The following is a 140,079-nucleotide window of genomic DNA, read 5'->3' as shown; positions in this document are numbered from 1 at the left end:
TCATACAACCAAAAAAAAAAAATCTGTTCTAGATAAAAACTGTGGGCCTTTGTACAAGATCTTTTTTTTCTTTACTTGGAGATGAAAATCTTTGCTGCAACAACACATTTTGGGAGAGTTTGCTGCAAAACCTGCATCCCACCTGGAGCTGCAGCCCATATTCCCAAGGGAGGAGCCTTTTTGTCCATCCTGGATGCTGAGCTGGGATATCCCAACCCCTGAGCTCCCTCCCTTCAGAGCACAAGGTGTGACCCGAGCTGGGATGGATTTGTTCTGCACAAGGGAGCTGAAAATGGACAGCAAGGGAAGAGCCTGGGGCTGGCAGCAGGTGAGGCTTGGAGTTCACATCCCTGCCTCCATATCCTGGTGGAAAAGCAGCCCTGGGAGAGAGACAGAGGCTGGGACAGTGTGTGACACCTCTGCCTCTTTATTCCCTGGTCTGTAATGAAGCCATTCATTAGGATACAATAATTAGCTGCTTCTGGTGGTGTTTCCCATGCTGTTCCAAGGCAGGGCTGGGAGCTGCCAGGCTCTGCCTCCTCCCTCTGTATCAAACATCCCTCCCTCCCTTTTTCTCAGGCAAAAGCAAAGACTATCCTATTTTCCCTGCCTTTCCCTTCAGCCACCCTGCCCTTGCCAGGCTATCAGGGCAACTGAGGCTCCTTAAATCAGCTCCTTAGAAAGGCCTGGCTCAGCAGGGCACAGTGACAGCACAGTCCCAGTGCTGGGAGCAGGCAGAGCAGCAGAAATGCCTGAGCAGGACGGCAGGCTCAGTGCTGCTGGAAAATTTACAGCCTCAGGCTCGGGCTCTGGGCCCCCTTTTTATTACATTTGACACCAGGCAAACGAGATTGATTTAGCCCTGCATTTGCAGCTGCTCCAGCAGGGCTTTCTCAGCTCCAAAGAGCACGGGATTGGGAAGAGGAGCCACGGAGATGCCGGCTCTGGCCCTCAGCAAATCCAGCAGATCCAGGCAGACAGAGCAGGCGATATTTCATCAGCTTAGGGTGGGATTTAGCTGTCCTGCAGAGCCCAGGGAAAGGAGCACAGCCAGCATTTCCCCAGCACTGGGGGAGTTAGCTGCATCTCCACTCTTCTCTGGTCCCCAGGTAACAGAGGCATTTTTAAGTTGTGTTTGCTTACTTCTCCATCATCCTGCTTTTACCAGCTTTGCCAGCATGGAATTATGAAATGTCCTAAATGGGGAGGGATCCACGAGGATCTCTGAAATCCATCTCCTGGCTCTGCACAGGACAACCCCACAATCCCAGCATGTCCCTGAGAGTGTTGTCCCAACATTTCCAGACATGGGGCTGGGACCACTCCCTGGGCAGCTGCAATAGCTGGGTCCCAGAATCACTCTGGAGTTTGGCAAGAGGATCAGTCTTGCTGTGGTGATGCAGAAATGGCAAGAGAACCAATCTGGGCTCAGGACTTGCTGTGGTGATGTAGACATGAAGATGCAGAAGAGAGGAGATCTCCCTTCAAGCTCCCTGCAGGTGGATTTCTGTTACAGACATCTTTTATGAAAAATCCTTTCCTTAGGATTTTTTCCTCCTGAGAAGCTGAGAGGCCTCAGGAACAAAATGTAAGCAATGGTTATCTGCTGCTGTGGAATGCAACAGGTGCATCTGGGATTGGTCTCATGTGGTTGTTTCTAATTAATGGCCAATCACAGCCCAGTTGGCTCAGACTGTCTCGGTCAGTCACAAGGTTTTGTTATCATTCCATTCTTTCTCCTTTGCTTGCTGGCCTTCTGATGAAATCCCTTCTTCAATTATCTTAGTATAGTTTTAATATAATATATATATCATGAAATAATAAATCAGCCTTCTGAAACATGGAGTCAGATCCTCGTCTCTTCCCTCTTCCTGGGACTCCTGTGAACACAACCTCAGATTTCTCCTCCTGAGGCTTTCTGGGAGGATGAAATGGGGATATTGGAAGCTGGACAAGCTGCCAGGTGTTGGACTGGAGATCTCCAGAGGTCCCTCCCAGCTATGTGCTTCTCCAAATGCTGGAATTAAATGTCCTGAGAGATGCAGCTGCCTGCAGTCACCAAGACTGGTGTTGGGATGTTTCCTTTTGCTTGAATGGTTTCACACCTGGCACTTCACCCCTGCCCTCTCTCCTGCTCTGCCCCCAACTTGTCCAATCTTCTTCCAAAGCAGAACTCTGTGAAGTTTTGTTGCTCCCACCCCTTATCCTCTCTCCTAGGAAAAGCTTCCTCTTGTGTCTCACCTCTTCTCTCCTCCCCATGCTTGGCTGTCATTCCTTGTCCTATTTCAGTTCCACTGTTCCCTTCCTGAGCACACCCAGGTTGGATATTAGGAAATATTTCTTCCCTGAAAGGGTGGTCAGGCACTGGCCAGGCTGCCCAGGGCAGTGGTGGGGTCCCCAGGGATTTAAAAGCTGTGTGGATGTGGCACTTGGGGACAAGGATTATGGTGGCCTTAGTGCTTGGGGATGGTTGGATGTGATGATCCCTGAGGGCTTTAGGATCACAAAAATCCCATGAATCTGTGGGCATGTGGAATATTCCTGAGACCCTTTAAAAGCAGGATGGAGTTTACAATCCTCAGCTGGGCCTTGTGGTGTCCCCAGGCCCACCCTGGCAGTGCTGACAGTGAGGACTGCCTGGAGCATCCCTTCCCAACCTTTCCAAAGCTGGGAGCTCCACAGCCCCGTTGTGATGCCCCCCCTGCCCAACCAGGGAGCTTCTCCTGGGCCTGCTGATGAAATCCTGTGATCTCAGTGTGGTTCTATTCCAGATGCAGGAACCAGGACACCTCCTCACCCATCTGCTCCCCCCCAAGTCCTGTATTTAATCTCCAGCTCTCAGCTTTGAGTGGCAATATTTGCTTGGGCTCTGAGCCATCTCTGCCCTCTCCACATGGAGGTGGCAGCTGGTTTAGCAGAGCTGCTGGGGCCCTTCCCTGCCCTGCATCCCGTAATTGGTCAAGTTTAACGTGGCTCCTGCACTTGCAATTTGTCAGGCCTTTATCTGAACATCTGCATCCCGGCCTCTTATTAAGCCCTTAGAAAAATAGAAGTGTCTGATGCCTGAATAGCTTTAAATTTGGAAGCAGAGTGGGAGTAGATGGGAGAAAATGCATTGCCCTTGATGTAATCATCAGAGGAGGACAGTTCTGAACAATGACCAGATCGTCCTCGCCCCGACGATGACAGCAATTTCTGACTTATCACCCCCCAGCACTATATTAAGGCACTGAGATTACAGTGTTATTCATTAGCACCACATCTGCTGGAAATCAGCGTGGGGAAGGCTGCTGAGGGTGCTAAAAAGCTTCAGGATGGCACAGAGAGAATACTCCCCCAAAAGGGAGAATAATGGCCCTCAGTGCTGATGAGCCATAAACGCGTGGGGCAGCCTTGGACTGAGCTGCTGGGGACATGGGACACTGAGAGCAGCAGGTCCCAGCCTGCCCACCCATGGGGCTCTTCCTTTCTCCCTGCCTGTTCCAAGTGGTCTCTTCTATCCTGGCACAGCTCTTTGCATGGCACATCAGGTTTAACCCACGTCACCCTTCACTGTCACACCATGGGATGAAGATCCCGTGTCCTGCATCTTGAGGTTCTCAAAGATTCTTGGTCTCAATGCAGTCGTACAAGAAAACTTTGGTTCATGACAAATCCACAGTGATAAAGGAACTTTCTGCCATTTGTCCTGCCTTGCACAGAGACCTGTCCCGAGTGCCACCCCAAAAAGCCTTCAGCTTTCTCATATTCCTCTGACAGGTGAACTAAACTCGTGGATAACTTCAGGAAGGACTTCCTGATTTTGTTTCCTGCCTGGCCTGCTGAGCAGCCAAACTCCATGGCCCTCCTGGTTTATGGGCTGGAGGAAAACCCCTTGCAGCAGAATTTGCTGATTCTGAGGTTCAGCACTTGCAGCACGATTTAAACCATTCTTTAGGACCACTCCTTGGCTTTTCCAAGCAATTTTAGCTACCCAGAGAACAAGGGATCAGGAACATTAAGGCTCCAAGGTATTTCATGGCCTTGTGGCTAAAAATGCAGAACAGGCTCTGAACTGCGAGGATCTCCTGGACCTGCCATGGTGGATTTTCTTCTCTTCGAAGTCTGAAGGTGATTTCTGAGCCATGGTGGATTTTCTTCTCTCCAAAGTCTGAAGGTGATTTCTGAGCCTCCCCAGGCACCACAATCCATAGCAGCCACGCTTTGATTTCCCAGGGATGATGAGGAGGATGAGGAGCACTGCTGGCAGGCATTGTGCTGATGTGTGGCTCTGCACGAGGGCTCAGAAATCCCATCCAGCCTTCCCTCAGGAGCCAGGGCCGCTGATCTGCAGAACCTCAGCTTGAGGAGCTTTCAAAGGACCATTTCAGCAGCTGGTGTGAACCATCCATCAGTGCTCCTGTCTTCGCTCTAACCCGCTCCATTCTGGGCTGCCTTAATTCAGTTATGATGAAATTTCGAGCAACTGCTCCTGACAAATGAGACTTCCTCTAGTGGGTTGCTTCTTTAAACTGTTAACACATGCTTAAATATTGTCAGAGCTCAGAAGGAGAACATTTAAGTTCCCAAAGTTCCTTCATTATCAAAGACAGCTGCTGGCGTGCAGGGGATCCCTGCTGCCCAACTGTGCATCCATGGGAGAGTGTCCTGGCAGGGATCCTACAGTTATAGGAATGAAGGCTGCTGTCCTGGAAAAGGAGCTGGAGGTTACAACAGCAGGGATGGGGAACTGTTCCCAGGCAGAAGAGGAAAGTGGTGGAAATGCAGAGTGGACAATGCTGACTTCCAGGATGTGAAGGGAATCTACAAAGAAAAGATGGGGAGGGAATTTTTACAAGAGCCTGAAGGGACAGGACACAGGGAATGGCTTCCCATTGCCAGAGGGCAGGGTTAGATGGGAGACTGGGAAGGAATCATTCCCTGGGAAGGTGGGCAGGTCCTGGCACAGAAGCTGTGGCTGCCCCTGGATCCCTGCAGTGCCCAAGGCCAGGCTGGACAGGGCTGGAGCAGCCTGGGATAGTGGAGGGTGTCCCTGCCCATGGCAGGGGTGGGATGAGATGAGATGAGATGAGATGAGATGAGATGAGATGAGATGAGATGAGATGAGATGAGATGAGATGGGCTTTAAGATGAGATGGGCTTTAAGATCCCTCCTATCCCAAACCACTCTGGGACTGTGTGGCTTAGGACTTCTCCTCATTCCACATGGACCTCAAGGAGCTTTAGTTTTCAAGGAAAGGTCTTGCAATGAGAACAAAGGTTTTGTGCAGCCCCTCTCCCAGCTCAGCTGCCACGGCTGCTCAGCCTGTCCTGCAGAGAAAGGAGCCCCAGGAGATTTCCCTTCTGCTCCTCCCAACCTCCCCCACCCCAGTTTCCACTGGTGCTGCTGTGACAAGCCTCTCTGGAGGGCACCAGGAGCTCTGGTGGCAAATCCTCATTAATTGATTCACCAGGAGCGAGGAAGAATCCAATCCAATTAGAGATAAATAATTGATGCCATCGAACGGCGAGATTGGGGCGTTATTGATCATGGGCTCGAGAGGGGCTGACAGCTGTTCCTGGTGTCAGAGCCACGGAGCCTGAACTGAGACAATGACCCCTGAGCAGCCCCTGCAGGGCCAGGGGACACCAGCCCCACATGAACCGTCTGAGGTCTGCACAGAGGAAACCACTTCAGTTCTTTAATCCTTGGCCTCTGACCACACCGAGGGCCCTGAAACCTGCAAAGCTTAAAGGATGCCTGAGGTATCAACAGGAGGCAACTTTTATCCCTGGGAGCTTAACTTTAGTCTTTAAATTGACATTGGCCATCCTACTAAAGCCATATCCTGGACAGGAATGAGATGTTCCCTCCAAAAGCACCAGGGAGGAGCTTGGTTGGACAAGCAGGACAGGATGAGAAGTGATTCTGCTGCAGCTTTGTGGTTTGGTGGCTCCAGACAACATGGAAGAGGGAAAATCCTAATAAGAACATGGCCTCAAAGGTACCCTACCATGGGAGGAAGAGGCTGGGGGTTGGGGGTGTGGGGTGAGGAGTCCTTTCCTGGGGATTGCTCCTCTGTGTCTTCCTAATGGAGGGAATTTCAGGAACTGGGGCTGGAATGTGGGCAAGGAGGATCAGAAAACTTTGGACTCTGCCCACCCCGTCCTTTTCAGCATTTTAATGGCTGAGGAATTGTTGAAAACATGTGAAACAGATGGAGATTTACCCCCAGCTTTGGTGGAATGTGGATTAGGCCCAATGGGAGTGGGTCCTTCCAGAGCTCAGGGAGAAGGGGGGAAGCTGCAAGTGGTCCAGAGAAGTGAGGATTGCTCACTGATATCCCCTTGGCATGAGCACATGGTGATTTCAGGCAAAGGCAATCTGTTATTTCCACTCCAGGACATTTATTTGGGTCAGGGTAGGGAAATTTGATTTATTTGCCAACGTCCCACCGGGCTGGTAAAATTATAACTCCCACACATTATTCTGTGTGTATCCTGACCAGTGCCTGGTGACTGTGTTTATTACACTTGGCCACTCAGGGAGTTCTCTCTCTGCCCCCTCTCCTAAATTCACTGCAGTGAGTTTGCCCTGAGGGCTGCCAGGACCTGTAAAACCACGGAGAGGGGCTGGATGGTCCCCAGCTCCTTGCAGAGCTTCCAGAGCACAGCCTGCAGAGGGGAAACACCTCAGGTCCTTCCTCTGCTCAGGGACTCATCCCATGCCTCACCTGCCACGGATGGGAGCTGTTCCCAGCACCCCAGAATGGGTTGGCAGGGACCCTAAAGTGCCACCCCTGCCATGGCAGGGACACCTCCCTCTGCCCCAGGCTGCTCCAGCCCCAATGTCCAGCCTGGCCTTGGGCACTGCCAGGGATGCAGGGGCAGCCACAGCTGCTCTGGGCACCTGTGCCAGGGCCTGCCCACCCTGCCAGGGAACAATTCCTGATTCCCAATCTCCCATCTAAACCCATTTTCTGTCACTTTGAAGCCATTTCCCCTTGTCCTGCCACTCCAGTTCCTGGTGAACAGTCCCTCTCTGGTTTCCTTGCAGCCCTTCAGATGCTGGAAGGCTGTTCTGAGGTGTCCACTCAGGCTGCTCCCCTCCAGCCCCAGCTGCCAGCCTGTCATCACCCTCAGAGCTGCATCTCCCACAGGAGCAGGACATGGATTTCCCCAGGCAGGGCTGATGATGATTTCCCCTGTGATGACCCAGAAAGGTGCAGGACAAAGAGGACCAGCATTGTGAGGATGCACTTCATTGATGGGAGGACAAATTCAGATTTCCAGTTTGGATTTCCTCTTCAGATTTCCAGGCTGGATGAAAACAGAGCCAGTGGATTGGAGCCTGTCAGCCAGGCCCTGATCTCTGCTCTCTGGGGACCAGTGACAGCACACAAAGGCAAGGCTGCAGCTGTGCCAGGCCAGTTTTGGGGTGGATATCAGGGAAAGGTTCTATCTGGCACAGCCCTGAGGCTGCCAGAGCTCCAGGGGAATTTGGACACCACTCCCAGGAACAGGGTGGGATTGCTGGGGTGTCTGTGCAGGAGACAGGCTCGGGATCAATGATCCCTGCGGGTCCCTTCCAACTCAGGATGTTCTATAACCCAAATGGTGCTTTCCAGCCCTACATTCCCAGCTCTGGGCCACAGCCCTTCACTGTTGGCTTCCCAAGCCCCAGAACTGCCTTGTGAGCTGCACTGGGCCTTATTAACTTGAACCTGTGCCACCCCCTGCTCTCAGTGGCCACTGACTGAGGGATTGCTCGTGGGTGTGTCAGCACCAGGGTGCTCAGAGCTCCAGGCTCCTGCCTTGGACTGCCTCAACTCTGCTGCCTCTGCACATTAGGATTGGCCTGGATTTTTTTTTTCTTTCCAGGCAGGAAAAAGGTTGTTCTGCTGCTCTGGCACCATCATTGCAACAACCCCCAGGAGTCACGAGCGACTCTGAACACTCAAGCTCCTGCTTTAATGAAGGAGAGAGTTTTCCTTTGTATTTATCCCCTGAAGCACCAGCCTGCTCCCTGTGCATTCTGCCAGCACAGCAGCTCCATCCCCAGCAATCCAAGGGGAAAGAGGTGCTGGGATCCAGATCCAAAGCCCTGCTCCAGCTCCATCCCTGGAGCTCCATCCCAGAACTGCGTGCGAGCTCTGGGGGCCAAGGGCAGCCCCTGCCCTGCCCCTGCTGGAGATGCTGCATGAACTCACGTTCAGGGAGGGATAAAAGCAGAGGGAAATCATCTCCCAGCCTGACGTGGGGCTCGCAGCACCCCGTGGACTTGCTGCCTGTTCTGCTCAGCACACGCTTCCAGGTAACAGCTTTGTCCATGAAAACGCAGCGGGTTCAGGAGGAGCAGGTGCTGTGCAAAGGCAGCAGCGGAGCCCACAAATGGAAAACTCCCTCACAGGCAGACGGGAAACGAGTCCTGCTCCTAGGGAAGAGACCTGGGGGAGGTTTGCTCCCACCGAGGAGGTGCTGGCTGCAGAGATTTGCATATTTAGTGACTTCATGCACATCCACTCACCCACTTCCTTCCCCAGCCTCGCGGGGATTGCTCGTTATTTGTTTTCACAGCTAATTAAAACCTCCCCGAGATCAGGGGATCAGGGAGAGGAGGCTGAGCCCACGAGCAGCCGGAGTGGAGGATGCCCCAGCCCACAGGCTGACCCCGGGCCACGCTGCAGACCCCACGCTGCAGTTGGGACATTATTTACCCCAATATTGCAGCGTTCTCCTAAAATATATTGAAGGAGAGATTGGGAAAATGAAGTGTATAAGATTTATCCTGCACTAGAGGATTTCAGCATCCAAGAAAGCCAGAGAGTCCAGTCCCTCAGACTTAATAGAAACCTCCTGCTTTATTAATGTTGCCTGATTTTTTTTTTTTTTTTTATTTTTTTTTCTCCTTGTCCACAGGTCCTGGGCAGAAAGTCAAAGCTGTATTTGAGGAGCTTTCCTGGAGGTTTTCATTAATAACAGGGCCAGGGAATCCACTGCAAATGTAAAAATAATAGATTTGAGAGCCCTAAAAGGATGGAGATTTACTCACTGTGGAAATATTAGGGAGAAAGTGGGAGTGGGAGGTTCCCAGGGCTCGGCGTTGCCTGGCTGTGAGCTCTGGAAGCTGCTGGCAGTGCGAGAGGAGGGAAGATTGCCTCCGAGTGGCTCTGCAAGGCAGCTGCGCCCGCTCTGCCGAGCACCGAGCTCCCGGAGCCCTGGAAATTCCCGAGAAACGGAGAAATTCCTTCTCCGTGTCACGGGAAAAGGAGGATGGGGAGCTTCCATCAGCCAGGGTGGAGCTGGAGGGGCAGGGTGGTGCTGATGCTGGGCAGGTCAGGAGGGTTGAGAGAGGGATTGAGAGAGGGACTGAGAGAGGGACTGAGAGAGGGACTGAGAGAGGGATTGAGAGAGGGATTGCTGCTTCCTGCCGTGCCCAGCTCTGCTGGGAATGCTGGAACCACGTCCCCCCCTCCCGAGGGGCTGCCCCTGCACCCCACGCTGACCACGGGCCACGCTGTCACCGCTGGTGGGGGCACTGGCGTCAGAGCCGATCCAGGGAGCCCTGACAGCATCTCCACACCTGAATCCTGACCCGTTTCAGTTCAGGGGTGGCAGGGTCCCAGCTCCAGCTGAGCCCGTGCACAGGAGCACCTGCAAGGACAGAGCCCCTTTCTGTGGGAGCTCAGTGCATCCCTCCGGGTGTCCAGAGCTGCTGAGGACCCCACCAGGGAGCTCAGAGACCCTGGCACACAGCCCAGAGCACCTGGGGATTTGATTGTGACCCTTGGAGCAAGTTACCAACTTTGTATGAGGACCTGAAAGTCACACAGGTTTGAATGGTGTAATAACAAAATGATCACAGGGTGAAAATGTAGATTTTAGGATTTTTGGTAGGGGGGTTATGGGGACAAGATGGAGGAACTTGGGTGTGTCCAGCCTTTCTTCTTCTTCTTCTTGTTCTCCATTTTCTGCAGTGATGTTGGCACTTTGGGATTGGTAGAAGAAGAAGTGCAGAGTAGAAGCTCACTGTCTAACATAGGTGATAAGAATTAAGTGTCAATATGTTCTATGTAGTTTGTAGTATAAAAGGACAGCACCGCCTCAGGAGCGGTCAGAGTGTCTGTGGCTGCCCTGCTGAGCAGATCTCAGCTGGGCAGAAAGAAAATTTTACAGATAAGAATTAATAAACAACCTCAAGACTGAAAAGTGAAGAGTCCAGACTCGTTCTTCAGCTGCGTGGGCCGAAGCAGAGACACCCTGCACATCTCAGGGCAGCAAATATCAACCAAAACCTGAGACTTGGCCTCGAGGACAAGTGGCTTGAGGGGTTTGCCCTCCTCAGCCCACTCCAAATTAGAGGAGGTAATCTTCTGGAGCTTCTCTAGGATGGGTTGGTTGTACTGTAGAAAATGGGTTTAGGTTACTCTGGAAGGAGGAGCACAGCCTTTAACTCTGTGCCATCCTCCAGGCAGATGTGAAAACCCCCAATGGGAGCTTCCAGCTGAGCCCTCTGGATACCAGAAGCCTGGCAGATGGAGGGAGGGATGGAGGCAGCAGTGAGTTCTCCTCCATCGGGACAAAAAAGGCAGCGACGCCCATGGATGCAGACGGAACTGACCGCAGGCTCGGATGCCAAATGAGCCCTCCCAGGAATCCTGGGGAGCCCCTGCTTCCCTGGGAGCAGCACCCAGCCTGCCCTGGAGCCCTTCAGCTCCTGCACGGCTCCTCCCTCGGTGTTGCGAGCAGCCCCAGCCCCAGCCGGCTGCGCTGGTGGCCCGGGGGCTGCAGGCATTTTCCCAGCGCTCTAATCTAACAGCACCAGTGGGAATGTTTACAGCACGCTGCCACTTGAGGGCTTATCAGCCTCGCTGCCTATCTCCCAGCGGGCCAGGCTGATAAAGGGAGGGGCTGCTGGCACCCGGGGGAAGCGCCCGGAGCAGGGGATGGAGCTGAGGACCGGCCAAGCAGAGCCAGCAGGGCTGGGGACTTGTGCAGGGAGCCCCTGTGTGTCACCGAGGATGTGCTGGAGAGAAGGAGCAGAGCCTTTCCCAAAGGATCCCTCAGAGCAATCTGGGAACACCTCATGGAGGGGTGAGGGGGTGTGGGGGCAAGGAAATGCATCCCTGGGAGAATTAGAGGCATGCCCTGGAATCACAGATCATTTATGTGGGATCATCAAGTGATCCCAGCACTGCCAAGGCCACCACGAAGCCGTGTCCCCAAGTGTCACATCCACAGGGCTTTTAAATCCCTCCAGGGATGGGGGCTCCGCCACCACTGCCTGGGCTTGACACCCCTCGGTGAAGAAAATTTCCCTTTTATCCAATCTAAACCTCCCCCGGTGAGACCTGAGGATGTTTCCTCTTGTCCCGTTACTTGGGGGAAGGGTCTGACCTCACCATAGTGGGCAGCTCCAAAATTTCTATCAAGGAAACCAACAGCTGCCACCTCCCTGCCTTAGGAACAGGTTTTCCCTAAATTAACTTAATGAGCTGGGCATAAAACGCAGCTCAGCTGGGCTGCACCCTCTGCTTTGTGCCGGGGCTGGGCTGCACCAACTTGTGAGTGTCTGCGTGAATCCTACAGGTACATCCATCCCCCTTATAACCTTATATCCATCCCCCTTATCCGCCTGCAGGGTTAGAGAACACTCAGGTATTTTTACCTGTAGGCTGGCCAGGTGTCCTGCCGTGTCCTTGCGGTCCCCGAGCAGCCCTGGCGCCGCTCCGGGCGTGGGACACTCCACGATTGCCCTCTAGTGGCCCCCGGCCCGGGGAAGGGGCGCTCCCGGCCCCGGGGGTCCCCCTGCCAGCCCCCCCTGTCCCCTGCCAGCCCGGACCTCGGCTGCCTCAGCGCAGCTCGCCCGGCGCGCCAGCACCCGCTCCCTGTCCCAGCGTGTCCCCTGGGCTGCGACAGTGACACACACACCTGGTCCCTGTTCCCTGGGCTGTGACAGTGACACACACACACCTGGTCCCTGTCCCCTGGGCTCTGACAGTGACACACACACACACCTGGTCCCTGTCCCCTGGCTCTGACAGTGACACACACACACCTGGTCCCTGTCCCCCGGGCTGCGACAGTGACACACACACACCTGGTCCCTGTCCCCTGGGCTGTGACAGGGGCACACACACACCTGGTCCCTGTCCCCTGGGCTGTGACAGTGACACACACACACTTCTCCCTGTCCCCTGGGCTGTGACAGTGACACACACACCTGGTCCCCGTCCCCTACGTGTCCCCCGGGATGTGACAGCCACACACACCTGGTCCCTGTCCCCTGGGCTGTGCCAGCAGCTCACACCCGATCCTTGTCCCCTGGGCTGTGACAGGAGCACACACCGGTCCCTGTCCCCTCGTGTCCCGTGGGCTGTGACAGGAGCAGAGCACCCGCTCCTTGTCCCCTGGGCTGTGGCAGCCATACACCACTGGTCCCTGTCCCCTCATGTCCCCCTGGACCCTGTCTCTGTCCCCTGGGTGTCCTCCGGGTTGTGACAGGATCAGAGCACCCAATCCCTGTCCCATGGGCTGTGCCAGCAGCAGAGCACCCGCTCCCTGTCCCCTGAGCTGTGACAGCCATGTACACTGCTCCCTGTCCCCCACTGCTGTCCCCTGGGCTGTGACAGCCACATACACACTGCTCCCTGTCCCCCATTGCTGTCCCCTGGGCTGTGACAGCCACATACACACTGCTCCCTGTCCCCCATTGCTGTCCCCTGGGCTGTGACAGCCACATACACACTGCTCCCTGTCCCCCACTGCTGTCCCCTGGGCTGTGACAGCCATACACACACTGCTCCCTGTCCCCCATTGCTGTCCCCTGGGCTGTGCCAGCCATACACACACTGCTCCCTGTCCCCCATTGCTGTCCCCTGGGCTGTGCCAGCCATACACACACTGCTCCCTGTCCCCCATTGCTGTCCCCTGGGCTGTGCCAGCCACACACACTGCTCCCTGTCCCCCATTGCTGTCCCCAGGCCGTGCCAGGCTCTGAGCGTGTCCCAGGGTCGGTGTCCCACACCTGGCTGCAGCCCCAGCACAGCTGTTGTGCCCCTACCCCGTCCTTTGGGGAGGTTCCCCCATGCAGGGAATCTCAGAGTTGAGGTTCTGGAGGGTGGTTGGAACAGGGAATTCAGTTTGGAGTCCTCCCCGGCTTTATTTGAAGTGTGTTTTTGTAGAATCATAGAATTATTAAGGCTGGAAAAACCCTTTAGGATTATTGAGCCCAACCATTCCCCCAGCACTGCCCAGGTCACCACAGCCCTCCAGGAATGGTGACCCCACAGCTTCCAGTGCTTGATAATCCCTCTGGTGAAGAAATTTTCCTTAACATCCAACCTGAACCTCCCCTGGCACAACTGGGGCTGTTTCCTCTCCTCCTGATGGTTGTTAGCTGGGAGAAAGTAATGACATTTTAATTTATTTGAGATAAAAAAGTGGCTGCTGCTGACAGTGTGGCCAAGAGGGATCCCCAGTTCCCACATGGGATCCAACAGAGACCCCAACACCAGAAAGAGAGGAAATGGAGAGGTAAACTCAGGGAAGGAGGGAAGTTTGCAGAGGAAATGGGCTTTGTGTAACTCCTGGGATCAAGGGAAAGATTGGTGAAAGATGTGGATGCAGGGAGGGAGAGGCTGGAGAATCACCACGGATTTTCAAGAGTGCTGGAAGAGCCATGCACGGCACATTTTGCCCATATTCACCCTCCCCCTTTATCTCAATACATAAGGACCTTTTGGAGAGCAAAAACATCCTGCTCTTGCCAGAGTTCTGTTCCCAAAGTGTTGTTCTGAACAAATCCCTCCTCTGCTGGGGCCGGATGTTGCTATTCTGGTCCCTGCAGTAACAGGAACCCTTTGTGTGACTTGTCAGGACCTGCTTCACCCCAGACATGAGATCACAGCCTCAGTTCTCATTTATAAATAAATAAATTTTCTCATTTATAAATAAATAAATGTGGTCCTGGCAGGGCTGGAGACATGGGGGAAGTCTAAAGGAACATTTCCTCCCTGGGGTGGTCCCAAAGGGCTGGGCAAGGGGAGAAGATGCTGCAGGAGAGGGTGAAATGTGGTGTCATCCCATCCTCTGCAGGTGTTCCTGGAGAGGTTTGAGATTTTGGGCTCTTCCTCCAGCCCTGGTTTATGGAGGACAGGGATGGGCAGCACTGGGATCATGGTCCTGGTGTGTCCCACTGCCTGGCATGGAAAAGGGAGAGGGCATCATGGGAGACTTTAAAGTGTGTGGAAGTTTTTCTATAAAGTTCCCACTAAAGAAAATCATAGATTTTTTTTATTTTTCTTTTTTTCAAGAAACAAGGGTAGAGAAGGTCTGGGAGCACATCACCAATGCATGCAAACCACAGCCCACACTGTGACACTGTACACAAACTGCACCACAGGTGCCAGCTGAGGGATAAATCAAACATGAGCTGTGGATTGCACAGAAAAACACAAGGGCAGGGGGAAAAAAAAACAAAAGGAGAGACTGAGAAAGTGATGTAGAAAGTCAGAAAACCATGTGGGGGAAAAAGCCAACCCCAGAGCAATAATGGGGGAGAGGAAATAGTTGGGAGCAAGCAAAAGGAAGTGAAGCCCTTGCAGAGGGTTTATTGTTCTCACCTGGAGGATTTTATGTCCTCCATTACCTGAATCTCTCCCTGGGTGACTGTAGGGTTTCATGAACTCACTGTGTGCCCCCTCAGGGGTTTTATGGCTCAGGACAGGCCCCAGAGGAGATCACCACTCAGAGCCAGTGCTCCAGCAGCCACAGCTGTCCCCCAGCCACACCAGCACAGGGCCCCTCGTGGCTCCCCAGGCTGCAGGGCCAGAGCTGGGGGTGCTCAGGTGGTGTTGCTGGGTCCTGGGTGGTGTTTCCATTCCTCCCCTGGGAGCTGCTGACCCTGCAGAGCAGGACAAAGAACACCCTGAAAGCTGATTTTGCCATGCAGGGATCTCTTGTGTCCCTTCCCACAGGCAGAGGGGAGGCAATGAGGAGGTACTGATGAGCTGAACCCTGTGCCTGTATTGGGATTTTTCTCTCCTAGGGAGACCAGGGGTGAGGAGGTCTCATTTCTGAGCCTGCAGGCTCTGAACTTTGTCCCTCAGTGACCCAGTGACGCTCAGTGCTGTATTTTGTGCCTTCCAAACTGAAATCTGGGTAACCCAGCTCTCCCTCTGAGGCTGATCTCTCCTCCCCTGACCAGCATCATCCTCCCTGCAGGCTTCCAGCCCCCAAACCCAGTTCCCCCGTGCTCTGCCCTGCAGATCCCTCCTCCTGTGCCCTCCTGAGCTGATGAGCTGCCCCTTTCCACAGCTGCTGCTCAAAGCCTGCTGTGATGCTGTGCCAGCCCTCTGAGCGTGGCTCAGGGCACCTCTCCTGCCCACCAGCCCAGGGGGGACCAGGAGCCAAGCCCTGGAGCACAAAAGGGGCTGTGTGGCTGCTGCTTGCCCTCCAAGAGCTGCAGGAAACTTGGCAGGGAGAAAAAAGCCTTTAAAAGCTCCTGGGATGGCCGGGATTTAGGTTAAGCTGCTCTCAGGAATAAAGGGAATCTTGAGTGGGAGCAGGTATGGCAGAAGGGATGTGGGCAAAGGGGATTTGTCTCCAGATAGCCAAGAGGAGCAATTCACTGTGCACAACTGCAGCTTTTGTCCTCCTAAATCACTTTTGTCACCTGTGGGAGGCTGATCCTGCTCAGCTTTTGGTTCCTGAGGGGGTCTGGAAAAAAACAGCTCAGCCACAAGTTTTTAACCTGAATGTCTTTAACTTTAGATCATGGAGAACAGCAAGGAGGATGAAAAAACCCAAAACTCTCAGGGAAAGGGGGCATGGTGCATGCATCTGAGCCAGAGAACAAAAAGGTGGCTGTTTGGAAAGAGGGGCAGAAGTAGGGTGAGCTTAAAGGCACAGAACATGGAAAAGCCTCTCCCTGGAGAAAGGAAGGCTCTATCCCTGTGGCATTGTCCCAGGACTCAGGTAAGATGAACTTCCCTGGGGATGAAAAGCCTTGCTGTGAATTTATTCCCTGCAAAGGCTGGGCCCTGGCTTCTTTCAGGCCTTGTGGTTAAGGGCAGGCTGTCCCCAGCCAAAGAACAGAATCAATCTCCACCCTGGCCTGGCTGAGCAGGGCCTGAGCCTGCTGTGGGGCTGGGACATGGCCAGGAGGGTGGTGTGTGTGCTGGCCAGGCTAGCACAGACCTGCCTTTGAGAGCCAGCAGCCTGCCAGGCAAGCCCTGGATCTCATCTGCCCTCTGGGAATCCTGTCCTGGTGGTCCAGCTCTCAGAGCCTCATTGTGAGCATTCCCAGGCCCAGGCAGGCCCAGGAGGCTTTCCTACAGCATCCTGTAACTCTGACACATCTGTGTGGGGGGATCCTCCTGCTTGCTTAGGCTTCATTCCTTTAAATTTGAACCTATATTGCCCTCATAGTGTTTTTCTCCCAGTCCTGATCTCCACTCATGACCCCTTCATTAATTTGTTCCCTCTCCTCTGCCCAACTTCAGCAGGAAAGGGTGAATGAAGGACCCCTGTGGGTGCCTTTGGCCAGAGTCACACCAAGAGAGTCTCCCACAGTGCAGATCCCTCTGTCCTGCTGGTTCTGCATTGTCTTCAGCTTCATCCTGCTGGTTCTTCATTGCCTTCAGCTTCATCCTGCTGGTTCTGCATTGTCTTCAGCTTCATCCTGCTGGTTCTGCATTGTCTTCAGCTTCATCCTGCTGGTTCTTCTTGTCTTCAGCTTCATCCTGCTGGTTCTCCACTGTCTTCAGCTTCATCCTGCTGGTTCTGCATTGTCTTCAGCTTCATCCTGCTGGTTCTTCTTGTCTTCAGCTTCATCCTGCTGGTTCTCCACTGTCTTCAGCTTCATCCTGCTGGTTCTCCATTGCCTTCAGCTTCATCCTGCTGGTTCTCCATTGCCTTCAGCTTCATCCTGCTGGTTCTCCACTGCCTTCAGCTTCATCCTGCTGGTTCTTCAAGGTGGTGGCTCAGGGCCCTCTGCTCTGAAGAGTGTTTGTGTGTTGGAGCTGTACAAAAGTGCTCTTCTTCTGCCTCATTGCCTGCCTGGCCCAGTGCTGACGTTCTCCAGCTGTAACCTCAGCCCTGGGCTCTGTGGAGGGAAGGAATCCCAGCCTGTCCATGCTCAGCCCTGTGAGTGACACAGCTCTGGGAGCCAGAGCCAGCCCAGCAGCTGGGAGTGATGGGATCCCCATGAAAGGCCTCCTGTCTGAATCCCTGGGGGCTCCAGGGAAAACCTTGGAAGCACCAGCTGTCCTGGCAGTGATGGAACAGCTCTGGTTAAACATCCTGGAGTGCTGGGGGACTCTGTGGGGCTGCTCTGTGTGACCGTGTTCACAGGGGTCCGAGGATGAGGGAAGAGATGAGGATCTGACTCCATATTTCAGAAGGCTTGGTTTATTAATTTATGATATATATTATATTAAAACTATACTAAAAGAATAGAAGAAAGGATTTCATCAGAAGGCTGGCTAAGAATAGAAAAAGAAGGAATGATAACAAAGGCTTGTGGCTCGGACAGAGAGTCCAAGCCAGCTGGGCTGTGATTGGCCATTAATTAGAAACAACCACATGAGACCAATCCCAGATGCACCTGTTGCATTCCACAGCAGCAGATAACCATTGGTTACATTTTGTTCCTGAGGCCTCTCAGCTTCTCAGGAGAAAAAATCCTAAGGAAAGGATTTTTCAGAAAATACCATGGCTACAGTTCTGCATGTGGGTCCTGCCCCTCTCCCCAGCCCTGCTGGCCAAGAACATTCCCTGGGGGTCACCAGCTCCCTGCTGCTCTCCTGGCCCCTGGCTGCTGCCCAAACTCCCTTTGCCCCCAAACCCCAGGGTATCCCCTTGCCCCTTGCTTTCAGACATTTGGCTTCCTGTACCAGTCTGCTGCCCAGACTGCCTGAAACTGTAAAACAAAGCCAGGCTGACACCATTCCCCAGAGGAAAGCAGCTCATGCCCCACGTTCCCTGCTCTCCCTTTTCCCTCCTCTGCCTCGCTGCTCTCCAGGAAATCTCGTGCTGGGGATTTATGGGCACTGAAAGGGAGAAGGAGCCTGACCTGGGACTGGCTTTTGCAAGGCCTCAGGGGAGTCCTGTGAGGCTCAGCTTGCCTGGAAGGTGTTTCTTGCTGGTGGCTGCAGGTGGGTGAGCCTTGCCAAGCTGAGAGGGGCAGCAGAGGAGTGAGAAGCCATGGAATTAGTTCAGGCACTTTCTGTGGGCAGAGTGAGGGCAAAACCAACTGGTGAGAGCTCTGAAGTTGGGGATGGCTCCAAGCACAGCTGGCCCAGCTGCAAGCCATTCTCAGCACAAAGTCACTTTTGCCACCAAATGTCCATATAATTTTATGGCTCTGGTCTATCCATCATGGCTAATACATGGCTGTGTAAGCCAGGCTTAAGTAATGAGCTGTGGCAGGCTGTACATTTCTTGGTGATTATGGCATGTGTCATAAAGCAAAGAGCTGGAGGCAATAATCCCCTGGAAACACATTGCCCAGGGGTGTCTTGTTACCATTCTGAAATGAAATTACAAATGAAAATATAATGAAAACAGTCAAGAACTCCAGCCATAGGTAGGGCAGGACTGTCAGGGAATCAATCCTCCAGCCCCAAACTGTGGGGATCATTTAGATCCAGTGTCAGTTCCACTCTGCCACCCCATCCCCAGGACCTGAATGCTGGTCTTTCTGCCTCCACTATCCTGGGAAAAGCAGCTTTTCCTTGGGGTGAGGGGTTCCCTGTACTCTGCTCACCCCCAGCTCACCTGGGGCATTTTCAAGGCCTGGAAACTATTGGAGAGGTCTGCACTCCAAACCCATTCAGTAAAAGCTTCCTAGTCAATGAGCTGGGTTTTGGTGGTCCCTTCCAGCTCAGGATATTCTCTGACTCCTCTTTATTCCCTGCATTTAAGGTGGAGCATCTTGTGAAAAGTTTGGGATGATAATCTCCCCTTTACTAACAGGGCTCCAGGAGCTGGAGCCTGAGAGATGTGGAATCCCAGAACGGAGAGGCTGAGAGCACTTGGCTTTTCCTTGCTTCTCCTTCTCCTGGCCTCCACACCTCCATCCACTCCTTTTCTGGGCAGCAAGGAGCTTTTCTTCCCAGAGGAACCTGGGAAGAACAGCTCAGGGAGCTGCCTGGGAGCACAGGGATGTGACTGTCCTGCTCTTTGGGCACAGCCAGGAGCGACCCAGTTTGAGCTCAGTGGGGACCTTGGGCACAGGCTGGACTTGAAACCTCCCAAGGATCCTCCTGAACTGTGCCTCCACAGGAATTTGGTGCCTTTTGGGGTGTTTAGGAGCACAAGTTGCCTCTCTTTTCCATGAACTCTCATCCACGAGGAAACCACTCCCACCAGTAGCAGGCACTGGTGGTTCCATTGGGTTTTCTCTTTTCTCAGCACTAAATAAGGGATTGATCCAGCACCATGATCCTGCAGACAGAGTTTTGTGGGAGGACTTTCACCACCACGTGAGTCATGTCAACAATAATTTCTGTGGCTGTGCAGAGAATTCCAACTCAAAATTGGAAGAAGAGCAGGAGAAATGCTCCTGTTTTCCCCACAGAAACAGAAGAAAATGCTGGGAAACGAGCACGAGTTTTTCTTTCTTTTCTTTCTTTTCTTTCTTTTCTTTCTTTTCTTTCTTTCCTTTCCTTCCTTTCCTTCCTTTCCTTCCTTTCCTTTCCTTCCTTTCCTTTCCTTCCTTTCCTTTCCTTCCTTTCCTTTCCTTCCTTTCCTTTCCTTCCTTTCCTTTCCTTTCCTTCCTTTCCTTCCTTTCCTTCCTTTCCTTCCTTTCCTTCCTTTCCTTCCTTTTTCTTTCTTTTCTCTTTTCCTCTTTTTCTTTCCCCCAAGCTTAAGAGAAACACCCAACAAAGAAAACTTCTCTTTTTTTTCCCCTTCCACATCAACAGGATTTGCCAAGTAATGAGGGAGGACCAAGATGTTTGAAATGCCATCCCAGAAAGGTAAAATGGCTTTGATATTCCACAGGATCCAGGTCTGTTTGCAAATTTGGGGCTTTTCAGGACAAAACCTTTGTCACTATTTCAACTGACAGGAGCAGAGTCTTTTCTATCAAGTCTTTGTTTAAGACAGAACTCAAAAATCTTGGTGGAAAAATCTTTTCCTTCTCTTTTCTTTCTGTGGGAAAAATACAAGCTGAGGAATGCCAGTGCCTTGAGAGCTGACTGAAAACTGCAGTCTTTTAGTTTGAAAACACAAAATGAAATTTTCCCCTTCTGCAAAGCAATTAGAAACCAGCATTTTTCATGCAGAAAAATGGGAGAAAAGCAGTTAAGTGTGGCGGAAGTTTAAAATGCTTCCTGACTTTTTAGATTTATTTTTTAAAATCATTTGTTTCAATAAAAATCTGCCATTTTACTAGGAGATAATGTTTTGTTTGGATTTTTGTATACATAGTTGACATTTACCAGCATCAGAATGCGTTATGACATTTAATATACAATAATATGTCATTATATATTTTAATATTCTTTAAACAAAATGGTCCAGGGAAATAATGCCCAGAGTGAAATGAAATATTCCAGCAGTGCCTCTGGAAAACTGAGGAAAAACTTTGTCCCTCTTCAAAAATTTCAGAGAAATGGAGAAGTTCTTGCAAAATATTCTGATTTTGATCCAAGTGTGGGTTTGGAAGGAGCAAGAACTTCACTTCCAGGAACTCTTTGATCAACTCCTTTGGATCCATGGCTCTCTAGTTGCACTTGGAACTCCAAAATGTGCTTTTTTTGTCATTTCCTTTAATCAAATTATCTCATCCCTCCAGAAGGAAAGGCAAAATTGGTCATTATCCTCATTTTACTGCCCAGGAAGCCAAGTTTTAGGGAGAGCTGGAGGGAAAGCCAACGTTTAGTGGCCAGCTCGGTGCCTCCCACAACGTGGATGCTCCTCCAGGCCCAGAGGAGGAGCATTAGGGGTTAGTTCTGCATTAGGGGCTGTGGGAAGGACTGTGGGAATCAACCTCCCTGCTAAATCCACTTCTGGGGGTTTTGCTGTGCTCTATCCCAAATAAACGGGGATTTTTACACACTGCAACTGTGTGTAAAACTGTGTGTAAAACTGTGTTATTGCCATTTCCCAGCTGGATTTTTCAATGTCACAATTTAATTTTGTCATTTCTCAGTTTGATTTTTGCCATTTCCCAGTTGAATCTTTGCCATTTACAGATTGAATTTTTGCCATTTCCCAGTTTGATTTTGCCATTTCCCAATTGAATTTTGCCATTTCCAGATTGAATTTTTGTCATTTCCCAGTTTGATTTTTGCCACTTCCCAGTTGGATTTTTGAATTTTCCCGATTGAATTTTTGCCATTTCCAGATTGAATTTTTGCCATTTCCCAGTTGAATTTTTGCCATTTCCAGATTGAATTTTGCCATTTTTAGATTGAATTTTTGCCATTTCCCAGTTGGATTTTGCCATTTCCCAGCCTAACCTCCTTGCCAAGGAGCTGCCCCCACCAAGAATTCCCTGAATATTCCCCAATTTTCTGTTTATTTGCTGCAAACTGGAACCGTGTCTGAGCTGCTCAGGGTTGAATGAAGGTTGTGTCCCGTTTCCTCAGGCTCTCCTTGATCCTGATTTTAGGAGAAGCTTCCTGAAAACAACATGACAAGTGTCGTTTGTCCCATCACAGTCAGGCTGTGTCCCATCAAGTCACCCTCAACAGATCTGCAACCAGATTTGAGAGTTAAAACCTGTTTCTTTTTTATTTTTAAAGTGCCTGGTTTCCCCTGGAGGAACCTCTGAAGTCCTTGAGAAGACTCAAGAGTGATTGAATAAACTGGGTTTTTTTTTAATATTAAAGTGTTAAAAACTGGTTCAGGCTGAAAGGGAACATTAGGAACATGATGAATTTTTTTTCCCCTGAATTCCTATTGAAAATAAATAGCCTTATGAATTGGCATCTATCAGGGGTTTTTAATGGTAACAAGTTTTAATAACCAAGATATTGATGTGTGAGTTCTTTGCATGCTAAAGAAAGGTCTCTAATCAGCCAGCTTTAGCTTGAAATTGATAATAAATATAATAAATATAATAAAATAAATACAATTTCCAAATTTCAGTTAATCACAGCAGCTTTACCCTTGCTGCATGAGGCCCTTTGACCCAAAACTCTGGTGGAGGTTTGAGATGAGCTGGAATTAAGGTCCTGGAGCAGGATAAGGTCCCACTTTCTGGATTCCAGGGTCTGTTCCTCTCCTTGGAGAAACCAACAGGAGGAAGTCTCCACAAGGTCGGGTAAATTCAAATATTTCTGCAATTTTTTGTCCTTTTCCAAGCCCCACTCCTGCTGCTGGATGTGCAGCTGGAGTCGTGTTCCCATTCCACCGATGAGTGGGAATTTGTCCCTTCCCAAACCTTCAGCATCCCAGCTGTCCTCAGGAGGATCTGATCCACAGCTCCCAGAAATGGCAACAACCAGGGCAGCCCTGAGGTTCCACCCAGCTGGAATTACAGCAAAACCCTGCAAAAGGGACCCTCCAAAGAGATCCCTGATGGCCTGTGACAGGGACAGCCCTCATTTCCAGCCTGTTTCCAGAGGCTCTGACAGTGGCTGAGCTGCAATGAGGGAAGCAATAAACGGGCTCCTCGGCCACAAATGAGGAATTAATTGAACACTTGTTTTTCATTTCCCCCCTCTTTGCCCAGGACTGAGCCAAACTCAGATGCCTTTGATAACGTGCTTCCCATTGCAGGAAAGGGCCATGGTGGCAATTTTTCCCTCTTGGTCGGGGTTTCCATCATTTTCTGCTTGATTTGGGTGGTTTTTTACCAGTTCTTTTTCCTCTTTTCCCACCAGATCTTCTCTTTTTCCAAGCACGGTGAGCTGGGAGGAAGATTTGGGACAATGTCTGTGGAAAAGATGTCAGTGGTACCAGGGAGTGGCCATATTTAGTCAATCCCAGAATTCCAGGATGGAGTTTGGGTGGGAAGGTATTGTATTTGCTGGGAATGTCCCAGTGAAGGCAGGAATGATGAATCTGACTCCATGTTCTCAGAAGGCTGATTTATTATTTATAATACTATATTATATTAAAGAATACTAAACTAAACCATACTAAAGAATACAGAAAGGATACTTATTGAATGCTAAAAAGATAATAATGAAAACTCCTGACTCTCTCCAGAGTCCTGACACAGCCTGGCCCTGATTGGCCAAAGAGCCAAGACAACTCACAGCAGAATGCAATGGAACAATCACCTGTGGGTGAACAATCTCCAAACACATTCCACATGTGAGCACAACACAGGAGAAGCAAATGAGGTAAGATTTGTTTTCCTTTTCTCTGAGGCTTCTCAGCTTCCCAGGAGAAATTTCCTGGGAGAAGGGATATTTCAGAAAATGTCAATGTGACAGGAAGGGACCTCAGAACTTGTTTTGTTCCAACCCCCTGCTGGTTTTCACTCCCCCAGGTTGCTCCAATCCTCATCCAAGCTGGCCTTGGGCACTTCCAGGGATGGAGCAGCCACAGCTTCTCTCAGTCAGTTCAGTTCCTTGGTGTCACATCCCGTGCAGCACCTGCAGACCATGGGCTGGATCATGGATTTAGGAGGGTTTCCCATCTCAAACCTTTGGATACTCCAGGTCTGGAGTGACTTCAGAGAGGTGCTGGAATCCCTGAGAGCAGGTAAACTGTGAGTGAACCTCCTTTTCCCAGGGGATGTGTCTCCAGCTACAGAAGAATATCTGCAGCTGTGGGAAAATGAGCTTTTCCCTCCCCTTTAGGTGTCCCTGGCACTGGGAATTCCCCAGTTCTGTTCCTCCCTGGTTTGCAGCATCTCTGTCCCTGCAAATATGGGAAACCTCCTGAAAATGATGGGAACAATGTTTCTGTGCCTGAGGAGAAGCAGGAACACTGTGCTCAGTTAGGGGCTGGTTTTCCCTCCCCATTTCTTGGTGGAAAGGGCCCCTCTGGGTCCCGGCCATGGATTTCCCCTTCCAGCTCTGATATTTTAAGCTGAATGAATCTCTTTGCCCTCAGGACTGGCCTTTCCTCAGCCCCTGTCCCAGAGCAGTGGGACCATCCTGCATGGGGCAGGGCCTGACTGCCCCCAGGCCATCCGTGGTCCCCACCTTGCTCCTCGTTTCAGGGACCCACTTCCAGGAGCACATTTTGCAGCAGAATATGGAATTGCAGAGGAGATCTGACACTTCCCTTGCCCTTTTTTGTCTCTGCCTCTCTTCCCCCAGCCTGGCCCAGCCCCAATTACAGCCTGGGGCGCTCCCAGAGGGGACATTCAGACCCAACAAAGCCCCGTCCCCCGCCCTACAAAGGCGACATCTCCTGGGCTTGTGCCCTAATGAGAACAAATTTTTTGTCCAAACATTTGAAGCGAGGAGGTGCCTTCTCCTGCCACCCCCTGCTGGGGTTAATATCATTATCCAGTTGGCTCTGGTTGGGAATTAAACCAGGGGCATTCCCTTCTTTTAATGAGAGCTGACAGTGGCTCCAGCACTTCAGAAGGGAATTAGGGAAGGAGGGATGGCTGGGGACTCTGTCTCCCTGGGCTCTTATCCACCAGCCCTGCTGCCCCTGGGATCAAAGGCCATTTACCTGCTGCTGAGCACAAATCCCTTGGGCTGGCACGCTGGAATGAGGCTTTACCCCTCTGGAAAGAGCCATTCCAGCAGGCAGAGCGACCCAAGGATCTGCTTCAACAGGGCAGGAAGGCACAGAGGAGCCCCTTGAGGTTTTGGGCATCATGGCCAGATCTAAAATTGGATTTTGGAGTGTTAAACCTGGCCAGGTTTTGGTTAGGATTTGGTGGGAACAGAAAATTGTTGGTGTAGCCAGCCTGGTGAAAATGTAGCAAGAGTAACATTGTGGAGAAAATGCTGCATATACATCTATTTTAAATTTGTTTTTAAATAAAAATCTTTAAGTTTTCAATGGCACCTTTTGGAGTTCAGGCAAGTGCTTCAGACAAGGGGTTTTATTTTTAGGAAAAAAATAAAAAGCTGATTAGAAATACCCACCAAAACCTCCCTGTGTCTTATCACAGAAAAACAGCAAGTTCAGCCTGTCCTCCTCTCTGTCTCAGGATAGGTTTGATTAGAAACATCAAAAAAATGCAGGACAAAAATGTGAATTTTTAATCCCATTTTAAATGACCTTTACCCATGCGTGAACTCTCCTTTTGAAGTGCTGCAGTGGCTCTTGCCCAGTCTGCTCCCAGGGAGAGGTGCCCAAACAAAGGGAACCATTTGCAAGGATGGCTACTTGTGGCAGGATTCCAGATTCCAGCCCTGGGACCTGACCAGGAACTCCATTTCCTGGGATGCCAAGGGAATTGCTGATGCTCTGGAGGTGGGGAGGGGACACTGAGCCACACAAAACAGCCCCCAGGGGGTGAGAATGGATTGAACAGGCTGATTGCAATGGTTGCAGGGAATTTTCTTGGAATTTTTTTGCGTGCTGGAGCAGTTTATAGCTGCCCTGGGAAGGGGATTGGGAGGAAAACCAATTCCTCCTTCATGGATCAGAGAATGCTCATTGCCCTGCTCTGCCATGGAGCCTCAGGTGTGGCTGGATGATTTCAGGAGCTGATACAGGATAACTTCAGCCCAAATCCCACCATTTCATGGCATGGTGTCCTCCTCAGGAGCATCCCAGCTTAAAAGTCATGCTCTAGCATAAATCTTTGTCCAGGAATTGCTAGCATGGATCTGGGGAGGCAGGATGCTGGCTGGAAGGAAATGGGGGAGTTCATGGCTCTGGGGATATTTCCTTGCTCAAAAGGCCAGGTCAGAGGTGCTGCTGCTGGGGACCTGGTGGCTCTTGCTGTCCCCTTGGTAGCACTGGGGACAAGGGACAGCAGGTAACAGCTTTGGGGCACTCACAACACTGGGAAAACCTGGATGGAATAACAGGTTTGGGACACTCACAACACTGGGAAAACCTGGACAAAATAACAGTTCTGGGGCACTCACAACACCAGGAAAACCTGGATGAAATAACAGCTTTGGGACACTCACAACACCAGGAAAACCTGAGCAAAATAACAGCTTTGGGGCATTACCAACACTGGGAAAACCTGGATAAATGTGTTGCAGTTACAGCTGTGGTAGGGGAAAAAAATCCCTTTCCCCGATGTCCATCACAGAGGAAAAAAAAAATCTGCTTTTTTTCCTTTAATTGGAAAGCTGAAAATTAATAATTAATTTGAAAAGGAAAGCACTTTTAGGCTTCTGGATGAGAGCTTTCACTTTCCAATGGCTGGGTGACAGAGCTTAGGGAAGGCCAACACTCTTAGGGGGAAAGCTGCCTGGTTTGGTGCAGGGCAGGGCCATGTGGGAGCTGCAAGGAAAAGCAGCATTAAGGACCTGAACCCACTCATCCATGCCCAGCATGGCTGGGGCTGCAGATGGAAGTGACTGGAGCCATCCATCCCCTTCCCTGCAGGCTGGGGGGGCACTGGCTTAATCAGGAAGGGCCAAACTACATCTTTGCAAAGATGGAGATGAGTTTAAGAGATCAAACACCACCAAGAAATTGGATTTCAACAAGCTTTCTGCTTTGAAAAGATCAGAATATCCAGTGATATTCTGAGTATTTATGGGCTGGGCTGTAATGTCATGTTTTCATAAAGCAAAAACTGCCTGAGCCAAAATATCAGGTCTTAAATGGCTACTTGGGTCAGCAAGCACAGTCATTGAGCCCAAATAATGGGGAGGGGAAATGCCACAGTGAGGGCAGGAAAGGGGACAGAGAAGGGGACTGATGGCCTTGAGGCCAGGTCCATTTCCCTGCATAGGTGCTGGCAGAGGGAGAGGCCCTGATACATCATCTGTCCCTTTGAACAAGCCCAGGTCAGCCAGGCAGCTTCATTCATCTTCAGGCAAGGAGAGGAGCAAATTCCCTGCCTGGTCTGGATTCCAGATGTGTGGCAGTACCTGGAATGCTGAGTCTCAGCAGAGCCCTTGGATCTGGAGAGCACCAAGTGCTCCCGATAACAGCAGCACATCCCTGGGCCCACCAGAGCTGCTCCACCCTCTGGAGCATCCTGCTGGAGGTACCACCCATCACTGATGGATGTAACCCATTGCAAACATGAAATGTTATTTAAATTCTTCTTCTGGCCAAAAGCTGAAGGAGAGAAACTTCACACCACGATCATTAAAACCCAGCTACCAAATCTCCCTCAGCTGCCTTTAATCATCTGGACATGCCCTGAGCTCCCAGATGCCAGGCTTGGGTTTATTCCCCTGCAGGAACTTGTTAGGCTGTCAGCCCTCAATGTTCCAATATCCCAGGTGAGGCACCTCCCATCTTCATTTAATTATCTATCTCCACTCCTACAGATATTTCCAGTCTCCCTGCTTGTAGGGGAAAATAGATGGCTTGGAAAGGAAAGGATTGAGGAGAGTTTGCTTTGCCTTTTGTTCTCCAGCCATCAGGTCTGGGCTGGAAACCACAAGCTGACAAAAAGGCTCAGTACGGGGGGCTGGTACATCTGCTGCTTGCATGTCTGATCTGCTCAGGGCTGTGTTGGGCCACTTAAACCTGTGGTTTTCTGTTAACAAGGCTGATGTTGGGAAAGGAAATGTCATCCTGGTTCATCATTTCAGGGAGGGGATAGAAGGGAATCAGGGCACAGAACATCACCTGGCTCGGGCAAAGGGGCGTTTTCCTCTCTCTTTTTCCGACTTCATTTGGATTCTGCAGAAGGAAACTGCAGTTTTGTTCAAGCCAAACCTAAATGGAAATATTATCTATAGAAGACTTCAGAATGCTGTGGATTGGGGTTTTTTGTCTGCCTGCACATGATGTCATCTTTTAACACTTGTCTGTGTCAGGCCCTTGGTGAGCCCGCTGTGGCCCCAGCGCTGTTCTGTAGCTCATGTTCAGCTCGTTGTGTCCCAGCTCAGTCCCTGGGAAGCAAAGATAAGGCCCTAAGTTATGTCTTTACCTCTTGGCTGTGTTTCCTGCTCCCCCCAAACCAGCTGGAAACAGGGAGGAGGAAGAACCTCCAGGGATTTTTCTCCAGTTGCCTGCGAGCAGAGACTCTGCCAGGCTGGAGCATCCTCGCTCCCTGCTGCAAAGCCCAGGAGGTGCCACTGGCTCTGACAGGGAGAAGGAGGCCTTGGAAAACACACACATTTCTTCCAAGACCTCTGCTGGGTCCTGTTCCAGCCCCCAGCCCACCGCTCTCATTTCAGCAATCAGCTGCAAGACAAACCAGCTGGCCCCTGCCGAGGTGTGGAAAGTCCACGGGGGGATTAAGCTGGTCTTACCATCAGTCCTCACTTGTGAAAATACAACCTACTAAGTTTTCCTAGATGATGCAGTTTTCAATTGCTTTTGTTTGCTTTTCAGGCAGGTCTTAAATCAGGCTGTCAGTCAGGCTCCCTTCCTCCCCCCGCCTCGCCTCCGAGGCGGCTTCCAGGCGCTGCTGCAGGACCTGCAATCTCTTTCCTATTGCCCTTTATTTATGGGGCTTTCCCTTCCTCCCGCTAGCAAGGGAGGGAGCCTGAGCTCTGCAGCTCGTTCTCTGGAGCCCCCAAACCGGGCTGTGGGGCAGTGACGCTGTCAGGGATGCAGGGGGACCGTGGGGACACTGTGGGGACACTTGTTGTCTCTGCATCTCCAACTTTCTCCTTCACCCTCTGCGATGCTGCAGACGCTGAAGGGAGGGTGTGGAGATCGTTATCAGTGTCCTACAAAGCTCTCAGCCTCTCTTCACACCTGCCAGGAGGATTTCCCGTGAAAAGCCGAGGGAGAGGCTTTGTCTGCCTTTCCTCCCTGCCCCGGGCTGTTACATCCCTCTCTTGGCTGCAAAGGGTTTGTGCGGTGTTGTGTCATAGTTGAGATGGAGACAATACAAAGCAACTCTCCATTTTCAGAAGGTTTCAAACCCTGTTTTATTACAGCATGCATGTTTTTTATACATTCTTACAAAACCCCTAAGTTTACACTTTACTCATTGGTCAGGACAGAAAAACAAAGTGTTTATTGGAATAGGCAGTTGCAGGTTTTTCTTATTTATCCTTTCTTTCTTGGTTTCTGCGTCAACGAACTTGGTAGAAAATTCTTTCAGGGTAAACATGGATCCTCTTCTCAAACTTCTCTCTGCTCACAGAAATTGCTGTAAAACCTCTTCCACAGTGTCCTGCATGCAGAGAAGAGCTGAAGTTTGTTAGAACTCGCTGGTAGAGTTCCAGAAAAGGGTGCCACAGTTTTTGGGAGGATGAGGAGAGGCTGAGAGGAGCAGGGAGCAGCTCTGGAAGGTGCAAGCTGTCAGTTCAGGAGGAGCTGGCTTGGCCTCATGCTCCAGCCCACCAGGCACATTTTTATGTCTTTAGGTGCTTGAGTACAGCCCTGTCAACACATGGGAAAGGAGGCGGTCCTGCCTGAGTGTGTGCAGCAAATCCAGCACATCCCAGGCAGAGATTGGCTCTGCCTGACGTCTGGAGCAGGTTGGTGCCTCTGGGATGCAGCAGAGCTGCTCTGGGAGTGTTCAGGGAGGATGGGCCAGGACTTCTGGGCATCCAGAGCAAGCCCTGACCCACATCTCTGGGCACTAAGGTACCTCTCTGAGCTGCTGCACAGTCCCTCTGGCAGAGCTTGCTGATCTCCAAGGACCTCTGTCACTGTAGGACATGAAACAACACAAGTGCACACACTGCTGCTCTCAAGGTGAAGAAAAAGGGGAAGTTTATTTTCTGACTCCAACATTTATGGATTTCCAAGAGCGACAGTGGATTGGAGGGTGGCAGTGCCACCCCTCCAATGACGCTGGACAAACCAACAGCCCATCAAATTTCTCCTCCTCCATAAAAGAATGCAAAACAATGAGTTATTTACAGAAAGTGTGTGAGAAAGTTTGCTACAAGAATGTAAATATCAGAAGGCTCAGAAAAACTTAAAAAATCAGGGTGACAGACCTCTACAAATCTGGCCCAAATCCTGCAAGCAGCCACATCTCCCACCCCCAGCCCGGCCTCAGTGCTCCAGGTGTTTTCTTCCACCTTTGTCTCATAACACAACTCACAAAGGACAGAGCTCTTCCAGATCTGGCAACCTGGGCGCCGAGCTTGCTCCCAGCAGCCCTCTAAATCCCAGCCCTGGGTGTGATTTGAATTGCAGGGGCTGTGCCGAGGGGGAGGATTCGGATGTCACCTGGTTAAGGAGCTCACCGGGCTCCCCTCCCCTGCAGGGCCAGCGGCAGGCAGGGATGGAGGGGCTTGGGTCAGCTCTGCTGCTGGAGGAGCTGCTTGCTCTGCTTGCTCTGCTGTGGCTGCTGTGACACAGAGCTGCTGGGGCTGGGGCATGGCTGCACTCAGGGCTTGCAGCCCTCCCCAGGCTCCTGGGCAGCACCGTGCTGAGCTGCTGGCAGCTCTCACCTCTGATAAGGGAGAAGGCAGAGAAAACCCAGGGCCTGGCTCATGCTGGAGGAGCTGGGATTTTGTGTGCAAGCAATGCAGAATGGTCCCTTCCTGGCAGAGAGGTGTGTCCTTGCCCTTTACCCACAGAAAAATGCAAATCCTGAAAATCCTGCGAATCCTCACCCCATTGTTGCCACAGACAGGCAAGAAATCATCCTCAATTATTTTTTATTTAGTGAGAAGTGTGGCTACCTGGGCAGATAAGCAAGGCCAGGTGCCCTAAAGCTGCTTGATGCCAGAGGAAGATGTGGGAGTGATGATATCCAGATGAATGGTGGTTTTCTGGCTGGCTGTAGGATGGGAGAAAGGGCTTCCCAGGCTTTTGTCCTGCTCTTGGCTGATGTGAAAATGGCTTGGTCAGCTGAAGAGTCACTATGCAGATGCATGGTCCCAGCCATAAGGCTGACAGTGTGGCTGCCCCTGACTTTAACAGCTAAATCCACAGGAGCTCCTCATTCCCAGCCTTGAGCTGGTTTTATATCTGATTTTAGCCAAGCCTGAACAACATTGGCACTGAGATAAAGCCTTGTTTTCCTTCTCTTCTTTGCATCTCCTCCCAAGCAGCCTGGAGATGATTGGAGAAAGCTGCACCTTCCAGCACTCCAGAGAGTCAAGAGGGACCCAAATTCCTGCTCTTAGTGTTAGACTGGTTTTGTTCCATGCAGCAGGAATAAGAAAAATCCTGACTGAAACATGAAGGTGGCTGTGCTGTTAAAGAGCCCAGCCCACAGAAGGAGGGGAAATACATTTTCCCCTGTGCCATAGGGAGCTGAAACACCAAAATTCCCTCGTCACACAGCCCTGATGTGAAAGCCAGGTTGCCTCCCCTGCACACATCTGCAGCTCCTGGTGCCTCCAGGGGAAAGCCAGGCAGGCACAAGCCCTGCCAGCTGTGTCCAGCACAGCCAGGGCCTGGGGGGCTGCAGGGAACCAGGCTGGGGTGCACAGTGTGGCTGGGGAGCCTTTGGGGGTGTGATGGTGTTCACAGGGGTCCCAGGATGAGGGAAGAGATGAGGATCTGACTCCATGTTTCAGAAGGCTGATTTATTATTTTATGATATATATTACATTAAAACTGTACTAAAAGAATAGAAGAAAAGATTTCACCAGAAGGCTGGCTAAGCTAAGAATAGAATAGGAAAGAATGATAACAAAGGTTTGTGGCTCAGCTCTCTGTCCGAGCCAGCTGGGCTGTGATTGGCCATTAATTAGAAACAACCACATGAGACCAATCCCAGATGCACCTGTTGCATTCCACAGCAGCAGATAACCATTGGTTACATTTTGTTCCTGAGGCCTCTCAGCTTCTCAGGAGGAAAAATCCTGAGGAAAGGATTTTTCATAAAAGATGTCTGTGACACTGCATCGCTGCCCTGTCAGCAGCATGGCTCGAGTGGCCTCATCCCCAGCAGCTTGAGCAGGGGTTTATCCAATTCCCAGAGTCCCCAGGGATGTGGCTCACTCAGCTGGCTCAGCTGGAGGAAGGAAAAGCATCTGGCTGGTATCAGAGCTCGTTGAGGCTGAGGGAGCAATGAGGCATCACTGCACTGTGCCTGGAACTGGGATCTGCTGGATCTGGGACCTCCTGTTTGCTCCCAAGAGATCTCCACACCCTTGGAATGCTGCTGGATTCATTGCTGGGAAAATGCTGCTCAGGAGTCGTTACCTGGGAGCTTGGCCATGATTAAAATTGCAACATCTCAAAGATAAAAAGGATTCCTGAAAGATCTCCAAAATACCTGCTGTGGGTATTTTAACCCAAATACAACAACCAAAGGGTTAATGCTTCACTGAGCTCCTCTTTCCTTGCACCAGCTTCCCTGGGAATCTGGTTTATAACCTGATACAGCAAAATGGGAAAATGGCAAAGGATTTATATTTTATTTGGATTAAGAAGCATCCAGAGGCAGCACCATTCCTCATGGGGCTCTGGTGGGGACAGCTGGAGGCAAACCAGGCTGTGCTGTGGCACTGCTGTCCCAGTCATTGGAACAGACCTTGCAAGGGGATTTTGGAGCCACTGGAAGCAGAGCTGGCTGGGAATCTTTTTGATAAAGCACACGTTGGAGTCACTTGGTCAGATGAAACTTCTCAGAGCAATGTGTGGCACCTGTCAAAGCTGAAGCTGGGAATGCTTCCTCCGTCAGAAGGGAGAAAAAAGGGGATCCAGGAGGAGCAGTGGATTTGTGGAAGTGCATCCAGGCTGAGTGTTGGCTCCAGCTCTCTGCAGTGGCCAGAAGCACAAGGAATGGCTGTCACTGACACCTCCCTGGCCACCCAAGACCCCTGATGTGGTGCTGGTGTGGTGTGGGTGTCCTCAGGGAGTGCCACCTGCCAGAGCCTCTTGTTCCGTGCATGGTGGCTTGGATAAAGGAATTCAGGTTGGAAGGGACTTTTAAAAGACTTTTAAATCCAATCCCCTGCCATGGGCAGGGCCATCTTCAGCCTCAGAGCCCCATCCAGCCTGGCTTGGATGTTGCTGGATGTTTCCAGGGATGGGATGAGCCACTCTCCTTAATCCCCACCTCAAAGCACTGTTGAGTCCAAGCCAATAACTCTTCCAAGCCCCATGTCCTCCTTTCCCTTTCTCTTTGAGAAAAATTTTGGAGGCAGCCACTTCTGTGTGGTGGGAAACAGGACCATTTTGGGAATTTTCCAGCAGGCCATCAGTGCTCCTGCTGCCCTGGGCATGGAGAGGTGCTCTGAGGGTGAGCTCCCTTCAGCTGCTCCTCGGTGTAAATCTGACCCACGAGCTCACCCAGTTCATAGACACTGCCTGTTGAAAAGGCAGTAAATCAGCTAAAACCCTCAGTCAGAGCTGGCTTGGGAATGTTTTATGGTGGAATTAGAATAATGAATGAGGAGCCTGCTGTTTGTGTTAGTTTTGGCTTGCGAGCTGCAGAAAAAGTCTGGTACTGAACTTGGTGATAAACTCTCCTCCATCTCAGGTTGGAAACAACTCTTTAAAGCCTCCAAGATGCAGGAGGGTGAGAGGTTGGCACAGCACGAGGTGAGTGAGCATTAGGGCTGAAATAAGAGGCCTGGGTGTGTTTTGGGGCGTGATGAGCCCTCATTGCTGGAGGATCCAAGCTCTCCAAAGCTTTGGACACTCTCTTCCTCGGGGCTGGCCCATGCTGGAGGAGCAAAGGGAGTTGGCCAAACCTGTAAGAATCCAGATATTTCCATGCTCTTGGCCTTTGCCAGCAGCCATTGCAAGGCCCAAGGACAGCAGAGCCCTGTCCCCACCTCTGTAGTGGTTATTTTCACCCCTGATGAAGGAGAGAAATGACAAAGAGGACTCTATTGATATTAGAAGGTGAGTTAATTACTTTGTTATACTCTTTTTTTCTATATTATATTGCACTATATTACATTACATCTCAACTGAATCTGCTAAGCACTCAACTGCCCTTCAGTGCACAGAATTTTGTGACTGCCACCAGTCCCAACACACACAGACCTGCATTCAATAGGTCAGTGAATCAAAACACCCACACCAGAATCCAAGTATCAATTCTTTTCAGGTAAACAACCTTCTATGATGGATTCTACTTGTGAACAACACAGGAGGAGTAAATGAGATAAGAATTGGCTTTTCTTTCTCTGAGGCTCAGAGAATATGAAACCCAGAAATATTCTTGGGAAGAATTGTGCCTTGCTTTTCTCTGTGAAGACGAATGTGGCAGCACAGCTGTAGCACAGGCATGGGCTTTGTTGAGCTCAGGAGCACAGGAGCAGCCCCAGCCGGGCCTGGTGTGCCCTCCCCAGCAGGGATTCCCTGAGGGCTGCACCAGGGCTGAGCTCTGCCCCGTGGGCCGCGCCTGGGCCTGGCCTCCCGGCATTTCTGTCGCGTTTCCAGCTGCTCTGCAAGGACCAGCAGGGCTTGGAGGGACAAGAACACCAGCAGGGATCCCTCTGTGTGCCCTGCTGCCACCACAAAGCACAGGCTGTCCCCACAGCAGCTCCCAGCCCTGGCCTCTCTGCGTCCTCCCCTGCCCCTTCTCCTCCTCCTCCATCATCCCTGGACCCCACGCTGGGTTCAAGTTGGTCCCAAGTTTATTTTGGAGCTGGATCAGCCTCCCCTGAGGCCAGGCCCGTGGCTGCCTCCTGGCAAAGTGGCTCTCTCAGGGGCAGCCTTTATCTCTTTGAAGATTAGGGGGCTTTAACATGTCTTTAAAGTGAATTTCATCCCCCCCCCCCACCAGTGCTCTGTTTTATTATGATAATTGATGACCAGCAAACTTTTCTTTTCCTTTATCTCTTAAATATGTTTCTTTACCCTTAAAAATGCAATATTTCTTTTAACTGGGAATATGGATGGGTCTGTGTGGAGCGGGGCTGCCTTGGAATCATCTGTCAATTTGATCGTGTAAAGCCTCTGTTTTCAGCTGGCATCCAGTGCAGATTTCAAAGCTGTGACTCACCCCTTCTCTGCAGTTAGGAGTGAAAAAAAAAAAAAAGTAAGAAAAAAAAATTAAAAATAAACGTTTTCCAAGTGGTCAATTACTGAGTTTTATTTTTGAGCCTCTGTGTCAGGGAGTTTTGGGTGTGTGAGCTCAGGAAGGATTAAAAGCACTAAAAGATTTCAGTAGTAAGGGCTACAAAATGAATGGCTGGCCTTGGAAAGAGGAGGTTGGAAGAAATAAAATTATGGTAAATGAAAGGCCAAAATTCAAAGGTTTTTAACAAAAGATAAGGCAGGAAAGGGGAAGTCATGGTAATGATTTAATATATAGTCAAAACATTTTATTTGAGTATAATGTAGATAAACTCATGTAGCAAATCCTTGGAACTGAAACTGCGTTTTCCCTCCCTGCAATAACTGTATAAATAACTAAATAAATCCATATCTAATGGATAAATATATAGCTATAAATCTAAATTACTAAAATAAACCCATTATGAGACACAAAGGACATATAAAACTGAAAGCCAGGTATTTCAGTGAATATTTTCATATTCACTGAAAATGTGAATATGCTTTTTTTTAAAGCCAATTTTCCCCCCAGTTTATATGATTTTACATAAAATGCCATTTTCATCAGTGTGATCACAGCTCCACTGGGAACCAGCCTGTGTTTGCTGGGCCTGATGCCCCAGCCCAGGGCTCTGAAGGCTCCCAGGAGGTGACAGTGGCTCTGTGCTCCTGCCACCAGCAAATTCTGTGCCAGAATCCCAGATTTCCCCAAGCCAAGTCTCCAAATGGTGTCAGGACAGAGGGTGAGCAGCAGCTCGGGGTTTCCTGGTTCCTCAGAGGTTTTTGTGACACCGCATCCTGGGCACCTTAAACCCACATATGGGGAAAGGAGGCACTAAAAACGAGCATTTGTAAAGCCTGAGGAGCACCAGTGGTGGCTCTGGGGCAGGAGGATTCCAGCAGCAGGGATGATTCCCAAGGGCTCAGGTGGCAGTGCCAGCTTCCAGAATATCCCACTCCAGGGTGGGTGAGCCCAGCTCCCTGCAGGCTTTTGGGGTGAATGCCATGGGTGTTTGTGTTTGGGAGCTCTCACTGGGATCACCATGCACTGGGAGCATTGGGACCCACCAAGGCAGGGTCACCTCATGGTTAAACCCTGGAACCACAGAATTGTTTGGATTTAAAGGGACTTTAAAACCCATCTCGTTCCACCCCTGCCATGGCAGGGACACCTTCTGCTGTCCCAGGCTGCTCCAAGCCCCATCCAGCCTGGCCTTGGACACTTCCAAGGGTGGGACAAACCAGCTGTGACATCTCCAAAGACCCCAGAGAGAGTGTGGGGCAGCAGAGCTGTGGGTCAGGATCTGGGTGGGATGCAGAAGCTCTCAGAGCACAAATCAGGACTTTTTAACCCCAAATTTGCAAGCAGCTGCTGATGGGAAGCCCTTCATGAAGCTGAGAAGAGCTGGGATTTGATGGTTGCTCAACCTCTGCAGTCAAGAGTGAGAGGGATGTGAAATGCAAAGATCCCACGTGCCCACTCTCATTTACTGAACTTACCATTCCTTGCACCAGGCAGTGTCTGGAATTACTCCTTTCCTCCAGCACTGATGTTTTCCCAAGTGTTTTGCAGGTTGGCACCTCCAGCCTCCCTCTCTGGACCTGGGAGTGCTCCTGCCCAGCTCTGCTGGCTCTTTGTGATCACCTGCAATGAGCCACATTCACCTTTCCTTTGCCATCTCAATGCCAAAGGCTGTTTGCTCAAGAATTCACAGCAAGCTCCACCTAGAAGTGCTTCCAATGTTTTCTGAGCCTCTGAAGACCAAGAGCTGCTCACCAGAAATGTGCCAGGGGTTCTTACACCCTCTGAATGTGGTGTTTTTCAAAATATGGCTGGCAAACCCCGAGTGAAGTAGAAGATGGGATGGGGAGTGAAGGTTGGAAGGAGACAGAGAGGAAGGAGAGCAGAACCACCAGGCTGAGCCCAGAGCAGCCCAGAGTTTGTGTCTGAGGGCAGGATCTTTGTGCTCCCTGACTGCTTTCAGAGCTGTTGGTACTGAGGTGGTCCTGCACACCCCCATCTCCTCCAGTCTCGGGTTTTGGTTGATCATTGCTGCCCTGAGATGTGCAGGGTGTCTCTGCTGAAGAACGAGTCTGGACTCCTCACTTTTCAGTCTTCTTATCTATAAAATTTTCTTTCTGCCCAGCAGAGATCTGCTCAGCAGGGCAGCCACAGGCACTCTGACCGCCCCTGAGGGGGTGTTGTCCTTTTATACTACAAACTACGTATAACATATTTACACTTAATTCCCAATACCTATCACCTATGTTAGACAGTGCACTTCTACTCTAAACCAAACCCAAAGTGCCAACATCACAGCAGAAGATGGAGAAGAAGAAGAAGAAGAAGAAGAAGAAGAAGAAGAAGAAGAAGAAGAAGAAGAAGAAGAAGAAGAAAGGCTGGACACACCCTGATTCCTCCATCTTGTCCTCATAACCTCCATACCAAAAATCCTAAAATCTACATTTTCACTCTGTGATCATTTTGTTATTACACCATTCAAACCTGTGTGAGTTTCAGGTCCTCATACAAAGCTGGCAACTTTCTCCAGGGGTCACAATCAAATCCCCAGGTGTTCTGGGCTGTGTGCCAGGGTCTCTGAGCCCCCCGGTGGGGTCCTCAGCAGCTCTGGACACCCAGAGGGATGCACTGAGCTCCCACACTCCTGGGAAAGGTGATGCACATGGATTGAGATGGTTTGAAAAGCAGAGCCTGAGTCAGGCAGAGCTGGGGAGAAGCTCTGCTGCAATCCCCCTTGACCAGTGAGGCTCCCCCTGCTATCGAGGGGCTTTTGGGGGCACCTCCAGCAGTAGCAACAGGCTCAGGCTGGATCCTGAGTGGAACCAGGGGTAAAAAGCTGCCTTACAGGTCCAGGGAGCCCACCCAGGGCCCTGCAGCCGGCCCAGTGCCAGGATGAGGATGGATCCAAGGGCCATTGAAAGCCCTCATCAAGCGTATATTTGGTTTGTCTTGTGTGACACAGAGAACCTGAGTTATTATTTGATCCTGCTCTGAGTAATAACCAGATAAATGGGCCTGAGGATTTCCAAATAAACATTTTAATAAATGAGGGGGGTATTAAAGGAGAGCTGCTCCCCCCCTCCTCTCCCCTGCTGCCAATATTAATGTTCAAATGAAGGCAGGCAGTGTCTAACAGAGCCCCGTGTACTGTAAATACATTTCTTGCACTGTCACATATAAACACAGCAGAGATGGAGATCAAAAGGTCTCTCTGTGCCGAGCAGAGCCGTGTGATGAAGTGAACATGTTGCTTTGTGCCTGGGCTGGGGTGATGGGACGCCTGAGAATAACAGACTGGCTGGAGACGGAGCAGCCCAGAAGGCCTGGGGGGCCTCAAAGGGGAAAAAAAAAAAGAAAAAAATCCCCACTAGCAGCAGGAAAAATAAATAATTCCGTTATCTCTGATGAATTTCTGCCTTTGATCTGGCTTTTCCTCTCCCTCGTGCTGCCTTTTCGTTCCCTCTTCTCCCCCCAGCTCCCCCTCGGACACTTTTTTTCCCCCCTTCCCCTCTGGGTTTGATTTATCCCACGGCCAGGGGAGCCTGATGGATGGGCAGAGCTCTCTGCCCAGCCCTGCCCCGGGACATCACGGCTTCCTTTCATTCCTGGAGAGCCCCACGGGCTCTGCTCTGCCTCCCTGGGATGTTCTTCCCCTTGAGGAAGATGATTTTTGTGCCTCTCCCAAAGCCCAGCCTTCCCCATGCCGGGGTTATTCAGCTTAACCTTGACAGCTGCTAAATAATTGGGTGTTTCTGCCATGGCCAGTGCCTCCTTTCTGAGCCACATGGGTGCCTCTGATATTTCCCTGCAGCAGAAGAGGAATAAAGGTGGGGTTTGGGAGGAGCAGAGAGAGGTTGGGATGGCGAGGGGATGGATGGGGAGCAGGGATGGGGTGTGGTGGGATTCATCCTCCTCAGGGCCACTGGGATGATGCTTGCAAGGAGAGGACACCAAAATATTGCCTGATGCACCTTAGGCTCAGCTCAGCTCTGAAATTCAGGTCTAGGAAGGCCCAAATTGCAGGAAAAGGCAGCAAAGCAGAATGACTCAGGGAGCTCTCAGTGCCCAGGTGAAGATGTCCTTTAAAAACCTGAATTTTTGTCTCTCTGTGCTTGATAATCCATCCAAACCACCCCATGGGCCTGCTGCAAACTCCCACCCTTCAAAATGGTGTGGCTCAGGCTGGAAGGAGCTCTCAGGAGATGTAACAACCCCCCTGGACACATCCCTGCTGCTCCATCCTCTGTCCCACCCCACAAACCCCTGGGTTGATGCATCCCCTGTTTCCTACAACTCAAAGCCAGAATTCACAGTGTCTTGGCCACTGGGTTGACAAAAGGTGAATTAAAAAAATCCTGACAACTCTGCTTTGACACCTCCTGTCTTCCAGCCCAGCTGGTTACAACTTCTGCTTCTACATCACACTTAATATTAACAATTTTCCTTAAAATCCCTGTGAAATAAAGGACATTTCTGATTCAAGCCCAGCTTGGTCAGATGTTCCCTCCCTTTTTACTTCTTCATGCCTGTGGTGCTGTTCTGGTCAATCATTCCTGATTTTCCATCCCCTGGAGAGGTCTCAGCAATGGCAAGTCTCCCCTTGGGCTCTTTGGCCCTAAATGAACTCATCCTTTTTCCAGAAGAGGATAACTTAAAAATCGATGCTCCACCTTTGGTGATTTGTATTTTAAGCTGTTTACATTGATAAAGAGTTCACTCATCCATTCCCTTTTGCAAAATCCTCTCATCCTTTCCTTTATTCAATTCCCTGTTTTTGCTAGCTATAAAAAGAAGTTTTTGCATGAAGAATTTTAAGGATTTTTGTACAGTCAGTGTGCTCATGGAACCTGCTGGCAGTGAAATCCCCCCAGACTTCTTATCCTCACCAAAAACTACCCAACCTGTGAAAATTCCTGCAAAACCAATGCCATAAAACCCTAAAATCAGCCTGACTGATGCTGCTGAGCACCATGCAGGGCACTCCTGCCCTTAACACTCCCAGCAAGGGGGAAGAACTGATAGCAAAACCCACAAGGAGAAGAAATAACTCCAATAAGAGCCCAGAGCAGGTTGGAAGCAAAGCTGGGAGGAGAAATTTGGTCTCTCCAAGCATTTTTTGTGGAGCTGCAAGGTGAACAGTAGCAATTCCAGTGCCAGGGAAGGTCACATCCAGCCCCTGGAATCATCCAGATGTGCTTTGAAGACATCCAGGGATGGCAAATCCATCACTTCCCATGGAGAGCTGTGCCAGAGTTAATCACCCTCACTTCAACATGTGTGCCTTGCCTTTGCTTGGAATTTGCAGGGCTTCAGCTTTGGATATTTTTTAATTTTTTTTTTTCCTTGCAGAATCACAGAACCTTCCTGGCCTGACACCCTGAGCAAGGGCTTGGAGAGATTTTCTGGGCTGCTTATCTTGGATGTTTGATTAATTCACTTTTTTTCTACAGCTCAATACAAAACCCTGTACTCCCATCAGAGAGTACAGAGTTATCCTTTTATTAGGATAATAATACAAATTATTGTTAATAACTACATTATTATTATATTATCATATTATTACTGAATTTCATATTATAAATAATTAAAAGTTATTAATAATTAGTAATAATTATTAATTATTATTATTAATTATAATTAATAATGAATAATTAATAATTAACAATACGTTGTTAGTAATAATTTATTAATAAGGAAGAAAGAATTGTCATTCTAATGAATGACAATTTCATTCCTCCTTTTATTAATAAGGAATAAAGAATTGTCATTCTAATTTAAATAAATAGATATATTTCCTTACCCATGAATAGGAATTTTGGCATTTAAAAAAAAAAAAGTTCTGATTTAAATAGATTTCTCCTGACACTGGATTTCCCTAAAATGATCATTTGCACAAACCACCCAAAAATCAAAATCAGGGAGGTGCCCGCTGTGTTTTCGTGGCACTATTTTGGTTCCTTGGGTTTCACTTGTCCAGGTTTCCACAGTAAATACAACATCATTTGGGGAAAATAGTTTTAAAATGTCATTTTATCTCCAGCCATGCACTACAGACCAACTGTACAACTCCACACACTGGAGAGGCACAAGGAAATTGATCTTCACTCGGATTTTAACAAAGAATGGGATGTCCTGGTGAGCCCAGCTGGTAAAACACCCAGGAGGGAAGGAGAGAGGATTAATTAGCTGCCAGTAATCAGAGAAAGGGCAGGACTTTCCCTCCCTGGGGTGGTAAATCCTTTATAAAGCCCTGGGACTGCAGGAGCTGTTGGGATGGTGCAGTGGGTGCTGCCAGGTAAGCATTCCCTGGGGGTAGGTGGAATTCTTTCCTACATGGGGAAGGTGTTGTTTGCTTGTTTGTGTTATTTTTGGGGGCAGAAATCTCCTGCCCTGGGTGCTGCTGGTGTTTGGGGAGCAGCATTTAGAGAGCTGGCTGCAGGAAATGCTCTGGGCTGGACCTAGGGACAGAGTTAAGTCACTCCTTGTCCTATTGAGTGATTCCATTGAGTCCCCTCCTCAGGCAGAGGCTGCTTTGTGCTTTTCCAAGGCTCCTGTTCCAGCTGGATAATCCCTAAAAATCCTGAGAGCCTCTGGCTTGGGGCTTGGCTGGCTCCAGAACTGCAAGCAGGAAGGCAAGGTGGATGTGCTGAGCTCTGGTTTTGGGATATTTGTTTCCTTGTTCTCCTGAATTCTGCCCCAGTGGCCTTCACTCAACAGAGGCTCAGCTGAGTCTGGTGTGTCCCTGAGCCCTGCTGGGGACACAGGGTGACAGACACCATGGTGAAGGTTTTACCTTCCCTCCCCACCTTCAGAGACCCCTTGGTTTTGGGAAAAGCCCCAAACTCTTTGCATGAAGCAGGGCACTCAGGGGCAGCAGCAGAAGCCACTGCCTGCTCTATCAAATAAATCCTCCAGCACAGATTTCTTGGGAAGTGACTTAAATCCTGGCAGGTTTTAACTCTGGAAGGATTTTTCTGTGCTTTAACCCCCCGGATCTCACTGAACCTTTGCTGCTCCTGATTTTCAGCCTGCAGCACGCAGATGGAGGTGAAGCTCTGGAGATGCTGGGGACCAGCTGAACAGGCTGGAGCTCCCTCTGGTTGGGAAGGATGAAAGCTTGACAAGAAAGTCTCACAGATATGTGAGCTTAGCAGAAAGATTTTTAAATGTTGAGTCTGATGAAGGAATAGAGATGGAAGCAAGTTTTGATATGGAAGAAAAGAATTGCTGGGCCAGTCTTACTGGATAACCAAGGAGGCAAAGGGTGTGTTAGTTAGAAGGGGTTTTTATGGCTTAGAGCAAAGGATAAACCCACCCCAAACAAGAAGATGTTTTTACCAAGCAGAAAGATAGCACAGGCAAACAAGGCAGCAAAGCTGCAAGTAGAAAAAAGGTCTCAGAATTTTCCACTGCAAGAAAACTGAAAAACCATTTCAAGCTTAAACTGTAATGTACTGACTTTTAGTGACTGGAGAACAGTAATATGAATATGGTAATTATAGTAGTTATGATAGGCTAGAGATAATAGTTAAGGTATGGATTGGTTCTGCTGTATTAAGATGCTCAGCAAAGTAAATAATGCATTGTAACCAAAAGAAAAGTAAATAATGCATTGTAACCAAAAGAAAAGTAAATAATGCATTGTGACCAAAACCAAAGGGTCTCCAGGCCTGCCTGCAGCTGGAGCTGACAGCTGTGGGCACAGCTCTGTCACCCATGACCCTGGACTGCTGTAACCTCTAGGATGGAATAAACTGCATTTTGGAGAGCTGCTGGAGTCCCACATCCCTCATTTAGGCTCTTGGAGCAGCAGCCTGAGGAGGAGGAGGGGGCTGCTGATCCAACATCTGGGAAGGAGCAGCTCGCTGAGCACTCTGCTGAGTGACTCTCAGAAAGAGCCCAGGCCTGGGTGGGGAGGGGTGCCTTATCTCTCCCCCAAACATCTGATCTTGCTCCTGAGGCCAGGACCTGACAGCCTTGTACATTAGCACTTTTTTAAAGTGATGTCCACTTTTGAAATAGTACCTGTCCCAAGAGTGGTCACTTCATTTGACAAATGCCAGCGATGACAGCTGGAGGTTACAAACTCCAGCCCAGCTCACCCAGAGCTCAGGGGGAGAGCTGTGCTCCCCTTGGTGAGTGGGGTTATCTGGATGTGGTGCCCACCCTGAGCCATGGCCCAAGGCCCTTTTGGACCTTGGATAGGGGCTGTCCCCATGGGATGGGTGCCTGGATCCCACCAGCAGCACAGTGGGACAAATGGGGCAGCTGAAGGCAGGAAGGGAAGGTAAATGGGGATTTTCCTAAAAGAACAATGGGGTTTTACCACCCTCTGTCTGCCCAGAGCATGGAGTGAAGCCAAGCAGAAAACCCACTTATCTCCTCCTTACAGAGGAAGGTTTGAGCTGGAAGTTTCTGGAAAACCCACTCATCTCCTCTGTTACAGACATCTTTTATGAAAAATCCTTTCCTTAGGACTTTTTCCCCTGAGAAGCTGAGAGGCCTCAGGAACAAAATGTAACCAATGGTTATCTGCTGCTGTGGAATGCAACAGGTGCATCTGGGATTGGGCTCATGTGGTTGTTTCTAATTAATGGCCAATCACAGCCCAGCTGGCTCAGACTCTCTGTCTGACACACAACCCTTTTGTTATCATTCTTTTTTTTTCTATTTGTAGCTAGCCTTCTGATGAAATCCTTTCCTCCATTCTTTTAGTACAGTTCTAATGTAATATATATCATAAAATAATGAATCAAGCCTTCTGAAACATGGAGTCAGATCCTCATCTCTTCCCTCATCCTGAGATCCCTGTGAACACGGTCACACTCCACCTTACACAGGAAGGTATGAGCTGGAAGTTTCTGGAAAATCCACTCATCTCCTCCTTACACAGGAAGGTTTGAGCTGGAAGTTTCTGGATGAGGCTCCAGCTCCAAAGCTGCCCCTGGATGTGTTTTGCCCTGGGCAGACCTGGCTCTGGGGGCCCAAGGGGATTTGCCTGGCTCCATGGGGTTGCTGTGGGCACTGTGCTGAGAAGCTGGGGCAGCCTGGGTGAGAGGAACAGGGCTGAGAGACCCCAGAGCTGGGAATTCCCTCTCTGCTCTGCTGGGCCTGCCAAGAGCCCTGGTGCTGCTGCTGGCCTGTCCAAGCCACCACTAAAAGCTGCACTGAAAGAGCACAGCTGAAGTGACAAATGAAGAAAGCTGGGAAACACCACAATTTGGGTTGCTTGATGAATTTTCTGCCTTTTACTTAAATAGGAGGTTAAATACTCCCACTCCTTTGGATGGTGGTGGCCTGCAGAGGGTTTCTCTGACAGATGCCTGGGGGTGCTGCAGTGATGTTTGTGTTGTGTTTGGTGTGAAAGGGCTGCTCACAGCCCCTGGCTGAGGGGTGCTGGGAGCAGCTGGGATTTTCTGGCCGCTTGCCTGCACTGTGGGATGCCCACCCACTGCTGGAAAAGTGAACTCTCAGCCCTGGAATTCAGAGGGAACAGGCTGTGGATAGGAGCAGAGGGAGCACCTGGATGTCACAGTGCTCATGGGGGTCTCTTCACTCTTTTCTGTGGCTACTGAGCCTCTCCCCAAAGTTTCCCATATTATTCCCATTTTCCCAGCAGGATTTCCTAGAGAACAAGATGTGGCTGAGTGTGTGACTGCTGTGCCCTGGGGAACACCAGCTCTGCCCAAAGTCCAACGTGTCTGGCACTCCAAAGTGTCTGGCTCCTCACTGCCAGCAATGCTGCAGCACCCAGCTGGGCACTGGGCACCTCAAGGCAGCCAGGGACTCCTCCAAAAACCCCTGAGCATGGAAACATCTTCAGATAGAAGCAGAAGAAAATGGTTTTTGAGAAACTCGGGCATAGCTGAACTCTTCTCTTGCTGATGGACAGAGGGAAAGGATTTCAGTGCTCTTCAGGCATCTCCTGTCTCTGCTCTGTGGGTTGATGTTCCTCTCTTCTCTGGTTCTCTGGCTCTCCACAGTTTGGTCCCACGCCCTTTCTCCTCTGCCTGCCCTCTCTTCCCTTAAAAAAATGCTCATAAAGAATTTTAGGTGCTAATGGGATGCACAAGGATCTTTAAGTCCAGCTCCTGGCCCTACACAGGATGGCCCCAACAATGCCCCCCCTGTGCCCCTGGCTATTGGGGACTCTCAGTTGCCCAACTCATCAGCTTTTGGGCATTTGTGGGTGGAAGTGGGAACTGGATGAATTTTTTCTCCCTTCACAGGCTCTTAGAGGTTTTCCCCAAGCACCACCTCGATGTCTTGTAGCCATCCCTGCATCTCTTGGTGCCCACCTTCCCCTGCAGCTGCCACATCTCCCTCCACCCCTCCTCACCTCCACTGAGACCCGAGTTATGATGTGAAACTTGAACACTTCTGGACAACTGGCACAGCCCAAGCTGAGCCTGCAATTTCCTGGCTCATAAAAACATGAGCTTCCTTCAGGCCCAGGTCTCTGCCAGGTCACACTGATCCAAGTCCCACACCACCTCCCCAAGGCCTCCCCACCCCCAAAATATTTCGTGACACCAGCTATGAGCTTGATTTTTCTTTTTTTTCTTTTTTTTTTTTTTTTATTGTTCCATATGTTGGAGACACATGGAAAAATGCATAGGAGAAATCCCCTCAGCCAGGGAGTGAAAAGCCCCTGAGTTTACAGGGTGTTGCAAATAATCTGAGGCAAAACAAATGTTTAAGGCTGCCTCAACTGCCAATTTGGAGTGCATTGTTTTAAATCTGGGAAAACAGGCCAAGGGGCAGTTGTTAATGGGCCAGTAATTTTCTTCCTTTCTAGGCACCCCAGAGCAACAAATATCAAATATTCCTTGGGAAAGGAATCAAGTGTGGGGGCCTTTTTATTGAACATCTCCAAAGCCTTCATTGCCTGGCCCTTGGAGCGCTGCTGCTTCCAGGGAGAGCTTTTACAAGCAATAACCTGCTTGGGAAGCAGAGCAGGGAAGCCACACAGCCCAGTTTGCAGCTCATTGTTGGGGCTGCCTTTTACAAGCCACACTGGGGGCTCCCAACAGCTGAGCTTTTTGTAGCCCAGTCCATTAAACACAGCAGGCAGAGCTAAAGAGCAGCAGGGGATGGAGCCCCGGGGATGCTGCTGAGCCAAGGCCTCTGCTCCTGTAATCAACTCAGCTGCATCCCTCTCAGGATCCCAGCAGCAAACAGCCTGGGCACTGAGGCTAATGTGCTGCTGAAGGGAAGGTCAAGTGTGGAAAGGGCCAGGTTGGGAGTTTTCCTCAGGGTTTGGTTGTTGCTACAGGAGCAGTTGGCCAAAACGCTGCTGGTTCTGTTCCTGAGCCAAGCCTGGTGTGTGTGTGTGGGACTTTGGGATCCTTGCTGAGGCTTCTCTTCCTGAGTCTTGGTGTGCAGTCCAGGAGATGTGGCAGGACCCAGGGAAAGGCTGGGGCTGTGTCAGGGGAGGTTTAAATGGATTTCAGGAGAAGGTTCTTCCCCCAGAGGGTGCAGGAATGGGCACAGCCCCAGGCTGCCAGAGCTCCAGGAGTGTTTGTACAGTGCTCCCAGGGACAGTGTGGGATTGCTGGGGGGTCTGTGTAGGGCCAGGGGTTGGATTTGATGACTTTTGAGATTCCCTTTGCATTCAGGATGTTCTGTGTGTGCTGGGCAATGTCCCCAGCTCCCACCTTTCCCTGGGCACGGTGTGGCTGTGCTGGCTCTGGGCAGCCAAGAACACCAACACTTCTGGAAGGTGCCTCAAGCAAAGCCAACCTTAATTTTGGGGATCTATTCTTTCTCTTTTGAGCTGCAGGAGAAGGAAGGGCTGTGGCCTCCCAACATCAAGTGAGGGACTCTGACTCCATGGTGCTGTTGGTGCTGTGAGGGGTGGGGACAGGGAAAAGGGGATTAAGCACTTGGTTTTTACAATCCCCAGCTGCCCTCCCTGTGTGCCAAGGGCACAGGCACGCCCTGCCTTGTTCACTTGCTGGTGTTTTCCCAAGAAACAGCCACCCAGAGCACTGAAATTCCTCCCTCAGCTCCAGCCCTTCCCATCCGAGGCAGCAGCGTGGAAACCCTGCAGTGCTGAGCCTGCTGGCCCTGGACATCACCTGCCTGGGACAAAACCGACATGGACTTAGTGGGGGGCAGCAAAAACAAACAAACAAACCACCCCTTTTCACACGAAATTATTAAATTTGGCCTGGCTGAACCCTCTGCTGTCCTTCCTCTGCAGGGGCTGCCCTTGGTTCTCAGCTGCTGTCACTTGAGCTGAACATCTTCATGTCATCTGAGAGGACCTGTGTCTTCTTGTCCTTCCCCAGTGCTTTCAGTGTTTCACTTGGAGGCTTTTACCTGTTGGCAGCTCCTTTTCTGCCTGCCAAGGCTGGGGGAGGGAAAGGAGTTGTTAGACAATGCCCAAGGACTGTGGGCTAACACCAAGGCTGGGTTGCAGTTTTCATCAGTGTTTTTAGTAGGAAAAAATAGAGATCTGACAACCTGAGCATGCTGTGGGAGCTCCAGGCTGTAGCATATTGCTGGAGAAAAGTAAATTTCTGCTTGAATTCCAACTGTTCACCTCTAGTGTTTGCAGAAGTGTCCTGTCATTTGTCTGCTTTGGAGCAACCTTGTCATTTGATTTTGAGGGGTTTTGTTTAAACTAATTTAATTACTTCAGAGCAAAACAGCTTGAGTCTGTACTTTAAATTAATTTCTGATTTATTTACTTGCAAGGCCAGTGTGTTCTGGTGTAAATTGTGATAATTCAGCTGCATATTTTCCTGTACAGGTACCTGCTATTGTCCCATCCCTGGCAGTGTCCAAAGGCAGGTTGGACAGGGCTTGGAGCACGCTGGGATAGTGGAAGGTCCCTGTCCATGGCAGGAATTGGAATGAGATATTTAAGGCCCCTTCCAACCTAAACCATTCCATGACTCTATTGCATTCCTGAGGTAGAAAGCTTAAAATTATGGCTCTGAAAACAACTTAATTTTTATCTAAAGATTCTGGGTCGCAGTTCTCTGTGTTTAGGGAGGAATAATTCCCGTTCGTTATGGGGTTCAGGGCTGGGCTGTGCCGAGCATCCCGCGGTCCAGCGCTGGTCACTGAGGGATGCTGCAGCCGGGGGTCGCCATGGAAACGGGACAACAGCGAGCCCGGGATGCGATTTGGGGGACACCGATGTTTGCGGGGAGGAGGGGACGTGGCCGGGGACCCCCAGAGCGGCCGGGGACCCCTCGGGGCGCTGCCCCAGCCCCTCCGCAGCGGCGGCCCCGGGGCGAAGGGGGCGGGTGACACCTTGTGGTGGCGGTCCTGGCCGGGGCTGTGCCACCAGAGCAGAGCCTGCCGGGCCGTTCCGCTCCAATCCCGGCGGCAGCCATGGGGAGACGATTCCTGGGAGCTTCCCTGCCTCAAGAGCCCGCACAGCTCGGGATGGAGCTAAGGCAGGAAGCCCCGGGGTCCTGCAGGAGGCTAAAAGCCATTTTTTCCCCTTTGTGCCAATTGGGATGTGTGCCAGCGAGTGAAAATGTCAGCCCCCCTAAACAGCAGGGCTGTGGATGGGTTTTCCTGGGGTCCTGCCTGGCTGGGAACACGGGGTGCTCAGTTTGGCCCGTCCTGTTCCTACACACTGGGTACAAAGCTGGGGTGGCTCTGGGACCCAGTGGGAATCACTGCTGTGGGATGCCGGGGAAGGCAGCAGTATCAGGCTCCGGAAACCCTCAGGAGGCAGAGGGCAGTGTGCCAGGGGATGTTAAACACCGGGGCTTGGAGGTAATGGGGATGAGGTGTCCCTGGGTCAGCAGCAGCAATAACTCTGGAATAACTCTGGGTGTGTGTTGTTTCCTGATGCTGGCTGGTGTGAGGAGGGTGCTCAGCTCTCTGGGTGCTCACCTCTTCCTGCTGGTTTTTATGGGCTTTGTGTCTTTTGGGAATCTGTTTCACTCCCAGATGCTGAGATAAACCATTAGAGCTCTGAAAATTCTTCAAACTGCAGGCAGTTCCTTCCCTGTGCTCCATCATGGAGAGGAGGGACAGGTGTGGTGGTGTTCACAGGGGTCTTAGGATGAGGGAAGAGATGAGGATCTGACTCCATGTTTCAGAAGGCTGATTTATTATTTTATGATATATATTATATTAAAACTATGCTAAAAGAATAGAGGAAAGGATTTCATCAGAAGGCTGGCTAAGAATAGAAAAAGAAGGAAAGATAACAAAGGCTTGTGTGTCTGACAGAGAGTCCGAGCCAGCTGACTGTGATTGGCCATTAATTAGAAACAACCACATGAGACCAATCCCAGATGCACCTGTTGCATTCCACAGCAGCAGATAACCATTGTCTACATTTTGTTCCTGAGGCCTCTCAGCTTCTCAGGAGGAAAAAATCCTGAGGAAAGGATTTTTCATAAAAGAAGTCTGTGACAGACAGGCACCCTGCTTTCCTGGGAAATGGGGAGGTTTGGAAGTGGATGGCCTGTCCTGTGCAGGAAAAGGCTCATCCCTGCTTGGGACTGGAATTTTCTTATTCCCCTTGAGTGTGGTTTGGCTCCTGGCTCCCAGCACCCTCCTGCCACTGTCCTGGTCCCTTGAGTGACAGGGACCTGCCTCCTCTGGGATGCTGAGGGAGCAGCCAGCAATTCCTGCTGTCCATCCCTCCAGCTACAGAGAATTCCAGCAGCAATCAAGGAATAAAGAGGCCTGGGGGGTTTGGTGCCTGGAGGTCACTGGGCTCCTGCTCTTTGACTCCCTGGCTACCAGCAGGTCCCTCTCCTGCTCTGTGTGTGTGAGTTTGGTGGCACAAAGTCCCTGGTTTGAGTCACTTTTTGTGGTGGTACTTTCTTGGTTCACCCAGCTCTGGGTGGGAGCAGGACTTGGAGTGCAGCTGGGATTTTATATTTGATGGGGGATTACAGCTGTAGGTACTTCAGTGCTGAATCAGTCAAGTGGATTTTGTAGTGCTGGAGGGAAGGAGATGTGGAGTGAGACCCCACTTTGGGGGTTGTGGTTCTCCTTGGCCTCATGAACCCCTGGTGGGGGGCAGGTTGTCCCCACAGAGGCTTTTGAGAGCTCCTCTCTGGGCAGCTGAGTTGATGGGCAGTTAATGATTCGAGAAGGATGGAAAGGTTTAACTCTACCCTGCCTCAGCCACCATTTTTCTGCTCGGGTGGGCAGGAGGCTTAAAATGCCACTTTGGCTGGCAGAGAGATGGGGGCCAGAGGAAGGGCAAGGAAAAAAGCTTTTACATCCAAAAATAACTCTGGAACAAAATGAAGAGGGCAGAGGGCAAGCAGGGAAAGGGAGAAGTGCCTTCTCCAGGGAGCAGCCCTGGAGTTCTCACCCTCCTAGCAGGAAAGCTTGGCTGTATTAAAGCCAGTCCCCAGCTGCAGAGCTAAAACAGGCATGTGTGAGAGCAGCAGGGGATGGTGGCACAGGGCACAGCGCTGCCCTTCCTCCACTGCATGTTCCAAGCTCAGCATCCTCCCAACAAACTCTTCTTTTCCAGCTGCTCAGGGCTGGGACACGCTGGGAGGTGGCCATGGTGTGGTGGGGTGCACAGGGGAATCAGGATGAGGGAAGAGATGAGGATCTGACTCCATGTTCCAGAGGGCTGATTTATTATTTTATGATATATATTGTATTAAAAGTAAATGATATATTAAAACTATACTAAAAGAATAGAGAGAGGATTCATCAGAAGGCTAGCAAGGAAAGGAAAGAATGGAATGATAACAAAAGCTCTGACTTTCAGAGAGTCTGAGCCAGCTGACTGTGATTGGCCATTAATTAGAAACAACCAACATGGACCAATCCCAGATGCACCTGTTGCATTCCACAGCAGCAGATAATGATTGGTTTTCTTTTCCCCTGAGGCTTCTCAGCTTCTCAGGAGAAAAAATCCTAGCAAAAGGATTTTTCATAAAATGTGTCTGTGACAGCCATGGCCCCTGTCCTTGCCTTGTCTCTGGTGATGCTGCAGCTGCTTCCCACCCCCAGCACTGCTGTGACCCTGGCACAGGGCAGGAGAGGGCACTGAGGGGTTTTTGTGTCCCTTATCCATGGATGTGGTCACATCTTGTGGCCCTTTATCCACGGATGTGCTGCTCCATGCCCATGGGTGTGTCCTGGGGATGAAGGGTGGCATTCCCCAAGGCTGGGAAGGGCTGTGGTGTTCACCAGGCTCAGATCTGAGCAGAGCTGAGCACACCCAAGGGCTGGGGACACATCTCCAGCCCCTCACAGATCAGATTTTGTTTGGACAGAAGGAGATGCCTGTGGTGGCCATGGGGAGCTCTGGCTGGAAGTGCTGCAGGTGGGACAGGAGGAACCTGCTGCTTTGTTGGCTTTTTTGGTGTTTTTTGTCTCACCCCACTTGATCTGAACACCTCAGGAACCCAGGGCTCCCTGAGGAACCTGTTCCCTCCAGCTTGGCACTGCTCCTGCCAGATCCCTCCTGTCACAGGGAGCAATCCCATGGGACCCAGGAGGTGGCAGCTTTTGAGCACCAGGAGACCGGGAAAAATGGAAAAAATTCCTGTGCCAAAATGGCAAAAAATCAGAATAACACCCTGAATAGGATCTCCTGGCCAAGAGCAGCATACCTGCAGGGCACAGGGGCTGTCCCTGCTCCATGAGTGTCCTTGCCTGTGTGTCCCAGTGCCTGATGCTGCCAAAGCCTCATCCCTGTGGCAGAACCCTCCCACCAACCCTGGGATTTTCAAAGGAAGATGCAGGGGGTATTTCAGAGCAAGTGTTGGTTGGGTATTGAATTGTCAGTGGTGGCCAGGAAACGCTGCTATTCCTTCCCTTCCCAGAGCTGGGAGATGATAAACACCGGGGGCTGCCTCCATTCAGCTGTGATCCATCAAGGAGGGGGGGCCTGGCCCCAGGGAGGGGGTGAGGAGAGGTCAGTGATTGTGTAAACAGGCACTTCAGAGTTCACCCCGAGCTGGTATTACTGTAATTCATTAGAGGTGTCAGCCTGCTTTGTAGTTCCTTGCTTGGAGAGCCCCTTTGCCTGGCAGCTTCCAGCACCCAGCCTTGCCAGCAGAAAAATAAACTTTGCAGGAGGCAAAGCTGCAGTTGCAGCACCACCCTTAAGTAAAATAAAATAGAAAAGAACTTTAAAAGTGAGGTTTGGTGGCTCTGCTCGTTTCCTGGCCAGGCTTTGCTGCAGGCTCAGAGGCTCCTCCTGCAGTGGGGAATCTGGGCTTGGGGAAGGCTCTGCTCCTGCCAGACACATGGAAGTGAGGAGCAACTGAGCACCACTGCTGGAACCAAGGGATTTGTTTAGAGAGAACAGCCTGAGGGCACAGAACACACAGTGCTCTCCCAAATCCAGCACTTGCTTCCAGGAATTCCAAACCCTTTCTAGGCAGGAGCTCAGGGACCACAGGAGCTTCTCCCTATGGGCTGATCCACCCGTGTGGAGCATCCTTGGAGCAAACCTCACCAAATCAACGCCTTTGTTCTGCCCAGGGCAGGGTGGGGAGCCTCCTCTGCAGCCCCCAGAGGGATGCTGGGCTTGGCAGGGAGCTTGGTGCCACCTGTCAGCATCTGGGGATGGAGCAGGAGCCTGCCAAGCCCAGGAGGAGGAGGAGGAGGAGGGCTGGAGCTCTCCCCCCTGCTGGAACAGCTTGTTCTGCTGCAATGCTTCACCCAACACAAAAGGACACTCAAATCCCCCCTGCCAGCGGTGAGGAATTCCAGCAGGGATATAAAGGGCCAGAGGTGTCCAGGGAGAGGCTCATGGGGAGGATGGAGCACTGTGGGGGCAGCCCTGCCAGCTCAGGTGGGTGCTCTGGTGTGGGGGCATGAAGGTAAAGGGAAAGAGAGGGAGAACAGTGCTGTTCCACTCTGCCCAGAGGTGACAACAGCTCCTCTTCCACCACAATGTCCCTGCAGGTGTGTGTGGCACAGCAGAGGGGGTGATGGCTGCTGCTCCCCTGGACCCTGCCCCGTGCCCAGGGGGCAGCACCCTCCCCAGGAGGGACTAGGGGCTCACATGGGTGCTGACAGGGATGAGCTGGAGACTGGCAGTCCCCTATGGGTCCTGCTGGGCTCTCCAGCTTGGAGGGTGTCCCTGTGTGGGTCCTGTCAAGTCCAAGGTCACCTCCCAGTGCTGGTGCAGAGATCTGAGAGGAACAGGCACAAAAATGCAGAGAATTCAGCTCTGTTTGCAAATGTGGGGGCCTGGCAAATCCCTCTGCAGAGCTGGACTTCATCATCATCATCTTCCAGGTGACATGGCAGCCCTAGGTTTGCATGTTTTAAGGCACCAATGAAGGTTTGTCCTCCCCTGGGGTACTTGCTGCTAAGTCCTCTTTGCTCTCACCAAACCCATGCTAAGGGAGATGCAATGTGGTACCTGACCATGCTGGTCTGGACAGAGAGAACAGAGCCCCCAAAACTGCTGAAATTCCAGGGCTGGCTTGCTTGAAGGCTGGATTTGATGATCTTGGAGGCCTTTCCCCACCTTAATGATTCCATAATTCCAAACAAATGACTGTTAAGCCAGGTGACAATTTCTATTTCTCCCTTATCTGCCTCCTAAATGCCACAATCTGCTCCAGTCCCATCTCTCCACCCCCCAAACTCACTGCTGTGGTATCAGAGTGCTGCATTCCCAAATAAATCCAACCTCTCCCACCCCAGTGCCAGGGACTGTGTGTGAAACACTCTGAGATGAGCCCATTCCTGATCCCTTGGGGCTGGAACCAGAGAAGTGGCAGCTCCCAGCTCTGTAATTGCTAACAAACCATCTGGCCTTGCTTGTTTTAATTGTGTGCTGCTCCCAGGGAGGGTCACTGAGGAGAGAGAGTGCCCTGCATTCCCTCACGTGGCATTTCCCAGGATCACTGCTCTGTGCAGGGATCCCAGCACAGGCTCTGATTCCCAGCCAAGGCAGGCAGGTGCTGCCAATATTCCCCTGCTCAGCCTCTCTGAGAGGGAAAAGCATTTGTGAGATTCATCTGGAGGAGGGGGGAGCTCAGCTGGGGTGGGTGACAAGTCCTTGGTGGGGGCTGCCCCGTGGCCTCGTGTCACAGCTGTCCCTGTCACATCGGGCCCTCCCCGTGCTGCTGTCACTGAGGGTGGCCCTCCTGAGGTGTCAGTGGTGGCCTGTCACCCTGTGCTGCCTCAGAGCAGTGCCCTGTGCTGTCCCCTCCCCTGCCACAGCTGTCTGTCCCTCACTGCTGCCTCTCCAAACCTCCCCTCCATCGATGGGATGGGGATGGGGATGGGGATTGGGATGGGGATGGAGCAGCTGCATCCCTGTGCTAAGGGTTGATTTCACAGCTTGGGAAGCCTCTGGCCACTTCCAGAAGCCCCACAAAAGTGAGGGTCCTTGGGTTGTCCCTAGTGCTGGAGCACAAATAGTGCAGGTGTGGCAAGGGGAGGCTGTGGTGGCACCCTGGCTGTGTCACCTGGCAGTGTCACCAGGCTTTTCTCTGTGCCTCAGTTTCCTTCCCTGCTCTTTGGTGCAGGATGTGGCCGTAGTGGGGGCTGTGGATCTTGGTTTGTGGGGGATATTTTGGCAGGTGAACCCTTTGAGCTGGGACTTGACTGTGGGGACATGGCAGTGCTGATCACACCATCCCTCCTGCCTTATTGAACCTCATTTTTTTTCTGGCAAATCTTTCCAAGGAGCCATCAGGTTCACTTGAGAAGACCCAGCTCCTCCTCAGCCCCATATTCAGTGGGTCTGGCACAGGGGCACCCTATTCATTCCCTGCCTGCTGCTTATCCTGGTCTGGAATGGGCCACCTGCAGCTGGGGGGACTCAGCCTGGGGAAAAGGAGCCTCAGGAGGAGCTTCCTGCTCTCCACAGCTCCCTGAGCAGAGCCTGGAGCCAGGTGGAGGTTGGTCTTTTCTCCCAGGTAATGACTGACAGAGGGGAAACAGCCTGAAGTTGCACTGGAGGAGATTTAGTTTGGATATTAAGGAAAATTTCTTCCTGGGAAGAGTTGCCAAGCACTGGCTCAGGGCAGTGGTGGAGTCCCAAAGCTGGAGGAATTTAAAAGATGGGTGAATGTGGCACTGAAGGATGTGGTTGGGCCTGATAATCTTGCAGGGTTTTTCCAATCTGAACGACCCCATGAGCTCAGGCACCCCCTCTCACCCTGGCAGCCTCTCAGGAGCCCTCAGGTCATGGGGGATCCCAACCCTTCACTGCTCCCTGCTCCCCAATTCCTCTGAGCCACCTCCATCAACTCTCAAACCCCAAACGCTGCATCCATCCAAAAAAAGCCTCATCCCTGCCAGATTCCCAGCCTGGTGCAGGAGCATTTTCATGTCTTTATTTTCCCAGGCTTTGCTGATAAATGCTGTCTCCGTGGCCCCGGCTGTGATGGACTCATTATCAGGCACTGCCCGGCGAGGAAGCGACCTGTGACCCCGCCCGGGGACACGGGGTGAGCCCGAGGGAGCCGCCCTTATCGGCCCTGGGGAAAAGCTTCCCTTTCTTCCCTTTTTAACACGACACAGGAGCCTCGGTGGAGCCCCAATAGCCACGGGGAGGGAGGAGGAAGGTGTGAGCAGGCAGGATGAGGGATGCAGGAAGCATCAGGCACGGGGTGGGATTATTCCTGCTGGGGATGGAGGGTGTTCCTGGGCTTGGGAAGAGCTGAGTGCTGCAGTGGACAAGGGCTGGGTTTGACAAACGCCTTGCCTGAGTCCACCTGCTCCTCCAGACAGGGATCCCACCGGTGTTATCAGAGGGAGATAAGAGCGGCCAGGGGGAAGGTGACACAGGACATCCTTGGCACCAGGGCACAGCCCACGCATCGGGGCTGTCCTGCGCTGCCACCCACCCACCTGGCACGGAGCAGGGCTGGGAGCTGTGTCCCCACTGTCCTGTGTGTCCTGCACTGCCACCACCCACCTGGCACGGAGCAGGGCTGGGAGCTGTGTCCCCACTGTCCTGTGTGTGTGTCCTGCACTGCCACCCACCCACCTGGCACGGAGCAGGGCTGGGAGTTGTCCCCCTGCTGTCCCCGCAGCCTGCCTGTCTGGCAGGAGGGGCCGATTTGTCGTCTCTTTTCCTCCCAGCTGTTTTTAGAGCAAATGACCCTTCCATCCATCTTTTTGGAGTTGATAAAAGTCTCAGTCACTGAGACTGCCCCTCTTTTCCTTCAGCTGCCTCTCCAGGGAGGAGCTGCAGGGTTTGTGGGAGCAGGGATGATGGAGTGTTGCAGTTGAGATGGAGACAATACAAAGCAACTCTCCATTTTCAGAAGGCTTCAGACCTGTTTTTGTTATAGCATGCGTCCAAACCCTTTCTAGGCAGGAGCTCAGGGACCACAGGAGCTTCTCCCTGTGGGCTGATCCACCTGTGTGGAGCATCCTTGGAGAAAACCACCTGCAGCTTTTTATACATTCTTACAAAACTCCTAAGTTTACACTTGACTCATTGGTCACAAAAGACAAAGTGCTGATTGGAATAGACAGTTGCAGGTTTCTCTTATTTATCCTTTTTTTCTTGGTTTCTATGTCAACAGCCTTGCTGGAAAATTCCTTCAGAGGTAAACATGGATCCTCCTCTCAAACTTCTCTCTGGCTCACAGAACTTGCTGTAAAACCCCTTCCACAATTGGGAACCAAGGAAGAGAAGGGAATCCCATTTCTTGTTGCAGAGGGGATAATGCCCTGCTGAGGACAGAGCCCTGGGGCTGAGGGAGCAGCCCTGCTCCCCTCTCCATCCCTCTGCTGGGCTGGGGGCTCTGCCTGTGTGGGTCCCTGGGCCACCCCCAGCTCCCCAGCAGGGATTAGCTGGGATGGGTTTTTGCCAAGTCCCGGCTGTCACCGCGTTCCCACCTTTGATCAGGAGTCGGCATTCCTGGAGTGCTCCATCTCCCACATGTTGTGCTGATCAAAGGCAGCTGTTGCCTGGACCCTCCCCTGAGCCCATTTGCACACACACACACCCGAAAATACAGAAATAAAGGAGACTCAGGGCGGTGGAAGGGGTGATGGATGAAGGAGAAAGCAGGCAAGGGCAGCAGCAGGAAGATCCCTCTCCCTGGGCTCCTGATGGAGGGTCCCATCCACACCCCTCAGTAAGGCTGCTGGGGAGTCTGTCAAGGTCTGAAGGGAACTCCTGCTTGGGGCAGCTTGGAAAATGAGCTGGACCTTATCTGTCAGCTGGAGAAAACTGTGCTGTGTGGGTGACAGCAGCAGCCTGGGCCAGCTGCAGCTGTGGCAGAGCACAGCCAACATCTCCCCAGCTTTAGGGGTCAGGAGAGAGCCTGGATCGAGCTCTGCTGTAATCCCACCCCAATCTTGGCAGTTTGTGTGTGCTCAGTGCCAAATCCAGCCCATCCCCTCTGGAGAACCATGGAGGCTTTGCTGGGAGACGTGATGGGGAGAGTGATGCCAGGAGGGATTTGACCTCGTGGATCACCTCCTTCAGCTCTGCCAGCCACCACCATCCACTGCTCCAGAGGGAGAGGAGGAAGGTCCAAGACCTGCTCTGCTGGTGGCTCCTCTCCCAGGCAGGTGTGGTCCCATTAGCTGTTCTGGCAGATGAATTAATTATTGCTCATGGACAGGGTTTAACCTCTGCTCCCCAGCTGCTGTAATGCAAAGCACTTGGATTATCTGGATTTCCAAGTCCTTTGTGAATCCTCCTCCATGGAGGTGGCATCAGCAGCTTGTTTGTGCCTGATGTGAGGGGGAAGATCCCTCCTGCCCTTCCTCATCCTCTCCCCCATCTGCTGATCTCAGCATTGCAGTTTGGCTGGAAGGCTTTGAAAAGAGAGATTGGCACAATCTCCACCAAAAACCTGCAGGTAAAAGGAGGGCAGAGAGCAGGAGCATGGACACACTCCCAGCCTGTCCCCTTAGCTGCAGGTTCAGGTGAGGGCAGGTGCACTTGGAAGCCAAACTGTGCTGCCCACAGTGACACTGCAGCAGTCACACCCCCAGGCAAGGACAGCATCCTTGCAGCATCCTGTCCCTCTAGCAGAGGGTCTGGCAGGCCAGGCTGGGCAGACTCCCAGGGATGAAGCCCTTCAGAAGGGCAATTTCTCCTCCTCCTCCCTTGGCTCCATCCCATTGTGCAGCACACAGCAGGGACAAATGTCCCAGGCACTGCCTTTCCAAGCACCAGCTCCATCTTTAAAAGCAGCTTTTTATCTCCTTCAGGACTGTCAGGACAATTTGCTCAAAGAAGGAGGCTCTGGCCATCTCCCTTCTCAAAATTTAATGTCTCCAGCAGCAAAACTGAGGAGGTTCAGGCAGCATTTCCTAGGGTGCTGTTATTAAAATAATGTTACCCACCGAAGCAGGGCCAGCACACCAAAAGCAGGCTGTGAGTGTTGCTGATCCCATTCATCCCTGTCCTTCCTGCTGTCTGTGGGTGAATTTAGTCAGTAGGAGGCCCTCAGCCAGGTGACAGCCCTCTGCAGTAACCCCCAAGGCAGAATTTCACTCATTTCCCCCATCTCAAAGAAAAGAGGACTCAAGGTCCGTGTGCCAAGGAAACCAAGCACCTCCCGTGCTTTCTGCCACGGAGGGGTGTGGGTACACTGAGAACCCCCCAGAGCCCCCAGAGCTGCTCAGCTGCATCCTGTGAGCACCAGAGAGGCTGCCTGGCATGGGGGAGTCTGTCACAGCCAAGGTGACCCCGGCTCAGAGGGATTTTTACCTTCCCTGTCCACCTCCAGACGCGTCCAGCGGTGGCCGAGGCGCTCCCGATCCGACAGGCATGAAGGGCACCCTGGGGCTGTGCTCGTCCTTCTCACAGGGCTGGCAGTGCCAGGGTGGCCAGGGCAGGACACCACAGCACAGCACAGGGGCTGCTCTGGCTTGGGGTCACAGCTCTGCTGCCTGCCATGGCATGAGTGGCACAGGGGGAACCTCCGGTGCCCCTTTGGGCACAGAGCGAGAGAAGCTCTCCAAACACCACAGCAGCCTTTCCATCTGACCTCTGCCTTCTCCCACCCCGGGGTAGAAAGGCTCTGCAGCAGCTCCTTTCTCTTCTTCCTCTCCTCCTCAGTAGCAGTTTTCCCCCTAGTGTCCTCAAACCCAGAGCACAAGGTTCCTTTGTCCCTCTCCCCACAGAGAGATGGCCCTGACCCCATGGTGCCCTGCTTTGCAAAGTTCAGTTCCTTGGCTGCAGGCAGCCCATAATAGCCCCTCACAGCCAGCTGACCCCTGCTCTTTGGCAGGGGGAATGTGTCAAGGCCCTGTCTGATACTGCCCTGGTGCCCCTCTGTGCTCAGCATGGGTCTGCAGAGCGAGGGAGAGGGGACATTTGTCACCTGGACCCTGGCACCCCAGCATGGAGAGGGGGACAGCAGACAGACGTGGAGCTCTCTCTGGACAGCACCCAGCTGTGGGGGATGTGTCACCTTTGCTGGGCCTGTCACCTCCCAGTCACCCTCTGCCTCTTGCTGCTCTCAGGCGCTCCAGGGAACAAAGCCTGGCACAGCCCTTTCCTTCCCTGCCCACCCAGGTGCCACCTGCAGCCACCCCAGCACTGCTGTGGGGACAGGTGACACACTGTGACACTGGGACAGTGTCTCACACTGCCACCATCAAGGACAATTGTTCCCATGGGGAAAAACATCCCAAATAACTGATTTGGACTCTTCCCTGCCTCTGTTTCAGAGCATGTGTGGGTGACGTGCCCCAGTGAACCATGCACACAGGCTCTACAGTGCCTGGTCTGGCCCCTGCCTGTGCTCTGTGCCAGCAGCAGAAGGGTTAAGGATGATTTTCAGAGCAGCCATTCAAGCAATGGGAATTTTCCAAAATCCCCTTTGAGCTTTCTCAGGACAGGGCCTCAGTTTCCCTCATTCCCAGGGCTGGGATCTCAGGCTGGAACTGAGCCTGCCTTGGGGAAGGACCTTCCACGGTGCAGCACAACCACCTGCTGAAGGGGCAGATCTCTCTGATCCCCTTAAAATCCCCAGCTCTCCAGAAAAAGCATGTTCCCACTCTTAAATTTGCAAACTTAAAATCTTGACCCACCCTGAGGAGCAGAACCCACAAAGGAAATCAAAAATGAATTTGGCATATGTAAATCTTGGGCTTCTGTACTGCAGCTTTGCATGTACAGGAGAGGGATAAAATCAGTTGTTTTCAATTAAGTGAGACCAGGATTGGCCACATTCCTGCATGGCCACTGGAATCAGGAGTCAGTGGGTAGCTGGCCTGGTCTCAGGTAAGCACTGCTCCCCCAAACTCCCTGAGAGAAGAGAGAGATCTCTTTCTGATCCCAGGCATCCTTAGGGCTCACAGCTGCAGCAGCTGTGGGCAAAATTCCACCTGGACAAAATCACCCCTGATTGCAGAAAGGGCAACGAGGGGGCTGCAGGTGCAGCTGTGGTGGGAGGTGGGGACCTGCCCAGAGCAGAGGGGTCAGACACAGGCAGGATCCATCCCTGCCCAGCCCCTCAGGAGGCAGGAACAGGCAAGGGCAGCCCTATCTGGGCAGTGTGGGCACTGCTGCCAGCTGCACACAGCAGGTGAGGAGGACACAGGCAGGGTGACAGGGGACAAGCGTCTCAGAGAGGACAGCAGTGACAAGGGCAAGGTCTGGATGCGTTAGTGATGGTGTGAGGGTCCTGTCAGTGCCAGCCTTCGTGGCAAGTGACAGCCCTGACAGCCCTGATGGCCAAGGACGAGGCAGGAGCAGAGGGCGAGGGGGGAGGGACCTGTGTCCCTGTGCTGTGACACCTCAGGGACAGCCCTGTGAGGGGACAAAGGAGCAGCTCCCCTGCCAGCCCCCATCAGGGCTGTGGGGTGCACTCTGAGCAGGGCACTGATGGCATTCCCACTGCTGTGGTGTTGTGAGGTCCCCAGGACGAGGTGAGAGATGAGAATTTGACTCCAAGTTCTCAGAAGGCTGGTATATTATATTATATTATATTATATTATATTATATTATATTATATTATATTATATTATATTATATTTACTATATTATACTATATTATATTTACTATATTATACTATATTATATTTACTATATTATACTATATGAAATTATATATAACTATACTAAAGAAAGAGGAAGGAGACATCAAAAGGCTGGCAAAGAATGAATAACAAAAACCTGTGACTGACCAGAGTCCCCACACAGCTTAACTGGGATTGGTCATTACATTAAAACAATTCACATGCTGGGTAAACAATTCTCCAAATCACATTCCAGAGCAGGAAAACATGGAGATGCTGAAGCTTCCCAGCTTCCCAGGAGAAGAAATCCTGGTGAAGGGATTTTTTATAAAATATCACAGTGACATGCTGCCTCCTGCTCCCCCTGCCCTGAGCCTGGCCTTGGCTCTGCTCTGCCTCCTGGAAAATGTATTTCCCTTGCTGTTCACTCAGGAGAGCAGGGGCTGCACCCCAGTCCTGCCAGGACGCTGTGTGTCCTCTCCCAGACTGTTCCTGCCCTGAATCTCTGCCGCCTTCAGCCTTGGGGATGGGCTCAGCCAGCCAGAGCAGCCTCCAAGGGCATCAGGAGAGGCTGTGAGGGGCTGGAATTGCTCCAGTTATCCCTGGGGTAGCTCCAGACCGTGGGGAGAGAGGCTGAGGGCTGGTGCTGGAGCTCAGAGCTGTCCCCAGCATCTTCCTCTGGGAATAAGGGTGTAATTTGGATTTCTAGCTGGTGTAAGACAGGGCTGAGGGCTGTGAGCAGGAGAAGATGCTTGAAGAACAACAGTTCTGCTCCCCTCCCTGATATGCTCAGCCTCCAGCAATGGATCGTAGAAGCATAAAATACTGAGTTGGAAGGGATCTACAAGGATCACAGAGTCCATCTCCTGGTCCCTCTCTGAGGGGAAGAACCTTTTCCCAACGTCCAACCTGATTTTCCCCTGGCACAGCTGCAGCTGTTCCCTCGGGCACAGCAGACATTGGAGCTGTCCCTCATGAGGAAGCTCTGGGTGGTGTTCATCCTGCAATGTTCAGTAACTTTGCAGGGATTGTTTTATGCCATGACTTTTGCTCTCTTTGAACCTTTGGAGCTCTCACAGCCCAGCCTTCTCTAGCTGTGGGTTTATTTAGCCGTTCCTTGGAGGGAATCTTTATTCACAGAATCACAGAATGGTTTGGATTTGAAGGGACCTTAAAGCTCATCTCACTCCATCCCCTGCCATGACAGGGACACCTTTCACTATCCCAGGTTGCTCCAAGCCCCGTCCAACCTGGCACCTTGAATACATCCAGGGATCCAGAGTTTCCCTGGACTAGACCCTCTGTCCCCCTTCTGCATGACTTTTAGGTGTGACATCGATGCTCTCTGCGCCATCCCCCCACAAACTCGACATCTCTGGAGAGCCTTTGGCTCAGCGGCCGCCCGGAGCCGGGAGCGGCGGGCGCGGAGCTCCCTCCTGCGGCCCCGCCGAGCAGCGCGGGCGGCCCGGGAGGCTGCAGCCGGCTCTGCGGGGAAACCCGGGGGTGCTCACCCCCTCCTCACCCTGCCCGCCTCCCCTCCCCGCCAGTCCCTGCCCCCGGTGCCCCATGGATGCTCCCGCCGCCCCCAGCCCCGCAGGCCCCGTTGCTAAGGGGCCGTTGCTAAGGACCAACATCCGGGTCCCGCCCTGCGCATGCGCGGTGCCGCCTTCAGACCACGTGACCCGAGTAAGATGGCGACGCCCATGGGGCGGCGTGCGCGGTACTGAGCGCTCCCTGCTTGGCCTCTGTCGCTGACCATGTCGCGACTTATCGTGAAGAATCTCCCCAATGGGGTGAGGCTCGGTGCGGTGCAGGGGGCGTGCTGGGCCTAGGATGGGTCTGAGGGCGCTGCGGGGAGAGCGGGATGCGGGGCAGGGAGAGGCACCGGTAGGGGAGCGTGTGGTGGGGATGGGGGAGAGCGGGGAGACGACTCCCGGGAGAGGTTTCAAGTGGTGAGAAGATGAGGTTTTGGACGGGGAGCGGTGAGGTGTCCCGGGGGAAGGGGCTATGAGGGGTCGCGGTCAGTACTAGGATGTGGAACATGGGGACACTTCGGGGGGAGGATGGTGGGAGAGCTCCTGGAGCAGCCAGGAAGGGGCAGGAAGCAGCGTGAGGGGCATGGCCTGGCAGGTGACACCCCCTCAGGGTGGGCAGTGGATCGCTGTGGTCACTCTGCCCCTCTCCTGTCCGGGGTTGGATGCCGGTGCCCTCGGTGCTCCTGTGCCCGGCAGGATCCCGCGTGTTCCCCATCCCCACGCGTGGACTCGGGGGGAACATGAATGGGTGTGGTGGCTGAAGTGGGGATTTGGTTCACGATGTGCTTCCTGCTGCCTTCTAGAAGCTCTTTGAGACAGAATATGTTGGGTTGGACTCAGAGGCTCCCTGGGGCTGATTTCCCTTCTGCTGCCCTCCCTCCTTTCCCAGATGAAGGAGGAGCGTTTCAGGAAGCTCTTTGCTGCCTTTGGCACGCTCACTGACTGCTGCCTCAAGTACACCAAGGATGGAAGGTTCCGGAAATTTGGCTTCATTGGCTACAAGTCTGAGGATGAGGCTCAAACAGCCCTGAACCACTTCAACAAAAGCTTCATAGACACTTCCAGAGTCACAGTGAGCTGATCTCCAGAAATATCTCCCTGGAATTCCTAAGGAATGGGATCTCAGGGAGGGTGGGCAGGCCCTGGCACAGGGTGCCCAGAGCAGCTGGGGTTGCCTCTGGATCCCTGGCAGTGCCCAAGGCCAGGCTGGATGGGAGTGGGAGCAGCCTGGGATGGCTGGGATGGTGGAAGGTGTCCCTGCCCATGGCAGGGGGTGGCATTTTAAGGCCCCTTGCCGTCCTGGGTTTGTGTGCCTGTGCACTCCTGACTCTCCCATGGTGGCAGAATGTGTGGCTCTGTGCTTTTAAAAGCTGTTCCTGCACCCTCCCTCCATCCCACCAGGGTTTCAGTAACTCCTGAGTGAAATCACCCAGCAGTTACAGCCCTGTGCTTAATTACAGACCTGACTCATTCCAGGTGGAGCTGTGCAAGTCTTTTGGTGACCCTACAAAACCCAAAGCCTGGAGCAAGCACTCTCAGAAGGGCCCTGCCCCAGAAAAGCAGAGCAAGGAGCCCTTGGCAAGTGCAGCCACAAAGAAGGTGAGTCCTGCCTGATTCCTGGGGCTCTGCTCTGTATCAGTGCCACAGAAGGGGGGCCTGGGCTGTGGGGAAGGGCACAGAGCAGCTGGGCCACCAGATTCTGGAGTCCTGGTGCGGGTGTTTTCTGCCTCAGGGTCTCTGTTCCCTGTGCTGTTGGGTTATCTGGAATTGCCTGTGCTTCTAATAAACCTTTCTGGGTTTTTTCCCCCAAGGATAAAAAGAAGAAAGATCCAGTGGATAACTTAAAGGAGGTGAGTTGAGGTTGGATTGCTGTCCCTGCATTCTTGCTGCTGAATGGTTCCTTTCTGTCCTGCTTCCCATGCTGTTAATTCAGGCTGGGACAGGCCAGTTCTGTTGTAAAAAATTATTTTAACAACTCCAACATGGGATCTTATGGTCAGCTTCTCCTGTGAGCACACACTGCATCCAGGTCTGCTCTGTTTCACCAGTTCTGGGGTTTAACCATAGCTGAGTTGTGTCACATTTAACTTTCTTTTTTTTTCCTCTTTTTTTTTTTCTCCTTTTTTTTCCTTTTTTTCCTCCTCTATTTTCCCCTCTTTTTTCAGCTTTGTTTTATTCTTTAAAGTACTTTCTAAACACCAATTAAAAGAAAGAATAGGAATGAAACACCTTGAGAAGACTTTAATCACCTTGTCAGTGTAAGTTTGTAAATTGAGCTCCCCTTAAGGGAATTTTGGTTTCACACTGCTGGAAATGAGGTGATATCTTAGATTTCAGATTCACTATGAGTCTCTCTCCACAGTTTGTCTTTTTTTTTCCCCACAGCTGAAGGAAGATAAAACATTCCAGGAGTTCTTGGTGGTTCACCAGAAGAGATCCCAGGTGGCCACTTGGGCTAATGACACTTTGGCAGAGGAGCCCAAGAAGGGAAAATCAGCCACAGCAGCATCTGATTACCTGAACTTTGATTCAGATGAGTCTGAGGAGCTGAGTGAGGGTGGGGATGAACCCTCTGAAGATGAGGAGGAGGGTAAAGGTACCTGAGGGAGCTGTCACCCTTTGCTTGTGTCAGTCACAGTGGCCCTGTCACAGGGAGTGACAGCATTGGACTCAGTGTCACCAGGAGGGTGGGCTCTCACCTTTTTGTGTGCTGGGAATGCCTGGTTTTTTCCCCAAATTTGGGGAACTGTGGCAGATGGAGTGTCTGATATCTGGGGCTGCCATTTGTGCTTTCCCTGTGTCATTAGAGAGGAGTAACAGGACAAACAGTTGCAGCTTTCCTTGAAGTGCTTTCCTTCTTGCACCCCTTTCATCTCCAGGGTTTCCAGGGCTGGATGTGCTTTCTGTGCTTTAGGCACCTGTGGGTGGCTGGGAACTCATCTGGTGTGCCTTTGATGGATGTTTCTGGAAATTGGGCCTGCCAGGGTTGGGGGGAAGGGGCAAGGTTCAGGGCCTTGGCTCCTGAGAGCAAATCTGGAGTAGTGGCTTCATTCTGAAGACTCACAGCCTGGTGTGTGTAATTTAGGATGCAATGTCCCTGCAGCAGGGATGGGTGTGGGTTTGGAGCTTTTCTCCCTCCCACAGAGGGAGAAAGAGAACCTTAAATGTGTTTAATTTGGGGGCAGAAGAGGGAAACTTCAAATTTACACCCCAAGTTTGGGATGTCAGGTGGATCTGTAGGGTTCACCTCTAACCTGCAGGAAGCCTCCTGCCAAGGAGGCTCACATAACCACACCAGAAAATAAAGATTTTTTTATCTTCCTCCCTCCATCCCTACATGGGATTTCCTTATCTGTTCTGGTGGAGTGAGTGGTGTTTTCTCTGCTGCTCCTCATCTCTCCTTGGGTAACTCAAATCCAGGTGTGCTTGTGTCCTTTTCCCTCTAAAACTAAACACTTCAAACCCTTCTTTGAGGCCTGCTCGGGGTATTTAGTTAAAATTGTGACAAAATACTTCATCCTGGAGTACTTCAAACCCTTTTCTAATGTGTTTTATACATGAACTGTTGCTTTGAAATCCAGGCTGTCAGTCTAGGAATGCCAAGATCAAATTGCTCTGCTGTTTTCTCATGGAAGAGGTAGAGAATAAGGAGGCGATGGCCATGATTGTGTCAGTTCTCAGCTTTTTCCTGGCTTGGGGAGAGAGCAGCAGCATCTGTGTGAAAAAATCTTCTCTGTTCTCTCCTCTCTGCCAGGAAAGAAAGAAGGGAAGAAGGCAGCTACCAGCAAAGACCTCTCAGATATGGATTACCTGAAATCTAAAGTGGTGAAGGATTCTTCCTCCTCATCCAGTACAGAGGAAGAAACAGAGACTGAAGAAGAGGAGGAAAGTGAGACTGAGGAGGATTCAGGCATTGCAGAAACTCACCTGGAGAAGCAGGGGAAGCCAAAAGCCAAACAAACAGAGCAAAAAACACCAGTGGGGAAGAAGAAAAAAGGATCCACACTAGAGGTACAGCTGGATTAGATTTGTCTTCTTTGAAGCAGCAGCTTTGTGGATAGCAGGTGTCTGTCAGTCCTGCAGAATGAGCTGACAGCCTGGCAAGGCTGCAGGCCCCACTGGGTACCAGCTCTCTTGGCCTCCTTGGTGTGACCCATTTACAAATTTCACTGAATCCCCTCAGGGCTGACTAAATTCCCAAAGATGGGGCTTCTAGATAAGTGCTGCTGGTGCCCTTCTCAGAGGCTTTTTTGCAGGAAATGCTGTCCTGGCAACAGCAGCACTCAGTTTTTCATGGCAGTGCACCTTCAGCTGGCACCTCCTGCCCCAGGCTGCTGCAGCTGTGGCAATCTCCTGATATTCCCTCCCACTCTTCAGCCTCCTGTTTGTTGGCCAAGCCCAGCTGGTTGTGCTGTGATTTCTGTTCTTTCATTCAGCTTTTTCTCCCTTTTTTCCCCCTCCTCTGTGCAGAGCCAGGCCAGCTCTGGGGAAGCCAGCACTCCATTCACAGTGAAACTTCGTGGGGCTCCCTCCAACATCACTGAGGCAAGTTTGGTTTCCCAGCTGGGAAGGAAGGCTCAGGGTTGTCCCAGAGTGTTCCTCTGCAAGATGTTTGCAGAGACTTTTCACTTCTCACTCCTTTGAGGCCTTTGTGGGTGATCAGGGCAACTTCTGAACTGTCTCTGTGCAGAGATCTGGGTGTTTTATTTATAAAAATCTAAGCCTATAACTTGCTGCTTCCTGTATCTGAGAATTATTCAAACAATTCTGATTCTTCCCACAGCAAAAAATTCGGGAATTTTTCTTCCCTCTGAAGCCAGTGGCAATCCGGATGGGGAAAAAGGGCCAGGGGAAGAATTCAGGTAAGAACTGTGTGTGAAAGGGGGGTGGGATCTGTGAGTTAGGGGACCTCTTGGTCACCCCTCTGCTCTTTTAGCCTGCATTTCCACATCCCTGGCTCGTGGCCTGATTCTTGGAGACCTTTCTGTGACTTTGCAGCTCTCCTGCCCTACTTGCTGGCCACAGGATGCCGTGGGCAGGGTAATGTTGGCTGTGCTCCCTTTGGAGTAGCAGCAGGATCTTTTTTTTTTATTGAGCTGCATCCAGAAACTTTATTCTAAACACCCCAAACCATGCCAAGGAAAAGCCTGTTCCCCTGGGATAGCTGCAGCAGCCCAGGGCACTGTGCTGATTTGTGGGAGCAGGTCCTTGGAGCTTTGCTCTGTGCTCTTTTCCTTTAATAGTCCAACATTCACCTTTTATTTGCTCTCAGAGGCACCTGTGAAAGCCTCCTCCAGCTGCTAAATAAAGTTTTTGTGATTTGTATATACAGAATAAGCTTTGAAAAGGCAGCTTTCCAGTCTGACATCATCATCATCTCCAGGCTGAAACTTTCCATGGCAGCTGAATGCTCTACCTATAAGAATCTATATTAAAGCAAGCCCAATTCACCCTTAATTACCCAATTAGTGGCTGTGTGTGTTCCCCACATGATGCTCAGTTGAACCTTCCCTTCCTCCAAGGTTACATCTTTGTTGACTTGAAGAGTGAAGCAGAAATGCAAAGGGCCTTGAAGCGGAAAAAAGAATTCCTGGGTAAGGGCTGTTTGTTCTTCTCCTTGTTCCAGCCTGGAGCTCAGCTGCTCAAGTGTTCCCTGCACAAGTAGCTCCTGTGATTGGAGTTTTTCCCAGGCACATGGGGATGTTGTTCCTTGGGATAAACCAGGTGCTGTGACAGGAGTGGAGTTTTGGGGCCCTCGTGTTTTGCCGTGTGCTTGAGGTGGCTCTTGTTGGGGTAAAAATAACAGTGCTGGAGTCCAGCTTTGTACAGACAGTGCTGCAAGGCTGGGCTGGAGCCCTTGGCTTGGCCTAACCCTTGGAGTAACTCCTGAAATTCTGTTTGCAAATATTGTGTGGGCTGGCACAGACAGCTGGGGCTCTCTGAAAGGAAAGGGGGGCTGGGTTGATACCCTGATTTTTATGAAGACTGACTCTTACAGCTCCCACCTCCCCCTTATTTTTGAGTCCTGCTCAGAGTCTGTGGGGCTGTAATTGTCTAACCCTGGGCTCTCTGGGATGCCTTAAGTTTTAGCTTTCACATTATTCAAATTCTGTACTGCATTAGTATATAACTCTGAACTTCATATCAAGTGTTAACAAGTTCTCCTCACAGTTTAGTCAGACAAAACAATCCTTTTCCAGTTCAGCCCCAAAAAGTATAAACAGCAGCAAATTGAGGAGAACAATCTGGGAGGATGGGATTTCACAGCCTGAAGCTGTAATTGGACAATTAACCCCAATATGTAAATGCACCAAAACCTATAAAAGTGTGAAACCTCATGACCTGAGCTTGGAGCCTTGGCTCTTGCACAGCCCAAGGTGTATCCTTTGAAGGCCTTTTAAATAAATACCTGCTTTATTCCTTTAACACTGCCTTGCCTGTGTTCTGGGCAGCCTCTCAAGGTGTCATTTGCACGTGGGTGTTGTTTGCTCATGGCCTTGGGAAGCACCCAACATCCCTCTGTGTTCTTTGGGTCAGGTGGACACACTGTGGAGGTGTCCCGATGCAGGAACACCCCAAAAGAAACAGTTCCAGCAAAACCTGAGCACCAGCCCTGGCAAAGGACACTGAGGGATGATGAGGAGGAAGAGGACTTGTCTGAATCAGGGAGACTCTTTGTCAGGAACCTGCCTTTCACCAGCACTGAGGAGGACTTGGAGAAGATCTTTTCAAAGTATGGTGAGTGTTTGCCACGGGACTGGAACTTGCAGGGCAATGTCGTTCCTTTGTCCAGAGGTGTTCCTGCTGGGTGGGAATGGTCAAAGCTCTGTGTCCCACATCTCTTGAACATGACCCAGCTCCCACATCTTTATTTTCTGGCGTGATTATGTGAGCCTGCTTGGCAGGAGGCTCCCTGCAGGTTAGAGGTGAACCCTTCAGATCCACTTGACATCCCAAACTTGGGGTGTCAATTTGAAGTTTCCCTCTTCTGCCTCCAAATTAAACACATTAAAGGTTCTCTTAGCATCCTGGGGCAGAAAGGGTGAGGCTGTGGATGAGTTTATCCCTGACTGAAGGTGAAGGCAGCTGCTCAGAGCTTGCCTGGTTTGTGTCACCTGTCAGAGCCCTTGGGCTGCTTGTGTTGGGCCCTCCTTGTCCCTCTGCAACTCCTGGCCCAGGCTGGTGTCTCCCCACCCATCCAGAGCTGCTCCCCTCATCCTTGATTGTGTCTGGGAGGTGCCAGTTCAGGGACATCTGTGACCACTGAGCCTTGCCTCCTGCAGGGCCCCTCTCAGAGATCCACTTCCCCATTGACAAACTCACCAAGAAACCCAAAGGATTTGCTTTCATCACCTACATGATCCCTGAGCATGCTGTGAAGGCCCTGGCAGAGCTGGATGGGCAGGTGTTCCAGGTACAGCTCTGATGCTTTTCCTCTGCGTTGGACTGCAGCTGCTGGGAATGCTTGGTGGGAATGGGGCTGAGAGTTTGCTTCTGGGCTTTGTTAAAAAGGGTTTGAGGGTTTCCTGCAGGTTCTTTTGGTAGAGTAGCTTGCTTTGAGCAGCTTTGCAGACACCAGAATCCTGGGGGAGGTGGGGAAGGAGCTCTGAGTGTCTCACACTGTGTGGCCACTTTGACTTGCAGTTGTGGCTCCTTTGGGAAGGAAAATTCCCTCCTTTCACTGACTGGGAAAGGTGCCAGGAAATTTCCTCCATGTGGATTATTCCAGAGCTGCTGGATCTCTCCTTCCTGTCTTGTAGGGCAGAATGATGCATCTTTTACCCTCCACCATCAAAAAGGAAAAAGTAGAAGATGGAGATGCAGAAGAATCTTCTTCCTACAAAAAGAACAAAGAGGCCAAGGACAAAGCCAACAGTTCCAGGTACAACACAAGCTGCCAGATTCCCAGGAATGCATGTGGGATCTTCACAGGGGCTGTGGAGATTCCCAGAGCTGATGAAGCATTTGCTGTGCAGCTCTGTTTCCTTTATCTCTCACCTCCCCAGCTCCTCTGCCCAAGTAGCTGCAGTAGCTCAGTGAGCAGCAGAAATTGAGAGGTTTGAATGGCTTTGGTGTGAGTTCCTTCTCTAATAAGAGTTAGTCTGGTTATGTAGTTCTTCAGGGGGTGGTTTCAGATCAATTGGGCCTTTCTTCTCCTCTGATTGGCCACCTGTAATTCTAGAGCTTGTAGAGGCTTTTTCTTGCTGTGTGACAAATCAGTTTCAAAAGAAAAATAAAAAAGAAATGGCTGATACTTTCTGTCTTGAAGGGAAAAGGGTGCAACCTTGCTTGTATGGGGTTTGTGGGTTTAGGAAACCAGTTGGAAAGGTGTGTTCCTCTGAGGCAGTAGCTGAGCTTCAGCTGCAGAGCTGTGCCCAGTGAGGTCTGGGGAGGCAGAGCTCACTGCCTGCACTGCTTCTGTTTGCACTCCAGTTACATCTCCCTCATCCTGTCCCTTCCCTAGGGAATTTCCACCCTTCTTTCCCTCTCCCTTCACCCTGGTGCTCAGAGCTGCTTTTTCCCCAGGATTATTGGCTGGAGGGCCCATGACTGACCCTGGCTGTGTTTTCTCTTGCCAGCTCCCACAACTGGAATGCTCTGTTCGTGGGGACAAACGCTGTGGCTGATGCCATGGCCCACAAGTACAATGCTGCCAAAAGCCAAGTGCTGGATGCTGTGAGTTGGGTTGGGATGGACCAGCTGGGGTGGGACATCACTTTCCTGCCCGTTTCTTTGTGGCCAGGGCCTTGTCTTGCACAGGAAAAGCCTCTGTGAATCCATGGGCACCACACAGGCTGAGGCCACATTCCATGGCATTCTGTGGGGTCTGAGCCTATTGATCCCTTCCTTCCCACTCTGCTTTCCTGTGGCTGAATTTTGCATTTCTACATAACTAGAACTTGGTGGGAATTTACACCCTAAAGCTCAGATCCTTCCTGGAAATCTCATTTTATTCTGGGACGTGTTTGAATTCCAGCAGCACAATTTCCAGGAGCTGCAGAGGAGCTGGAGCATTTTACCCTCCAGCTGCCTGCCACATTCCCTTTGCATGTGCTTCTGAGAGCAGCAGGTGACTGAATTCTTGCCTGCAGGAGAGCAAAGACAGCGTGGCAGTGAGGGTGGCTCTGGGAGAAACGGAGCTGGTCCAGGAAATCCGCCGGTTCCTCGTGGAAAACGGAGTCAGCCTGGATTCCTTCAGTCAGGTGAGAGGCCCAGCTGGAGGCACCAATGGAGATCCACCTCTTCTAGTCCTGGTGTTCTCAGCTCTCTTGGAAATGGGTAATTAAATCCTCAGCATCTTGCAGGATTGAACCCTCCCTGATGAGTTAGGAAATTATTGTATTTGCGGGGTGCCCCGTGGCAGGCAGGAATGATGAATGTGACTCCATGTTCTCAGAAGGCTAATTTATTCTTTTATAATATTATATTAAGGAATACTAAACTAACTAACTAAAGAATACAGAAAGGATACTTACAGAAGGCTAAAAAGATAATAATGAAAACTCCTGACTCTTTCCAGAGTCCCAACACAGCCTGGCCCCAATTGGCCAAAGAATGAAAACAACTCACACCAGAAACCAGTGGAACAATCACCTGTGGTTAAACAATCTCTAAACACATTCCACATATGAGCACAACACAGGAGAAGCAAATGAGGTTAAAATTGTTTTCCTTTTCTCTGAGGTTTCTCAGCTTCCCAGGAGAAATTCCTGGGCAAAGGCATTTTTCAGAAAATATGAATGTGACAGGAAATGTATCCATTTGAAAAGGCAGTGGCTCTCAGGATGAGTGAAATCCATAATATGATGGCATTAGGATGGTGGGTAGGGAAGGAGCCCTGTGGATCTGCAGCTGACACCTCCATCCATGAGATGTGGATTTTCCAGGGAGTGTTCCCTAAATGTCTGTCAGTCCTTTTGCATTGGGGAGAGGAGTGACACAGAGAGAGGGAGAGCAGAGCTTTGGAGATCTGAAATCTCCATTTAGAAAACTGCTGGATTTTCTCTCTTCCATGCCATATTTTTCCTTTCTTTCCCTGCTGGCTGTGTCAGGCTGCTGGTGAGAGGAGCAGGACGGTGATCCTGGTGAAGAACCTGCCAGCTGGCACCAGTGCCCTGGAGCTGGAGGAGCTCTTTGGCCAGCACGGGGACCTGGGCCGGGTGCTGCTGCCAGAGGGAGGCATCACAGCCATCGTGGAGTTCCTGGAGCCCACAGAGGCCAAGCAAGCCTTCACCAGGCTGGCCTACTCCAAGGTGGGAGCACTGCCTGGGGAAGGGGGTTTTGGTGAGCTGGGGAGCTGCAGGAGGGCTCTCCATGAGTGTGAGGGGCACAGGGAGTGTGAAAAGGTGTTATCCCAGAGGGACTCACCTTCCAAGATGTACCCTTTGGATTTAGGGAGGTGCCTGGTACAGCAGAGCAGGGCTCAGCCTGCAGAGGATGCTGGAGAAGGGGGCTGTCATACAGCTGGAGGGTTTTGCAATCCAGGAGTGACCCATATAAGGCTGGATCCTTTTGTAACAGAGGGTTTAGGCTCTGGTCCTCTAAGGCTGGATCCTTACCTGACAGAGTTTAGACTCTGTCCTTGTAAGGCTGGATCCTTCTGTGGCAGAGAGTTTAGGCTGCATCTTGTAAGGCTGGATCCTTTTGTGACAGAGTCTAGCCACTTGCAAAGGTTACTCAGCTTTTCCACTGCTGTTAAAGTAGAGTTTTTCCTTCAGGCCTTGCCCTTCACTCCTCATTTCTCTCCTGTCTTCCCTTCACAGTTTCATTCTGTGCCCTTGTATCTGGAATGGGCTCCAACGGGGGTTTTCCTCAGCCCAACCCCTCAGGAAAAAAAAGCTGTGGTTCCAGGAAAGGAGGGTGAAGCAGGGCTGGCTCCAGGTAAGAACTCTGGCTGACTTGCTGGGGCCTCTGTGTTTCTCTGGGGTTGTGTCAAGCCCCAGAAATGTTTTGTCTGGGTGAGGCACCAGCCCACTGTGAGGGCTGATCTTTCCTCCCTAAATACACCACCTTTCTCCCCATCCCTAAACTCCCCCACAGTTTGAGTGGTAAGCTCCCCCAAAATTTGGCTTTGTTGCATCTTACAAAGTTGGGTTTATTCTTCTTGGTTCAGGTGAAGCTATAAAAGACTCAGAGGAAGCAGCAGCAGAGGAAGAAGAGGAGGAGGAGGAGGAAGAAGAAGAAGAAAATATTCCTGGGTGTACCTTGTTCATCAAAAACCTGAACTTTGCCACCACAGAAGACACACTGAAGGAGGTGAGCAATAAGGACACAGTGTTTAAAGGATTTCAGCTGCAGCCAGTGTGATCTGGTGGGAGATGAGAGAGCACTGGGTTCTACTGGGACTGGGAACATCACTCCAGGTGTCAGATAAGACAAATGCATCTGGAGCTGGTTTTGTGGGGTTTAATTCCACCTAGAGACAGGTGGAGGCAGTAGGAAATCTTCTAACAGAAATCTACTGAATTTTCTGATTTGCCATGTTTTCTGTAATGCTCCTCCTTGGGACAGGCACTGCTGCAGCTCTGCCACTGCTTGGTGTGTGAGAGGCAGTGAATGAATAAATAAATGATGATTTCTGAATGTGCTTTTCCTCTCAGCTTCTGCTGACAGTGCTGCCTTGTGCTGCTTCACCTCAATAAGCACTTGGGAGAGAGAGTGGCATTCCTGGAGTTATGTGGGGTGGTAATACCAAAATAAGGAAAAGCAGCTGGAATTTCCCATCTCTGGCACTTCTTGTAGCTGTGTAAAATGCCACATTCCATGGCCAAGCATCCTGGACCTGTGAGTGTGTGTGGAGACTCTGCTCCAGCTGTGGACAAATAAATACCCAGAGCAGGGCTGGGACTTGTCCCCTTTTCTTTTTCTGGCTTTACAAGGGAGTAAAATAAATAGTTTGCTACCCTCTAGCCCCCATTTTTGGGAAGAGCTGTGTTCTAGGGACATCACAGGCAGCACCCACCCTTAAGGCCTCTATTTGGCTGAGGGCATCTTGTAATCCAGAGTGTTCCTCCAGAGCCACCTCAGATCTCTGCACTTTCTGAGGGGCTGTGGAAGATTTCTGGGAACACCTGTCTTGGTACCTTTCAAACTCTGTGTGTGTGTATTTGTGCAGGAATAATTTGATGGGGAAAGGCTCAGCTGCAGTGCTGGGGGAGGTGGGGCTGTGTGGCAGAGTGCCACGCTGGCAGTTGAGTTGCAAGCCTGTGACAAAGGGAACTGAATCACGTGTCCAAATTCCTTGCAGACATTCTCCAAAGTGGGAGCCCTGAAGAGCTGCACAATATCCAAGAAGAAAGACAAAGCAGGTACTCTAGATGTTGCTGTTCAATTCCTTCCCTCTGCTGAGCTGAGGGCTCAGGTGTGGCATTGCTTCAGCACTCATCTGGCTGAGCATTTGTGTTCCTGCTGGCAAATCCTCAGTGCTTCCAGAAGTGTTCCTGTGGAAATGGCTGCAAGCAGCAGCCAAAGCTTCCCCCAGGCTTGGGTCTAGAAGGTTAAACTCCATTGTGGGATTTGTGGAGATGTGGCCTTCTCTTGAGATCTTGAGATGGGAGAAGCCAAACTCCTTCAGGATCACAGAGGAGAGTGGGATGCAGGCTGACAGGAGCCAGTGCCCTGTGATGATTAAGTCCTGCATTATCCTGCAAATGGCCAGATCCTCAAGGATGCCTGGCTGAGAGCTGTGCTGAGTGGGCTGGGTTTGCCTTCTCCCTGCCAGCCCTGAGCCCCCCCAGGCTGCAGGGATGAGTGGCTGTGCCTGTTGTTGGCTGCTCTCCCTTCCCAAGGAGTTGGATTGAAGCAAGCACTGGCTGGAGGGGCTGGGGCTTCTCCCTGGGACCTGCACAGCTTTGTGGCATTTCCCCTTGACAGAGCTTCCTTGATGTGATATTTAAAAACTCAGATCTGCTGGGAGATAAAAAAATAAAGTGAATTTTTCAGTTCCGCTCATGGGTCTGAGCAGGCAGCACCAAGTGTGTGCTGATCTTGTAGCACCTGATCCCTTCAGGCACTGGGGGTCATCTCTACACTCTGCCACTGCTGAGGCTCTGAAATGGAAAATGGGGTGTTGTTTTCTCTCCTCATTATTAATTGTCCCTTAATTATGGCTGCTGTGTTGGGCAGCATGTTGCTCAGGGGTGTGGTGGGACTGCAGACCTTTGCTGGGCAGGGAGGGGAAGGATGGGAAGGATGGTTCTCCTTTGTTGTGCAAGTGGCAGCTGCCCACTCACTCCAGTTAATGGGATGTCTGTCCCACAACAGGATCTCTTCCCCTGATTGTGACCAGCAGTTGCTTTGCAGTGTTTTGTTTAAGGAAGTTGCACTGAAATGATGCAAAGCAAAACGTTGGTTTTGTGTGCAGTATCTCTTATCCCCTCTTTGCATCGGCACCAAAACCAGCTGGTCCAGTGTGGGAATCCACAAAATCAGCGGGTTTTGGGAAAGCTGCAGAAGGCAGCCCTCAGAGACAGCAGAACTGTGATTGCAGCTAAGCAGTAGCCATGAGATTGGGCAGCAGAAAAATGATTTAAAAAAGTAGAAAAGCAAGGACAAATAGAACAATGGCCTGTGTATTAATTCTTGTCTGAATAACTCCCTAAGCTACAGAAAAGTTTATCTAGAGAGATATTAGGAAGTTTTAATCTTAATAATGGAGCTCTGTGCATTGTGTTTTAAGGCTTACAAGCAGGTATTGTATTTGAAATAAGCAAGCATTGTTTTAACCAAAGGTACAGGTGCTTATAGTGGTTGGATGGAACTACTGTCAATGTGCTTTTGCTTTGTGGGATTGGGCAAAAAACTTATAAAGTGAGTTGTAACATGAAGCTCTTGGTCTGCTGCCTGGGATGTGAGCTGCTGGCATCTTCCCATTGCCATAACCATGGAATGAGAGTGATGCTGGAAAATAAACCAGCTCAAGGCAGTTCCTGGCAGTCCTGTCCCGTTTGTGATCTGTACACAGACCCCAGCTGGTGACAGTCCAGAGCAGAGCCTTGCTCAAAAAACTCAGCCAGGGGTGCTCATGAGACCAGCCATGGACAGGCTGGCCCTTTGCATGGGATGTTAAGCTTTTGTCCCCCACAATTTTGGCAATCAGTGCTTGCTCCTGGTTTGTTTTTATATCTGATATCATCACTGCTTTCTTACCAAGCCCCCTGTCTCTCCTGCCAGGCACTTTGCTTTCCATGGGCTTTGGCTTTGTGGAGTACAAGAAGCCAGAGAGTGCCCAGAGAGCCCTGCGCCAGCTCCAGGTGAGCCTGAGCTGCCCCCCTGCAGTTCTCTCCAGAGATTGGCACTGCCAAATGCACCTGGGGATGTCAGGGCTGAGGGTTGCACTGCACAGGTGGAGGAGCCTCTAAAATGGGCCAGGGTTTGGAGGGAAGAAGCTTTGTAAAGAGAGAAGTGTGTTTCTTAATGCTGATCCAAGGTGGAAATTCAGAAAATGTACAAGAATTGAATTTTCATGAGTTTTCCTGTCAGGTGCAGACCCAGATATCCCTCACAGAACAAATACTGATTAATGTTAATTTAGTGCTGCTTTGACTTCTAATTCTTCTATATATTTATTTCTATTAATTATATATATATTTTTTTTTTTCCTGCTGTTTCTTTGTTTGCACTCCCAGGGCTGCACTGTGGATGGCCATAAGCTGGAAGTGAAGCTGTCAGAGAGAGCTGTCAGGTGAGGCTCACCTCTCCCCTCAGTGACATTTCAGCTGCAATAATCCTTGGGAGCTTCTTCCCCAGCACCTGCATCCAGGAGGGCTCCAACTGTTGAACACAACAGCCTTTGCTCTGCTTTACTGACTCAGTTTTGCTTGAAAGGAAAAAATAAAAAGGGGACTGAGCTGAAGTGGGGCCCCAAAAATGAGTCCAAAGTGAGAACCAGGCAGAGTTTTATTCCCTGCTCAAGGAAAAATCCTCTGCTTTGGTGGCAGCTCAGGCAGCACTGTGATTTCCAAAGCGTTTAAAAAGTTCTTGGAAAGAAATCTTTGAAGTATTCTATCTGCTCATCTGAGAAAAGAAGAGCTTAAGAATAATATTCTGATCAAATCAAGACAAAACCAAGTTTCTTGCTTGAAATAAAAGTTTGGATTTAGCTCCTTTGCTCTGGGCAATCAGGCACAGAGGAGAAGGTTACCTGTGGGTGAATTTATTTGGAATTAGCCTCAGTTCTTAGGGATTCCTTCCTAGTTCTTACTCAGCACAGAATATTCTAACTGTAAAGCTGCAAATTAATCCAGGTATTTGAATGTTGGCACCTAACACTGTCATTCAGACACTCTGGAAACCCTACTGGAAGTGACATCTGTTAAACATCAAAATTTGTTTGAAAATCTATGGTTCCTGGGGACCATAGGCAGTGTGACAGCTCCTGTGTCTGCACTTTGTATTTCAATTCTTTCATAAACCATTTTTATCCAGTTTGATTTTGAAAATCCCTTCAGCAGGTATCCAGGCCACAATGGGAAGTGCTTTGCTTCATGGAATAAGCTGCTGTCTTTTGTGTTAGGTAAATTCTGACCTTGTCCAAATGGAATACAATTCCAGAGGTAAAAAAAAAAAATAAATTAATAGTCTGCTACAAAATTTAATGTACTGTTTTATAAGCCAGGAAGAAAAATAATCAAAATTAGCTTACATTAAGCTAATTTTTTAAAATATATTCATTAATGCATTCTCCTAACAATTAAAGGGTAAGATTTGGTGATAAAACCCAAGTAAGTGGCAAATGTGAGATGAGGACCTGAACTGGAGCAAGATGGGCTATTTCATTTCCAGATGTAGAATTTTAGGGTGTTTGAAATTTGATCCTTCTTGGTGTCCTGTGTGGCATTGCCACTGGCACAACCCAGGATGCCAGTGTGAGCTGGTTTCTCAATTTTCCACGTTCCAAATCCTGAGGGAGCCACAGTTCAAAGGGGCTTTGCTGCTCCCTGCTCTTCACCTGCCCTTCCTGTTGCCTTCCAGGCCTGCTGTGAAATCAGCCAGGAAGAAACAGACTGCCAAGAAGCAGAAAACTTCCAAGATCCTGGTCAGAAACATCCCCTTCCAGGCCACTGTCAAGGAAATCAGGGAGCTCTTCAGGTAGGAAAGTGCTTTGTAGGGTCTGTGGGTCACTCTGGGGTGGAGCTGCTGTGATTTTCATATACAGGGAATTTCTCACTTTGTGAATATTGTGAACTTTTTCTTGTCTTTGTGGAAGAAAACAGGGATTTTGGGATCACCTCTGTGTTCTCTGTGTCCTCAGCCTTTTGTGCTGTGATTTCAGCCTTGTTCCATCCTGAAAAATGAGTGGAACTTTGTAAAAGGAAAATCATCTTTGCTGCTCCCAGGACAAGAATGTTTTGCTCACTGCCCCAGGCCGTGGTCCCTGCTTTGCTCTTGGTGTGCAGGAATTGTTGATTTTTCTGCCAGAGGATATTATGTTGGGTGGGAGGTGGCCTCTGTGAGCTTGTCTTAGCAGAAGTTGGGTGCTTTTGTCACATTTCTGGGGCATTTCTTTCCTTAACCCTTGAAAACCTGCTCAGACCATGCAGTGCAAAGCCCCTGGCAGGGATTTTTGTGTTTCCCTGTGTTGATGGAATTGCACCTCCTTTATTTGTGTGAAGATGTGGCTCCTGTGTGGCTGGGAGGCTGCTCCCTTGCAGGCTGTGAGGGATGAATTCCAGGGATTCATTTGGGATAAATTCCAGGGATTTCACTAAAGGCAAAGCATGACTTGGCTGTTGGACAGGGGTGTGATGATGGTCACAACGACGAGATGCCTCTAGAAGAGCAAAAGGTTTCTCTTGAAGCATTTTGCTTCAATTCTGCCCTGAGGGATTCAGGCAGAGCCCCTGGGCTGCCAGTGCCATGCTGAGTTTCCTCAGCACGTGGAGCTCTGCTAATTTAAATCCCAACACTCCCAGCCAGAGCTGTGACCCTCGTAAAGCTGGAGCCAGCAAAGCCGGGGCTGAGGTGAAGTTCAAGGCACTGGGAGGGTTTGTACATCACAAGCACAGAGCCTGTGGGGGGTTTTTGGTGTGGGATTTTTCCCTCCTGTCTTGTCTGGCACCTCAGAGCTGTGGAGAGGAGGGGCAGGGGAACATCTGATTGATTTTGCAGCTTCCAGCTGGTGACAGCGCTCTCAGAGCATCCCTTTCATTCACCTGGGATGTTCAGAGCTGGGTTTATCCTCAAAACAAAAACCTGCAGCTTGGGGGGGGCATTGCTTTCTCTATTGCCATCCCTCCTGTCCTCTGGAGCAGCCCAAACCAGGCACACCAGAGCAGTGCCCTGCACCTCACCCTCCTGGATTGCTTTGTTTGTGCCCTTCAATCAGCTGCCTTTGCTCTGGAGCGTTGGGCTTGCTCTGCATTTAGGAACCTGCCTCAGTTTGGCTTTTGTTAGGGATTTACTGGCAATGGCAAGCAGTCCTGTGGCAGTGGAAGGGCTGGCAGGGCTGCAGGGGGCACTCTTAGCCTGCCCAGGAAAGCCAGCCTGGGGACAGCAGGGGACAGCCAGCCTGGGGACCACCAGGCCACTCAGCCAGGCATCACCACACAGGGTGACAGCCCCAGGTTTTACAGGATGAGCATCTTCCCTATTGTTTCCCCTGCTCCAGAGCCACCTTCCAGCCCTGCAGCAGGAGAAAAATAAAGAAATATTAATTTCAAAATAAATAAATATTAATTTTAAAATAAATATTAAATTAGGAATAAATATTAATTTATAAGTGTGTGGTTTTATTTTCTGTACACACACATTATCTATATCCACACAGAATCTATATATATGTATGCATTACCCCAGAAAAATACACAGATCATGCCAATATTGTTCAAAAAATATCTATAGCACATTATATGTGGTTAGATATATTTATTTTCCCCCAAAACAAATATTTCCATGTTCTGAGCTTTTTCAAGGAGCTCAGTCCCCGTTCTCAAACAGCCCCACAGGAGCTTTAGGTGGCACTGGAACAGCAAACCAAGGGAGCTGGGTGTTCTGGAGAGTCAATTTTTCAAGCTGCTGTACCTGCCCAGCTCTGGCAGTTCAGAGATCCCTGCCCTGGCTGGTTTTACACTTTTGGATCTTGTTTTTTTATGAAGCCATCACTGAAATTTTCAGCCTTGCCCTGCACCACTGCCCGTGTTCCTACAGCAGCCTGGAGGGACTTCATTCTGGAATCTGGGGACAGCAGGCTCTGTTCCCTGGACTGGAGGAAGGTGGTGCTTAATTAGGGTGTTTGAGGGGAGCCAGGAATCCTCTGATCAACGTCTCAGATCCTCTGCCTGCAAAATAATCCTATTTTAGCAGTTCCACAGGCCTCAGGTGCTCCCTGCTCCCAGCCCAGCCCCGTGGCTTTGCTGGGGGGTGACACTGGCTCAGAGCATGTCCTGCCACGTTCTCCTGGAGGTTCTGGCCTCTTTGCACCCTCAAGGGATTTATTTATCTTTTTTTTTTTAAGATAACACCTATCTTCTTCAGAGGGAGAACTGCTGTTCAATTATAGGGGCTGCTTTTGGGCGAGGTGTGAAGATTTAGCTTTTGTGGGTGTGTTTTTTTCACCCATTTTTGTTCTTGATTAGATCCTACTCTTCTCTTTACTACCTGGAAAAATAACAAAAGGTAAATGGTGCTTAGTTCTTTGCAAAGAGCCACAGTTAGGGGAGGAGAGACAAAGGGATTGCTATCCCATGAAGGCTGCTAATTCTAATTTTTCCTACCAAACTGTGGGGCTTTTATGGCAAGACTTTTTTTTTTTTTTTTTTTCAAAAGGAACTCTAGATGTGGCAAGCTGAATTGGAGATCTGTGAAAGGCCACGTTTTCACAGATTGGAGCCCTGGCAATTTCTGAAAATTGGGCTCCTTTAAGAATCTATCACATGAGATCCATGCAGCCTTCATTGGGAGTTCCAATTAACTCTTTGTTTCAGAGCATCCCCTTGCACCCTCCTCCCCTCTGGCTGCACCAACTCCATGAAAATGGAAAATCAGGCTGTTTTGCAAGTGGTTTATAATGTTTTGAGGAGATGGGGGTTTCATTTTCCTCAAAAAATGAATGATAAAATGTAGAAAAACACTTCTTAAAGGATTCCTGCCCAATCCAAGGCAAGCTGGGGGATGGACTCAGTCCAGGGTGTGCTTGGAATTTGGCAGAGCTGCTGCTCATCCCACCAAAGGATGGAGTTTTTGGAGGTGTGTGTTTGGGGGATGAAGTTGTTTCTTCTCTTTTTTTTTTTTTTGCAGGATATATTTGAGAACTTAGAATTTCGGTTTTATCTTTGATTTCTCTGGAATTTGCAGCAATTGTTAGTTCCAGCCCTGCCCTGCCAGTTAGCTGAGGAGATCAGGACTCAGTGTGGAAGGTGGTTTATCATCCCTCTGGCCATCTCTTGCCTGCACCTGCAGGAACTGCAGTCAAACACGTTGCACAAAGCTGTTAAATCACAAAATTCTCATCAGCTGGGAGGCTGGGCTTTAGTTTGCCTAAAGAAGCAGTGAGCAGAAGAGCAATTGAAAGGTATTGCAGGGCAGAGAGCAGGTTATCAGGGGCACTCATCTGCACAGCCTGACTTTCCTACACAGAAAGTAACACTGCTTCTTGCAAAGACCTTGGGGGTGGGTGTCTCTTTTAATTTTAATTCCTTTGCTGACTGTTTTCTTTGTTTTGACAAAGACATGGCATTTATTGCATCTGGCAAAGCAAATGTCTGGGCCTGATGAGGAGGAAAAAGAACTATTCCTTCTGATGGAGGGGAAAAGTGAAGTGGGACAAGACTTGGGAGTCAGCCCCTTCTGAGAGAAGGAAAAAAATCTCTGCAGGGAGATGCAGTGGATAAACTGGCAGAGAGATTTTTTTTATTATTTTTTTTAAGGCAGTCTTTATGAAGTTAATTTTATAAGATGATGCCTTTCACTTCTTCTGACCTATTATAATAAAGTGTAGTTACCAGAATGGGCTTTTCATTTCCCATTATAAAGGACACGGTGGGATAATGAATCCTTCTGCCAGACATGCTTGCTGTTCACACCTTTCTCCCAGTAATGGAGTCTACATGACTGGAGACAATTTCTCCTTCCCCTGTTGAAGATGTGGAAAATCTGTGCTGGTGAAAGACACAAGAAGAGAAAAAAAAATTGAGGAAAAACATGTGAGTTTGTTAAGCAAGTGTTGGGCAGAGTTAATTAGAGCATTCCATGCAAACAGGATGTCCAGTGCTGCCAGGATTGCTGGGTTTCACTTTTAAAACCTCAAATGTTGTGCTAGAAATGACTCAAAACTGATTGCTGCTGCTTCTTAGCTGCTTGAATTTTGTCTCCACGCTGTCCCCCTGCAGGCAGTGGCCCAAGGGCTTGGGGACAGCTGCAGAAGTCCCTGGGGGCTGTGAGGGGCTGCAGGTGGTTGGTGCTGGCACATCTGGGGCAGGACAGAGCTGCTGCTGTGGCAGAAGGAGCAGGGGAATGAATCCCTGAGCTCCCCTGCAGTGCTGACACCTCTGCTTGTCCCAGGGTGCTCTGCTTGCCAGAAGGGAGTGCCCAGAAATGAATTTTGGAGAAGCAGAAACCCCTGGGGAAGCAGACCAGGGCTTGGGTCCCTCCTTGCTGGCCTCCCCTGAGGACTGGAAGGGCTCTGGAATTGCAGGAGGAATTGGAGGGCACGGGCTGAGCTGGAAACCTGCACAAACAGCACTGGCAGCAGGGAGCAGAAGGTGTTTCAGAGGTGTAGTGGCAGCTGGAAGGTGTCTCTGAGTTTGATGTGGTGCTGAGTGGGTCACCACACCATGTTCTCCAGGAAATTGGTGGGGCCATGAGCTCTCCAAAGCCTCCCCAGGCCCCTGCTCCAATGCCAGGGGTCACCATGTGCTGCTTGGCATCCCAGCACACCTGTGCCTGTGCTCTGGGCTTTCCAGCACAGGGCTGAGTTCCCAAGCCTTGTTTTAGCCTGTCCTTTGGGGATAGCAACATTTCAGGGCTGCCCATGCTGGGAGCTCTGGGCCAGGGCTGCTCCTGAGGGTGCTGGCACAGGGGATGTGGTGCCTGTGTTCACATCCAGCTCCTCCTTGGAATGCCAGGGCTGTGCTGGGCTGCTCAGTGTCTGCCTGGTGCCTCTGGGGGTGCAGGATGCTCCCCTGGATTGGGGCTTTTCCTCCTCTGTCACCCATGGGCTGTGGGGTCCCACCCTTGCTGTGTGAAGGTTCTCACAAGGATTGCACCTTTGGGGATGTGTTTGTTGAGTTTAGTTTTGGATAAAAGGAGCCTGGTTGATGGCTCCCTGTGTCCTGGCTGAAGGGCTCAGCCCCACTGTTGGCTGTCAGTCTGTCTTTGCTCTGCCAGGGGAACACAGCACATGTGGGGCTGTTGGACAGAGTCCAGAGGAGGCCCCAGAGCTGATGGAGGGGCTGGAGCCAGGCTGGGAGATGCAGGAGAGAAGGTTCAGTGACACCTCAGAGCCCCTTGCAGTGCCTGAAGGGGCTCCAGGAGAGCTGGAGAGGGATTTGGGACAAGGGACAGAGGGACAGGACCCAGGGAATGGCTCCCACTGCCAGAGGGCAGGGCTGGATGGGATCTTGGGAAAGAATTCCCCCATGAGGGTGAGAATCCCCTGGCACAGGCTGCCCCTGAGCCACCCTCTGCTCCTCCAGCCCTGTGGGCTGTGTGCCCTGGATGTGTTGCACAGGAAATTACAGAGTGCAGGAGCTTTTTGGGAGGCAGCTTGCAGGAATGTGCACCAGGAATGCAGGGATCTGCTGGGCTGCTTTATTTCTCTATTTCAAACAGCATAAATTAAACTCATTTTATTTTTTTTTCCCCTTCCTCTTCTTCAAATCTTCTCCTTGTGTGCTGGAAACCCAAACACAGCAGAATTGGGTTGATATTCAGAGCCCAGAAATGGAAGTGGCCACTTTAATTTGGCCACTCTCCAAAGAGAGCCATGGGGTGGGGGAGAGGGAAATGGGTTTGCAGTGCTGTTTTTCAGTTTGAATCATAAAGGTGTTTAACATAGATAAGGAAATGTTTAACTCTGTGTTATCTTGGCAAAGTTGCTTTAAAAGGTGGCTCTTCCCAAGAGCAGAAGGAAGATTTTCTTTTTTCAGCACATCCCTTTCCTGGGTTTGAATATTCATTACATATTTGATTTTTATATTTATTTTTCCCCCTTTTCTGCTCTCCACATACTCCAGGTCCCTTTTCTGCCCACCCAACACCTGGATTTTGTCCTGTGCAAATGAAGGGAATTTCTGGGCTGCTCTCTCCTGACTCCTGCCACCTCTCTCCAGGGCATCCAGCCGAGCTTCCCAAGGGAACTTTAATTAGTTTTCCACACAAATTCCTCAGCTCAGCAGCGTGGAGGGGCTCAGGGAGGTGGAGTGAGCTGGGGAAGGGGCTGCTTTTGGAATGTCTTGTTCAAATGCCACTCTGGGGTTCTGCTTTGGGCTTTTTGCCATTTTTTCAGTGCAAAAGAATTTCAGATGTGGGCAGGTGGTTCTCCATAGGGAGAAAACTAAAGCCTGCTTGTGCTGTGTCCTGGAAATCACCCACTCAGGGTTCTTAGGGTTACAAGGTGTCTTTTTGTCTGAATTAAGAAGAATATGCGTGTGTCTAAGAAAGGAAAAACATGGGATTTCTCTTTTTTTGCCTTATATTGTGGCCAGTTCTTGTTCATTCTCAGAGTTGGCCCTTTGGGGGCTGGCAGCTGGGGCACTGCACAATCTAGAACATTGAAATTCCACTGGACTAACTTTTGAGCTTGTGTCTCAGCCTTTCATCAAGGTACAGTCAAGATGATTATCTCCTTGCTCTTAAAATTCCTCTGTCTGTTGGATTTGTTAACTGCAGGTCTTTGCTGGTGATGCTGATCCATCCATCCCCCCCTGCCTTTCACTTGTGTGGGTATTTTTCAGTCTCACTTCACGAGAAGGTCCTGAACAAGCCTCTAATGAATCACAGCTTTCTCCTCACGATGACATCGTGTCCTTTATTTGCATCTCTGTTTGCATCATTATTTTTTTAACCTCATGCCTGCTGCAGCCTTTCTCCCTCTCCCAATCTGGGAGATTTTCAGCCTTGGGATGTGATTGCAATTAAAGCCCTTCCATTCCAGAGTCTCTCACCTCCCCTGGGGCAGTGCCTGTGCCCAAGGCCTTTGAACTCTGCTGGCTTCTGCAGCTGCTGGCACCAGCAGCATTTCTGTCTGCACCTTGTTTTTCCTGAAGAAATCAAGTTAAGGCAGATCAGGATGACCATCTGTCTTCTCACCTCTCTTTCCTCCTCCCCCAGCAGTGTCCTGAGCACTTCCAGGCATCTGGCACAGGACAGGAGATCTTAAATTTGCTGCAATTAAGTCCAGGGAGAAGCTGCTGAGCCTCATCCTCTGAGGAAGGTGCTGTTGTGGGACTGACCCTTACCAGGCATCCAGGGATTCACATCAGCTGCCTGTGAAGATGGGATGGTTTTTCTGCCCATATTCCCATTTATTAGGTACCAGGGGAGCTGGAAAACCACTTTTTGTTCTGCTCCCCATCAGTGATCTCTGCACATCAGGCTGTCCCCTCGTGGGTGAACTCTGGGCCTTGCCCAGGGCTGTTTGAAGGACAGCCTTGGGTCTTCTTCAGCCCCTCATTTTTTTGGAAATCTCTTTGTGAAACCTCACTTGAAAAAGCAGGAATATTGACTTTTCCAAACCCAGGAGTGCCAATCTCAGCATCTCAGCAGGCTGGGGCTGCTCACAGGCAGCACCACTGAGATCTGTGCCAAAATCCACCCTGCAAATCCCATTTCAGGTGTTCTCCATGGCCCTTCTCTACTTCTCTTTAACCCAGCTCTTGCTCTTCCCACTCTTTGATGCCATGCCAGCAGCTGAGGGGTTAAAAGAGTCTGGGGGGGGGGGTGAGGGGGTGGGGATGAGGTGTTTCAGCTGCTCATTACTCACTGCCAGCTTCCCCCAAAATCATATTAATTTCACGCTGTCACGCAGGACTGCGCTGTCTCTGCCGGCAGCAGCCAGGAGGGTGACAGGGCTGGGGGGAGCGTGGCTGCCCCTCATCCCCACCATGGCTGCCTTTCTGGGAGCTCTCTGGTGCCTCTTTCCTCACCCAGGTGCCCGCCCAGGTGGGGCTGGGGCCGCTCACCTTGCAGGGGGATGTGGGGAGCGCCGTGCGCTGCCTCCCGATGATCATTTTCCACCCCGCTGCTTGTGCAAAAACCCCATGAAATTGGGTCTGCTGCAGCAGGGAGGTCTGGAGGAGGGAGGGAGGGAGGGAGGGAGGGGAGCTGCCAGTCTGCCCTGCCCTACCTGTGCTCAGCAAGGATGCTGCTTAAAAGTTGCTTTTTAACCACTTGCCTCCCTTTCCTAAGGCCAGCGAGCACAGCCCAGCTCTGCCTGTAAAGATGGAGCTGCCTTTGCCTCCTGTCTGATTTCTCCCCCTCTTCTGCTGTTTGCTCAGTGCATCTGCCAGAGCTGTCACCTCTGCAAGGACTTACTGCCATCAGCAGGGCCTCTGACAGCTCCCACACAAGCTCAGCATTGCTGAGTCCATCCTAGCTGAAGCTCACTCTCCATGGCAGACATTCTGCTCTGTCCCTGCCATTTGGGTTGTTCTTACCTTTGTTCCACATCTGTGCTTGCATTTTTCTTTTTTTTGTGGTTGGAAGGATGATCCCTTCCCCTTTTCTCTCATTATGGCCACACTTCTTGGAGCTCTTGGCAGGGGGGTTGGACTCAGATGATCTCCAACCCAAACTATCCAGGGATCCTGTATCTGTGTCCTCTTCATCCTGCACTTTCTGAGATGGGTGGAGAGCAATGAGCCTTCCATGAAATGGAGTGGGAACATCATCACTGAACCCCATGGTGGCTCAGGTAGTGCTTGCACCAATCACTCCCTGTCTTTTGGGACTTTTCCAGGTGACCTGTAAAGACAAATCCCACTGTGCAAAGTGGCCTCTGAGCTTTGCTGTGGCCATGGCAGGTTGGCAAGGGGTGACCAAAGTCCTGGAGCAGGAGGAGAGCCACCATTGTAGCTTGGGCAGGAGCCACACCTCCAGTTTTGGGCACAGGATGGGTAAATTGGACTGTTAGCAGTGAAAAGCCACCTCTGCTCCCAGGGAGCAGAAAATGGGATGTGCTGTGTCTGGAGCGTGGTGGCTCCCAGCCTGCCTCACCAAGGAGCTGCTCTGTGCCTGCTTTTAATGCTTTGCCTTGTTCTGAGTCCTGGCAGGTGTCACATGTGGCCAGCCTGGGCTCTGGGGACAATCCTGAGCTCGGGAGACCTCACAGCCTGGTTGTGTTTGAGCCTCCAGCTCAGCTCCATGTTCCCGCTGCGCCTGCGTGCATTTGATCTCCCCTCTGTGTTTCTCTGTTCCCCTGATGAAAATAATTAATCAGGTTATTTTTCTAAGTCATCCTGCAGCTTTACAGGGACGAGACTTAAATAAGGATTCTCTTTAAAGCAGTGCTGTGTTAAAATAGCTGTGTGTCTATAAATATCTCATTGCTTCTATATTTATTCCCCAGCTCAGTGCAGGAGGTTCTACAGCTGAATATAAGATATTTCTTTATTTTTTGGATTGTTGATGCAGCTGGTATCTTAACAGCAAGGCTGCCTTCTCCAAAGGATGCCCTGGGTACACCTTTGGGTTTCTTCTGTGTTTCCTAGTTGCTAGTTGTACAAATTTCCTCTTGTCTTTGAAAGGAGCTGACTCATAAAAATCCTCCAGGAGCAGAGATTTGCACCAGACCCTCCTGTGAGCACTATTTTTAGCATAACTTTTTCTTTTTTTTTTTTTGACCAGAGCTGCACTCTGATCAGGATTTTCAAAAGAGCCCAGGAGAGATAAATCCCCAAATCTCAGCTCTGTGGGAGCTGCAGGTTCCTTTGAAATCCTGACCCTCTGGTGATTAGGGCAGTGACTTGGTGGCTCCTAAGCCCTGGTCCTGCAAGGTGCTGCGTGCTGGGAGAATTGTGGCTTAGGAGTGTGAGCTCTGAGAAAGGCTTTGCAGGCATTGGAGGCTCTTGTTGGAGGCTGTGCAGGGATTGAGATTCCCTGAGGGCTGGGATAGAGGGGTCTATAGGTGACTGCTGCATTTGTACATCTCAGCTGCCAGGGGAGCAGGGTTTGGCCCTGGTGTGCTCCAGGGAGGTGATGTGGGGGAAGATGTCCTGATAGAGCTGGTCCTTTCTCCACCAGGCTTGAATATTTTTGTCTCCCCCAGCAAAAAATTTAAAAAAAAAAAAAAGTAATTAGTATTAGGAGTTACTAGTATTACTAGTAGGATTAAGAAGGAAGATGTTGGATAGGTGAAATGAAGGGATTTGAGAGTGACAGCAGAGGGGACAAGAGCCCTGCTGTGACCAGAACCAGCTCAGAGCTCTGTAAGATTGCCCAAGAGAAGAGAAGCAACAACAAAACCTGAATAATATTAAAGTGGGATTTTCCACCTCCATCCTGGTTTGGGGTGACCTCTTCCATCACACACCCACCAGTTATCTTAAAATCCTCAAACTCTTTTGGGGTGGCTTTGAACTCCCCAACTCTTGTCAGTGTTCAAGTTGAGCAGTGCTGCTTGAACCCAGGGCTTCCTAAAGCTTGTGGTGTTCCCTGTGCCAGCTCTGCCCCTTCCCCTGGCCCTTAGGAACTGGAATTGTAGGCATTGAGGTGTGAAATTTCAGGAGGAAATCTGTTCTGCTTTCATCAGACAGTGAATCATCGTTGTCTTTAAAGCACGGAAATAAATGTGGAGAATAGGCAGGTGTCTTCTCCTGGAGGTGTCAGTGAGTCCTGGCTGCTTCTCCTTGATGTCACCAAGTCTAAAATAGATTTATGGCAAGAAGTGGATTTAAAAACTACTTCCCACCCCAGTGGTGCAGGCTTTTCCATCAGCAAGGAGCAGGAAACAAAGCAGGACATGTGCAGTATCCCATGGGCAGGCACAGGTTGGGAAGGGACATCTTGGGATCTTGCTTTGCAGTCAGAAAGAGGGGAACAAATCAGAGGAAATGCCCACGTCCATCCCTGCATCCTAAAGGTGTGTGAGGCTGCTGGGTGAGGCTCTGCACATCCCAGCTCCTGCTGCAGGGGCTCCAGGGCTCTCATTCCTTTTTTCCACACTAAAACTCCAGCGTGGGAGCCAGCTCTGGAGGGCAGAACAGCTGTGACAGTGACACCAGAGCAGCTGGACCTGGAAAATCAGCCTGCATTGGGAGGAGCAGGGGGCTGAGGAGCTGCAAAGGGAGGCTGCAGGGACATGATGCTGCTGCCACCAGCACAGCAAATCCAGGCAAGGGAAAGGCCCCTTTTCCCACCAGCCTTTAAAGCCGATCTCTCCCGATGTTAAAACCTCCCAAAGTCGGATTAAACACAGCAAAATTAAGAAACCAAACCTGGTTGCAGCACCTGCTTAGAAATGACTTAAGTGGAGGGATATTAAAATTTTAAGACTTGCTGCTGTGCTGCTGATGGAGGATTTAAAAAAAAAATAATAATTACTGTTGGGTGGGTTTTTTTTTTTCCTTCTGCTTGGTTTTCAGGATTGGTTTCTGTTTAGCGTGCGGCCTAATTGCGTAATTACACGATAGACTGGAGTAGAATTTAGTGTGTGTAATACCAGTTATAAAGAAGAGCCCTAATTATGTAGATCTTCTCAGGTAAATAATACATCAGGGGCATGGAGTGGCCTAATTACTGTTCTGAAAACCTGCCTAATGACTAATTTGCTTGGAATTTCAGAACGCTTTTGATAAGGTCCCTCATAAGCAACTGTTAAGGAAAATAAATCGAGAAGGGATAAAATGTTTTGCTGTGTTTTTAAACAAGCCAGTTAAGCCACAGGAAGCAGCTACTGCCTCTTGATCCAGCATCTTGAGGAGAGGGAAGATCCATCCCCTGGCTGCCTCCTGCTCTGGGGCCAGAGCTGTTGTGTTCCTGATCCTGCTTTGCCATGAGCTCCAAGAGAGGCTGCTGCCACTGTCCACTAAAAATGGGATTTGTGGGTCAATTCCCAGCTCCTTGGAAGAAGCACATCCATGTCCACATAGTCTCTGGCACTTGCAGTAGTTGTGGTGTTGGGCTTCTAAATAATTCTTGAAGATCTGTGCCAAAATTAGATAAATCCAGGAAGAACTAAACTTGGAGCTTTCCACAGGCACCAAGGGAGTGAAGGCAATCCAAAAGCTGCAGCAGCTTCCCCAGGACTGTTTTTTAGTGGATCTCATGGACTTCCTCCATGAGGAGGGAAGTCCAGAGGTGGGACCAGCAGCAGTGTTATTCCAGGGAGTGTGGGAGATGCTGCAGTGAGGGGAGCCTGGCTTTGGCCCTGCCCCAGGAGCCTCAAGGACAGGTCTGCCCAAAACACCGGGCTCAGGAAGGGATCCATGGAGCAGCTGAGCCTGGGCAGGCAGCAGCACAAGGAAAAAGAGGAATCACATAAAGCAAAACCCAGTTGTGCTGCAGCAGCAGATCAAGGGCCTCCAAACAAAGATGATGCTCCTGGGCAAAGAGAAAGCTGGAAAAACTGATGATCCATGGTAAAGAGCAAGGTGCAGACGTGGCTGTCCCCTGTCCCGCTGGCTTTTCGCACGGATTTTGCAGGAGCTTTGATTATCCAGCAGGACATGAATGAAGGATCAGCTTTGCACTGGGGACCTGCTTCCTGCTGTGGGCCAGGGGGACACTGCTCCCCTGCTCTGCTGCCAAACCCCTCCACCAGAGCTGGAGGGAGCCACAGTTTGACTGGGCTCCAGGACCCAGAGGTTCCCTCCCACCTTGTCTTCCTGTGCATTCATTTGCTGGCTTCCAGAGGTGAAGGAGACATTACTGATGCTGCTGCTGATAATGGTAATAGGGGAGATGGGTGCCAGATAATTCCTGAACTCTCTAACAGGATTTAAGCTAACAAGAGAGGAAGGCTTTTTTCTTCCCTCCTTCCCTTTCCTTTCCTCCTTTTCAGATATTTCCTGTGCCGGGGATAACAACACCAAGGAGTGTTAAATTGGCTCTGAATGTCCACCCCTGGCTGTCCACATTCTTGTAACGATTTCATTAGCTTGAATTATCCACGTTATTTTCTTGTAATGGGATTAGCCATCCTGGAGTCAGCTGAAGTCCTGGAGCGGGAGGCGGGAGGGCCCTTCTGCTGCGTATTCCATTAACTCCCTCATGCAGGGGGTGCAACTGGCCATGGCTCAGCCCAGGGGCAAAACCATTTGCCAGGGTCCTGCCTTCCTCCAGGAGGAAGAAAGAAAAAAAGGACCATTACTGTATTTTTTTTCCCCTTCCCCTTTTAATCAGCAAATGCAGAGGCAGAGTGTGGCAGGGCCTTCCGGAGGGGGAAGGTCCTGTTTGGGGGGAGAAAAAAAGAAGGGATTGAGTGAATTCCATGTGGCTGCAGCCTGCTCCTGGGGCTGAGGCTGTGCAGGGAGGGGAGGGAAGGACTTGTGTCTCTTTTGGCCTCCTCATCCCTGCCCAGAGCTGTTTGGGATGAGCGGTCACGCTGCCTGCCTGAGCTCCGGCCTGGGGCTGCCAGCAGTCACCGGGGGGGAGATGGGCAGGGCTGGCGAGAGGAGAGGAGGAGGAGATGGTGGCAACCCAGGAGAAGGTTGGCAGCCTTGAGAAAGGTTTTCCTAATCAGTTTTTCAGCATGGTTTTGCTGTTTTGTTTTTCTTGAAGGGGTATAAACCAGAGAGGGGGATTTAGGACTGCTCTGTGCAGTGGGATCTCTGTACACATCTGCAGAAGACTCAGGGTGATTTTTGTGGTTGTTTTCCAAGATGTTCTGTGCTTTTGGCATTGGACAGATTCATGGTGTCTGTTGTACTTGGCAACCCAAGAGTCCTTGACCAGCTCATGGCTTGGGGTGCACCATGATCAAGTCAGATGAACACATCTCTGTGTCTGGGACTTGAAAATGCCCATCAGGGATGGACAGTCTGGCCTGTCCCAAGGATTTTGCAGTTTAAGTGCTGCTCTTTTAGACAGGGAAGGGGTTGAAATGGAGGGAAAACTTCTCAGCTGGAGAGATGTTTATAATTCCTTTGGAAGAAGCTGTTCCCTGGGCAGGTGGGCAGGCCCTGGCACAGGTGCCCAGAGCAGCTGTGGCTGCCCCTGGATCCCTGGCAGTGCCCAAAGCCAGGCTGGACAGGGCTTGGAGCCACCTGGGACAGTGGAAGGAGTCCCTGCCCATGGCAGGAGGTGGAACAGAATGGGCTTTAAGGTTTCTTCCAAGCAAACCACTCTGATTCCAGGTTCACCCTGATCTGCAGGTACCTGTCCCATGAACGAGCAGCCTTCACTGCTGCCTGAAGCTGTGGGGTTTTCTGGAGAGCAGGGAGTGAGGAAGGGGAGGGAAGAGGAGCTCACCTGCCCATTCTCCTCTGTCCCATGGCCTCTGGGCTGTGTTGGTGAAGGATGTGCAGGCTCCTTGTGGTGACCAGGCAAAGCCAGGTGAGCTGTGGGTTGTCTCCTGAGCTGCAATGTGCTGGTTAATAGCAATATAATGTCCTATAATTAGCAGGCAAAGGACTTGCCTCCCAGCTGGCCTGTGCCAGAAGGATATAATTACAATCCCAAGGAGTGATGTTCCTCTGACCTGCAGCCAGCTTGCAGTGAGGAGGAGAAATCTCCTTTTCCTGCCTGTGTTCAGCCAGGGAAGCAGGATGGCAGCTGGAAGAGCTGCCAAAGCAGCAGGAGAGCAGCTGATAGCCAGCACTGCCATGGAGAAATGTTGCACCTCTTGTGGGTGAGAGGGAGGGGATGTCCCTGCTGGCATCCCTGGGATGCACCCTGTGTTCCTGCTGAGCTTGGAAGGGGTGACTTGTCACAGGAGAGCTCGTGGCTGTCTCTGTTCTGCAGCCCTGTGGATTGTGGCTCAGCCAGGGCCAGCACAGGCTTTTTCTGGTTTCCCACAAATCTGGATGGGCACAAAACAAAGGTTCTCATTTAGGAAATAGGAGTTGCAGTGTTTGTGGAGGCTGTCATCCCTCCCAGCCAGCAGCAGGAAAATGTGCCAAGCCTGGGAGAGCGAGGTGTGAGGCCAGATCTGCCAGCCTGGCTGGCAGGGCCTGCAGGGACAGGGGAGCCCAGGCAGAGCCACATCCTCCACACCTCTGCCCTCCCCTCCTGCTCCTGATTCCACTTGGGATTTCAGAGAGTAGCTGTTGGACACTATTGTTCATAGACCTGTGGAGAGGAAGCCAGGACCAGCAGTGTGCATGGCTGGTCACCAGGGGCTCTGCCATCCTGCTGCCTCTGCAGCAAAAGCTCTTTGCTTTTGGCCCCCAAACCTCTCTGTATTAATTGTGAGCAGCTCTGTGGAGGTTTCACAAGAGATTTGGGATTGCTGCACACCTTGGCCACACTGAAATCCCACCCCAGTGTCCTGTCAGAAATCCAGCTCCAGGCCAGGCACGGGGGGCTGGTGGGCTCTTCAGGACTGAGGTTCAAGTCTTGTGCAGAGTTAAGCCCGGCTGACTGCAAACAAGTCAATGTCTCAAGCCTGAAAGGGCTTTGCTCCCACAACCACCAGCCCTGGAGCGCTTGGGGGCTCAGCAGCACTTGGAGAAGGCATGGATGGCTGGGTGAGTATAAATCCAGAAACTGCTCTGGTTTCACACTCACTGATGCTGGAAACCTCCCTGTAAACCATGCTGCTCGAGGGAAGGAGCCTGGCCTGGTGCTGTGTTCTGTGCTGGCAGCAGGATTGCTGATCTCTGCCCACCTGGAGAGGAGAGAGGCACCAGCACCCAGAGGAGCCCCCACCCTGGGCTGCCTGTGGGTTTTTTCACTCCATCTGTGCTGGAAGGGGAAGGAGCTGGCAGTGCCACCGTGTCTGATTTGCTGTGACTCCACAGCCATCCCAGCCCCTGGGAGCACATTTTCAAACAGCTCCATGACATCTAATGGAAGAGCTTTCTTCCTTCCCTTGCCATTATGCTCTGCTGTCACTTGGGTGATGTGCTCCATGCTTTTCCTCCTCCCATGCCCATCCCCATGCCTTTGCCCCTGGCACAGTCCCTGCCTGGCCATCCCGGATGAGCCGGAGTGGGAGCAAACCCATCAGCACCTGGCTTCCCTCTGGCTTCCCTGGGCAGGGAGCCTGCCACTGTGGGGGGTAATTGGGTTTCCTTCTGCCTCTGCCTCTCTCTCCCCCCAAACCCAGCAGAAATAATTGGAAAGGAGAGGTGTGAGTCTGTGCCTGGCACCAGAGAGGAGAACATTAAAGGCCGGAGCTGTGCCTCATTCGCAGCTCCCGCCGGTAATTGCTGTGTTGTGTTTTCTAATTAGCGCCGCAGTGGGGGGGATGCTGCTCCCCTGCACGGCCCCACTGGGGTCAGCCCTGTCCCCTCGGCTTCCCTCACCCCTGCACCTCGCCTGTTCCCTGCATCCATCTCTCTGGGAGCCCCTGCTGGCTCCCAGTGCCCAGGGAAAGCTCCTGGCCAGCCCTGCTGTGGATCTGGAGCAGGTGTCCCCTCCCTCCACTCCTCTCCACGTGTGGGTGGCCTGGACTGCTCTGAGCTGGGGAGGAAGGAAGGGCCAATTTCTGCCAGCTCTGCCCAGGCTGATGTGGGTCAGCATAGCTGGCACCCTGAATCCAGAGCCATCCTGCTCCTGTGGGTACCCCCTGGCCACCCTGAGTGCTGGGTTTTGGTGTCCAAAGGACACGTTGGTGTTTCAGTGCACAGACTGAGCATTGTCTGAGACCTCCCTTTGAGCAAGTACTCTGCTCCTGTTCCTTCAGCAAATATTCTGCTGCCCCCAGGCAATGTCCTTGATATTTTTCATGGAGAGAGAGAGAGAGTAGAGCATGCCCATGGGCTTTGCCTCCCATTTTTCCTAGCTAGATGGGCATTTCCATGGCTCAGGAGCTGTCCCCTTGCCTCTCCCTTCACCCAACTGCAGCATTTGAGTTGCTCCAGGCATCCTGGGAGTCCCTGTCACCCCCACCCCGTTGCAGGAGGACCTCTGGAACCCCCAGGATCCGAGCCCTCCAGCAGCTGAGGCTGCTCCCTCTGCTGTGCTGGGGTTTGTTTGTTTGTTTGCGTGGCTCCAGCTCGGAGGGGGCAGCAGGGAGAGGGAGGGAAAGCACCGAGCGCGAGACGTGCGGATTCATTTTGAAGCTTCATAATGGTGCATTTACACACCACGTTGCCTAAGGAAATTGGGTGGATGAATGCCTGGTCATGCTGCCAGTGCAGCAGGTTAACTCCCAGGATTTAGCTTATATCATTTCACGAGAGCGTTTATGGCCTTTACTGTGTTTATTCCCAGGTGCTCTTTGGCACTGCTGTATCCCAGGCTCCTTTTGTGTATGCACGCCTGTGTGGAGATTTTCAAATAAAATAACACATCTCTTCAGACCTGGGCCACATTAAATATTTATTGCCTGCAGTTTGTGCATATGTGTTTGATATAAATGGGTGTGAGGGGAGGGGAGGAGAAGGGGAAGAGGGAGCTTGGCAGCAGGGAAAGCATTGGCTTTGTCCTGGAATTTCTCCAGGGGATGGCAGTGGAGAGGGGTGTCCAGCACGTGCTGCCTTTGGGGCTAAAAAACCCTTTTAGGGTTTTTGGACAAAGTGGGATGGCTGCATGCTTTGCTGCTCAAGCCACAAGTTCCTTCTGTGGGACAGGAACCCCCTTATCTCCCCATTCTTGGCTTTCCATTGACACTGCAAAACTTGTCTGAAATGCTGTTGGATATGGAGGTTGTTGTGGTCTGCTGGATTCGCCTGTTTCCCTTTCTACATCCAGAAAGCTTAGATAAAACCAGTTTATTCCAGCACAGAAGCTGCAGGATGGCAGAGGCTGAAGGGTTAGAGCGAGGAAATCCAATCATAAAAAATGCCCAGGATCCCTGGAGTTGGAGGGATGACACCTCTGGGGATGGAGGAGCTGTTCTGGAAACAGAATAATTCCCTGTGGGGCCATGCTCTGTGTCCTGCCTGTATCCTGTGCACTCCAGCCCCTCTTTAAAGGTGCAAATAAATCTCTTTTGGTGGCATCTGGAGCAGCCCTGCTAACCTGGAGATGCTTTGCCCACCCTGAGCAGGGCATGGCATTCTGGCTGGATCTCCTGAGGGAAGGAAGAACAAAGCAGTTACATTAAAGAAATTTTTTGTATTGTTAAGTTTTATATCCAGAATTATCCTTCAAATGCAAGCTGAGTTTTTTAACTGGTACTTGCTTTGGAAATGGGGCTTTCAGGGCAGCAGAGTGGCTGCAGGACACCACTCAGTGTGGGTGTGCAGCTGGCACTGCCAGGGTTTGTGGGGAAGGGGTGACTCTTGCCTTCATCTCATGCTGTCCCTGCTTTTCCTTGCATTGCCAGCACCTTTGGAGAGCTCAAGACCGTCCGGCTGCCCAAGAAAATGGCGGGAACAGGATCCCACCGGGGCTTTGGCTTTGTGGATTTCGTCACCAAGCAGGATGCCAAGGTGAGCTGTGCCCTTCTGGCACTGCCCCAGGTGGGGAGGGCAGCCTGGAGGCTCTGTCCCCCTGCCCAGGTTTGGGCTGGTAGCATTGCCCAGGAAAGCTGCACTCAGGCTGAAACCCCCATGTGGGCAGCAACAAAACCCACAAGCCAGCCCCTAAAGGGAATAATTTTGGTGCAACTGATAAAATAACTCAAAATTCTTGTAATATGGAAGGACAGGAGCTTATTTTTCAGGTTTGCCAGCAGCAAGGTGAGACAGGATGGTTTTGACCCAACATTAACACATCAGGAAACCTCTGCACATGTCCCACCTCCAGCACCACCTTGATTTTAGGGGAGTTTTGGATATTGTGGCTGTTCCCTAATTTGCAACCCATTCAAGGCTTGTGTTCACCAGTTCTTCTGTGTGTTTTGAGAGCCCCCTGTGAGCAGCCTTACCCTGCTGCTTTCCCAGTGACTGTGCCAGAGGATCAGTAGTTATGAATTGGCCTAGTTCATTTATTTTTTGAAAGCTTTCCTGTATCTTTAAGTTCCATGCTTTTAGCAGAAACAAGGGGATTGCAGCCTGTCTGATGGTGGTATCCTGCTCTCATCCTTTGCCAGAGGTTCTGGAGCAGGGTGGATTTCATCCTGCTGCTGATTCCTGGTGGTTTGGGCAGGGTCTGGAAGGGAGTGGCTGTAAGCACAACCCACGGGATGTTATTGCTGGAGGGAAGGGACCACATGAGCCCCCAAAACTCCAGATTTTCCAGACTGTGAGTGCAGATGAAGGAGAGAGGAGGGGGGAGCCAGCCAGAGCCTGTGTTTATGTTTTTAGACAGCATTCATTGATCCAGGATCACAAGGGACTATTAGATCATCCCTTCCAGCCTGACCTCCTGTATAACACAGTACATGGAGTTTCTTTGTTAGTCCTGTATTGATCCTAACTCAAACTTCCCTCTGCTCAGCTTCCCTCCTCCCCTTGGGGGTCAGCTGGGGGTGCAGGGGATCCCCCCAGGAGCCTGGTTCCTCTCCCTGCACCTTGAGCTGTGCCTGTGGCTCTGCTCAAAGCAGCTTTGCTTTCACCTCTGCTTCACTGCACAGTCACTCAGGCTTTGTTCCTGGGGTTTGAATTAATCTCTTTCCCAAGGAAACTTTAGGCTTTGGATGGAAGGGTACAGAGAGAGACCTGACTGGTTCTTTACTGCTGCTCTCTGGGGGAAGCAGGCACAGCTCAGTGTTTGCTTCCCATCCCTTTTCATCCTCTCAGGGGCTGATTCCAGCTGCACTGGACAAATGGGCATCTCAGTGATAGGCAGCCCATCTATGGTGAGGGGAGAGAGCCAGGCAGGCTCTGGCCCAGGGCACAGCTCCCAAAGCTCATGGAGGGGAGCATGCAGGGAGAGAGCTGCCCTGTGGAACAACTCTCAGCAGGGTTTTCTTCTTTCCCAGCAAAGCAGCTCTTCTTCCTTCTTCATATTTTTTTTCCACCCTCATCTCTTTGAGGGATTTAATTGTCTCACAAGTGGCACATCAAGTACACTCCATTGGCCGTCTGGAAGAGGATGCACAGTGTATTGATGAATAGGATCCTGAATATTGTAAACATGCTCATAATTGGCTTAGAGTTTATTGCTGAGTGAAATGAGAGAGGAGGGGAGTGGGCCTGGAGACCTCTGAGCTGAATAGCTCTGACTGTCAGTGACGCTTTTGCTCAGAGTGGTAATCTGGAAATTGCTTATAAGCATCTTATAAAACATGATGGGTTTGTAATAGAATAGTTAGGCTGCCTTTGTTGGGCATTTAAAGCCTGTGACCTCCCGTGTTTGTCTTTTTCTCTGAACAAGCACGGCTGCTGTGGGAGCGCACATGGAGATTTTCCACAGCCAGCACAGACACGGGGGCTCCTCCTCCCAGCTCCCCGATGCTGTGCCTGCAGCTCTGCCCCATCGGGCTTGGCTTGATCTCCTCAGCCTTCCCTGCAACTCTGATGCGCTGGCAATACCAAATTAACTCCAGTTAAGGAAGCACTAAACATTTCCTGACGTTCCCTGTGCAGAATCGTTGCGGAATTGTTTTTATTTTTGAACTATTAACTGGGAAGCCGAGTTCCCACTTTTCTCCCCTGTTGATATAAAAATACATCTGGTCTCCAAATAGAAATTGCCCATTTGGGAGAGACAGCCAATGCTTTCAAAATGCACACACACGGAAGGAAAAATCCTTGTGTGCATCTGGCATCGCGGAGAGCATCCTCAGTTGGGACCGGCTCTTGCAAGGGAGGGATATTTATCAATCTCCTAATGTTGTTGACCCTTTGTCCCTCTAATGATTCCAGCCTGGAGGCTCTTTGGCTTGAGTATTTAATAGGGCAAGGGGGAATCTGGAGGCAGAGCAGCACTGTCCTCCAAATGAGTGCAGCAGTCAAGGCTGGCGCTGTCACACCCGTGGGTGACAGACGCTGCGCTCCTGCCTCTGCTCCTGGCCCTCCCAGCACAGCAGGCTCTGCTCCAGAGCTCTGCCTGCCTCATCCCAGCAGCCTGCCCTTCCTGGGGGGTTAGCAGCCACCTCTTCACTTGGAAATTCTCTTTCTGAATCCCACAGATGTTTTTAAGCTGCTGTTCCAGCCTCTCCCTTTCCTCTCCCTGCTTTTTCCCGCCATGCTGAGCCGTAATGTTAAGCTTGAACCAAACTTTGCAAAAAAATGCTCAGAAATGGCATTTTAAATCATGCTCACATCCTATTCTCGAGGAGGAGAAGCCCATAGTGTTTCCATGCAACCCTAAAGCATCTGGAAAGCAAATGAGGCCTGGGAAAAGGTTTGCCAGGGATCTGCAGGCTTGGGGTGGCCTGGCAGAGGGTGTGTTACCAAATGCAGCAGAATCAGGTTTGGGCATTTCCAAAGGAGCTTTTTGTGGCAAAGGCTCTCCTTAAAGCTGTAGGAAGATACAAAGCCCTGAGAATTAGAGGGCTTTTGTGGTGAGTCTCTCTCTTGGATGAGCAGTCACCACACCTGCCTTTATCCCTCATTTGGATACAACTCCACAAACCTCTGGCCCTTCTTTGTTCCTCCAGAGAGCTGTCCTGGGAAGCCAGATGCTCACACAGAGGAGCTGCACCCCAAAAATAGCTCCTGCTTTCTCTGAAAGCCAGCCTGCTTCTCCTCATTTCATACTTGTCACCTAATTAAAATATATTTTTTCCTACCTATCTCTTCATTTGGAATAGCAGCAGTGGCAGATTTCCTCCTCTCCCTGGAAGATTTCCAGCAGTGTGGATGTATGGGGATGGCATTTCTCCCCTTCATCCCTTTGTCTTTTAAATCATCAGTGCTTTCTCTTTTTTTTTTTTTTTCCCTGAAAAAGTCTTAATTCCTCTCAGAGCACTGAACAGCTAGTTTTGTCTTTTAGCTCATTTCCAAAGAAGTGACATCCGTGTGTTTGTCACCTGAAATGTGCAGCTTCTCTTCTGCATTCCCAGCTCCTGGAGCCCATCTGGAAGACAGGGAGCAGAGACCCCAGTACAGGCTGGAGCTTTCTTCATCATGGGTGCAAACCAACTCATTTTGGGGATGTGTTTGGCCAGGAAGGGCCATTGTCACCAGGCTGGTGGCAGATGTGTCTCACCCAGTGGGTTTCCTGCACATAACACAACCTGATGGCAGCATCTGCCTTCTGTGTTGCTCCATGACCTTTCCCAGCAAAACTAGAGGATGGCAATCCCATGAGGAGGAGGAGGAGGAAGAGGTGGGGGCAGAGAAGTGGCTCAGTGGAGCAGAGCCCACCAAGTGCCACGTTCGTCATGGCCTGCCCTCCTCCATGACCCATGGAGCACAGATGGGCTGTGTGCTGTCACCCAACTTCCCTCTTCCTTGTGCTGTGGGAAGGAGCAATCAAAAAATAGGAATTAACAAAGGAAATGCAGTGTTTAGAGCCATGGGTGGTGTGCCAGGCTTTGGAAAAGGCTCCTGGTGCCAACACAAACAGCCCTCACAACTCCCTCCCACCACCTCCCCCCAATGTTTGTTTAAGCCAACACATTGCTCTGCTAATTGGGAGATAGGCCTTGAAAACACAGCAGCAGCAAATAAAAACAGCTGGAGCTTGCAGCTCTTCCAGGAGGAATGTGCCCCTGAAAAAGGGGGCACTCTGCCCTGCCAGGATCACCCTGGGGGTGCTGGGACAGTGGGAGTTTCACCCATGCCATGGTGGAGCTGGTGCTCCTCATCACTGCTTTACAGCACATGAGGGTTATATGAGTGAAAGGACTGTGGAAAGAGAGGAAAGCTCAGGTTACTGGAAAATGGGATTTTTTTTAATGAGTTTCATAACCCAGCAGCTCAAGGAGGGTCCTGAGGACCCTGTGGGCAGCAAAGCAGGACAAGCCCCTCTGCCCAGAGATGTGGCATTTGGAGACAGCTGCAGTGGTTCAGAGCTGCTTTTAGCAGGTGGCTCAGAGGAGAGGTGTGGACTTCTACAGGACAGTTTGGGGGCTGGTTTGGGGCCTCCAGATGGGAGCACAAGGCCCTGCTGGACAGCAGGATGTCTGTCTGATCCTACAGATGCCATTTTTGTTCCAGGGATAGAGTTTGCAGAGCTCAAAACCTGAGCTAATCTCAGCCTTAGCTGGGGTTTTTGAAAAAGCATTTGGGGCATTTCTCTCCCTCTGTGCCCAGCCTTTACTGTGGAGCACTTTGTGGGCCCCTGGGGATAAAAATATTTGGCTAGTGTGTTTGTGTATTTGCATTGTGGGCCCAGTCCTGCTCAGTCCTGAATTTCCTTGAAATTCTGTAGGAAATAAAGACAAAATCAAACTTCCCTAGACTGAGTCAGTGCTTTCTGGGTGTCTCTGCTGGTTGGCTAGGGGCAGAGAAAGCCATCTGAGCTCTGGGCTGGCTGGCATGTTTGTATTCAACATCAGCAAGAGATTCCAGCTGTATGGGTGTTACCAAACAGGACCTAACACCAGGAAACCTCTGGATTTCTGCATCAGAGCAAACCACCACAGGCATAAAGAGCAGAGGGCTTCTGTGCTGGCTTCTGCTCTGCCACATGTGCTGCCACCACGGCCAAGTCACCAAATGGTTGGCAGGAGAAAGGCAGTTTTCCATCTTGCTTCCAGAGCAGAAAGGAACTCCTCTGTCACAGCTGAGCTGTGCTTCCCTGTGTTCCAGCAGAGAACAGGGTGCTGGGCAGTCACAGGGTCCCACCCAGAGCTGCAGAGGCTGCAGCATTCCCGGCTCAGGGTGGTCCCACCCTGTGCTGGGTTCCAGCCTGCCCCCCAGGAGCAGAGCCAGCAGCAGTGATGATGGGAATGTGCTCTGCTGCAAGTGCAGGGAAGATAAATGACCGAGTCAGAGTCTCTGATGGAGATGGATCCTGCCCCATCAGAGCAAATCACTCCCAGTACGATGTTCTCTGGTGGCCTTTACACCCCAGGGCAGAGGGAACAACATTTCTGCCTTTCCCTCCTGTGAGCCTATTCTTATTTTCTCCTTTAATTTCTTTTTTTTTCTCTCTCTCTTTGAATTGTGCAGAAAGCCTTCCAGGCCCTGTGCCACAGCACCCACCTGTACGGCCGCAGGCTGGTGCTGGAGTGGGCGGACACGGAGGAGACGCTGGAAGCCCTGCGCCGCAAAACCGCCCAGCACTTCCACGGTAACCCCTGCTCTGCTGCCACTGCCACACTGCTGGGGGCTGCCAGCTCCCTGCTGCAGCCTCAGCACGCTGGGGGAGGCAGCCAGGCCAGGCCTTTGTCTGGCAGCTCTGCCTGTGAGCTGTTAACTCTGCGTGTGCCCGGGCACCACGGTGCCACCTGGCAGCCACAGCGCCTTTGCTCCCTCCCCTGGCTGCTCCCGAGGTGGGGACAGGCTCTGTGCATGCAGCACGTGGAGTTAAAAGGGAAAACTGTGTGGTGATGGGATGCAGAAGGGGCTGCTTGGCTCAGGCTGCTGGGAGTGACAGCTCTGCAGATGACAGCACTGCAGGCTCCTATTGACAGCCATCGACAGGCACAAATGCATTGCTTGGCAAATATTTATGTAGGAAGGGCTCCCCTGGGCTGCAGGGCTAAGCTGGAGATCAATGCTCCTCCTCCTGCATCCCCTCCCTGCTTCCCCTCTCCATCACCACATGCCCGTGGCCTGGGGGTTTGGCAGCAGCTGTGGGGCTGCACATCCCTGCTGAGGGGAGAGCAGCACACCTCAGTTATTCAGTGATCCTGACTGATCCAGTGATCCCCATGTTGAAATGGTTCAGGGCTGCTCATTCCAGGCTGGGCAAGCTGCAGTTTGGTGGTGGCAGGGCTGAGGGTGGATGTGCCCACCCAGAACCCAGCAGTGGAGTGGGGACATGTTGTGCATGTGGAGAAAACAGCAGGTGAGATGTTTCAACACCCAGTTTTATCTTCAGGATCTCCTTCCCCCCTTTCCACTCTGCTCAGTGTAAGGGGAAATAAGCAGTCTTGGCTTTAGGATCCTTGCAGACTCTCAGTAGATGTGGCTGTGAGCTCTGCCACCTCCCCCAAGCTCTGCTTATCCCCAGTTTTTGCCTGTCTTTGCTCCAGCCTCCTTGTCTGGGCTCTTCCTCACCGAGCTGGGGCCCTGGGGAGGGCAGCAGGAAGAGCATTTTCACATCCCAGCAGGAATGCAGCCTTGGAGCTGAAGTGGTTCCAGGGTCTCAGCTGAGAAACAGGAGCAAGGCTGCCACTCCCCATCTTTAGGGATGGGAAACAGGATGGCAGCACAATCCCTGCTGTGCTCCAGCCTGTCTCAGGAACATCCAGTGACTCCAAACTGCCAGTGGCTAATGCTGTGGCAGAGCAGGGTGTGCCAGGAGGGATCTGTGCCAGGAAAGCCAGGCTGAGGCACACCCATAGGCACCAGGGTCTGGCTGGTGCCTGGGACCGGGTCTCAACCTCTCTGTGACACACTGGAGGGTCAAGGGTGGGATTTTATTCCCTTGGGAAGTGCCTGCTCCTGATTTCAAGGCACTGTGGGGTGCCCAGTGGCTCTGAGGTGAGGAGGAAGCTGCACCCTGTCCCTCTGTGGGTGATAGTGATAAAGAGGGGAAAAAAGGCTGGCCCCACTCTGCCTGCACCCCTCTGGAATGGGGATGCTCCTTCAGCTTTCCTCCCTGGTGGGGCTAGAGGCTGCTTTTCCCACATGGAGCAGGGATGGAGAGGATGCAGAGCACACACAGCACCCAACAGCCAGGCTGACACCGTGCATCTCTTTTCACTGGTGGTACAGCCCAGAAACCAGGATTTTTCCTACTGATCCCCATTTCCCCAAGCTCCTCCTCTCCCCATAGGGCACAGGAGCAGCTCAGACATCCCTGTGCTGTGTCCCCCATGAGTTTTCCTCTGCCAGCACAGTGTGGGTGAACTGTGAGGGTCTTCCCACAGCTGCAGTGGCCAGGTCCCCATCCCGAGCTGGGAATAGGAAAGAAAAGATCCTTTCAGGTCTTCAAGCCTCAGGAAACGATCAGGACTGAGGTCTGTGGTGTCCCCAGCTCTAATGTCAGCCTCATCATCTTTGTCTTAGTATTTCAAGGTCCTGACCTGGGCTGTGACAGACGTGTCCTACCACTCTGCTCTCTGCTACAATTTCACACCTTATTTCTAGAGATCATTTAGAGAGATTGGGCTTCCAGTTCCAGGTCTCTGCTGTTATTTGTGAAGGAGAGGTCTGGTCTCCCAAATCTTTTCTCCATGCAGGCATTTGTCATGGCAATCAAACCACTTCTGAGCCGACTTTTCAATAGGTCTAATAGATGCAATAAAATGGAATAGGCTTCCTTCCCATTTTGTGTAGTTTTCAGGTCATTCTTTATGGCTTGTTCTGAGGCTTTGTAATGTTCCAGGAGAAAGTGAGGAGCCCAGGAGTGGTCACTGACTGCCACGGGTGGTTTCAGTGGTTCTGTCAGGAGTGAAGCCACAGCCCAGCCCTGAGGCCTGGCACCTCAGCCCTGCTGGCTCCCAGCACAGTCTGGGAGGGGCTTCAGGCTTTTTGCTCATTTCTGAGGATCTGCTCTTCACCCTGGGGCAGAAGGCACTTAGAGAAAAAAAAAAGACACTGAGTTTTGTTTGCACCCCACTTTTAATCTGGGGGCAATTTTAATTGTTGTAAGGTGGCTGGAGGGCCTGAGGGCCTGGCCAGGGACAGGCTGTGTGGATAAAATCAGTGACTCTTAACGTGGGAAGGAGCAGCCAGGGAAAGCTTGGCCAGCAGTTATCCCTGGACCCTCTAGTGCAGCTCATAACCTGGAGCAGGGTTGTGACAAATGCCACAGCAGGGCAGGGACAGGTGACAAACACTGCCAGCAGCAGCAGCTCAGCCTGGCTTGGGCAGGGGGATCTTCCCTTTGGAAAAGAAGGATCACTGAAGCTTTGGAAACCAGCAGGGTGGCTGTCCTGGCTCTGGGACCAAGGGATCTCACTGGGGCAAGGGGCAGCTATGATGTGTGCCCTGTGCAGGGGGAACACTCCAGACTCACCCCTGCATCCCCAAATGATGGAGCCACCGCTCCAAAGGGCTGGGAGCAGCTCCAACCCCTTCCTCCCCCGAGCTCCATCCTGAGGGGAGCTTGGCAAGCACTGCCCACCCCTCAGTGTGCTCTGCTCTCTCCCAGGGCTGGGCAGGGAGGGCTCTGGCTCCCAATCCCACTAAATGCCAATTCCTCATGCTCCTCAGACCGAGCATGCATGGAAGGGAAGGCTCTGGCTCCCAGTCCCAATAAATGAGAATTCCTCAGCCCGGGCCATGCAGGGAAGGCTCTGTTCCCAATCCCACTAAATGCCAATCCCTCTGCTCCTGGGCAGGGAATGCCAATCCCAGCTGTGCAGGGAAGGCTCTGGCTCCCAATCCCACTAAATTATAATCCCTCCCTCGGCCCAGGCTGTGCAGGGAGGGCTCTGTTCCCAATCCCACTAAACGCCAATCCCTCCTGTTCCCCCTCTCAACCCGGGCTGTGCAGGGAGGGCCTCTGTTCCCAATCCCACTAAAGGCCAATTCCTGGTGCTCCTGGTGCAGGGAAGGCTCTGTTCCCAATCCCACTAAACACCAATCCCTCAACCCGGGCTGTGCAGGGAAGGCTCTGGCTCCCAATCCCGCTAAAGGCCAATTCCTGGTGCTCCTGGTGCAGGGAGGGCTCTGTTCCCAATCCCACTAAATGCCAATTCCTGGTGCAGGGAGGGCTCTGTTCCCAATCCCACTAAAGGCCAATTCCTGGTGCTCCTGGTGCAGGGAGGGCTCTGTTCCCAATCCCACTAAATGCCAATTCCTGGTGCAGGGAGGGCTCTGTTCCCAATCCCACTAAAAGCCAATTCCTGGTGCTCCTGGTGCAGGGAAGGCTCTGTTCCCAATCCCACTAAAGGCCAATCCCTCAACCCGGGCTGTGTAGGGAGGGCTCTGTTCCCAATCCCACTAAAGGCCAATTCCTGATGCAGGGAGGGCTCTGTTCCCAATCCCACTAAAGGCCAATTCCTGGTGCAGGGAGGGTTTAGTTCCCAATCCCACCAAAGGCCAATCTCTGCTCCTGAGCCCGCCCCGCCGCTCTCCCGCCAGGCCTAACGGGGGCAGCCAGCTGTGCCGGGCCGCTTTCCTGCTCCTTGCCATCGATCAAAGCATTAAATTGACAGATGGGGAATTTCACCACGCCGGGAGGGGAAGCAACGACTTGTGGGGGGGTTATGATGGTGTGTGAGGCGGGGGTTCAGCTGGGGGGGCCGTGGGTGGTTGGAGAGCAGCCGGGCCCTGCTGTGGCTCATCCCTGGTTATTTACAGCTGTGCCTGGAAGCAGGGGTAGCCAGGGAAGGCACGGTCCTGATACTCCTCTGGCCTCCATACCCCAGGTTTCCTTTTCCCTCACCTCCCAACCGCTGGGCTCCCTTTTTTTCTCCTTTGTCCTTTCCTATTTCTTTTTTTTTTCCTTAATTTTTTTTTTTTTCTCGAGAGCATCTGTAACTAATGCAAACACATGCCGGAGCCGGGGAGTAAAACCCTGCAGGATTAGCGTGGCATCCACAACCCTGCCACGTTCTAATCCCGTGGTAATCCCCCTCCTGGCCCACCCCCGCCGGCTTTGCCCATTGTTTAAAGGAAGCAAATGGGATCGTTAGCGGGCAAACCTTAACCAGCTTGGAGCAGCAGAACGGAAGGAAGCCCAACCAATTCGCTCCCCCACCCTCCTGGGTTTTTATTTTCCCCTTGTTAGGCAAGAGGGGGATGCTGCTGGTGCTGCCCGTGGCCGAGCTGGTGAATCTGGGGGGTGCAGTGGGGGATTGCCCTGCCAGAGCCCTGCCAGGTGCTGCTCTGCTGAGGGATGTTCCTTCCCTGGGCACCCAGCATCCCATATCCAGCTTTTCCTCTGCTGTGCAGCCTCAGCATTGTGGGATCCCCATGAGGCTCTGGTTGGGAAGGGGTGGCAGGTACAAGACATGCTCCTACAGCGGATTTGGGAGATGAGACCACATTTGATGCCGTTCCAAAGGAGGAGAGCTGGGAGCAGAGTAGAGAGGGAGAACTGCTGAGCTGGCACCTTTCTCCAGGGTGGGTTATCCCTGGTGCCTTTGGGTGATTGCACTGGGAAGAGCTGCTGGAGGGTCTGGGGGTGGCACCTTGTGGCCCCCATGGCTCCCCTGAGGTGGATGCTGGGAGGGCAGCGGGGTCCATCAGCACCCTCGTCCCCCTCCTGTCCCCACAGCCCCCAGGGAGAAGGGAGGCAGGTTCTGGCTCTCTGTCAAAGAATTAATTGAAAAATAAAATCATTAGATGGGAACTCCAGAAATGCAAAAATTGTTGGGAGTTGGGGGGAGGCGAGGGGGGGGGGATGTGAGCTTTTGTCAGGTTAATTTCTTCTGTATTGATGTTTTGTGACATTTACTTGTTGTTTATCTCCCGCAGCAGCTGTAATACTAAAAGAAAATGCACAGCTTGTTCCATTTATTTATTTTACACCTTTTCTTTAGTCCTATGGTATGTTTGTTTGTTTGAGAAACCCAGCGAGGCTTTTGATGTCTGAAAGCAGGATTTAAACAGCTGTTCTCCATGTGCTGCGAGCGAGCTGGGGAGCCAGGGGGGGAGAGGGGGCTGTGCCACAGCTCCTGCCGGGAGGGCACTGCCTGCCCAGCAGAAAGGAGGCTGTCAGCCTCACATCAGGGACCAAATGGCTTTGTCACCTCAGAGCCAGGGCTGGGCTGTTCCCTCAGGTGCTGGCAGCCCCCCAGGGTCCCCCCTGTGCTGCAGGCATTGGGAGGGATGTGTGCAGGGCGCTGTGTGCCACAGGCAGTGCCAGGGCAGGAGGGGCAGAGCAGGGACATGGTCCCCCCCCAGGTGAGGGATGTGCTGCTGGGGTGGGGTGGTCTCAGCCAGGGTGTTGGTGGGGCTGTGTCCTGCCAAGAGCCCTGATGAGCTCCTGCTGAGGCTTGCAGCCACTTTTCCACAGGGAGATGGTGAATTTCACATTGAATTGGGGTCAGCAGGAAGGGTTGGCATCACCAGCATCTGTTTGGGTGCTGTTTGCTCCTAGCCAGTGAACTAAAGCACGGGTGGAAGGTTTTGGAATCCCAGCTCCTTCCAGGAGCTGCCTGGGGAGAAGTAGGTGATGATGACCTTCACCTGGAAGGGTATCCTGCCCCCTCAGCCCCTCCTAAGGTGGGTCCAGGTTGTAATTTTTCCTTTTCTCTCCCCCCCTTTGCTCCCCCCTGGCCTGGACAGACTCCCCGAAGAAGAAAAAACGATCGGAGCTTTTGAATGAAATCATGGAGCACCTGGAAGAGGAGGATAATAACAAGGATGAGGATATCTAACAGCTGCCTGGGCTCTGGTGAGGTGGGTACTGGGGCAGGGTGGGCACAGCTGGCCCTAAAAGTCACAGTGTCCTTGCTGCAGGGTCGGTAGCACCAGGAGCTGGAGAAGGTGGAATTCCAAAGGCTCAGCAGCCTTCCAGCAGGAATCCCACCCTTTGCCTGTCCCTCTGCAACCCCAGAGGCTCCTGGCTGTGGTCCCAGGGGTTACAGCCCAGGTTTGGCTCGGTTTGAGCCCAGTGTTGAAGTGAGTGCATGCCCTGGGTGTGTTCTGTGTGCTCCCCTGGCTGTTGGCATCCCCCAGGGAAAGGCAGCAGAATTTCTGCTGTCAGGGTGTGAATTGTCCCTCCCTGTGGCTGGGGGAGAACAGATGGGCTGCCAAAAAATCAAAATCCCTGTTTGGACACCAACCTGCAGCTGCCACCATGGCACAGACAGTTTGGCAAAGGCCTTTTCCCTGCCAGCACAAAAATCTCCACAACTTCTCTCCCTCCAAAAGCAGCACACCCCGAGTGAGTCCTGGCTGCCATCACTCCTCCTTGGTGTGTCTTGGGGCAGCATCTCAAGGCTGGAAAATAAGGGATGGCAGGAGGGAGTCAGGATGAAATGGCTCCCTGAGGTCAAACCCTGCAGTCCTGCCAGCCCCTCTGATCCTTCTGAGACCCCCAGGCTCAGCCTGTGTGGGCTCAGGAGAGGTGAGGTGGGCTCGTGGTGTCCTCTGTGTGTGTGTGGCCACAGTGGAAACCCTGAGTATCTGATGGGAGCCTGTTCACAGCAGCTGAGCTGGGTTAAACCACACTGCCTGCTCCATGCAGGGCCACTGCAGGAGCGCCAGGGCTTTGGGGTGACATCTGCCAGGGCTTTGGGGTGACATCTGTCCAGCTCTGATTTTGGGTGCCTCCAGGTGTGTGTGCTGTGCTGCTCAGAGCCCAGCTCTGTGCTTACAGACCTGTCCTGTCCCAGCTTTTCTGCAGAATTCCCAGAACAGGGCTCAGCACTGAGCTGCAGTCCCAGCTGAGCTCCAGTGCTGTGACACCCCTTGCTGGTCCCCCAAACTGTGCTGCAGCTCCAGAGCCCTGCTGCTGCCACTGAGAGGCTTCACAAACCTCACAGCAGCCACCCCTGCCAGGACCTGGCTCAAGGGACAGACCAAAATTCAGGAATAGCCCCTTGGGATGTCTCAGAGCTGTGGTGTGAAACCTCATTCTGGAGCAGCAAGTGGGGAAACTGAGGCACAGGTGTGGAAGCAGTGCTGTCAGAGGGGGTGGCAGTGTCACCTGAAGTGGTGACAAGCTTGATTCCCCTTTTTTTGCTGGGCATTGATGAGTGGCATTCCTGTCCCTGTTCCCCACTGCCTGCAGCACCTGCCCCAGCACTGGCACAGCTCTGCACCAGGGGGTCACTGCAGTGAAATCTCAGCCCTAGCTAAGTTTAATTTCAGTCCAGCAGGGATGTTTGACCATCCTGCCTGGGCAGGACCAGCCCAAGTCCAGCACAGAGGACAGAGAAGCTGGGCAGGCTCCTCTCCAGGCACATGCATCACCCAGCACATGATTTCAGCAAAGCTCTGCAGCATTGCAGGTTGGGCTTGGATTTTCCTGTGGGTTTTTTTTTTTTCCTGTTTTTTCTTTTTTTTTTTTTCCCTCTTTCCCTTCATTGTCTTTTGTGGCAGGGCAGGTTTCTTGCTGAGTGTCTCTGAGGTCTGCAGCAGCGACGAAAAGGATTAGCACAAGCAGAGCATGTAGGCTTTAGAGAACAGAGCAGAGTTTGGTTTCAACATCTAATTCAATTTGTTCTGCCGAGATTGAAATATGAAATGGTTGCCAGTCAAACGTTCAAAGGGGGAGGAGGGAGGAAAGAAGAGAGGGAGCCTTCTCAAATTTAAATTTTAATGAAAATTAATTTAACCCTTTGATATGTTTTAAAACATGTTATTTCCCAGGCTGGGAACAGGCTGGAAAACATTCATGAGGTTTTTTTTTTTTTCCCTGTACCTTCAAACATAATGAAGATTTTCTTTTTCCCTTAATGATACTTATCTTGTGGAGCAGTTTGACATTGGTTAATTTTTCAGGCAATTTGGTATCAAGGAAATCTGTTTGATGTGAGCAGGGGGGGGCTGTGTATGTGTACACAGATATATATGTGCCTGGACATTAATTATGGAAGTGCTGATCACAGCTCTGGAGAACAGTTGGAGTTAATTCCTGCTCCACTTCTTTGTTACGTATTGAGAATCCCACACGTTGCACCCCTAAAATTACAGCAGGAATTTTCTAAAAACGAGCCTACACCTGAATTAAAATGATCACTTAAGTAGGTCTGCAGAAATTCAGCACTCCCCACTGACTGTTTTTCTTTTTTCCCCCTGATCTGAAGCAATCCTAATGATAAAATAATGCAAACTCTGTTACCTGTCCACGGAGCTAAAGCAGGCAACAGCCTCCCCCTGGTCCTTAACCTCAGCAGTGCTGCTGCAATGCTCTTGTTTGCTTTGGGAGGGGGAACAGTTCCTGTTCTATTATTCAGGAAGGTTTTGTCTGTACCAAATGACTGCACACTGATGGTTGTGACTGGGCTGGGATGAGCTGCAGCCCTGTCCCCCTCGTTCTGCTGGCTCTTGACAGCCCAGGGTCAGTGTCACCGTGTGTGCCTGTCACCCCTCAGCTGCCCTGTGCTCCCTGGGCACAGCTGGGCACAGGGGGGGTGTGATGCTCCTTGCTGGGGTGTGAGGGCTGGAGCCAGGCTGTGCTGGTGGCAGAGAAGATGAGCAGCTCCAAGCTCCAGCTCACCCATCAGCCCTGGCTGTGCAGGGGAGAGCTGGGTACAGCCACCCCACATGGGCTCTCTGGGCTGTGCTCAGCCTCTGCTCTCCCATCAGAGAACCCAGAAGAGTGCTTGACACTCAGTTCTGGCTGCTGGGATGCACTGCAGGGTCCCTGGGGGCTTGAGGCCCTGTGCCTTGGCCAGTGGGTGTCTGTCAGGTTGTGACAGCTTCATCCAGGGTGAGACCCTGGTGAGCTGGACAGGAGCAGGAGCTGTGCTGGCTGCAGCTGCTCCCCAGGCACGCTGCAGATCCCCCTCCCCAGGGCAGCTCTGCAATTGGATTAGGATATTATTCAAATGCAGCTTTTTTACTGAATGAGAGGGTTAAGGGGTTTTAATAGAAGCAGCTCTCCCTCATTGCTGCCTGTTGCCAGAGGCCTGTGTGGGCTTTTATCTCCTTATGGGGACAGGCAGCAAAGCAAGGCAAGGCACAGAGAGAGCCAGGGAGCCTGGCTCTGCTGGGCACTGACAGCCCCTCTGCTGTGCCACAGTGCCCTGGGAGTGCCCAAAGTGACCCACTCCCTTTGGAAAACTCCTGACCACCATCTGTGTTTTCCTCTGTGGCACAGGAGAGCTGGCAGGGACAGCATCTGTGAGCTCTTGGTGCTTTCCTGTCATCACCACTGCTCTGCTCCTGCAGTAAGTCAGGAATTCCAGCTCTTCTCAGCCCTTCAGGTCCATCTTCCCTGGCCTTCCTCCCAGGTGTGTCCCATGGAATGAGGTCTGGGGAGCACTTCGAGGCCAAGCAGGCACAGTAAGTGCCACTCACTCACCCTTTGCAGGAAGGTGGGTCCTGCCTGCTGCCTTCCAGCCCAGCTGCTGCCTCCTGGAGCTCTGGAATCTCCAGGGGGAGGTTCAGGTTGGACTTCAGGAAGAATTTGCAAATGCAGATTGAGAGAGTTGACTTGGATGCTGGCTGGGAGATTTGGGGAGCTTCTCTTTAATCCCAGAGTCCCAGGAGAAGCTGAGTTGGAAGGGACCAATATTCCAACACATCTGGACTTCACCCTGGGTCACAGCACCACCAGTGTTTGGCACCACATCCCAGCTTCCACCAGCACCTTCCTCAGCAGGAAAAAACAGCAGGAGGAGGAGGAGGAGGCAGCTTCCCTGAGTGAGGCACTCTGCCTCCTGTTTTCCCTAAATGTGTGCATTGGAGAGGAAGAGAAACCGCATGGCCGGGCTTGAGAGCTCAGCCTTCGCCAGCCATGAATAATAATCAGGCTCAGTAATTCACAGTAAATAGGGATCCAAATTGGCTAATCAGGGAGGCTTTCACCCCAAACTGGAGCTGGGGAGGGAGGCAGAGCAGAGCAGAGCTGGGGGTGTGCAGGAAGTGATGGCAGCACAGGAGCAGGGAGGTGGGCAGGATCCTGGAGAAGGGAGGGTCTCACCTCCCTGGGAGCTGCAGGAGCACAGTCCCTGCGTTCCACAGGCTGTAATTAGTGCCTGGTAATTAGGTTTGTCTCTCTGTTCCAGCCCCAGCACCACGGTGGGCTGCTGTGGAGCAGGGGGGTACAGAGCCAGCGTCACCGTGTCCCCACATGTGACATCATCCCCAGCTCAGGGTACAGCAAAGCTGCTGGGACAGAGTGGTGGGAGGGCACTAAGGGCTGTGGAGTGTGTCAGGAGAGGTGATCTGGGGGGAAAAAGGTTTTCTTTGTGTTCCCTCAACTAAAATTTGGCATTTTCTGGTTCATTTTCTCCTACAGGAGCAAGCAGGGCAGTGGTAGGAGCTGTGTTCAGCTGCAGTGGGGTGGGCCTGGGGGGTCTCCATCTGCCAGCAGCAGGCTCTGACAGGCAGGAAACATCCCAGGGACACCCCCTGTGAGCAGGGAATGGCTCCTGACACTGGACAGAGCAGGGACAGGCAGAGTCTTTCCCTGCAAATACCCTTCCCTGCAAATACCCTTCCAGCAGCATCTGAAGGCACTCTTAGATCAAGTGAAGATAAAACCATGGAAAAACCCTTCAGCCCAGCCTCCCTGCAGACCTCAGCCCATGATTTGGGCTATTTAAATACATGGAGTAGGAGCTGGAAGTGCAGCTGATGAGGAGCTGGAGGAAGGCTGTCCCTGCAAGGCGTTTTGCAGCTGCTGAGTGACTTTTGAAACTGAGGAGGAGCCTCCAGCCACGTTCCCAGTCCCCTCAGCTCCCCTGTCTGGGGCACATCACCCTGCTTGCCTCCTTTCCCAGCTCTCCCAGTGCTGCTGGCCTGCAGCAAGAATGGCTCTGCATCCACCACCTAACCCACAGCAGCTCTGTCCAGAGGGGATTTCCCTCCTGCCCTTTCCCTCCCTTTCCCATCTCTCCCCTCCTCACACACTGGATTAAGAGCATTCCCCAAATCCAGCACACTGGGAGGGATGGAGCCAACAAACCTCCTTCAGCTTCCTTTGCTCTGGGACTTGCTTTCCTCTGCAAGGGGGTTTGGGGTGTGCAGTGCTTCTCCTTTGGGGTGTGATGGGTGCTGTGTGATGCCTCAGCACCTCAGAGCTGATGGCCAGGAGCTCCCCATGCCTCCCTTAGAGCTTCAGTCATCCCTCACACCCAGAACTGGAGGTGGGCTTTGGCAGGGGTAACAAGGACAGCTTTGTAAGCAAGAAGAGATGGAGAGTAAAGCAGGGTCCTGCCTCTCCCACATGTGCTGATCCCAAATCTTTTTTGGAGGTAAGTGTAGCCCCTGGTAACAGCCATCCCCCTGCTGCTGGTGGGGCTGAGAAATCCAGGGCTTTTCTACTTCATCAGCTTAGAAACCAGACCACAAAAGGCAAAAATCTCTCCAGGAGAGATCTGGGGCTAGGCAGCCACCCCTCTGAGCCATCCTCTGCCCCCAAAACCCAGCAGCAAAGCCCAGGCTTAACCTCAGCCCCAGCAAGGCTGAGCCCACACTGGAGCTTCACACCTGGCTGGGACAGGGATCTCCCCTGGTGTTTTGGACAAAGCATTCATTTTTGCATTTTGTGGTTTGGTTTTAAGATGATGATGTAGAAAACTTAAATTTCTCCCCCAGGCTCTGGGTTGGTGTGTGGGATGAGCTGCTGCCATGGGCTCAGCCTGAGATGGGCCCCCCTCCAGCCCAGGGCTGGGAGGATCTGAATGAGCCTGGGTGTTCCAGCAGGGCCAGCACAGGCACACACAGCCCATGGGGCTGCTCTGGTAGCCCCAAAGGCTCCATGACACCCTGGGAACAAGGCAGGAGATGCTTTAATTCCATTTCCAGCCCAGCTCAGCGCAGTGTGCCAGCCCCAGGAAGCAGCAGGCTGGACTGGCCCAGGGGCAATTCCAGCCAGGTGGCAGGAGAGCTGGTGCAGGGCTGCAGAGGGGCAGTCACAGCCCATCCTGCCCCCAGCAAGATGAACAGGACAGGCACACCACCCCAGGCAGCTGCAGAAAAGCAAAACCTGGCAAGTTTCTTCTTTTAATTTAAAAAAATGAGAAGCCAAACCAGCCCAGTGTGGTTTCAGCTGGGGGTCTGAGGCCTGGGTGGCAGCAGGAGGGGGCTCAGCAGGCAGGAGCCTTGGGCTTCGTTAGGATTCAGCCCTTGGAGCTCTCCTTTCCCTCTGATGCCTGAGTGTGATTGACACTTACAAATTACCCAGCCAAAAGTGTCGAGTCTTTGACCCCTGAGTAACATCTTTGGCAAGCCTGAGATTTGCCAGCATTTTGTCATCTAATTACTACAAATCCCTTGAAAATTCACTGGCTGGTGAATTTTTAATGCGGGACAATTTCAATGTGATGCATGGCCCAGATGGGCAGTGCAGGCTCCTTCCCTCTCCCCCCTCTGCCTCCCTGCCTGCCCTTCTCCTGCTTCCCTCCTTCCTTTGCCCCCCTTCCTCCCCCAGTCCCATTCCTTATCTCCCTCCTGCCTCTGTGCATCCCCATCCATGGAAGTGCCCCGGGATCTCAGCCCCTCCTGGGCTCTCCAGCCCAGCTCAGTGTCCCCCCTGTCCCCTCTCTGTCCTGCTGAGGGAGCTGCTACATGGAATTCTTGTTTTTTTTCCCCACCTTCTCAGGTCTGTGGCTGATGGATGGAGCAGGAGAAGCCTCCATGAGGAGCCAGCCCACTTGTTGCCAGTGGAATCCAGGGCTGATTTATGCCCTGTGTCCAGGTCCTAGGATTCCCAGCCTTTGAAATTCAGAGAGGAAGGAAAACCCTTGTCTGCTGGCAGCTCCTGAGCATCACTTCTTAAATCCAGGCAGGGATTGATTCCCTTCATCTCAGCCCAACCTGGGGGAAGAGGAACCTGGAGCAATGGACACTTCCCTGCTGACCTGGGGACTGACAGAACCTTCTCTTAATATCTGAATTAAATAATTCCTGTACATTAAAAACCACATTCTGTACATTAAAAACCATATTTTTAATTTCCCAAACTGAGCAACGTCTGGGTTTTGGTTGGCTTTGTTTCTTCCCCACAGCCAAGTCATTTTTTGGGACCGATAGAGAGATAAGAGCAATAATTCCTGTACATTAAAAACCACATTCTGTACATTAAAAACCATATTTTTAATTTCCCAAACTGAGCCACGTCAGAGTTTTGGTTGGCTTTGTTTCTTCCCCACAGCCAGGTAGGTTTTGGGGCCGATAGAGAGATAAGAGCAGTTTTGGGGCCGATAGGGAAATAAGAGCAATAATTCCTGTACATTACAAACCATATTTTTAATTTCCCCAGCTGAGCCACATCTGGGTTTTGTTTGCCTTTGTTTCTTCTCCACAGCCAGGTAGTTTTTGGGGCCGATAGGGAGATAAGAGCAGTTTAGGAGGGAGGCCTGGGCTCTGCTGTGCTGGGCTTTGTGCCTGTGTCATTTCTGTCCCCGCTCCCAGGCAGTCGCCTCCCGTCTCTCCCTTCCCAGCTTTCAAAGGGAAAGAGGCTTTGCTTTTCAACCAGGGTACTGCTTTACATATGTAGGCAGCTGATAAAGTATTTTCACTTCGCCCCTTTCCCCTCTGGGAATCGCTGTCTTACGGCAAAACTGTTTTGTCTGACAAGGGCTGCAACAGATTACACGTGTTGGCTGCAAACATGGGGCCTTTTTTTACCCCCTTCCCCCCCCTTTTTTTTTTTCTTAAAAAAAAAAAAATAAATAAATCTCTATCTCTGCAGTGCCAGGAGGAGCTCTGCCTTTTGCCTCCAGCCCCCAGGAGCAGCCCGGTGCTGGGATCTGCTGGTGGCATCAGACTCCTCTGGGTGGTGCCTCTGGCCAGATTGGTTTTCTCACCGAGGTTAATTTGAGCCTGAATCCATGAAAATGTCACTGATTCCATCAGGGCTGAGCACATCAGATGGGCTGGCTCAGGGTTTGGGAGGGGGGAGATTTTAGGAGCCCTCAGCATCCAAAAATGCTGCAGCCACAGCATCCCTGGAGGTCAGGGGGACTCAGAGTGATGATGCTGAGAGCCAGGCTCCAGTGTCACACTGATCCACTCATGGTGGGCCATCCAGGACACTCCTTCCCAACCCATGGGCCAAGGCTTTCTCCCATCTCCAGCTGGGATAGGTTTATAATTTGCTTTTCAAGTCATCTGTTCAGGCATTGAAAACCTTTAAACCCTCAGGTGGCACCAGCAGGAGATGAGCAGAGCTGAGAAACCCCTGCCCAGGTTTGTCCTCTGGCTCCACCTCCTGAGCTGCCCCTCCAAAATCCCTCCCTTGTCCTCCCAGCAGCCCTAGCACCTGGAGGGAAGGTCTGGGACAAGATGGGATGAAGGGCACACCGGGATTCAGGGATGTTTTGCTGCTCAGAAGCTGCACACCAGGGCTGAGACGTGCCCAGATTGCAGAGGGAGAAAAATGAGGACACTGCAGTGCCTTGGAATGGGCACCCAAACCTGGGGGTGCCAGAGGGGGGTTTGGAGGAGAGGAGCCCTGGGAGGGAGCAGCTCATCACCAACTCATCCAGGCTGTGCCTCAGCTCCTTTTAAGGGAAAACACTAAATCTTTAGTGATGGGTTTGAAGGATTAGCATCTGGAGTTCGCCCCAGGGTGCCTGGAAATATCCAGCAGTGCCACCACTGAGGGACACCTGCCTGCTCCCAGACCTCTGGGGACCCAGCACTGGGCAGAGTTCGGGCACCTTCCCCAGGGAGAGGCCTCAGCCCTGGATCACCCAGCCTGAGGGGATCCCACTGACATTTCTGTGGGACAGCACCCTCAGCAGCACAGTCTGGCCCTGGGCACCTCGTGCTGGGCATTTCCACACCCAAGGATACCCAGAAGTTTTGTGAATCCTTACCTGCTCTTTTCCCTCTTTTCCACATTTTCCCTTTTTTTTTTTTTTTTTTTTTTTCCCATTTCACATCTTCACTCATGAAATCCCATGCAAGCAACAGGTCTGGGCCCAGGGAACACTTTGCTTGCCCCGAGTTTGTGGAGATAATTAACTGTGTGTTCTCAGCTGAAACCTGCCATGGCAGCCTGGGGGCTGTGCCATCCGTGGGGGCTGGACTGGGACAACCACAGGTGGAAAACACAGGAGGAACCAGCTGAGAACAGCCCTCCCTGGGCTGCCTCTTCTCTTGCTCTGTCCCTGTCCCTCAGTCTGGGCCATTCAGATCTGGGGACATCCTTTCCCAGCTTCTCTGTGCCCCACAGGAGCAGGGATGGGCGCTGCATCCTCCCCTGCCCACGTGGGAGCAGCTCTGGTGCTTTTCCCACCTTTTCCCAAGGATTCCTGCCCCTCAGCCCCCCAGGAGCCAGGGATGGGCACTGCATCCTCCCCTGCCCACGTGGGAGCAGCTCTGGTGCTTTTCCCACCTTTTCCCAAGGATTCCTGCCCCTCAGCCCCCCAGGAGCTCACCCCACTCCTGTTCCTCGCAGAGCCAGGCCTGGTGCTGCCCCTGGGAGCACGCTGGGTCCCTCAGCCCAGGGGCTGACACTGCTGGCCTGGTCAGGGCCCCCCACACCCCAACTCCCCCCCAGGGTCTCCCCAAGGCTGGGAAGATCCTGGCACTCCCTGACCCCCCTGCTCCCTTCGTGCCTGGCTGAGGAAGAAGTAATTAGTGCCGCTTGCTCCAGCAGGCAGTGCCCAAATGTCAGGGACAGCAGAGTCATTAAGACCTGGTTTTACTCCATGTTTGCTCCCAGAGTCTGTGTGTGAGTGTGTGAGGAAATTTTGGGGTGTGAATCCAGCCCCAAAGCACCAGGAAAAGTCCCTTCCCTTCCCCTGGCTGTGCTGCCCAGCTGCCACCTGCCTCAGTTTCCCTCCTGTCACCTCTGTAAGGGACCCATCACATCCTCCATATGGGGACAATCACAGGGTTACGTGATGGGAGGGTCAGTGCTGCCCCAGGGGGTGCAAGGGGCACCCCAATACCCCTGGGGTGGCTCAGCAGCCAGGGCAAACCTCCTGCTCCCATTTAGGGCTACAAACCAGATGAGCTGCCCGTGCTTGGGTGCCCATCCAGGTGCCCCCACGCTCCCAGAGCTGGGTGCCCGAGGCTGTGGGCAGGTTTGGGGGCACAGGCAGGCACAGGGTGCTGCAGCAGGACCGTGCTGCAGCCTGCTCCCCATCCCTGCTCCCCATCCCTGCTCCCCATCCCTGCTTCCCATCCCTGCTCCCCATCCCTGCTTCCCTTCTCTGCTCCCCATCCCTGCTCCCCATCCCTGCTTCCCATCCCTGCTTCCCATCCCTGCTTCCCTGCTTCCCACCCCTGCTTCCCATCCCTGCTTCCCATCCCTGCTTCCCATCCCTGCTCCCCATCCCTGCTCCCCATCCCTGCTTCCTATCCCTGCACCAAGCAGGAGAGGGAGAGAGCGGGAGGAAGCGGGAGGGAAAGGACATGTCAAATCAATCATATTTAAACAAAAGCCTCTTCGGCCCAAGGGCCCTTTTAAAAGCTGCTTATTTAATTAAAAGTCCCATTTTCCATATTTATGGCCCTTATTCAGTTAAATATTAACCGCCTGGGCCAGGGCTGGTTTATTCTTTGGGAAGAGGCAGAGTTGGGAGGTTCATTAGGGGTTTATCAGGCAGATGGATGGATGGATGGATGGATGGATGGATGGATGGATGGATGGAGGGATGGATGTGGGACAGCACATGTGGGCTCCTGACGGTGCCTGGGGACTGTGGGGATGACACCACCACTGCCCTGTCACCTTCCAGCAGGACACAGGGCTAAAAACAGGGGAATGGGGGCTGTTGGGATGGTGTGGGATATGAGCAGGGACAGCTCCTGCAGGAAACCACCTGAACCACAACACCAGGCACAGTTTATGCACCCAGCTCCCCTAAGCTGAGGCAGGATAATCATCAAAACACCTCAGTGTTTCCCTGGGGTCACTGGCTCCTGGCCTAACCCTGCCAGGACTGTTTTCCCCAGGATTGCATTCCCAGCAGTGCCTGAGAACCACGGCTGTGCCAGAGAGGCTCTGCTGGGTTTGGACATCTCAGGGCTGGGCAGGACCTCCCTGAAGGCTCATCCGTGGTGTCACTGCTCCAGGCTGGATCTGGGAACAAGGACCTCTGGGGGCTTCCTTGGAGTCATGGAGGGGGCCAGAGCTGCTCAGCTGGATGCAGGGAGCTGTGGGTGGCTGCAGAAGATGTGGGAATGAGGAGAAGCTGGAGTTTATGTTTGGGTTGGAAGGGACCCAGTGGTTCCACCCCTCCCCATGGGCAGGGACACCTTTCCCTAGAAGGGGGGAAGGGAAATCCAGGGAGCAGAGGAGCAGGCACGCTCCAGAAGGCGTCCTTGGGGTCAGTCCCTCACTGCCATGGGGCAGAGGGGAAGCCCTGCAGGGTCCCCTCAGGGCTGCATCCTGCTCTGCATGTGCTGGGACACCCCTGTGAGAGCTGCAGGAGAGTGGGGCTCATCCAGGCACCCCAAAACCTCCCTCTGAGCTCTGTCCACCCTTCTCCCCTTCATTTTTTTTGGGAGCCCAGCAAGCAGCCCCGTGCAGCTCCTCTCTCTAGAGCATCACCTCCACCAAGCCAGCCCTCCCTGTCCCTCCCTAAACACCGGCACACCGGGCTGGCAGCAGAGCCCACGGGGACCCTGCCTGGGGAGGGTGGTGCTGGCAGGGCAGGGAGTGAAACGGAGCCGGTGATTTCCTCCGGGGAGTGGGGGTTGGCTGGTGCTGGCAGGAGAGGGAGAGACACCGGGTTATCAGAGAAGTGTGAAGACAATAATGCAATCTGACATTTCTGAAATGAGACCCCCCGGTTGCCCTGGCAACGGCTCACGTGGGACCAGCTCCCGGGAGACGGCTCCGAGATGTGCTATAAATGATGTTTGATTAGAATTTAAATCATTTAGGCGGAGAGCAGATAGGCCTTTTGTCAGCGCGGGGACCCGCGGGGGTCACCCCGCCCGCAGCTGCCAGCGCCCCCGGGGATGCGCTGCCCCCGGGCACGGAGCTGCCCCGCGGCCCTGACCCCTCCAGCCGGGACCGAGCAGCTCCTGGAGCGCTGAGCCCCGAGCGCCTCTGAGCCCCGAGCGCCTCTGAGCCCTGGGCATGGAGCTGGAGGCTGCACCTGAGCCTTGGGTTCTGCCCAGCTGGGGCAAAGCCACCAGAACTCCGCTGTGGTTTCCTGCTAGCCGAGAGCCTTGGCTTCTGCCGGGCTCTAATTGAGATAATGGCACTTCTGAATTAATCCTGCCTCCCTGGAAGTTTCCTTCGGGTGCAGGAATGCGGCGTGGTGTCACCTGCAAGGGCAGTGCCCTTCCCCAGGCGGCCTCGGGGGACGTGTCCAGCTCTCCCCAGCACCGCCAGAGCGCAGTCTGGGAAATTCTCCGGCATCCCGAGCTGTTCTGGGGCAGGAGTTTGGCTGGACAGCCATCCCCGAGCATTCCCTGCTCTTGGGGCACACAGTGAGGCCCTTTTTTTGCTGCACAAAGCCTTCCTTGGGATGAAATTTATTCCCCTGGCTGCGGGGGCTTGCAGGAATTCACGCCTGGAGCAGGGCCGGCAGCCCTGGGCTGTGCTCCTGCCCTGGCTTTGTGGGGTGAGGGCTCCAGGGAACAGCTGCAGGGGCCAGGGCTCTGCTGGGGTCACCCTGGGGATGGGGACACCACCCCTGTCAGCCCAGGTGTGATCAACACCCACATCAGTGAGAAGGGGACCTAAAGGCATCTGGACCTTCTGCTGAGGTCTCATGGGTGGTGGCACCATCAGAGCCAGAGGCCAGCCCGTTTTGGAAGCTTTGAGAAGCTGTTTCTGTGCTTTAATATCAGCCAGGGCTGAGTGAGGAACACAAGTGCCTGATTCCCCAGCTGGTGGAGAGCGGTGTTAGAAGCAAACCAGCAGCAGGAAATTTCTTTTCCTAGAAATTTTTACAATTCCTTGCTCTTCAATGCCATGATTTAGATCCAATGAATCTTTAGAGCTTGCTTTTCAACTCCCCCAAAATGCCATCTGATCATGAAATTAGAGCTAAACTAATAAATCTCAACAAATATTAATCTAATGAATTTAGCTTCTTTCTGTTTGTGGACCAGCAAAGAGGGGAATTGCAATGTTCTCATATGTATTAATTATGTGAATGTATTCCACAAACCTTTCCTGACTGCCTTGGTCATGAATATTCTGAGTTTTGTTTTGTGGTTGGGCCCACCCCATACAATCAACTGTGGGTTTGGGGGGAAAGTTCAACCAAGGGGAGCCTGGATCTTAAAATCATTAAATAGTTTGTGTTGGGAAGCTCCTTGAAGCTCATCCCAGGACACCTCCCACCAGAGCAGGTTGCTCCCAGCCCATCCAACCTGGCCTTGTCTTGCCAGCTCTGAGCTTTGCTGTAAAATTCTCCACTTCTGATGGTCTTCAAATGGACTCTCTGAGTGTCTGTGGGGTGCACTGGGTGGGAGGAGAAGCCTTGAGCGATGCAGGTTCTGGATGTGTTTGGGGTGAGGGATGCACTGGGCTGGCCCTGGGGGCTCTAAGAGGCTCCTGGACACCTCTGGGTGGTTTTAGTGGGGATCTCCACGACTATAAAATCACTGGTGGTGCCTCCAGCCAGCTCTGGGGTGCTGCACTCTGGCATTTACTGACAGATGTTGTATTGGAGTGGTGGTGAGCTCTTCCTTCAGGGAGCAGCTCAGCTCTCATCTGGGCAGGGCAGTGTTGGGGCTGCTCCCCAAACCTCCCCAGCAAGCTCTGCCCCCCAGAATCACTGCTCCTGTGTTTGTGTGGGGCTGCAGAGCCTGCCCAGCTCAGGGGCTTGGGAGCCTGCTCAGCTGGAGCCCTCCCTTCACAGCTCTGCCTCTGCAAATGGGGTTTGGAGCAGGGGGCTCCCCTGGCAGGTCCCTGCAGGGCTCTTCTGGAGCAGCTTTGGGATCAAGGCTGCTCTGCCCAGCTCTGGAGCCTCCCTGCTGGGAGGAAGCCTGGCCCTGGAGCCAGAGGGAGTTTGGCACTGGGCTTTGGGGGCTGGGTTTCCCTCCTCCAGCCCATCCTTTGGGATTTGGGCACCCCCTGTTTGGGGAGAGGGGCTCAGAGAGCCCTGCAGGAGGGCGAGGGCAGGCTCAGGGGGACACCTGGGGGTGACACCTCAGTAATTGGCACGAGCTGGAGGTGCAAACCCAGGCAGGAACGGGCTTGTCAGCCCTGGGGAACTGTCCTGGGCATGCACAGAGCTGCTGGATGGGGCCAGGAGGGAAAATAACAGGGCTTGTTCCAGATCAGAAATGAATTAAACACCCCCTGATCCACCTCCAAGCTGTGTGCCACCCCACAGAAACACAAAACTGCTTCTTGTTGTGGCTGTTCTCCTGCAGTGCTTTGCCTTTGGGGCTCCCCCTGCACACACAGGCCCTGGGGACACTTCCCTGGGTGCCACCAGCTCTGCCCTCCTGGATGCTGGTCCCTGGCAGGCCAGGAAGGAGCTGAAGCAGCCCCAGGTAATAAAGTCTGATCCAGAACGGACATAAAACTGAATATATGGCTGTGTCTGATTAAAGACAAATTATTTTTGGCAAATATTAATGTTCCAGCAGGAGTGGCACAGCAGCCACTTCAGCACATCTCTTCATTTCCCTTCAGTTTTTCAGTCTGATGTTTGAAATACCCACCCAGAACTGGTGCATCCCTCTGTGGGAGAGGCACCTGGGGCTGGGGACAAGGACAGGGAGAGGTGGCCCTTGTCACCTCCCTGGCACCAGCTGCTCCCTTTTCCCTGCCTGGAAGTGTGGGGAAAAGCTGTGTTTGCACCTCAGCTGAGGTGTGCAGCACCTGCCTGGGTGTGGAGAGGGTTTTCCCACTGGGAAAGTCCCTGTGCAGGGAGCAGGGAAGGTCAGTGCCTTGTTGTTAGCACAAGCCTTCTGGCCATGGGTGTGGTGGCCTGGGAAAAGCTGATCCTTGGGAAGGGTCAGGGCTGGCTGGGGCTGTTACTCTGGTTTGCACTGGAGAAACCTGCAGAGGAACTGGTAATAAAGGCCTGGAGTGATGGGGAATGGACCTAAATTGACAGAGGACAGGGTTAGGTTGGGTATTGGGAAGGAATTGTTCCCTGGGAGGGTGAGGAGGCCCTGGCACAGCAGCTGTGGCTGTTCCTGCATCCCTGGCAGTGCCCAAGGCCAGGCTGGATGGGACTTGGAGCCACCAGGATCAGTGGAAGGTGTCCCTGCCATGGCAGGGGTGTGATGGGATGAGCTTGAAAGCCCCTTCCAACCCAAACCATCCCATGATTTCTGATCCCCAAATCTGGAACCTCCCTGGCAGAGATGAGAGGTCCCAGCTGTGCTCCCGGGAGGGCTTTGGGCAAAGCCCAGAGCCAGGAGCTGCTGCAGGACTGGCAGCACCTCTGAGTGCCTGGGGCATCTCAGGAGCACCAAAGCCTGTGGCCTCCCTGTGACACCTGCAGGGCCATCTCCTCTTTGTCTGCTGCTCACAGCCGGCTCTGGCCGGTGCAGGGCTCAGGGAGGGGGTGACAGAGCCCAGCACAGCCGGGACACCCAGGGCAGCAGCTCCTCCCACTGACTGACCCCTCCTGCTCCCTCCAGGTGTGTCCATTGCCCCACAAACTGTGCTTAACCCTGCAGCATCCACCTCCTGAACTCGCCTGATTTTTATCTTTTTTAAAAATACATCTATTTTCTTTATCTCTAGACATTTGCTGCTTCCCCTCGTGCTAATGCAGGCATCTTCCATCACCAAACGCCTCGGGGGCAGAGGCAAATGGCACTGAGAGCTCTGCAGCCTGGGAGGAGGGACAGGGGACACCAGGAGCAGATGGGGCCATTCCTGCTCCTTCTCCTTCTCCTTCTCCTTCTCCTTCTCCTTCTCCTTCTCCTCCTTCACCTTCTCCTGCCACCCCTCACCTCCAGCAGCTCCCGCCCCTTGATGCCCCTCGGTTCCCCCACCCCTGACCCCCTCAGTGCTGCAATTCCTCCTCTTTTTCCCCTTTTTTCTCTTTTCCCAGCCCTGTTTGCTGCCCAGCTTTTGCTGCAGCCCTTTGGCTGATGAATATTCCATTTGTTTGCCCAGGTTGGGGCTGCTTGGAGCCTCAGGAGCCTCAGAGCCCATCCCAGTGTCTGTCCTGGTGGTTGCAGTTGCTGGGGTGGAAGGTGATGCACGGTGGGAAGGGAGAGGGAAGTGGGCAAAGCAAACCTATTCCTGCTTTTGTCCCCAGCTCAAGAGCAGAAATCCCTTCATTTCTCCCAGGGGAACTGGGGGATGGATCTGTCGGGTCCTGCTGAGGCAGCTGTGGGTGAGAGGAGGGGGTTTGGGGTGGTTCAGGGGTCCCACAGCTGGCAGTGCCATGAGGAGGTGGCACCAAGGCTCGAATCTGTTCTGTGGGGTCTGCAGGGATGCCCTGCTCCTGCTGCCAGGGGAGATGGGGACAGGGAGGGGTGGCAGGGGTGGTCTGGGGGGTCCCACAGCTGGCAGTGCCATGAGGAGGTGGCACCAAGGCCCAAATCCATTCAGTGGGGTTTGCAGGGATTCCCTGCTCCTGCTGCCAGGGAGGGATGGGGACGGGGAGGGGTGGCAGGGGAGGGGGTTCTGCCTGCTCAGGGTGACAGACGCATCCAAAACACCCCTCTGGAGGCAGGCAGTGCTCGGATAGCCTGGCTTTGCTGCTGGGCCGTGCTCCCAGCCCTCCTCCAGGTGAGGAATGTCCCTCAGCATCCCCCACCCGCTTTTCCCGGTGCACGGGATGCAGCAGCGGCCCGGAAAATAAACAACCAGCGCTTAGTGAAGCTGTTCTGCCAAATTTACACCTTTTGCCGGCGCACGGAGGGGGAGGCAGGAGCCGCGGCCGCTCCCCTTGATGGGCGCATCCATCATGGGCTATGAATGGCCGCGCTCCGGGAGGGATCGAGCGGGGACGGTGCCGGCTCCCCTCGTCCATCACCGGCCGCGGACAGCGCTGGCAGCCACCCCGGCAGCTCAGGGATGCTGTGGGATCAGGGAGGAGCAGCAGGGTCCATCCCACAGCTCAGGGATGGAGTGGGATCAGGGAGGAGCAGCAGGGTCCATCCCACAGCTCAGGGATGCTGTGGGAGCCAGGAGGAGCAGCAGGATCCATCCCACAGCTCAGGGATGCTGTAGGGTCAGGGAGGAGCAGCAGGATCCATCCCACAGCTCAGGGATGCTCTGGGATCAGGGAGGAGCAGCAGGATCCATCCCACAGCTCAGGGATGCTCTGGGATCAGGGAGGAGCAGCAGGATCCATCCCACAGCTCAGGGATGCTGTAGGATCAGGGAGGAGCAGCAGGATCCATCCCACAGCTCAGGGATGCTGTAGGATCAGGGAGGAGCAGCAGGATCCATCCCACAGCGATCCCTCCCGGCTCCAGCAGCCCCTGGGGACCAGCGTGTCACTGTCCCCATGGGCTGGGGCAGGGCTGTGCCCATGCAGCCTTTTAAAGGGATTTTTACAGGGATTTTTACAGGGATTGCTGCCAACTTTGTGGACCTGGATTCTCCTGGAAGCCACGGTGCTTCCTTCTGTCTCCCAGCCCTGGTTTTGTGTCTGTTCCCATCTCCTGTTCGAGTGCCTCTCACCTGTTGGTTTCCTCTAATGGCATCAGGTCCAAGTGGCTGAGCAGTTAAAATGAGCACCATCCCCATGGGTTTCTCTTTTTTTCTTTCTCTGGCAATGGGGGGTTTTTGCTCTCCTCCAGCTGCATTCCCAAGGGATTGGGCCTGTCCCTTTCCCTCTGTCCCCTTCTGAGGAAATGTCAGCCAAATTCCAGGAATACAGAGAGGGCTGGAAGTGCAGAGATCTTAAAACGTGGTGCTCCTGTGCTTTTGGGGTTTGCAGGGAGCAGATCCTTTGATGTTTTCACCAAATGGAGCTGGGGGAGCAGTGCTGGGGCTGGGTGCCCACCCCTCCTTCAGGACAGGGAATCAAATGGGCTTTTGAGGGAGGGGAAGGGGTTGTGTGGACCCCATCCACTGCTTGGTGCTCCCAGTGTTTTCCTGGCTCTCCTCTAAATCCCCTGACCCCATCCTGCTGGGGTGGAGGTGCTGTGCTCCTGTGAGCCATGGGAACCAGTGGAGTTCTGGTTCTGGGAGCACTGAGAGGCCATGGAAACAGCTCCTGGCTGGGCTCTGGGGTGTTTTGGGGGACAAAGGTTCCTAAAACATGGGGGCTTCAGGCTGGAACCAGCCCTGGGTGTGCTGGGTGCTGGCACAGGCTGCTCTGACCCCAAGCCTTCCCGGCACCATTGTATAAATCCATATCCACATATTCCAGCTGCCTCAGTGATTAATGCAGCTCAGCCCCTCCAAGTTTATTGCTCAGAAGTTCAGACCAGCTTCAGACCCCAAAAAATGTTGGTTTCCCCTCTCTGAACTCTTTTTCTCTGGTTCTGGCAGTCAGCAGCTGCAACACAACATCCCAAACCTCGTGAGGAGGATGAGGGATCTTCCTCCTCAAGCCAGCCTGAATGAGAGAAAACCAAACGAGATTGCAAACAATGCTCTTGTAATTTCTGGGGTTCATAGAAACATCTCTGCTGGGTTTGAAGGAAACAGATAACATTGCCAGGCCCCACTGTGAGTGAAGCCCCTTTCTGCTGTCCCTTCCTTCTCCCCACTGTCCCCAAACCAACCATGAGTGACCCCACAGCCACAGGGCTTTAACACACTCACCATTAAGTGGTTCCTGGGGGCAGAGTGTGTTTGGGAGAGGTGGGAGCTGCTGCTGGAGGAGATCCAGCCCTCCAGCCAGGCCCAGCTCGGGGTGCCAGGGGTTGGGGACCATTCCCAGGGTGGCAGGAGCCCCTCACTGTGCCCTTGGCTGCCCTGGGAGTCGCTGTGGGCTGGTGCTGCACAGCGGGGACAGGGAAACTCCCACTCTGCTGTGGGATAATGGATTTGGGGGGATCTGGATGGTGCTGGGGGGTTCCCAACAACCTGAACCCATGGTCCCTGTGTTCCCCCAGGCCAGACCCTGCACCCAGCCCAGACCCTGCACCCCAACCCTCACCCATCCCCAACCCTCACCCATCCCCAGCTCCCCACCCACCTCAGCTCTTCATCCACCCCCATCCCTCATCCACCCCCAGCTCTTCATCCACCCCCATCCCTCATCCACCCCCAGCTCTTCATCCATCCCCAGCCCTCATCCACCCTCAATCTTCATCCATCCCCAGCTCCTCACCCACCCTCAATCTTCATCCATCCCCAGCTCTTCATCCATCCCCAGCTCCTCACCCACCCCAGCTCCTCACCCACCCCAGCTCTTCATCCACCCCACCTCCTCATCCACCCCAGCTCCTCACCCACCCCCAGCCTTCATCCATCCCCAGCCTTCATCCACCCCCAGCCTTCACCCACCCCCAGCCCTCATCCTCCCCCAGCCCTGGTGCTCGCAGCTGCCGGCTGGGCTGGAGCAGGGGCTGCTCGGGGCTCTCGGTGCCTCGGGCGCCTCTCCCGCCCAGGCTGGGCGTGCTCCATCGCCGTCCTCCCCCCCGGCTCTGCTTTCCTGCTTCTTCCCTCACAGCTGCTTTCTCCTTCTGCTCCTGCTCCCCTCTCGCTCCCTCCACTCTGCCTCAGAGACACACATAACTCTCCCGTGAAATATATACAGTGTAAATATATAAAAAGCCGGCGTTTGCCTGCTGCTTATGTATTCATGAAATAGTAAATAAATTTTATGGGATAATGTGAAGGCTGCCAGGGAGCAGGAGGATGAAAACTAACCCCTAATGAGGCTCCGTGTCAGTTTGGCACACTCGGGATCGATCTGCCGCTTCCATTTAGCGCCCGAGCCCGGGGGGGAGGAGGCGCTTCCCCGGCGTGGCCTCGGCAGCGACGCCGCGGTGGCGGGCACGGGGTCACGGGCACGGGCCGGGGCTGGGCAGCGCTCCGGGTGTCGGGCTGGATCGGGGAGGGGGCGAAACGGGGCGGGGGAGAAGCCTTCCGGGGAGGGGATGCTCTTGGGGAGAGATGTGGGGGCAGAGGGAGGGAGGGATGCAGGGATGGAGGGAGGGATGCAGGAAGGGATGCAGGGAGGGATGCAGGGATGCAGGGAGGGATGGCGGGATGCAGGAAGGGATGCAGGGAGGGATGCAGGGATGCAGGGATGGAGGGAGGGATGCAGGGAGGGATGCAGGGATGGAGGCAGGGATGCAGGAAGGGATGCAGGGAGGGATGCAGGGATGCAAGGAAGGATGCAGGCTTGCACAAGGAGGAATGCAGGGAGTGATGCAGGCAGGGATGCAGGGTTGGAATTAAGCTTGCACAAAGAGGGGTGCAGGGTTGGATGCAGGCTTGCATGAGGAAGGGATGACAGTGGGAAGCAGCTTGCACAAGGAGGAACGTGGGGAAGGATGCAGGGAAGGATGCAGGCAGAAATGCAGGGAAGGATGCAGGAAGGGATGCAGGGATGCAGGCAGAGATGCAGGAAGGATGCATGGGGGGATGCAGGGATCCAAGAAGGGAAGCAGGGAGGGATGCAGGGCTGCAGGGAGGCTTGCACAGGCCTCCAGGCCACTCCCTCAGCAGGCAAGAGGAGCTCTGGGGTGCCAGTGTGGGCACAGCCAAACTGCAGCTCCCCTGCCCAGCTCAGGAGGGGCTGGGCTCCATCCTTCCACTGAGACCCTCCCATGGGAAAAGGGAGCTCCTGGGCTTGCCCAGGGCTGAGCAGAGCTGGAGTTCTTTCCTGCAATCCTCCCCAGGGAGCAGCAGCTCCAGCAGGGATGGAGGAGGGTGGTGGCTGCCCTGGGCACGTGGAGGTCCCCTTGATCCCTTTCTGTGCTCCCAGGAGGAACAGTGGGGACACAGGGTGTGGGGAGCACTGCAGAGGGGAAGGGCTGGGCTTTGGGAGGAGCCACAACAGGCAGTGAGACCCTGGGCACCCCACAGGCCTGTGGGGCTCAGCCTTCCCACAGGAGCTGCCCTGTGTTTGAGGGGCTGTGGGTGCAGGGCTGTGGGTTTGCCCCAGTGCTGGGTGCCCCAGCCCTACCTGCTGCAGCAGGGGCATGATATGATGGTTATTATTTGGGGCATGATATGATGGTTTGGGATTATTTGGGGTATGATGCAGCTTTTCCTTTAATTCAGTGTTTGAGGAATAGGGTCATACATAACAGGGGAAAAAGCCGGAAGGATGAGTGTGTGCTTCCAAACACCTGGGAATGTGGGAATTACCAGGCACACCTGAGAATCCCTCACCCAGGGAGGGATTTTAGGATTTTTGTAGCTAAAAACCCAGCCTGGGTTGGAAAGGAAGCAGAAATGTTGGTCTGGTTAATGCTGAGAGTCAGCTGCAGGTCAGCAAAGTGGGAACAGCACAGCAGCACTGGGCTGGGGCTGCATCTCTCCAACATCCCTGACAAATGTTAGAGCTTCATTTAGAGAACAGCCAAAGGGCCTGATGGAATACCAGAGGGGATGAGAGATATTTACACACATAAACACATTGAAGTTTTATCCTCTTTGGAGTGCCCAGTTTGAAAGCATCTCTTGGTGCAGCGTGGGGGAGCCCAGCAGGGCTGGGGCATGCAGGATGCTGCTGCTGCTGCTGGAATTTTGGCTCTGGATGGGTTTTCCATCAGGGATTTGAGGCCAAGCAGGTGGAGATGCGGGCAGGGACACAGACAGAGATGCAGGGAGCTGGGTGAAGCAGCAGCAGCTTTTCCCCTCCACCATCACCCTGCCAGCATCCTCACAGAGCTGCCCCACGCGAGGCACGGGGCTTTGGAAACTCACAATATTTGGGGTATTTACGGCGCAGTTTCGTTCCCAATTACCGTCCTCACCCGGAGGGAGCTGGAGCCTGCATCTGCCGTGTTCCTGCGCCTCGTGGGGAGCTGCAAACAGCCCCGGGCTCAGCCCCAGCCCCGCTCCCGCAGCCCCCGCGGCTCCCGCGGCCGGGACGAGCTCCGGGTGCCGCTGGCTCCCCTCAGCATCCGGCTCGCAGCCCTTCCCTCCCTCCCTCCCTCCCTCCCTCCCGCGCCGCCTCCTCCTTCTCTCCCTCCCTCTCTCCCTCCCTCCTTCCCCCCTCGTATTTTTTTTTATGGACGGAATGAGATGGAGAAGTAAAAATTATTAACCCCGAGGTCAGCGCTGGCTGCCTCATTCCTCTCTAGCTTCAAGCACTTTCTCCCTCATCTGTTTCACAGACAGCGATGTTCGGCTCAACACATTTGCATATACTTATTGCATTTTTTTAGTCTTTATCTATTTATTTATTTTTAAAGAGACAGAGCTGCTCCTGCCTCTTTTTTTTTTTTTTTTTCTTCTCCCTCCTGTGAGTTTTCTCTTCTCCAGCTGCTCTTTGGGATTTGATTCAGGCACAGCTCGCTGAGGGAGGCAGGGAAGTGCAGGACCTGCAGGGATGCTGGGCTTGCCTCTCCTCCTCCCACCTTGATTTCACCGCTGCTTTTTCCACGTTTTCCCTAGAAAATGGCTGAGCTGTCCCTCTTGGCTGCCGAGGGAGCAGGAGCAGGGTGCAGGATGGCCAGAGGGATGGATCCATCTTGCTCTTCATGGCCGTGCTTCCCCCTGGAGAAGCGATGGGGAAGGGCCCCAGGAAGCTCCTGGTGGCCCAAAGCAGGGTGGAGATGGAAGCTGCTCACCATTCCAAGGCTTTTCTTGGATGCCAAGCACAGCTGGCTCCTCCAAAGTCATCAGCACGTGGCAAAACCTGGACCCTCGTTCAGGAGGCAGCACCCTGAGGCTCAGCATTCTCCTCTTCACCACAGCAAAGCTTCTCCCATCAACCCCAAGGAACACCAGGGAGCGGGGGAGAAGAAAAAAAATTAAATAAAAAATTGCCATTGTTACATCCTAAGCTCAGCATCTCCCCAAAAATCCCTCTCAGATATCCATAATGGTCCAGCAGCTATTAGAGGCGTGGGAAGGAGGGAAGGGAAGGAAATGAATGCCGGGTGAGAAGGGAAAATTCATAGCCCAGCTGATACGCCATGATAAATAATTATGAGTTATTAATTTTAAATTACATCTTTAATGCGTTGCATGATTTTAATTCCCACCACAGTATTAATATAGGGGCTGTGGGTTTGATTAATTTAAAGTGGAACAGAAAGGTGTCGATTCCCAGCGCTGCCGGCGACCTCACGGGGCTGCACGGGGAGGGCCCTCCTTCCCTTTATTCCCTTTATTGTGGGATCAGGGCTGGGATGGCCGCTCCTGCGCTGTGGGGTGGGTGGGAAGAGTCCAAAGCAGGGTGTGAACAACAGCAAGGTGTTGAAGAGCCCACAGCTGCTTTATTTCGGGGGGAATCCATGAGGGAAGAGCATCACAGGAGAGCTGGGAGCGCCCATCCTGCTTCCCAGATGGATGAAAACCTGCAGAAACCCTCCCTCAGCTGCTGCATCCCAAATCCACACCTCCAAAACACAGGGACCAGCATCACCAAAACCCTCTGGGTGCTTCCACCCTCCCCTCCACCTCAGCCCCCCTGTGCCGGGGCCAGGAAGCTGCTCCAAGTTTGCTTGGCCAGTAAACTTCCCCTAAGTGTGACAATCGCTTTAGCTGCCCAGCGAGGATTTACCGGGCTTCTGTTATCTCTTTGAAAGTCGGAGTTCTCCAAATGGCCATGAGAGAGCAGCCGGAGAGGTCAGAGCCAGTTAGGCTGCACAGCCGTTCAAAGCCCCCTTGCAAGCGGCATTAAAGACGGGATTAAGTCTAAGAGGGTTATGGAGGGAGGAGTAAACCAGCCTTGTCCTGCACACAGCGCCGAGATAAGGCTCTGTTCTCTAGGTGTGAATTCCCGCGTGTGCAAGCGCAGGCACTCCGGGCTTTGCGGCAGAAATTGGAGGGATAATTCCGGAGGCGCGGGGATCAGGCGGGAGCGGGGCTGGGGCGGTGCCGCCGCCCCGCTATTTATGGGATTGTTCAATCCGGGCACAAACAGCCTCCTTTCCCTCTTGTTAGGGGCATAGATACTGGGGCACACTCTGCTATTTATGGGATTGTTCAATCCGGGCACAAACAGCCTCCTTTCCCTCTTGTTAGGGGCATAGATACTGGGGCACACTCTGCTATTTATGGGATTGTTTAATCCGGGCACAAACAGCCTCCTTTCCCTCTTGTTAGGGGCATAGATATTGGGGCACACTCTGCTCTTTATGGGATTGTTCAATCCGGGCACAAACAGCCTCCTTTCCCTCTTGTTAGGGGCATAGATACTGGGGCACACTCTGCTATTTATGGGATTGTTTAATCCGGGCACAAACAGCCTCCTTTCCCTCTTGTTAGGGGCATAGATATTGGGGCACACTCTGCTCTTTATGGGATTGTTCAATCCGGGCACAAACAGCCTCCTTTCCCTCTTGTTAGGGGCATAGATATTGGGGCACACTCTGCTATTTATGGGATTGTTCAATCCGGGCACAAACAGCCTCCTTTCCCTCTTGTTAGGGGCATAGATACTGGGGCACACTCTGCTATTTATGGGATTGTTTAATCCGGGCACAAACAGCCTCCTTTCCCTCTTGTTAGGGGCATAGATACTGGGGCACACTCTGCTATTTATGGGATTGTTTAATCCGGGCACAAACAGCCTCCTTTCCCTCTCACTGGGGGCATGGATGTGGGAGCACACTTTGCTATTTATGGGATTGTTCAATCCAGGCACAAACAGCCTCCTTTCCCTCTCGTTGGGCACAGGGATTTGGGGTCACACCCTGCTCCCATCCTGCCTCCAAAGAAAGGCTGGGGATGGGTTTGGAGTCAAGGCTGGGCTGGGGTTGTCCTGAAGCATCCCCATGGTCCTGAAGGATCTTCTTCTCCTGGAGCATCCCGTTGTCCTGCTGCATCCCCATGGCCAACACCTCTGTGGGGTCACACAGGGCCCCAAGGGAGGGGCTTCCCTCCCTTTCCCCCTTCTCAGGGCTGCAACTGAGTTTGGAAAGGCTTCCCACATCCTCCTGCACCTTCCCAGGTGTGGAGCCTGATGTAGCTCCCTGAAATCCCCATGGAAGGAATGGGATGGGATGGGATGGGATGGGGATGGGATGGGGATGGAATGGGGATAGGGATGGGATGGGATGGGGATGGGGATGGGATGGGATGGGATGGGATGGGATGGGATGGGATGGGATGGGATGGGGATGGGGATGGAGATGGAATGGGGATAGGGATGGGATGGAATGGGGATGGGGATGGGATGGGATGGGATGGGATGGGATGGGATGGGATGGGATGGGATGGGATGGGGATGGGATGGGATGGGATGGGGATGGGATGGGATGGGATGGGATGGGATGGGATGGGATGGGATGGGGATGAGGATGGGGATAGGGATGGGATGGAATGGGGATGGGGATGGGATGGGATGGGGATGGGATGGGATGGGATGGGATGGGATGGGGATGGGGATGGGGATGGGGATGGGATGGGATGGGATGGGATGGGATGGGATGGGATGGGACACCAGCTGTGTTTACCCTCCCAGCCCCTCAGAGCAGTCATGGAAGGAAGGGCCAAGCCCTGGGGGATGATCCTCACCAAGCACCCTCCAAGGGCAGTGGGATCCCTCCCTGCGGGCTCCATGCCCGCCCTGCTTTGCCCCCCTCCGTGTGTTCCACAGCCCCAGGAGCTGCAGCCGGCAGAGGGAGCAGGAGCCGAGCGGGATTTGAGCCTTTCCCAAGTACAGCCTTTGCATTTTCCCTTTTTTGGCTGGGTCCCGAGGCCGCTCTGGGAAGAGCCAGGTGCCAGAGCTCTGTCTGCACGCTCAGAGCCCGTTCAATTAAACAGTTCAGGGAATTAACTGCGTGCCACGAGCTGCAGCAAAGCAGGGACGGCTGGATTTGCTCCTCGCCAAAAAAAACCTGGGAAAACAACGCTAATAAAGAAGGATAACTGAGTCCCTGCCTGCTGCACAGAGCCTTTTCTTTCTTCTTGTGCCTCGTTTCCTGTCTTTCCCCAGCTGGGAGGGCTCTGTGCTCAGGATGCTGCTCCCTCAGGGGATGAGTGGGATGAGGATGCCCGGAGCTGGGGTTTGGCTGGAGCCTCCCTTTCCTGGGAGTCCAGCAGGGATTTGCCAGGGCTGGGGATTTGCTCCAGGCTCAGCTGGGAGCTCAGCCCAAGGTCAAAGCCTGGCTGGGTTTGTCCCAAGCTCAGCTCAGCCAGGCCAAGCATTTGGGTTTTGCCTTCACAGATGGTGTTTGGAGCATCCCCTGGGGGGATTCATGCCCTGGCTGCTCATGTTCCTGTCCCAGCACTTGGTCCCACTCTCTCCTCGCTCCTGGTTTTCTGTCCTGCATCTCCCATTGCCCTTCCCTGTGCCAGGCAGGGCTGGGTGCTCCTGCTGCCCATCCCAATGGCTTGGACACACAGAGAATCCCCATCCTGCCTGTCCCCAGCACAGGAAACAAAACTGGTTTTTCCCAAGGGAGCTCAGAGTCACCTTTCTGCTTAGGTTTTCTGTCCAAAGACAAAAAAAAAAGCCAAAAAATTGAGTGAAGGGTGGGAGCATTTCCACACCCACAAATCTCGCGGGGGGGATTTCCCAGGACAGTTTTCCTTGGCTCTGCCATGGGATGCAGGGATGGAGCCCCACTGGCTCCACACCCACCTTGTGATGTCCTTTTGCTGCATCCAGGGGCTTTTTATCCTTGGATAAAGATCTCCAGGCATTTTGTGTGAAGGAACTGGTCGAGCTCCCTGCTTGCTCCCAGGGCTCCAAGCCTGGATTTGGGATCTCTCCCTGCCTGGCCAGAGCAGGCTCCCTCCCCAGGCCTCTGTCAGCAGGAAAATGTAGAGCAATCACAGCTCTGTGCTGCAAATATTAATTATCCACTAACTGCTCTCCAGGCAGCCATTAGATCTCAGCTCTCAGACAGCTGTTCCCAGCCCGAGGGATGCTCCAGAGGGGGAGCAGCAGGGAGGTGGCGGGGCTGCCATGGGAGGGGTCCCCACTCTGCTGTGTCCCCAAGGCTGCCTGAGCCACTCAGGGCAGGCAGGATTTGGGTGCTGCCACTTTTCTTTCTGTGGGAAATGTTCCCATTCCAGCGTTTTGGGGGTTTGTTCTTCCCATCAGCTTCCAGCCCTGCCCTGGGAGGATGAGGAGGATTTGCTGTCCCAAGGAATTTCCCCTTTCCAGGAGGATGAGGAGGATTTGCTGTCCCAAGGAATTTCCCCTTTCCTCCTTGTTTTATCTCACTGAACAGGGCCACAAGATCTCGCTGTGATCACTTGAGACCTCCTCATCCTCTGGCTCATTTTCCAGATGTTTTTTTGGTCAGTCTCTCCTTCCAGCCCGTGCTCCCACTCCCACCCTCACCCTGATGCATCACAAACCTCTTCCATTTTCCTACTTCTTGGGCAAATCCAGCTTTTTTTCCCACTGATCCCCCCAGGATCAGCTGTTGCCCACAGTCAGGGTGAGGCCACACCAAAGGGGGGCTGTGGGCAGTGCCCCCGAAGCCCCCCAGCCCCAAACCCTCCATCACCTCACAGATCTGGGCCCTGATTGCACCAAGGAGCTGCAAAGGAGGGAGAAAATTCCTCAACATCCTCATTTGGGGATGGGATGGGATGGGATGGGATGGGATGGGATGGGATGGGATGGGAGGCATTGCCCAAGCTTCGTGGGGCACATGGAGCTCCCAGGGCTCAGCAGGATGCACACCCAGGCATGATCCCACCACGGATCCCATATCCCTCTTTCCACCCTTCTTCCACAGCAGAGACACCAGTGAGGAGCTCGTTAAGGAAATAAATGAGCGAGGTGGGCCCGTGCTCGTATAAATCTCTCCGAGAGAGCATTCAGACGTTCCAGATTTGAGCTGGCCATCATTTAAATTACTGCTCTGCCTCCCCTCAGCCCAGCCCCTTATTACCAGGGGTTTAATGCTCAGGGCTTAATTGCAATGGCTGGTGAGCTCCCCCTCCAAGCTCTCATCAGGAATTAGCTGCTTCTCCTGCCCACTCATTATCCACCCAAGCCAGGAGGCACCAAAGGCAGCCAGGGAGAAGGGCTGGGTGCCTCCCAAGGGGCTCTCTGGGCTCCAGGGAAGAGCCCCTTAGCATGGGAGCTGCCTGGAGAGCTCAGAATCATTCTGTATAATTGAATGTTTTCCTCCAATTGCCCAGGGAGCAGCTGGGAATGCCTGGAGGAGCTGTTGGAAGCAGGAGATGGCTTCTAAAAGATGTTGAGCAGTGGCGATGGCTTCCACCTTCCTTTTCTCACTATTCATCCTCCTCTCCTGGGTGATTCACTGCCATAACCCTTCCTCACCCAGCAGAGACAGAAATTGTCACCCAAGAGCTGGAATTGTCCCATCCCTGGAAGTGTTCAAGGACAGGGCTTGGAGCAATCTGGGAGAGTGGAAGGGAGGTGGGACAGGATGGGCTTGGAGGTCCCTTCCAACCCAAACCCTTCCATGGTTCTGTGATTCTGGGACTTTTTCCCCTCAAAAAGAGGCAGGGGAAGGGGAAGGGGCTGTGCAGCACCAGGCTGGGAGCAGGGAGCTCCTGCTGGAAGGAGGGAGATGGGACCACAAGGGAACAGTTTTGCCTCTCTGGCAAATGAGCCAGAGGATGAGGGGCTTGCAAGGGATCACAGCAAGATTTTGTGACCCTGGCAAGGTGAGATTGTTCAGCAAGCCAGGAGGGAAAGCGATGAAAAAAGGTAAAAATATTAGTTAGGGAATAATACATACATGAAAAAATATTCTGTGTGTTCATCTCTTGAGGGGGAGGATCCCCAAAGAGCTCAAAATTCAGGCCAGCTTTGCCAAGGGGTCCAGTGCAGAGTGGAAAAAGGATCCCAAAAGAGCTCAAAATTGAGGCCAGCTTGGCCAAGGGGTCCAGTGCAGAGTGGAAAAAACCCTATGAATCCCCAGAAAAAGGCAAATGTTTTTGGGTTTGAAATATTTTCCTACCTTGTTGCACAACCAGAGGTTTCCTTTACCAAAGTGACCCATCCCAAAGCCCGCCCAGGGCACAGCAATGGTTTTTGTGTGTCCTGCACCAAGCCCAGGGCCAGGCAGGGGGCAGAGGGCACAAGGGGGATGCAGGGGTGGGCAGGGGGTCCCGGGGATGCTGCTCCCAGCCTGGCACAGGGGGAGGCATCAGTAATTGGCATTGTGGGCTCTGCTGCCCTTTCGGTGGCACCGTGTTTAATTGCACTGGCTGCCAGTTCAGGGAAGAGCTGCTCGGGGGCCTTATCTCTGCTTTCACCATTTTTCTTTCTGGGAAATGAAGTTAAAAATCCCTTCACAGCAGCTCCAGCGGAAAAAAAATTAGTCCCATATCACTATTTAACATGCACTGCTAAAAACTAGATAAACACAGGCCGTCACTTGGAGATTAGCTCCTCACATGACTAAATGATTTATTTAGAAGATTCCTTCTTTTCTCTGCTGCTCCCTTTCTCTCTCTCCCCTTTCCTTGGCTAAGAACATATTAATCAGAAATTAGAGGCAGGCTGAGGGATGGAGAACAGGCTGACAAAGAGCAAACAGGGAAAAGGGGGAAAGGGGAGCAAGGAAGGAAGGATGTGAGGAAAGTAGGGGTGAAAATGGGGTGAGGGAAGGAGGTGGAAAAGGCTCCCAAAAACGGATAAAGAGGGAAATTTGAGGAGGGGAAAGAGGATGAGATGAGAGAAGGAGGTGGAAAAGGCTCCCAAAAACGGATAAAGAGGGAAATTTGAGGAGGGGAAAGAGGATGAGATGAGAGAAGGAGGTGGAAAAGGCTCCCAAAAATGGATTAAAAGGGAAATTTGAGAGAGGGAAAGAGGACATGGGAAGGAGGTGGAAAAAGCTCCCAAAAAATGGATAAAGAGGGAAATATTTGAGGGGGAAAGAGGATGAGATGAGAGAAGGAGGTGGAAAAGGCTCCCAAAAAATGGATAAAAAGGGAAATTTGAGAGGGGGAAAGAGGACAGGAAGGGAGAAGAAGGTGGAAAAGGCTCCAAAAAATCGATAAAGAGGGAAATTTGAGAGGAAGAAAGAAGATGGGATGAGAGAAGGAGGTGGAAAAAGCTCCAAGAATGGATAAAGAGGGAGATTTGAGAGGGGAAAGAAGACATAGGAAGAAATAGGGACGGGATGGGGACCAAGCAGGGAAGAGGGGGCTGCTGCAAAGGTGAAAGGGTGGAGGGCAGGAACGACAGCGAGGGAAAAATGCGCAGAGGGAGGGGGGAAGGAGCCCCGATTGTGTGCGGCAGGAATGCGCCGGGGCTTAGCCCGCGCCCCGGGGGACTCCTGGCCCTGAGTGATTACGGCACTTATCAGGCAGGGAGCTCCGGAGCCGCCCCCCGGCCCTCGCAGCCCCCCTGCCGGCCGGGGCCGGGGGGATTTGCGCCCCCAGCCCCGCTCCCCGCTCCAGGTGCGGGCGATAAGAGCATCCCCAGCATCCCCAGCATCCCCAGCATCCCCGCTCAGCCCCGCGGGCGCGGGATGCTCGCCGGGGATTTGCGAGAGGGGGATAAAGGGAGAAACAAGGCTGGCAGGATTAGAGGGGAGGGGTCTCTGCTGGGATAGGTGCTGTGCAGTGTCCCTTCTCTTTTATCCACGCAGATAACCAGGCCCGGAGGCTGAGGCCTACAACGATAAGGAGATTAGGAGGATTGGCTCATTTGTAGTGAGATCCTCCAGCAGGGATATCGGGCTCTCTATAGACCCACCAGAAGGTTATCTAAATAGGCTAGACTTGAACTAACCCCGAGCTGGGCCCGGGGGGAGCTCCTGGGACAAAGCAGGGCTGCAGGGACGGGGCCAGAGCCGCGCCAGGGCCTTGGGGAGGTGGGCAGGGGATGCTGGCATGGTCCAGGGGTGTCCACAGGGCCATTCCGTGCTGCTGCTGCCACACCCCTGGCTGTTCCCTCCTCTGGGATGCCCCAGGAATGGTGGGTGGGTGTTGGGAGAGGCAGGAGAACGGGAATTCACAGCCAGGGGCACTGGGAGGAGTCAATGTGCTCACCTGGCCATGCACAGCCCTGGCACTGCCACCCCGCTCCGTGCCAGGTGCCCCAAGGCCCAGCAGTTCTGTCCCCAAACCCGGCCCTCTGGGTCATTGTTAGTTTTTCTGAGCACCAGCCAGATGGGAATTGGAGTTCAATAAAACATGTACAAAAATAGGAATTCACTTTTTTATGTACATTAACCAAATTTTGTACAAGCTGAATGGATCAGAATAAAAGGTCTTGCATTTCCCACACATCAAACAGGATCAGTTCTTGGAAGGCTGGGAATGTTGTCTGCAGCAAGGGATCCAAACCCCTCAGCAAACCACTCCTCACTCAGCTTTATCCTGCCCAAGGGGAAAGACAAAACCACATTTTCCTGCCTTCAGCCTTCCAATTCCCCTCCCAGGCTGGACAAACCAGCACCCATGGAGGAAACTGAAATAAAATAAGAAGTATTTTACACACTGAATGTTATT

The 140,079-nt window shown here is 52.3% G+C and overlaps 1 protein-coding gene across 4 annotated transcripts; it reads left to right on the top strand.

Annotated features, from left to right (window-relative positions):
• Positions 1–62,426: 62,426 nt before the first annotated feature.
• On the top strand, positions 62,427–131,680 carry RBM19 (RNA binding motif protein 19). Of its 4 annotated transcripts, none has more exons than XM_071420529.1 (25): positions 62,427–62,562; positions 63,194–63,376; positions 63,781–63,903; positions 64,116–64,154; positions 64,690–64,900; positions 66,059–66,315; positions 66,775–66,849; positions 67,088–67,166; positions 67,827–67,898; positions 68,842–69,042; positions 69,588–69,718; positions 70,065–70,186; positions 70,884–70,980; positions 71,397–71,507; positions 72,357–72,557; positions 73,068–73,185; positions 73,418–73,560; positions 74,552–74,612; positions 76,477–76,556; positions 76,932–76,987; positions 78,277–78,393; positions 96,614–96,719; positions 102,237–102,357; positions 108,417–108,530; positions 131,125–131,680. In XM_071420529.1, the coding sequence occupies exons 1-24, from the start codon at positions 62,527–62,529 to the stop codon at positions 108,506–108,508; spliced, it is 2,832 nt and encodes a 943-aa protein (XP_071276630.1). In that variant the 5' UTR covers positions 62,427–62,526; the 3' UTR covers positions 108,509–108,530; positions 131,125–131,680. The 4 variants fall into 4 exon arrangements, with proteins under 4 accessions (XP_071276630.1, XP_071276632.1, XP_071276631.1 ...); XM_071420531.1 differs by lacking the exon at positions 131,125–131,680 and adding an exon at positions 115,351–115,715 and having other exon boundaries at positions 64,690–64,894; XM_071420530.1 differs by lacking the exon at positions 131,125–131,680 and adding an exon at positions 115,351–115,715 and having other exon boundaries at positions 108,417–108,525.
• The last annotated feature ends 8,399 nt before the right edge of the window (positions 131,681–140,079 follow it).

The sequence above is a fragment of the Agelaius tricolor genome, unplaced genomic scaffold (genome assembly GCF_023055355.1).
Source record: "Agelaius tricolor isolate 1412-34295 unplaced genomic scaffold, bAgeTri1.0.p SCAF_147, whole genome shotgun sequence".
NCBI lineage: Eukaryota > Metazoa > Chordata > Aves > Passeriformes > Icteridae > Agelaius > Agelaius tricolor.
Note: the sequence above shows the minus strand (reverse complement) of the source record. Positions and strands in the feature narration are given on the sequence as shown.

What these genes read in the sequence shown, in the direction of transcription:
- RBM19 (XM_071420529.1), top strand. Translation starts at nt 62,527, where the DNA reads ATGTCGCGACTTATCGTGAAGAATCTCCCCAATGGG. An exon ending in AAAAAGGATCCACACTAGAG is followed by an intron (nt 66,316 to 66,774) that starts GTACAGCTGGAT and finishes TCCTCTGTGCAG; the next exon opens with AGCCAGGCCAGCTCTGGGGA. An exon ending in CTCCCTCCAACATCACTGAG is followed by an intron (nt 66,850 to 67,087) that starts GCAAGTTTGGTT and finishes TTCTTCCCACAG; the next exon opens with CAAAAAATTCGGGAATTTTT.